Raw genomic sequence first — 141,732 nt, forward strand, 5'->3', positions numbered from 1 at the left:
GTGTGTATATATGTGTATATATATATATATATTGTGTGTGTGTGTGTGTGTGTGTGTGTGTGTGTGTGTGTGTGTGTATGCTCGGCTCAGGGAGTGGCACTATTAGAAAGTGAGGCCCTGTTGGAGTAGGTGTGTCACTGTGGGCTTAAGGCTCTCATCCTAGCTGCCTGGAGAAAGTGAGTCTTCCATTAGCAGCCTTCAGATGAAGATGTAGAACTCTCAGCTCTGCCTGTGAAGGACCCTAGTTCTTACTGAAGTGTAAGAGCTATTAAGAGGCTTGGCCTGGTAGAAGGTAAGTAGGTTATGGGGTTCCTGTGAAGGACCCTAAGGGCTTTTGCCAGATTTACACCCACCGCCTCAGGTCAAGATTAGACCAAGTACCAGCTTCCCGCCTCAGGTCAAGGCTAGGCCAAGTTCCATTCTCCAACCACAGTTCTCCATAGGAGCAGGGACATTCTTGAAAACCTGAAGAATGTATTGACTGATGGTCACCTGATCCTCTGGTCCCAGATAGAGTTCGAATGCATGCCCTATGCTTGCTAGCCAATAGATTCAAAGGTCAATATGCTTAGCCAATAAGTTTAAACTGTAACCTTGCTGATGCAACCTGTACCCCTGAAAAGTATGAAAACTGCTTGTTATAGCCATCCGGGGTCACCTTCCAGTCACTCGCCACGAGGGGCTGATTGAAGGTTGACCCCCGACGTGCTGGAAAATAAACCTCTTGTGTTTGCATCGAACTCTGTTCTTGTGTCTCACTTGGGGGGTCTCCCGGGAGTTAAGACTCACTTTGAGCCTAACACCTGTACCATGCCTGCTTGGACACTGACATGCTCCTGCTTTGATAATAATGACTGAACCTCTGAATCTGTAAGCCAGCCCCAATTAAATGTTGTCTATGAGTTTCCTTGGTCATGGTGTCTGTTCACAGCAGTAAAACCATAACTAAGATTCTCTCTCTCTCTCTCCATATATACATATACGTATATTTATATATTTGAATATACACACATGTATACATACACACACACATCACACATATACATACATGGATGACTGAAGGCTGAACTCATTATATAGACCAGGCTGGGACTCACAGAGACCCACCTGCTTCTGCCTCCTGAGTGCTGGGATTAAAGATCTGTACTACCACACTGAGTCCTAAAATTATTTTTTCTAAAGATTGCCTTTGTCGTTGTTTTCAGACAGTCTTACTATGTAGGTCAGGCTGGCCTTGAGCTCACTGGAACTCACCAGCCTCAGCCTTCTGCGTGGTGGAGTTAAAGGCTTGTGCCACCACATCCAGTTTATTACTACTTACTTATTTTTATGTGTATATGATTGCATGCAGGTCTGTGTACCATATGTGTGTCCAGTGACCAAGAGGTCAGAAGAGGACATCGGATCTCCGGGAACTGGAGTTATAGGCAGTTGTGAACTCGCTCATTGTGAACGCCAGGAACTGAATGGAGGTCCTCCTAGCCGCTCAGCCGATTCTCCAGCTCCCGTGTCTTAAAGACGAAAACACATCCCATTTCACAATGTGGTGCACGGATCCTCATGGGTCTGTTTATTTTATTTTTTTAATTCCGGCGTCTGAAGGGAATGTGATTGAATATTGCCGTTGGCAAAGTCAGGATCGTGTTATTGGGAGTTCCTTCCTCTGTTCTTGGTAATTTTCCACACCTGTGAAATGTTTACACAAAGCCTCGGGCTCCTGTCTGGCTCCCCGCCTGCCTTGATCCACATCCCACAGTTCTGGAGTAGCGCAGTATCTGCCATCTCGCCCCCAAGTCCCAGTGCCAACTCCTTGCTTGCCCTCCATCCCCGCCCAACCTAGGCTTAAAGTGGCCAGAGGAGGAGGCCTGACCTGGGGAAGGGCTAACAGTGAATGGACCATGGTCTTCCCCCACAGATCAGGCAGCAGGTAGACCAGCTGAGAGCACATCTCCCATTCCAGAGAAAGGTCTCACCAGCCTGTGGTTAGCGGCTGCTGCTGCTTCGTAAAAGCCGCCCACACTGAGAACGCAAGCCAGAGAAGTACTGAGGGCGGTTTTGCCCGCCCACCTGCCCTGGCTCTGGAAGCCAACAGCGCCCACTGGGCACCTAGAGATGTGAACAGTGTTCTTGAAACCTCATGACCTCATGAAGCCCTCAAAACCAGAGGGTCTGGGCTGGGAGTGGGGCGGTGCTGGTTTGACCTCCCGTCTACCCAATCCCCTGCTCGAGTGACAAAACAAGTTGACTGGAGAGGGCTCAGTGGTTAAGAGTGCTTGCTGCTCTTGTAGGGGCTAGAGTGCTGGGGGTGTGTGTGCTGGAGTGCTACGGGGGCTGGAGGGCAGGAGTGTTGGGGGCTGGAGGGCTGGAGTTCATTCTTTTTTTTTTTTGGTTCTTTTTTTCGGAGCTGGGGACCGAACCCAGGGCCTTGCGCTTCCTAGGCAAGCGCTCTACCACTGAGCTAAATCCCCAACCCCTGGAGTTCATTCTTAACAACTACATCGGGTGGCACAGAACCCCCTGTAGCTCCAGTTCTATTAGATTTGTTTCCCTCTTCTGTGCTCTAAGGGGACCCAGATGCAGACACACAATTCTCAACATTAAAAACAAAACCCTTTTCTCCATTCTTTGTGACTTCCATGTCCCATGTCATGCACTCCAATCTCACACATCTTCCCGTCCCTCCATATTTGCTGACACCTTTATAACCTCCCCGCTAAAGAAAGCAAACAAAATCTCTCCGTGGACTCTGCGGTGTCACGGTGTGTCACACAGTACCCCCATTTGCCCAAACAGCTTTGCTTAAGAGCGTTCATTGGAGTGAGTCATTGGTCCGGTTCCAGGTCTCTAACCTCTGCTACGCTATCAATGCTGGGTCCTCACCAGGACTCCTGCATCTTCGGATCCGCAGGACCAGCGCTTCCACAGCTCCAGCAGTTCACAGAAGGAGTAGATGTTCTGGTAGCTCAACTCAGAGTCCCGCATCAGTGTCTGGCCGGAAGCTGAGTTGGTCCGCCCACCAGTTCTCCCACTCTTGAGCCCTCGGGGCGCCTCTTCCTTGCTCCCGCTGTCAGGCATTTTTAACGTTTGTAAATAAAATTGTTTTAGTCAGCGACAGCCATATGGAAGTTTCTGACCTGCTATCAGTTAAAGAACTTTTTTTTATTTAAAAGTTAATTTCAAAAGAGCATTTATTTATTACTGGTGCACGGGGTGCCATGGTGTACACGAGGAGGTCAGAGGGCAACTTGCAGGAGGCGGTTTTAGTCTTCCAACATGTGGGTCTCAGGGACTGAACCCGTAGTCAGGCTGGGATTACAGCTTCTCTCACCCTTGAGAGGTAGTTGATGGATACCGTCCAGGTGGTGGATTTTTCTCTTTGATTTCTTTGTGTATCTCCCTCTCTTTTTCTTTTCCAGGCTTCTAAGGAGATGCTAAGTCTGCTTCTTCCGGTGGCTGGACAGTTCAGTCCACACCCTGCCCCACCCACCCTGCCCCACCCCGACATTTTGGATTTCCTTCGAGAGTTCCCAGTTTTCTGCGGTTTGAATGTGCTATGATTGTGTAGATCCCTTGTTACTCACAAGAGTGTATGGTCATGCCATACCTGCACCTGTCATTTGGTATCTAGTATACGTTTTGGTTTTTTTTTTAAATACTTTATTTATTTAGTATATATGAGTACATTGTAGCTGTCTTCAGATATGCCAGAATCTGTTATAGATGGTTGTGAGCCACCATGTGGTTGCTGGGAATTGAACTCAGGACCTCTGGAAGAGCAGTCAGTGCTCTTAACCACTGAGCCATCTCTCCAGCCCATTTTTTTTTCTATTATACGTTTTTAACCTCAAATATTCCTTGTCCTTCCTTTTCTCTTTCCGGTCCCCAGTTTCCCCTGTTCTTGAGATGTCTTTAGCTGTCTCCCAGCATCCACATGGTGGCTCACAACTGTCTGTGACTCTAGTCCCATGGGATCTAATGACCTCTTCTGGCTTCCCAGGCACCAGGCACGCATGTGGTGCACAGACATATATGCAGATAAAGCACCCATGCACATAAACATAAAATGAGTTCACCAGGCACAATTTTTTCTGTTACAATATTTTCCTTTCTACTGTATATGCTGTATCTTTAAACTTTTTAATTACATTTATTTACTTATTTGTGTGCCATAGTGGTGTGTGTGTGTGTGTCCCCGTGTGTGTGCACTCCCTCAGAGGACATCTGTGGGAGTCAGTTCTTCCCTTTCACCGGGTCTGGGAGACTGAATACAAATTGTTAGTGGGCAGAATCTTCTCTAATCAGCTCCCTATCATAATTTTTTTATCTTGTTTTGTTTTCCTTTGTTTCTCTGGCCTGGAATTCATCAAGTAGCCTAGGTTGGCCGGCTAGACACCCCCAGGGACCAGCCCATTTCCACCCCTGGAATTACAGCTGTGTGCTGTCATGACTGGGTTTTCCCCCTATGGATTCTGGGATTGAACTCAGGGCGTCATCCTCTAAAAGGAAGTGTTTACTCACTAAACTGAAGCTACAGCCCTTTTAATTTGCCTCTGCAAAGATCCCCCCAACACACACACTCCACCCCCCCACTCCACCCCCCCCCCCATGGAGGCCAGAGCCTCCCTGGTGCTTGACCTTCACCTCCTCAATTGGACAGCTTTGCCTTCTGTGTTTACACCACCCTGACTCTCCCCCCACCGTTCCCTGTTTACAATGGAGCCTCTACATCTGAATCATCACTTTCCTGACTGAATTCCCTGCCCGGTGAACTAGCATATGAAAGTTTGGTCTCTTCAGTCAGACTTTCCTTAAAACTTTGCACGAAGCCTTGGTTTGTTCGCTTGCTTGTTTGCTTGGCTTTGGAAAGCAGATGTGATGTCCTGGACAAACCGAGAGATTTGCTTTAGAGGGAGGACAAATCTGAATCTAGCTAGAGGTTGGGCTCCTGATGAGAAGTTAGACTCCGGAAGGACCCACCAATGCCCACATAGCTGCTCCTTGATGCCCGAGGTCCCTAAGCACTCTTGCTCAGATAGAGGGTGCCCAGTAGTGTGCACAGGGGTCGCCTGATGCTACAGTGGAGGCTTCTGATGGGGTAGTAAGGAGCTGGGGAGGGGATGCCTGTGCCCTATGCCCCTCACACTGTGTCTGAGTTCATTGTCTTCTTACTGAGTCATCGATAAGGTGAGGGGCTACCCTCCTCCCCCAAGGTGAGTCTCAAAGCCCTTTCTCCTGGAGAGTCAGCCTGCTTCAGGGTCCTGACAGCCTCCCTTCCCTCCGCCCACCAGAACCATGAGGGGACTTTCTTGGCCCTTCTCTGAGAACCTGGAAGGGCTCCTGGAGGTAAAACTTGCAAGCTTGACCCCAAGACTGAGGCACCCCTAGCTTCTCACTCTTACTCACCCACACCCAGCCTCCGGGAATTTCCCCAAATGGTCTGCTACCAGTACCCTACCAGCCTGGGACAAGGACGCTGTGACCGGTCTTCCTTGCCTGTGCCTTCATTTTCCAGGGACTCTGCAGTTGCCCAGCACTTTGTGCAGTCACTCCCAAGATCATGCTTTCCAGACTCCTTTTCAGCCACCTATGTTCAGTTTAGCCTATAATAAACACTGCCCGGAGCGGGGGGGGGGGGGAGGAAATGGGGTATTTGACTCCAACTATCTTACAGCGATTGTCTCCCCCTCTCCCCCTCGAGGGTCCAGCTGCAGCGCTTGGTCATAATTTCTTGTCTCTAAGCACCTCCAGCCGTCAGGGAATTTGAGGGCCAAGTGCTGCAGCTACAAAACTCCTTATGTGGCTTCTCATCCTCGTCAGACGTGTGTTAAACGTGCTCGCTCTTAAATACTTAGAGCTGAGATGTTTGTCTTCTATGGGGACTTTGACTCATAGCTGGCCCCCACCCCTAGCCCCTTTCAGGCTCCAACCACAGCCCTGTGGAATCTAACCAACCCCAACCGCATTAAGCAACTGTGGCAGACTGACTGGGCAGGTCAGAGAGACAGCAGCCAATGGGTATCATGTGAAGGCCACGTGAGCGTGTGCGTTTGCATGTGCGTGTGCATGACAGAACTAATGGAATGGGTACCAGGGAGAGGCCAGTGTTGGGGTCCTCTTAGGCGAGTGCCGGGGGGTTGGCGCTGCGGAATTCTGAACCCATGGGATAGTTAGTGTCTATGTACACTCTTGGGGAAACGCTGAGGCAAGAGATGCAGGAGAGACGGATGGACACCCATCCAAGTGACACATCCATTAGGGCTTTCTACGTAGAAAGCATAGAGGCCCGCGGATTCTGGGCTGCGGGCAGAGGGTTCCACAGGTAGGGGAGGGCAGAAGCCCGGCAGGGCCAAAGAGGGACTGTGTAGTCGCTGACTTTTCCCTCCCACCCCGAGACTCAGGCTTCACTTCTCGTGAGGTCCCAGGCAACACCACCTGTCTTTTACACCACACCTCCATTTTTTTTTCTTTTTTTTTTCGGAGCTGGGGACCGAACCCAGGGCCTTGCGCTCGCAAGCGCTCTACCACTGAACCAAATCCCCAACCCCCACACCTCCATTTTTAAACACTGTTAAAGTTCCTGTCTGGCTCAGTGGGAGGTGGGACCTAAGAGTCCCTGCCTTGGGCTTTGGGGTTCTTGTTCCTTGAGGGCTAGCTAGCGCCCCGAGAGAAGAAGCTGAGTATCAGAGGTGCAATTGTGAAACTGGGCAACCCGGGCTTCCCAGACGCCAGCGCCAGGTCACTGCCCTTGAATTTGGAAAGGCTGCGGCCAGGAGGAGGGGGCTGCCCGCAGAGCGGGAGCCAGACTTTGTGGTGCTCCTCCAGTCTTGCAGAGTGTTCCCACGCAGAGGTGACCTCGAGCGAGGGGAGTCCCCGGACCCTAGGCCTGCGGGGCGAATCCAGGGATTTCCCTGTGATCTCCCGGGAGGGTGCAAGCAAGGCTGGAGGCGGGCGCTCCGGGCGCGGCCAGCGGCTCCCGAGGGGCTCACCGGCAGGGCTGGCTGGCCTTTGGCTGCTGCTTCTGCAGATCGCCAGGCTAATGGCTAGACAGAGGACTGTGGCCGGGATCGGGCCCGGGGCCCTGCTGGCTCTGCGCGCTCTGCTGGTCGCCGCGCACCCGCAGTGCTTGGACTTCAGGCCGCCCTTCCGGCCGCCGCAGCCGCTGAGCTTCTGCGCGCAGTACTCCGCCTTCGGTTGCTGCACGGCGGAGCAGGACGCAGCGCTGGCCCGGCGCTTCCGGGCCCTGGAGACCCGCATGGATGCCGGCGTGTGGGCGACGTGTGCGGGCTACGCACTGGACCTGCTGTGCCAGGTGAGCGGGCGCGCGGCGGCGGGGGCACGTGGGGCACTGGTCGCTGGCGTGGGTGGGGGCGGAGCGGGGATGGCATCTCCAGAAGAGCGATATTCAGGAGTGGGTCCCAGACTCCGAGGGGATGGCAACCCCACAGGCATGATGAGACTTAGGAGTGGGTCCTGAACTTTGGAGGTGATGGCAATCACAGGGGTGAGGATCAGGAGAGGTCCCGGACTTTGGAGCTTGGGGTCCAGGAGGGAGTGACTTGGTATCAGGTGGGAAGACCGGCATCCCAGGCTAGCTGTTGTGATTCATTTGCTTTGCAAAGATGTTGGGCCTTTTGGGAGCCTCAATTCTTAGAGACTAGAGACTCCCATTCTCTGGGACACTCTGAAGCTGACCCCAGCGCCCCACTGCAGAGAGCCCCGTCTCTGTCAGTTACCAGGATGAAGTCGTTGCTAGGCCGAGGAAGGCAGGATGGCAAGAGGATGTAGCCAGTATGGGGCCTGACTTTGTCAGCAGCCTGGGGATTGCCGATCCCGATGAGTACCCTTTCTCAGTCAGAGCGAAAGGAGCATTCCTCAGGGCCAGGGTGCTTAGAGCACCCACCTTTCTTTTTTGTCGCTGGCCTCCTCACCTGGTAGAGTCTCTCCCCAGACTCAATTACTCCTCTCATTTCCCCTCTGAGAGTGAAGCCCTTCGATCCACGCTGACCTATCACTTCCCTTCTGTTGATGTGAAGTATCCTGCCTGATTGATCTGATTGCAGGAATGCCAGCCAGCCAGGGAAACCCCAAGGTGGGCCCTAACCCAGGACTATAAAGTGAAGGATTCATGAGTGGACACCCCCCACCACCACCCTGAGCTCCTCGAAGTTCCAACTCCAGCCAGCAGGGGGCAGCCTGGAGAAGACTCCAAGGGCGGACTTGGGTTTAATAGCATAGCTTCTTGTGACTGTGAACTTGAGAGGTTCACGGCTGTCTTTTCAATTACATTATCTTTAAAACGGGGACAGATTTCTACCCCTCACCCCATGCCATGGAGATTAGACTGCACAGGCAGAGCGGTTCAATTGGAGTTTGTAGGTAAATTCCTCCAGCGTTTATTGCTGGCAGAGAGAGAGAGAGAGAGAGAGAGAGAGAGAGAGAGAGAGAGAGAGAGAGAGAGAGAGAGAGAGAGAGAGGATCAGGGCTGCTTCAGAAAAGGCAAGCACTTGTCCAGTGGTGACATGGCCCAGAGGTAGGGTCAAAAGACCTGGACCACACTCAATGTCCTTGTGAGAAAAGGAGGTGCTGGGAGGTAAGGAGAAGGTGGAAGGGAGACCACAGTATTCTAGGGTGTTTTGTTCATCTTGGAAAGGGGTTCTACCAAGCCAACACCCACACTTGGTGCACCCCAAGAGAGCCAGAGGGTGTGGTGGACCAGTCACCTCTCTCCCCATCCTGGAAGTCCACCCAAACAGGCCCATTGGCATCCCTGCAGCACCCAGATCAGTAGCAGGAATCCTGCACCCGGGCCGTGCTTACTTATAGGGTGCTCACCATTTGCTGGGCCCAGCATGGCAAAGGGGATGGACAGGACCCGAGAGGAGGAAGGAGCCAATCCTGAGGCTGTTTGCTGGCAGAAGGCTCCTCTTTTTCCTTGGGAAACTGCCCAAAATGGCCTGGCCTGAGAAGTCTGTGGTAGAGTGTCTGCTCATACCTCCAGTGTGGCGTCTCTGGGGGTGACCTCATGTCTGGACTGAGTTTGCATCAGGCGGTCTGCCAAGACTGTGTTGTGGTCTCCCTGAGGGGGTTCCAGGAGAGTGTGGGAGTGCCATTGTCATTGCCTCCCAAGGACCCTTACCTACAGGTTCCTGTGAGTGATCATTCAAGACGTTCGGATGTCTCGTAGAGGCAGAAGGTTCCTTCCTGAGACTTTGCCATCCTCTGGGAAAATGTGTCAGGCAATGGTTGCACCTGGCGACCTCAGTGTGACTGGCGTGTGGCTCACACGTGGCTAACTTCACTGAGGCTGGATGCATGAGTTCACCGGCGGGAGTTCACCTGAGTAGTAACCCGTGGAGGTGCCTAACAGGCTCACACACTCAGCAGACGTGTCCCTAGAGCCAGAGAGGAGTTGGTTCTGTACTGCTGGGCCCAGAGGCAGTTGCAAGTCACAGACATAGCCTCAAAAGCCTCTTCATTTATTTCAGGTGACAGACAGACAGACAGACATGCAACCAAGAGACTATCCGTAGGTACCAGGGTAAACAGCGACAAGCCCGCAAAAATCTGGGACATCCCGGAAGAGTGACCACTGAGCCACCCCCTCAGGGTTCATTTCCTGTGAACACGTACTAAGCAAACACATGGCGTCTCAGCTGTTCGTTGCTCTCAACAACTCTATGAGGTTGGAGTTCTTTTCCTCCTTTCTAGCTAGGGACATAGGCACAGAGAGGAAAGGAGTTTGCCAAACATCACACATGGGACACAAACCCTGGCTCCAAAGCCCTTCATGTAGCCATTTCAAAACGCTGTCTCCTGCCCTGAAGCCAAAGTGTGTGTTAGACCTTGGGTTGTCTGCCCTCGAGGGCCTCATGGTGTGTGGGGTTGACAGCTGGTAAAGGGATAATTGAGTCCCAGCCAGGCAGAGCAGCCAAGACCCCTCTGGGGAGGCAGGGGTGATGGAAGGAAGAGGAACCTTCACTTCCAGAAGTAAGGAATTACCAGGAGAAGAACCTATGTGTGACTCAGAGTGTCATGAGCACCCAGGGGTAGGAGCCTGCCCTGGGAGAAGGAGGAAGGAGGAGGCTTGTGGGGTGGGCCTCGCATCATGAATAGGCGTTTGCCAGATGTGGAAGTGAGGGAGGGAGGAACATCCCACAGCCGGAACATTGTGTACGAGACTCAGTCTTCCCTGCGGGGGGGCGGGGGAGGGGCTAAGAAGACTTCGGGACTTGTGTGGCCATGAGTCATGAGTGTCAGTAACTGGTCTGGGGGCCACTAGGTGGCAGGCGTCTTGTCCCTGTAGATGCCTCGCATGAGGTCCAGTGACTGACTATCCTCTCTGCCAGCATTTGTCATTTACTAATTCTGGCTAGTTCTGGTCTGAGCCTTCCATTCACACTGCGTGTAAGGAAGACTAGAGAGAGACTGCAGGTAAAAGACCTGCTTGACTCAGCGGTTACTATGAGGGTACATGCCAAGGCCCTCGCCAGGTTCCCAGAGCCCCTGTGCTTATATGTGCGACCACTGGAGTCTCAGAGACACTGTCCCCCAAAGAGGAACGGAAGCTTGCGTGTCCTCTCAGGTTTCCCCATGGCCACTGCTGACCACAGTAGCATCCAGAGGCTCACAGGAGAGCTGGCCTTGCATAGTCGGAGGTTTAGCCATCTGGCCTCTCATCCCCAGAGTGCAGGGTGTCATATAAGATATGACACTTCAGTCAGGGACAGGGGCTGACCAGAGATGCCAAGGACAATACAGAGCCTTTAGGTCGTAAAGCGAGACTCAGCCTACAGTAACGGGCCACAGGACGACTGGAGCTTTACCTGTAGGTAGCCTGACCTGGAGGTTAGCTGTCCTCTTGCTTTCCTCAGAGGTCTCCTGCTACAGCCCAGCCTGGTCTTCTGGTGAGAGAAGGCAGTGTATGGTTTCCACTGTCTCCTCTGTTTAGGAATTGCATCTATGAGGTCTCTGGGCATCTAGAGCTGAGTCAGCTCCGGGGTTGTGGGAGTGGCAATAAAGATCTGTCATGGGCTGGAGAGGTGGCTCAGAGATTAAGAGCACCGACTGGTCTTCCAGAGGTCGTGAGTTCAAATCCCAGCACCCACATGGTGGCTCAGAACCATCTGAAATGAGATCCCATGCCCTCATATACATAAAATAAATAAATAAGTGTTTTTTTTTTTAAAAATATCTGTCACACCAGAGAGGAGCAACCACAGCGTGAAGAACTCCACAGAGGGGTCCTCAGAGAGCATGGGTTTGGGGGAGTTTTACTGCAGGCAGGACACAGAAATGGTCTGGAAGGGGGCCATGTGACTGACTCCCACAGGACCAGCTAGCTGCATGGTAGGACTGTCGAGGGCAGGATGGGCGAAGGAGCCATTATCTAGGCACACACTCCTGTTTGTGACCCCAGGCTTGCTCCCCGAGGCAGTGACTTTCCTCCCGTGTAGGGCCCAGGTGGGGTCCACAGCATCTCAGGAACGGAGAGGCCTGCATGGCAGAAAGTGATGAATTCTACCTGTCCCAGGCAGAGCCAGGGACTCTGGACAGCTCTCTGATCTGCCCAAGGAGATTCATTAACCGGACAGATTAATTCTGTGCTGGTAGCTTCAATAAAGAGAGATTCCGGTTCCTGCTGGAAGGAGCTGAGTCTGAGGGTGGGATAGATGGTGGGGAGTACCCTGGCGCGTCATAGCCTCACCCCCCACACAGGTACCACGCACATGTTGGCTGTCTAGTTTCAGAGATAGTAGGGTAGACCTGAGACCCGACCCAGATGCCTCCGTGAGCTGTAACCCGGGCATATCACTGAATAACTCTGGGGGCCCTGAATCTCAGTTTCCCCCCTGTGAATGACTCATAAACACTGAATGGAGTAGAGTGCTTGCCTAGCAAGTGCAAGGCCCTGGGTTCGGTCCTCAGCTCCGGAAAAAAAGAAAAAGAAAAAAAAACCAAAAAGAAAAACACTGAAAGGATAAAAGATGGGGTGTTTTTGACACAGGCACACTAAGGCTGCCAGAAGGTAGGCAAGGTAAACTATTTACCTGTCCCCACACCATTTGCTGTGCCCCGCCCAGGTTTCTGTGAGAGTCTGGGTAGTGCATCGCAGACCAAAGCCTCTTACCTTGACAGAATGCACATTCCGATGAAGACTGGTAATTAACAAGCGGAATGTTACCTTTTGGTATGGTGAAGGTTCATGGTGAGTTTCTTGGGCTTTGTTTAACTAAGTAGTCAGAGGCCAGGAAGTAACGCAGGGAGGTCGGGAGGGGAAGGTCAGATCTTAGGAGGTGACCCAAAAGCAAGGAGTAAATTGTGCAGATGCGGGCTTCCCACCCTGGCGTCTCTGAGCCCTCCTGTCTCTACAGGAATGCTCGCCCTACGCAGCCCATCTCTATGACGCCGAGGATCCGGCCACCCCACTTCGGACAGTGCCTGGTCTATGTGAGGATTATTGCCTGGACATGTGGCAGACCTGCCGAGGCCTCTTTCGCCACCTCTCCCCTGACCGTGAGCTCTGGGCCCTGGAGAGCAACCGGGCCAAATTATGCCGCTACCTGTCTCTAGATGACACGGACTACTGTTTTCCAAGTCTGCTGGTCAACGAGAACCTCAACTCGAACCTGGGCCGTGTAGTGGCTGATGCCAAGGGCTGCCTGCAGCTGTGTTTGGAGGAGGTGGCCAATGGGCTTCGAAACCCGGTTGCCATGGTACACGCTGGGGACGGCAGCCACCGCTTCTTCGTGGCAGAGCAGGTGGGGCTGGTGTGGACCTACCTGCCTGACCGCTCCCGCCTGGAGAAGCCCTTCCTGAATGTGAGCCAGGCAGTGCTTACGTCACCCTGGGAAGGGGATGAGCGTGGCTTCCTGGGCCTTGCCTTCCACCCCCGCTTCCCGCATCCCAGCAAGCTCTATGTCTACTATTCTGTGGGGGTCGGCTTCAGAGAGTGGATCCGTATCAGCGAGTTCAGAATCTCAGAGGATGATGAGAACACCGTGGATCACGGCTCAGAGAGGTCGCTTTCTGGGAGCCCCAGCCAAGGGAGGGCTGATGGTCACATGGGAGGCTGCGTGACACACACTGCTGTGGCTGCGCTAGTGTGTCCGTCTTAAATGCTGTGAATATTTAACACCTCTGTGTGTATGTGTGTGTGTGTGTGTGTGTGTATGAGAGAGTGTGTGTGCGTGTGAGAGAGAGTGTGTGTGTGAGAGAGTGTGTGTGTGTGAGAGAGAGTGTGTGTGTGTGAGAGAGAGACAGAGAGTGTGTGTGAGAGAGAGAGAGAGTGTGTGTGTGTGTGTGTGTGAGAGAGAGAGAGAGGGGGGGGGAGAGAGAGAGAGAGAGAGAGAGAGAGAGAGACTGGAGCAGGAGAAAGGACCAGCTACCATGTTGGGGCAAGAATGCTGACTTCTGATCACAGCCCAGCATGGGATGCCCTTCTGTGAGCAGACCAGGACTCCAGCTTGGATGCTTCCTAGAAATGTGACCTCACAGGTCACTTTTCTGCTCTGAGCTGTGACCGCATCCAGTTTTACAAGTCAGATAAAATAGCTGTCTCTAGAGCCTACCACAGAATATGAGAGAAGTGTCTTGCCTAGGAGGTCAGAGGCAGGGGTCGGGACATGACCCCATGCCGTGTCTGTTTTGCAAAATCATTCCTCTCGGATCCCAGCCCCCCAGTCCTCTCTCTCTCTCTCTCTCTCTCTCTCTCTCTCTCTCTCTCTCTCTCTCTCTCCTTTCTCTTTCTTTCAGTCTTTCTCCTTCCCTGTCTCCCTCCCTGCTTTTGCCTCTCAGTCTTTCTCCCTTCCTGTCTCCCTCTCTGTCTCTGTCTTTTTGTCTGTCTGTCTGTCTCTCCTTGTGTAGCCCAGGCTGTCCTTAAACTTCCTATGTAGCCTATCCCTCAAACTCCTGATCCTCTCCGTGTCTCTCCCTTCTATGTACAGGCATTGGCGACCCTGTCCAGCTCTTATCCCATTTAATCTGCTCCTACCCTAGACCCCCAGGGCCTGTAGAACCTACTTTTTAGTATTTATGTCTCTACTGTTCAGAGGGGTTGAACTGGCTTGGTCAGGCTGTTCCAGAGATTCTCCCAGGCAGAAGTGGAACTGAAAATAAGAGTCTTGAGGATTCTGGGAGGTCAGCTTAGGGAAGGTGGCAATGAGCCTGGGCCACTGGAGGAAGACATTACCTCTTCCTATGGCTGGAGGGACCCAGGGAGAAATGAAGTGTTGTAGCCCCCGAACTGTGGGGCAGGTCTGGTTGGAGGCCAACCTAACTACAGCCATAGTGGAGGGGCAGAGCTGTGGTCAGAAACACAAAAACACCAGCCCCACACCTGGCTCTCCTAATGCCTTCTATTGGCTGATACTGTTCCATTAGCAAAGGAGCATGGGAAATGTAGTTCAGTGACACTGAATGTCGATAACCTCAAGTAGAGGGCAAGCAGGATCAGGTGTGTTGGTTAAAAGGTACATCAAAAGCCACCATGCATTTGATGAAACTGCTAAGTGCTGACGTTCAACATACAGAAAAGAGAAACGGCGTAAAAATGGGAGCTTTGAGGGTCAGACATCTTGTCTTAGAGCCTTAGTTTTGACTCAAGTTATCTGGCAGCCAGAGGATAAAAGGGAAAACAGAATTTTCACAATTACACCCAAGCCTGAGAGACTTTCAATGGGAGAAAGTTTGTCCCGTGGACCTGACAGAGGAGAGGTGGAGCAAGAAAGCCTGTGTCTCCCATAGAGACATAAAAATGGCTCACGATAAAAGCTGAAGCTGGAAACTGAGTGGTTGGTACATTCCCAGTAATAGCAGCTCTTAGGAAGTGGAGGCAGCAAGATCTGGAGGGTCAGGTGGGAGAGCTGGCTCAGAGCTTCCAGAGGTCCTGAGTTCAATTCCCAGCAACCACTTGGTGGCTTGCAACCATCTATAATGAGACCTGGTGCCCTCTTCTGCTGTGCAGACATATATGCAGGCAGAACACTGTGTACATATGAATGAATGAATGAATTTTAAAAACCCAGAGGGTCAGGAGTTCAAAGCCATCCTTGGCAACGTAGCATGTTCCAGGCTAGCATAAGCTACTTGATACTCTGTCTTTAAAAAAAAAAATCAAGTAGGTGTGGTGGTATATGCCTTCATTCCCAGCACTATGAGTCAGAAGCAGGTGGATATCTATGAGTTCAAGGACAGCCTGGTCTACATAGTGAGTTCCAGGGCATCCAGGGATATACAGGGAGATGCTACCTAAAAAGAAATGAACAAACAGAAATCCCAGAGTTGAAGAGCTATCTCCGTGGTCAAGAACATCTGCTGCTCTCTTGCAGTTCCTGAGTTCAGTTTCCCGCACCCACAGGGAACAGCTCATAACGGCCTGTAACTTCAGCGCCAGGGGATTGGCTGCTCTCTTCTAGTACCAGGGGACCTGCATATACATGGCACACACACACACACACACACACACACACAGAGAGAGAGAGAGAGAGAGAGAGAGAGAGAGAGCATTCATTAATTACATAGAGAACATAAAGAATACAGAGCCACACGTTTTACCCGAGGCATCAATGAGGGTCCTCTGGGCACCTCAAACAGAACTTGACTTACTCAGGAGAGGTTGGCATGGCTGGTCGGCTGGAAGGGCCAGGAGTTAGCCACCATTGGTACCCAGGTCAGTTATCAGTGTCTTCCCATGGTTGGAGGAGGTGGGTGACCAGCAGTCTGAACTGTCCTCTGCTTGAGGGACCCTGAATTTGAAACTCTGTAAAGGTCATATGACCAAGCGAGCTCTCCACAGTCATATGCATCAGCCTTGCCGTGGAAGGAACCAGTTAAGATCCGGTTTCTGATGACCTGGACTCTCCGGGTCTTGTTCCGTTGTTTGTTTGTTCTTTTCTTGTTTGCTTGTTTGTTTTGTTTTTTTGTTGTTTTTGTTTTCATAAGGACAAAGGGGTTAGTGCAGTGACTGGCCTTGTGGAATAATATATCTATATAATATATAATACACAGTGTATAATATATATAATATTATATGTATATTATATATATTACTGGGGTAGGGGGTGTTTAGTACAGGTAATTAACCACGAGCCAGGGAGAGCCAGTGCAGAGACCACCCCTGCTGTATGTGGTTGCTACGCAGATGGAGGAACCAACCAGAGGAGGTGGTGTGGCTGTTTCCACCATTGGCTGAGATGTTCACCCTCGCCACTCTTGTATTTCTGTCCCTGCTGCTTCTCGGGACATAGAGTGGCAGTGTCTTCCTTTGTTTTGCCTCCGCCATCCATGACAGACCCTGATGGAAAGCCAGCTGACTGGGTACAATGAAGGTTTCCTCCAGGGGCTGTAAGGAGCTTCCAGGGAGTATGGGGCTAAAGGCCTGGCCCACTGCCCCTGAGAAGCCGGTAGCTAACACTCATGGGTGAAGGTGACACATGCTCTGAGCCACTAGTTGTCGGGTAGGCAGCAAGCTACTGTAGATGGGGAAGTTGGCGAGCTTTCATTAGGTACCAGGGTTAGAAAGCAGTTGAAAAGCATTAGCCCGGAGTTCTGTCCCAGCCCTGATGCTGCTGGCCTGTGTGTCCCTGAGTGGGTCACTCAACCATTCTGAGCATCCAGTTTCTTCCTTGACACAGTGTGAATTATCCCTACTCAACCTGACGTGAGTGCTACAAGAGATACAAAGTCTTTTCCACTGCAAATTTGGGGGTTACCATTTGGAAGGTGTTTTTATGGAGGGGGTACTTACCTTTCTTTAGGATAATCCTGGAGATTGAAGAACCAGCTTCCAACCACAATGGGGGCCAGCTGCTCTTTGGAGATGACGGATTCCTCTACATCTTTACTGGAGACGGCGGGATGGCTGGAGACCCCTTTGGGAAGTTTGGAAACGCTCAAAACAAGTACGCCCTGCTTCTGCCCAGCCGAGGCTTCGGTTTGCACACGGAGCTACCTAAAGGGTTGCTGGAGGGAGAGCTTCTGTCCTGCCACACAGAGCAGGGTGGTAGCCTGCAGTTAGCTGGGACCTCAGCTAAGTCAGTTACTGTGAGGACAATGACAAGCTCAGTGGGAGACTTGTCATGAGAAAAGAAGGTGCCAGCAGTTGACAAGGGCCAGGCACAGTGCCCGTTTTCACAGACACAGGAGAAGTGATAGCAATGAGCCTTTGGGAGGGGGTTTCCTCCGAGGTGAGCGCTGGCCTGTGGGCCTTGCTGGCATAAAGGCAGAGTGGCATAAGAGACGAGTGAAGTCTCATCTTCATCATCCCGTTTTGAGCAAACGGCCTGGCCTTCTCCTTTCATGTGTGTGCACACACATAAACACACACAGAATGTACACAGGCATGTGCAGGAGGTCCCAGACAGTCTCCTGTTCCTTCAGCGCACATGCACAGCCTCTCTTGGCCCAGGAAATAACAGTAGGGAGGATGTGTGGGTTACAGTCTGTGGCTTATTCATTCCTGTTTGACAGTGAGAAACATCCAGCCTTTTCGGCTTAGCCGTGTGCTTGGAGCTGAGGCTGAGGCGGAAGTGGGGAGTCATGGGTAACAGCAGAAGTTAAAAGCATGGGTTTGCTGCTAGGAGTTTGCCTCCTGTAGATCCAGCAGCTGGATGTGGGGTGTGAAGGTGGGGGCCTGGAGCTTTTGGTCACAGGAACTAAGCATTGCCACCGGTCTGGCCTGTTGATCACGGAGTTAACAGGACACTTTGTGAGGTTGTTGGAAGTGAGGGAAACACTGGGTTCTGCAGCTGCGTGTTAGCATAGCTTAATGCAAATGTGTCACCTGAGTTAGCTGCACCAACACAGCCTTGCTGGGCAGGCTGGAGGGAGGAGTCAGCTCCCAAGTGCTAAGAGAGAGGGAGAGCAAAGCAGAAACCACCCTGCAAAGCCGTTTCCCCCCCACCCCCCACTGCTAACTCCAGGTAGCTTCTAGATCAGTGGTTCTCAACTTTCCTAATGCTGGGACCTTTTAACACAGGTCCTCATGCTGTGGTGACCTCCAATCACAAAACTGTTTCGTTGTTACTTCATAACTGTGATCTTGCTACAGTTATGAATAGGAATGGCTTACAGAGGGGTCGCGACCCACTGATTGAGAACCACTGATTCTCATTGCGTACCACTTTGCTCACGTGATCAATGAAGGCAACAGCTACTTTCCCTCCCTCCTCTCATAGCCGCCAGGAGGTCAGAGTACATGTGCCCCTTCGCCCGACTGTACTTGGTACTATTTAATATAAGTAGATTTTCATGGCCTGCGCTCGTTCAGTGGCTCGGCGTTTGTGGTTCCCCCGCTATGTGGGAGCACCCGACTGGCTATGAGAAGGACATAAACATGGGCTATTTTTCTAGTGTAATCTTTACCTTATAGCACAGCTATGTGAACAGCAGCACCCAAAATATTACAGCTTAGGAGAGTGGATTCCATAGACGGTTGTGGTATCGAGCTTGGGCTCCTCGGGGCCAGGTGCAGTTGAATGACAAGGTGGGTGGTGGCTTGTCATAGCTCGGGTGCCCGCTATAAAGGACAGTCTAACCTGAGGTAAGCTGCGAGAAGGCAATGCAGCAACAGGAGGTGGGTTAGGGCTTCCAGCAGGGCTAGACTCGCTGGTGGCGCACCCTTCCTGCCTCCTGCGCAGATGCAATGTAACCAGCCCGCGCTCTCCTCCCGGGCCGCAGGTCAGCGCTGCTGGGCAAGGTGCTGCGCATCGACGTGGACCGCAAGGAGCGCGGCCTCCCCTACGGTATCCCTCTCGACAACCCGTTCGTGGACGATCCCGAAGCGCGGCCCGAGGTCTATGCCTTAGGCGTGCGTAACATGTGGCGCTGCTCCTTCGACCGCGGAGACCCAGTGTCTGGCACTCACCGTGGCCGCCTGTTCTGCGGGGACGTGGGCCAGAACAAGTACGAGGAAGTGGACCTGGTGGAGCGGGGCCGCAACTACGGCTGGCGCGCTCGCGAGGGCTTCGAGTGCTACGACCGCAAGCTTTGCGCCAACGCCTCCCTCGGTGACCGCGTCCCTGTCCCGTCCTCCCCGTTCCATTAGCTAGATCTCCCCTGGCCCTCTCTGACGCAGACCCTCGACATGGATCCAATCCGACCCACCCCATCTCCTTGGGGACCCCGACTCGGATAACTCCAGGACCCCAAACCTATAGCCGACATGCCCCACTGCTCTAGGTTCATAGACTGAGATCTGTCCCATTCCTCTGGGATCTCCAGTCCAGATCCCACCCCTTTCACTCTGCCTAGTGGCCCTCTGAGAACCCCCTGCCTCACCTTCCCTGGATACCCCACCCTCTCTGACCACAGTTTCCCCCACATCCGTATAGTACTGTCCCCTACCCCTATCACCTGACTGGCTTTTCCCACTTCAGAGCTCCCTGTACTTAAGGGGTCCCTTCAAGCAACACTTTAGGCTCCTTCTCACCATGCACCCCCTGCCGACCTCCTAAAATGACAGTATGCCCCTTTGAGAGCCTTCTTCGCTCAGGTCACTCCAAAGCACTGGGCCTCAGGATGAACTCACTTTCTCATCTGTTCCTCAGATGACGTGCTGCCGATTTTCGCCTACCCGCACAAGCTGGGCAAATCGGTCACGGGAGGCTACGTGTACCGGGGTTGTGAGTACCCCAACCTCAATGGCCTCTACATTTTTGGCGATTTCATGAGCGGGTAAGTAGCCCACATGGCCTATGCTCTCCCTAACTGGTAAAAGGGGGCGTGGTTTTTATGCGGCTGCTCAGGAGTGGGACAAATGGGTCTCTCCCTGGGTGAGAAAGTTCCAGTCACCCTTAGTAATGATCCGAATGAATAAGTGTGTGCAAAGACGGACAGGTGGATGAGTGGGTCCAAGAATGGATGGCTGGACAGGTGGATGAACGGGTGTGTGAAAAACTGGACAGATGAGTGGATCCCCTTGTGCAACACAGCATCCATGACCTCACAGTTCATCCTCCTTTCCAGGCGACTGATGTCTCTCCGAGAGAACCCAGAGTCAGGCCAGTGGAAGTACAGCGAGGTCTGCATGGGCCGTGGACAGACCTGTGCTTTCCCAGGTCTCATCAACAACTACTACCCATACATCATCTCCTTCGCCGAGGACGAGGCTGGTGAGCACCCACAGAGCCCTCCATCCTCTGCCCATGCTTGGGACTGTAACCAACTCTGGTCATCCTTCTGGCCTCTGTTGAGAAGGAAGCTTAAGAATGAAATGATTTTGGAGCTGGGGATGGGTGTGTTTCTGGGGCTTGGGCCTTAACTTGCACACTCTTGGGTTAGCACTAGAATCTGTGTTCCAGAACTTCTCCTTTCTTTTTTCTTTTTCTTTTTTTCGGAGCTGGGGACCGAACCCAGGGCCTTGCGCTTCCTAGGCAAGCGCTCTACCACTGAGCTAAATCCCCAACCCTGAACTTCTCCTTTCTTATCTGGAGAATAGACAGGTCATCCCCTGCCCCCATCGAGGAGTAGGTAGATGGGACTGTTAGAGACAGGATAGGTACAAGGCCACAGAGTCAGCTGCAGGAGCAGGAAAGATCTGGAATATGGAATGAAAGCCAGGGAGGGAAGAGCTAGTCTCCCGATGGCTCCTGATGGCTCCTGATTAAGCTATTGAGGAAAGTCTGCTGTCATTTCAAAGCAGGCAGATACAGCCTTCTAGCCTGTCACTGGACCTTACATTCCCAGCACTTGATGCATTTGACGTAGGGGACAGAGGGGGGAAGGGAGAGAAGAAGGGATCCCACTTCAGCATCCTGCCTTGTCCTTGGCCCTGGGATTGTTCCCTGACAAAAGGCCAGGGGCCCCCAGCAGGCCTCGGTGCAGGCTTGTTGAGGTTACCAGGCAACGCTCACCACCGGCCTTTGGAGGGGTATCCCCTGCAGGGCCCAGTGCCCAAAGCCCCCAGGGCCTAGTCTGGGAAACCTTTGTTGAACTGACAACCTCCCCTCCTCATTAGAATGTGAATTTCCCAAGGGGCAGCCCCAGTCCCAGCCTCAACGCTAAGCTCACTCAGCCCTTGGAAGCTTTTTCTTTTGGTCAGTAGGGGGTTAACGATGATTTAGAAGCAGCCTCCTCCCACCCCCAGTACAGTCTGGAAGGAAGGTGCAGTTCTCAAGGGCCTGTCCTCAGTCCTTTGAATGACACTGAATGACAGAGAACCAGGAGGAGGCGCTTGTGAGCTGGCCAGCCCGAGGACAGCCTGGCATAGCAAAACAGCCTCTCCTGGCTCCCAGCCATGTATTTCAGACACATTGGATGGTGCTGTAAGGACCTCTGCTGACCCAGTAACCTTCAGGCACATTCGAAGCATAGACACCAAGAGGACAGGGTCACCGAAGCAGCATTGGCCGCCTCAGCATGGTCCTTATGCACACACGGAATATGAAAGCTGAGCCTCACATGGCCATAGCCAGCAGAATAGCCTGGTCAAACTCTATCCAAGCAGGGAACAGGGGAATGGTAGTTGGTGGTGGGAACCTCTATGGGGCCAGGCACCATGAGACATCTGGGGGCTGTGCTGCAGAGGATGAGGCATGCTGAGGTGTTAGGTGGGCAAAATACCCCCTCAGGGTCTGTGGAGGTCAGGGTTGGGGGGGTCAGATTCTGAGCCTGAGGGGAGACTGGGTGTGGCAGGGCTGCCAACACTTGGTTGCAGGCGGTTTTCACCCTCATTGCCTTGTTTCCTTTTCAAAGGGGAGCTGTACTTCATGTCCACCGGTGTGCCCAGTGCCACAGCTGCTCGAGGGGTTATCTACAAAGTGACCGATCCCTCCAGGTGAGTCCCTGAACTGGACTTTGGCCCATATTGTCTGCAGAAACAGTAAGTTCGCCCGTCTTCCACCTACTCCCATATCCCCTTACTTCTTGCTGTGAGACTCTCTCCTTGGCTGGAGGCCTAAACTGACTCCTGTATGACATATGCTCCCCACTGGATGAGTAGAGGGGAGTCACAGGCCCTAACCGTTGGCAGCATGACTATGGGTATAAACCTGTGGCCTCCAGGTGCTTTCCCTGTCTTACTTGCTCTCTTGTCCTCACTCCGTTGTCATCTCGTGGCCTTGGAATTGTCCATGTCTCCAGGGTGAAGGCTTTGTCTCCTCACCCCGGTCATACCCCTCAGGTCTCGAATGGCACAGAGCAGACACTAGAGTGTGTTTAATGAATGACTTCATGATGGCCCTTGTAGAGCCCTTTTTTTCTTTGTAAATTTTGGTCTCTTGAGCAGAGTAGCCAGCTACTTTGAAGCACAGTAGGTTGAGAGAAGTTGTAATACACACTTTGAGCCCCAACCTTTGTTTTTCAGCCAGGCATAGCAGTATACACTTGTAACCCTAGCTATTTAGGGGCCTGGGGCAGGAGGATTGCAAGTTTGAGGCCAGCTTCTGAGAGTCCTAGGCTAGCCTAGGCAGTTAAGTAAGAGCCAGTCTCAAAGAAACTGAGAAAGAGAGAGAGAGAGAGGAGAGACAGAGAGACAGAGAGAGAGACAGAGAGAGGAGAGAGACAGACATACTGGACTTGTCTAGCATACACAAGGCCTTGGGTTAGCTCTCCAGTTCATTTTTGCTGTTATAGTCAGTGTAGAAAACAAAGTTTACTACAGGCTAGCATGAGGCACTCCCAGGAACCAGCAGTGCCACTACAGAGGAGAGTGCTTCCCCAGATCAAGAGGTCAGTGAGTGGCCAGAGAGGTCATTGCGTAATGCACGTTCTCAAGGGGTCAACATGAAGGACGACTAGGGTGCTCTTGTGCCAGCCTAATCTTTAGACAAGTTTTGTGCTGTTACCTAATGTCTCTAAAACCAACAGCTTCTGGAGGGACAGTTTATTATAGACAGATGATCGTCGGGCTTGCTTACAGTAAGTGTGCATGTGTGAGTGAATGTGCATGTGTATGTTTGTGTGCCTGTGTGTGCATGTGCATGTATGTGTGTGTAGGTATATGTGTGTGGGTGCACATGCAGGTAGAGGCCAGGGGTCAACAAGGGTGGTTGTGTCCCACTTTTGCTCCCCACTTTACATATTGAGGCAGGGTCTTTCTCTTGAACCTCACTATTTGGAAGTCTGGCTAGCTTTGGGGATCCCCTGTCTCCACTTGGGATTACAAACATTATGTCAACCTTGTATTTACACGAGTCCTGGGGTCCCAAGTCCAGGTCTCACTCTTGCATGACAAGTGCTTCACACACTGAGTCACCTCCCTAGGTCCCCAGATTAACATTTTTTTTTTTTGATACAGGTTCTCTCTATTATGTATCTATAGTTGTATTTGAATCCTCTATGTAGACCAGGCTGTCCTTGAACTCATAGAGACCCACTTGCCTATGTCTCCCAAGGGCTGTGATTAAACGTGTCTACCACTACACCTGGTTAAACGTATTATTATTATTGTTGTTGTTGTTGTTGTTTCTTTTTTTCTTTTTTCTTTTTTTCGGAGCTGGGGACCGAACCCAGGGCCTTGCGCTTGCTAGGCAAGTGCTCTACTGCTGAGCTAAATCCCCAACCCCGTTGTTGTTTATTTTTAAGATTTTATTTATTTGTTTTATCTATATGAGCACACTATCGCTGTCTTTGGGCACACCAGAAGGGGGCATCAGATCCCATTACAGATGGTTGTGAGTCAACATGTGGTTACTGGGAATTGAACTCAGGACCTCTGGAAGAGCAGTGAGTGCTCTTAACTACTGAGCCATCTCTCCAGCCCCCAAACTTATTATTTTTAACCCCACCCTATGCCCAGTGTGGGTATGTTGTGTATGTGAGTGTAGGCATTCACATGATATGTCCTGAGAGGATACCTCATATATATATATGGAATATATTATAATTTATTATTATTATTATTGTTGCTGTCGTTTTGTTTTTGCAAGACAGGGTTTCTCTGTGTAGCCCTGGCTATTCTGGAGCTCGTTCTATAGACCAGGCTGGCCTTGAACTCACAGAGGTCCACCTGCCTCTGCCTCCTGAGTCCTGGGATTAAAGGTGTATATCACCATGCCTGACCCTTTACTTTTTTTTTTTCCTTTTAGTCTAGGCTGGCTTTGAATTCCTCATGCTTCTGCCTCTAACTTTCGGATGCTCCTGGATGCTCCCAGATGCAGTAGACGCTCCCTTTTGATCTCAGGACCCCCATCTCTTTTAGTCAACATTTTTTCCCACAGCTTTTGTTGTTTCCGTCTGCAGGCAGCTTCTCAGACTCCTTGCTCCTCACATTGTGTGTGTGTGTGTGTGTGTGTGTGTGTGTGTGTGTGTGTGTGTGTGTGGTTTTAAATCATGACTGATACAAATTGATAGCCGATGATGTAATGTCTTATTGCAGAAGTCATAAGTATGGGCCTGCCCGTCCTACGCCTCCATCTTGCTTTCCCCAAGGTCTCACCCACTTTCTTATCTGTGACTTCACACTTGGACCACAGTCAGCTCTTATCTCATTTGCTTGTCCCTGAGGAGTGCCATTGTCTCCACATGGCATCATCCCTCTGGAAAGGATGCTAGTCATTGTCTGCTGTCCCTGAGCCATCATCGTCTTTCATGTTGGAAGTTAAGGTTATTTTCGTTTTTTAAAAACATTTCTGGGGCTGGAGAGAAGGATTAGTGATTAAGAACACTGGCTGCTCTTCCAGAGGACCCGGGTTAGGTTCCTAGCATTCACACGATGGTTCACAACCATCTAGACCCAGTTTCAGGGACCAGATACCTCATTCTGCTCTCTGACGGCCCTGTGGTGCCAGCACATGGGGCACAGATGTAAACGTATACAAAACATTCACACATCTTAACTGCTTTCTGACATACTCTCCCTCTTGGTTCATTGTCTCTGGTGTGCAGAAAGGACCCGGGAGGACTTTGGCATTTTCTTGCTCAAGGTCTCGGGGTTAGAGGCAGGCAGAAGTGAGTGAGATTCCTCCCTTGTTCCTTCAACCTTCTCTCTTCCGTTTTCCTCTTATGAAAGAAGTGTGTTTCCTGACACCCACACGCTGACACGAGGAAAAGGAAGATGGGGGAAGAAGGCCCAGGGGTCACAGCTCGCTCTCTAAACAGAACCCCAATGGTGTTTTGTAGGTAGCATATAAAGTCGTTTTTAAAAATGTAATTTCCTTAAGAGACAGCACCCTCCACTGCTTCCTGGATCTGCCCAAAATGCAGACCCAGTGAGAGGTCCGAGTAGAGACCTGGCTGTTATCTCCACCTTTGAGAAGTCTGTGTGCCTTGTAAGAGCTACATGTCCCCTCTAGTGCCAAGTCTTGCTGGGGGCCACCTCGTCATGTGGCTATTTCAATCCCAGGCGGATAGAACTCCCAATGAAGTCCCGGACCCACGTGGGGACAGTCTTGGAACAGAGTCAGACCCATTCAAAGGATCACAGATCAACAGCCAAAAACCAATTAAAATGGAATTCTGGTCCTTGTGTTTCTGCAGGATAGAGAGGGAGGTTGTTCACACCCTGGCAAACTTTCTCAGACTCTTTTTCTCTGAACGACAGGCCCCAAGACTGTGCTGGGCCTGCTGGGGCTAACTTCCCACAATTCTTCCCTTTTGCTCACCACCTTCTAGCTTGCCTTAACTATCTCTGCACTTCTCCAGAAACCCAGAAACTAGAGGCAGGGAGAGAGACCCTTCTCGAAGTCCCGGGGTGAAGGGGTGGGCAGGAATGGGGCGTTACAAGAGTAGGGTGGGCAGTGTGGTGGTGCGGCTTTAGAGTGACCGGTTAGTAGCTAGACACCAGTTACAGCTGTCCCTGGGCACACCTCTCTGGCCCCTACTCTCTTTGTCCCACAGCAAGGGAAGGTGTTGGGGTTGGGGGTAGGGGGTGAAAGACTGGATACCGGTCCTGATCTGTGTGTGTTTGGCAGACGGGCGCCTCCAGGGAAATGTAAGATACGCCCTGCTCAGGTGAAAGTGAAGAGTCACCTCATCCCCTTTGTGCCCAAGGAAAGTAAGTATTCTTTGGTGGGAAAATGGGCTCCTGCTACCCCTCAGGTCAGACTGGGGCTGAGAGGGACCTAGAAGGTTTTCCATGGCCCCTATACCTAACACCATGTCTGACACCTTGGCGAGACCTAGTCAATGTCAACGGACTGTAAATGCAATGCATTATTTTGTTTGACAGATCCTTCAACTAGGTCCAGGCAGTGGGTAGACACCCCAGGGGACTGCAGCCTCAAGTAGAATGGGACAAGAAGAGGGTGGCCGTGTCAGGCAAGGACGCTCAGAGCTCTTGGGAGGATGTCTATCTTCGAGTAAAGGTCGGGGCCTTTGGGCTGCACCTTCCATAGTTCCATTTTGCCCCTCTTGGTTTAGGGCAGAGGGAGCCATGAGCAAAGCCTGTGTTCTGAAGGCCCCTTAAAGCTGTGAATGACTGACTGGGCATGGAGTCTTGCGAAAGGGTAGAGGGAGCTGTCCCACTGGGTCCAAGCTAAGTTGGAGCAGTGGCTTGGCATAGTAAGGACATTTGCATACCAAGAGATGAAGGAAATTCATCTGTCCATCTGCTCACTGATTCATCCACATCCCATCCATCAAACCCACCACCCATCCATTCATTCATAAATTCATTCATCCACCCATCATCATCCATTTACCTATTTGCTCACCCAACCATCAATATACCCATCCATCATCCATCCACTCAACCATTCACACATCAGTGCATCCATCCATCCATCCATCCATCCACTCATGAATCCAGGCATCTATGATCTATCTACCTACTCATTCACCCATTATCCATCTAGGCACCCATCCATCCAAACATGAGTTCATCCACCCACTCATCCAAACATTCACCCACCATCCAACTATTCATGAATCCACCCATCCATCCACTCAACCAACCACCCAATCACCCAGCATTAATCTAGCCATTATCTGTCTGTCCTGCCACCATCCCACCATCCATCTAGAAAGCCATTATCTAGTCAGTATCCATCCATCTACGGTCCATCCATCCACCCTGCTATCATCCATCCAGCAGTCCCTCTGTCGTAGAGCTTCTATTGCTTTGATAAAACACCATGATCAAAAGCAACAAAGGCCTCATTTCCACTAACAACTCTCAGGCCACAGAGAGAAGTCAGGGCAGGAACTCAATACAGGAGCCTGAAGGCAGGAACAGAAGCAGAGGCCGGGAGGAACACTGCTTACTGTCTTGCTTTTGCCCAGCTTGCTTTTTTATATAACCGAGGACCACTTGCCCAGGGTTAGCACCACCCACAGTGGGACCGGCGCTTTCAAATCAACCATTAATCAAGAAAATGCCTCACAGACATGCAAATCTTTTTTCCTTTCCTTCCTTTTTTTCCCCCTCTTGAGAGGAGATTTCTCTGTGTAGCCCTGGCTGTTTTGGAACTCACTCTGAAGCTACTGCTAGCATCAACTCCTCCGTGGCTTTTGCTTCTTCGTGGGAAACTGAGGGCAGGAAGCGCTGAGTACTTAGCTCCTGTACGGTGTCCAGGCAACGTCTCCTTATTGTTTCTAAATTTCAGGGTCTTCCCGCTACATAGGGCAGGGCTTGGGGCAGTCAGCAGCAGCACAGCACGTGCCTGCCAACCAGGACTTGCTAAGTGACTGAAGAAGTGACTGACACTGTTTAAGGCTGGCATCCTTAGGGGTCAGGGCAAGCGGTCAAACACAGCTGGATTAAGAGGCACCCTAATCTCAGGGTTGGAGTGGAGCCGGACCAGGTGGATCTGTTCTGAAGCACAGGCTGAGGGGCTGTGCTTGGCTGGGACAGCCAGTTCCCTCTGACCCCAGGCCTTTTCTCTGTGTAGAGTTCATTCGGACGTCAGAGAGCACTCCGCGCCCCACAGCCCGCGCTCCCACTAAGGCGCCACGCCGGAGGCGCCCCACGGCTGCTCCCCCTGCGCCCACTCTGCGACCAACAAAGCCCGCAAGGCCCACCCGGCGACCAGGAGCCCGGAAGGGAGGCGGGCGACGGCGGGGACGTCCAGGTACCGCAGTTCCCGAACCTCAGAACGGCTCGGTGCGCCTGGTACGGCCCTCAGGCCTGAGCCCGGGCCGCGGCCGCGTGGAAGTGTTCATAGGCGGACGCTGGGGCACGGTGTGCGACGACGGCTGGGACATCAAGGCGGCCGCCGTGGTGTGTCGCCAGCTGGGCTTTGCACACGCGGTGCGAGCCGCCAAGCGCGCGGAGTTTGGCGAAGGCCGGGCGCTGCGGATCTTGCTGGACGACGTGCGCTGCGCCGGCAGCGAGCGCAACCTGCTGGAGTGCGCGCACGCTGGCGTGGGCACGCACAATTGCAAACACGAAGAGGACGCTGGCGTCGAGTGCAGCCACGAAGACCCGGACCTGTAGCCTTACCTCTCCTACCTGGTGGTACTACCTGGCGAGTGGATCCTCGCCAATGCAGCACGCAGGAGCCAGGATGGAGGACCCAAAAGGTGGTTCATCTGCACGTGACCTCTGTGTGTGTGTGTGTGTGTGTGTGTGTGTGTGTGTGTGTGTGTGTGTGTGTGTGTGTGTGTGTGTTGGCTGAGATCTCGTAGCCGTCAGCACTTCGGAGAGCAGCCACTGTTCGGGAACAGCACCAGGCACCAGAACAGCAGGATCGTGGTCTGAGAAACATGGTTAGAATGTGGGGCGGTGACCCAGCAGTCCTAGGCACCACAGAAACGAATGGGCAGTCTGAGAGCCACAGAGAGGATCTCAAAGGGCCAGGGGGTCTGTGGTCATTTGCTGCCCACCAGAGACCAGGCTACTGAAAAGAATCAAGTGCCCATGATGGAAGGTAGACTAGAGGCCCAGGAGGACCTCTGAACCTATTTGCTGAGCCCTGCAGGCACTCTGGGGAGGCTACTAGGTCCCCTCCGTCCCTGAAGGCTGACCCTCATCTATTTCTGGGACAGAAGCTCCCTTAGGCTCACACTCGGTCCCTTCAGCCCTGATTTGGGGTGGGGGCGGGGCTCTACTTTCATCCTCCACTGTTTCTATCCCCTCCCAGGGGAATCCTCATATTCCTCAGCCTCATGGGCTAAGTAGCCTGTGGGGCCACCAAGACGACTCACCAGAGCTGTGTCAACAATTCAACCATTCACAACCCTTCCCATCCCCTTTCTTATCGCCCCCCACACACCTGGAGGCTGGGATACAAGGCGAGTGGATAAAGAGGGTGGTGCCTTCATCTCCTCTCCTGCTCTATAGGAAGAGGGGTCCTTGTACCTGAAGGGCTTACCGGTGGCTTTGTGCCTGGTCCCTGGAATAAGCTTTGGATAGCTCTGGATGGGGGTGGAGCTAGAGGAACAACGGAGTCACCAGGCAGGGAACACAGGGAATGGCCCATGTCAGGCAGTGTGACCAGGGCTCTAGTGCAGCTCCTGGTCCAAGCTTTGCAGGAAAAAGCCGTTCGTGCACTGCGTTCCGATCTGAACAGTCCTGTGTAGTGTTCCAGGCAGGGCAACTGGTGCTGGCTCAGGCTCCCTGTCATCACAGCTGAGAGTGGAACACTGCTGCCGAGGGTTCGCCTGCAATTCTGGAGGCTGGTTGTTCTCTGAAATAAAAAAACAAAAAAACAAAAAACCAAAAAAACTGAACTGTTAAGAAAATGACGAAAAAGGAAAATAACATTTTCTGCAAATCCGTGCTGCCCTGAGGCGCAGCAGCCGAGGAGCCTGTGTCATCTGCGTCTCTGTAACTCGGTGCCTAGAGGGGCGTGGAGTGTCTACACAGTCTATTCTGGTTATTGGTGGGAGGGGGAGATTTGGGTGTGGCGGACAGTGTGCTCAGGAGGTGCACCTGGTGTGCCATGAGTGGCTGAGAAGTTTCTTTCAGCCTTCAGCTCCCAATACGCCTGTGTCTACCTCTTACACCATTAAACTAGAAGAGGGTGGGAGTTCTAGTCCTCGCTGTGTGGCTTGAGGACAGCCAGTCACTTAACTCTTCTGAGCGTCATGGGAACATGGAAGTAATCGACAGGATTTATAAACGAACACATGAAGGTGGCATTACAGATGTAACCAGCACACTCCACGAATGGGAAGCTCAGTGGTGACTTGGGGACAACAGTGTTGGCAGCTGTGTTAGACAGGGAGGCATGTCATGTGGAGGGGCTGGCACTGAGGTGTCATGGGAAGAAACAAGCAAAAGCAGAAACGTGAGCCCCTTCAAGCTAACTCGGAGAGCTCTTCCGGCTGGGCGTCAGGTCTCTCACCCACCTCGTGGAGAACCAGCCTTCAGCAGAGCTTGCTGTATGGTAGATACCTCAGCTGTCAATCATGCCATCCTGATGGAGCCCCCAGTACTCCCAACATCACCATCCCTCTCTCCATTCCCATCGTGGCTGGAGATTGATGTCCAGGGCTCTGGAGAACTGAGATCCACTTCTCAGTGCGTCCCCATCCTTATCCTTCTTCCTCAGGTGGTTGCTCTAGATCCCGCTTTGCCACATGTCCCCAATAGTTCCTGCTGGGAAATGGTACCCCGTGGAGGGATGTCCTGGCTAGTTTTTATCGCCAGTTTAACTTTTAGCTAGAGTCACGTGAGAAGTGAGAACCTCGGGTGAGAAGACACACCCACCAGATTGGCATGTGGGAAAGCCTGTGGGGCGTTTTTCTTGAGTAGTGATTGATGAGGAAGGGCCCAGCCCACTATGGGCGGGGCCATCCTTGGGTCTGTGGTCCTGGATGTTATAAGAAAGCAGGCTGAGCAAACCACCATGGGGAAGCAGCTGGGAGTGAGCAGGTAAGCAGTGCTCCTCCGTGGCCTCCACATCAGTTATTGTCTCCAGGCTTCTGATTTGAGGTCTCGCCCTGACTTCCCTGGGTGATGGACTCAAATAAACGCCTTTCTCCCAAAGTTGCTTTTGGTCATGGTGTTTTGTCATAGTAATACAAACCCTAATTAAGACAGGAAACATCTACAGTGGTAATTGGCAGAATTAACGCGTGAGTGGCAGGGCCCTGTCTGGATTTTGACTCAGGCCTGGCGTGGGCTGGGTTTGTTGTTTGAGTTCTTGTGTGATGGAAATGCTGTGGTCTAAGAGTCATGCTCTAGGGTTTCCCTGTCTGTGTCTCACTGTCCAGCAGGAGCATGTGAGCCGTGGACACAATTCCAGTTTCTAGAAGTGTGTTAAAAGAGTTGAATAGTTTTTAACTATTCGAGCATTTTTTTAAAAAATATTATTTCATAAGCAGGGTGGGTTGTGCATTCAGGAGGCAGATGGATCTCTGAGTTCGAGGCCATCCTGATCTATAGACCGAGTTCCAGTACAGCCATGGCTACACAAAGAAACCCTGTCTCAAGCAAACAAACAAGCAAACAAACTATATTTTATGTGTATTGGTGTTTTACATGCATGCATGTGTGTGCACCACTCATGTGCTTGGCATCTGCTGAGGCCAGAGAGGGCATCAAAGCCCCTGGAACTGGGGTTACAGATGGTTATGAATACCATGTAGGTGCTGGGTATCAAACCTGGGTCAGGAGAGCAGCCAGTGCTCTTAACTGCCGGTCAATCTTTCCAGTCCCTCTTCATTTTGATATATTTTATTTTATCCTACATATCCAAAATATTTTCACATGCAGCCAATATAAAATACCAGGGCTGGAGAGAAGACTCTGCTGGTAAAGTTTTGATCCCAGAACCCACATAAATATGCATGGACACCCATATACAAATACTTGATAAAATATTAATGACTTAGTAACGTCTATGGAGCTTAGTGTGGTGGCGTACAAGTGAAATCCCATGGGAGTTGGAAATTGGCAAACCCCTGGGAGATCACTGGCAAGCTAGCCTAGGCTAGCCCAGGCCTAAGAGAGATCCTGTCTCAGAAATAAGAAGCAGCTGAGAACCGACAGCTATGGCGGTCCTTTTTGATCTCCAAATGGGCACCTCTGCCACTTACTGAAGTATCAGTGACTTCAGAGCACCTTCTGCAGGGCTGGAGAGGTGGCTCAGCAGTTAAGAGTTTTTACTGTGCAAGGATCCCAGTGCCCACCTGACACACCAAGCACAGATATGTGACCCCACTCCAAGTTGGAACAGAGACAGGATAGCTGGCCATTACTGGATTCTAGCCTAGATGAGAAAATCCGAGTCCCAGGTTCAGGGAGAGACTCTGTCTCAAAGGAAGGGATGGTGAGAGCAAGAAAGTACCTGATGCCCTTCTCCTCTCTCTCTCTCTCTCTCTCTCTCTCTCTCTCTCTCTCTCTCACACACACACACACACACACACACACACACACACATGCACATGCACATGCACACACTTGCACATATTCTGCCTAATACATTTCTGAAATCTGGGATGTATGCTTATCCCAAGTTGGACTACGCCAAGTGGTAATGTCATGTGGCCTGTGGCTACCCTATTGGGTGGTACCACTGAGAACCTCAGGGAAGAACCAGGTTGGAGGTTATTGGCCACCTGCTCAGTGAAAGGACAGTCAGTCAGCCCTGGGACCCAGGGTCTGGATGAGTTGCTTGTGTCCCACAATAAACTGCAGGAGAGCTAGTTAGGAGCATCACGGGGATGGAGACATAGGAACAAAGTGGATGTGGGGTCTGGGGCAGGTATGTCACTGACAGCCAGAAAAAGGGGCAGAAATGGTGGGGAGTACTGGTTCTGCCAAACCAGAGGTCATTAGTGTTGCGTGATGTGTCAGAGAATATTATTACCTTCCCCTTTCCTTAGTCTCTCCTGTGTGAACCATCTCAGACTGTGCCCAGAGTCCATCAGAATCTGGCCTTGCCTCCAGGGCGTCTCTGTTTTGAGTTCTGACAGACAAGGAACACAAAATTAACTCCACACAACTTAGGATGTCTGCTAAGCTCAGGGTGGGGGGGGGTCACAACCACCCTCCTAAAGTGACCACGCCATACCTCTCCGCTCTGTACACCACCCTCCCAATATTGGACACTGAACCCAGGACCGTGTATTGTGTGTGTATTTACAAACAAGCCCCTTACCACTAAGCTAGATTGTTAACCTTTAAAAAAAAATTTAGGACAGGGTCTTAAGTTGCCCAACTTAAGTTGTCTTGAACTCTGAAGGCCTAAAACTTTTTATTTTTGAGACAGGTTCCAGGGTTTTGAGATAGTTTGTCCTGCTCAACCTTCCGAGTGCTGAGATTCAAGGTGTGCATCACCACGCCCATCTAGCCTAGAACTTTGGATCCTTTCTCCTGTGAGCAGCACCACGATGCCCCACGGCCTTTTCCGTCTAACTCTTTAACTCACCTAAAAGCGTGCAGGAAGTTCACGCCCTTGAGCCTCATGCTCTTCCTTCACATCTCTCCTCAATCCCAAAGCTTTCACAAATGGCTAAACTAAATTGGCTGACCTTCGTTTCCCCCCAAGCAGAGCCACCCGAGGTCCCGCTTGCGCACCTGCGACTGCTGCTCGCTACCACACGGGGGCGCGGTGGCAAGCCACATCCCCCAATGCTACTCAGAAGCCAGTCCCGGGTTGGATGCTTGGCTTCCCGTCTAGTTCAGGCTGAGGTGGTCTCTCCAGACCTAAATCAAACACAGCTCCTAAAGCTCTCCCGGTCACCCTGCGGCTCACCGATCCCTGCCATGTCTCATGTCCATGAGCTGGACCTGTTATATATGGAAATATGGGCACACAGTCCACACTCCCCCCCCCCCTGTTTTCCTGTCTTCAAACCCCTCCAGGACCTACCCAAGTTGGGGTAGTCGGGAATCTAGCTTCTCCTGAGGTCTTCAGAACCCCCACTCTCCAATCCGGAGGCTCTTTATCTAGTCAAGGAGAGGCACAACTAGCCCTCCCATCCATCCACCGCAGGCCTAGCTGAGCGTCCCTCACGGGAACTGAAACTCGGAAGTGAGACGCCTAAGGCGCACTTTGCGCTCCCACCAGGTGAGAAGGTGGAGCACATCCCAGCACATTCCTATGGACTATCACCCATACTCAGGACTAGGGTTTTCCCCGGCCTAGGGGCTCCTGCATCCTGCTGGGAACTTCTTCGCCGCCTCCGGGCGTACGCTGGCACGCGGCGGGCGCACGGCTTGCACCGACCTGCAATGAAGGCGCAGCGCGAGGACCTTTGGCATTGACTAACTTTGGGGCGCTAAGGTTCCCGGGAGATGTTTGGGAACAGTCAGCGTAAGACGGGGACGGGAGGGCTGGGATAGGGTTTTCAGAAGGTTTGCACGAGAAAGGAAGAGGCCTGGCAAATGCACGCGGAGAGGCATTTGGAGAGGCCAAAGAGGCGGAGCCAGCGGACAGGATTTGCGCTGCCGCTTGGGCAGCTTGCGCTCAGGAAGCGAGGTTGCCAGGACAACGCGTTCTGGGCGGGGCCGATTTCGGGGCGGAGTCTGAGCCCAAGGGAGGATAGAAGGGGCGGTGCCTCAGAGTCTGAGCCGAAAGCGAGGTTGTGATTGGTGAATACTTCTTGCTCTGGGCGGGAACGGCGTGGCGGCTGGGGCTGGGCCTCAAAGAGGGCGTGGCTGTGCGGGGGCGGGTCCTGAGAGCTGAAGCCGGAGGCGGAGACGTGGTTGGCGGGTCCGCGTGCCCGGGGCGGGGTCGAGCCGGCGGGGGCGGAGCCGAGCGGCGGGGGCGGTGCTGGTGAGCGCGGGGCCTGGGGCCGAGGCGGCGCGCGGCGCTGACAGCTAGTCGGTCGCGGCCTCCGGCCCCCTTGGCACCTGGCGCCGACCCCGGCAGGGCTCGGAGCCATGAGCCCCGGGCTGCTGTTGCTCGGCAGTGCCGTCCTGCTCGCCTTCGGCCTCTGCTGCACCTTCGTGCATCGCGCTCGCAGCCGCTATGAGCACATCCCCGGGCCGCCGCGGCCCAGGTGAGCGGGGGGTGGGGGCGGGGGCCTGACTGGGGCGCTCGATCGCGGGATCTGGGGACCGCGTCCGAGCCAGCGCCCGGGACGGGGGTCCAGCCTCGTCTTGTACGCACGGCCAGCTCGGAGATGCAGGCCGGGAGAGGGGCGCTAACTATTCTTAGTAACAAATTACTCACAGCCGCAGCAGCAGCTGGGCGCCCACCGCGCTTGGCTGGGCCACACAAATGTGTCGGCAGCGACAGTCCTGTCAGGTAAGCGCTGCTGTTACCCCATCGTTCAGACCTGCAGACTGAGGCGCACGCGGCGAAGTCATCTGCCAAGGTCACACAGTTGGTAAGCCTAGATTTAAACCCGGGTCAGGCTGCTTTCAAAGTGGACGCTGCTAACTTTAGGACTTGGACAGGGCCAACCTGTCCAAATACAGAACACTGTACTTTAGTGACGTTTCTCTGTGTCTGTGTTTCTGTCCTGGGACATTCCATTTGTCCTCAGTATTTCCATTCCGTTTTTGGCCACTTTACCAATGTCTCCCATCAAAAGCTAACCTTTCTTTTTTTCTTCTTGTTTCTTTCTTTTCTTTTTTCCCCCTCCCCCTTTTATTTTTGAGACAAGATCTCTCTTCAAAGCCCTGGATGTTCTGGAACTCACTATAGACCAGGCTGTCCTCAAACTCACATAGAGATCTGCCTGTCTCTGCCTCCGGAGTGCTGGGATTAAAGGCATGTGCCACTATACCTGGCAAAAGCTTTTTGAAGCTTAGAGTAGATGTGTTATGTCAGTGTCCCAAGGGCTTTCATCACTTTAGAATTGAAAAATCCAGTTTCACATGAACCATACTGCATAGCTAGCAAGCCACTACTGAGTTCACAGGCAACTTGGTACCTGTCCCCTCTCGCCCCTTTTGCATACTTGTGGTTGCTCCAAGCCAGACTGTCCCAAACATCTCTCCATTGGACCTCCCCATTTCCCTTCTCTGGCCTGTGGGTGGTATCTTCTTGTTCTCACATCAAAGAGGCTGTTCCAATCGCTCTGTGTAAAGCCCACCCCACCCTGGGTGATTTATAAGGCTAGTACCCCTGAAGCCACCTTCTTCCACCTGTTGACTGCCCCACGCCAGAATGTGAGCCTGAGGAGGGCAAAGCCGTCCGGTTTGCTTGCACATCTCCCGTACCTGGAATGTTGCACTTACTTGCTCAATAAATATTTACTGAATGAATAAATAAGCAATGGTATTAGACACATTTTTTAAGACCTCTGGGCATGAACATTCTGGAAGGTACCATCTCCAGCATGGCAGCCTGAATTCCTATTTGTGGACCCGAGTGGCCCCTGTGGCTGGACACAGGGAGGCCACTCTTCTCCCCCTTGTGTCTCTGCCTTCCACGTGCCCTCTTTTTGACCTTGGGGGTTTCCCTTGGACCCCTTTTTCCTTGCTCAGTGCTTATAGCTTTCACTCCTAAATAGGCCTTTCCCAGGCCTCCATGCCTTGGCTAAGAGTGCTAAGTCCTTAGGGAGGGGGCCCTTCTGTTGGACCTCTGAATGTATTATATATAGTCCACGTCGAGCTCCTAGCGTCACTGTGCCACCTCTTGTTAAATGTCTGTCTTGTTCACTGTGGTATCCTTCATGTCTCTCCCAGCAGAATCTGACACATGTGCAGATTTCATGTTGGATGGTGGAATTTCTGGATTCTGTTTCCAAGTCATTCATCCACAGTTCAGAAAAGAACGAGCTTCTGTTGTTGTGACAATGTCTTCTTTGAGACCTAGGGGCTCTAGGCCTTTCACCTGTTTGGACCGGCATCTGGAGAGGACAGGTCTGAACTCTAGTTACTCTGTCTCAGAAAGGAAGGAAGGAAGAAAGAAAGAAAGAAAGAAAGAAAGAAAGAAAGAGAGAAAGAAAGAAAGAAAGAGAGAGAGAGAAAGAAAGAAAGAAAGGAGAGAAAGAAAGAAAGAGAGAGAGATAATGAACATACTTTAAAAACCTACCCTTTGAAAGTGTTTAGCAACACAGTTGCATAACCATCAGTAATTCTAGAACATTTCTTTCAGGCCCAAGAAGAAATCCTGTATCCATTGTCAAGTAAGCCCTGTCTGCCTGCTCTGGCATCTCTAGCAGTGGTTCAGGGCTGTCTCCATGGGTGGCCTGTACTAGATGATGTATATGAATGGGGGCTTAAACCTGGAGCCTTTTGTGTCTGCCTTCTTTCACTTAGCACAATGTTTCTAAGGACCATCTGTCTTAGATTGCTTCTACTGTTGTGATAAAACACCATGACCAAAGGGAATTTGGGGAGAAAGGGGTTTACTTCACTTTGCAGGTTACAGTTCATCATCTGGGGAAATCAAGGCAGGAACTTGGAAACAGGGAGGTGGAAGTGGGAACTGAAGCAGAGGCTATGGAGGGGTGCTGCTTACTGGCTTGCTCCCCATGGCCCACCCAGCCTGCTTTCTTATACAACCCAGAACCGCCTGTATAGGGATGGCACCGCCCACAGTGGGCTGGATCCTCCCATGTCAATCACTAATCTGGAAAGTGCCCCACAAACAGAACGCCTATAGGCCACTTCATCGGAGGCATTTTCACAATTGAGGTTCCTTCTTCTCAGATGACCCTAGCTTGTGTTAGGTGGACAAGGCCAAACAGAAACAACCCTTCCCAGAGCAATCTGAGTCTGTGTGTTCTGTGTTGTCATCCTCTCTTACACCAGAGTCTACCTGCGACTTCCAGGTGTGTTCAGGGGAGTGTGGTGCGAAGAGGCTGACCATAACCCGCCCGGGTTCTTTAGTGGGTGAACTGAACAATACATAAATCCGAAGATTTGGATTCAAACTGGATTGGTGGTCGAATATAAAACAACTAAATGAGAGTTCTGGAACATCTTGTAACACAAATAAGAGCCCCAGGCATTCAAAGCCTGGACTTACAAACTGTGAGTGGCCATCCTGTGGCTGATAGGAAACCTATGAAACAGCACCAGTCCTTTGGTGTTCTAGGGCTGTGCCAGCTTTCGAGCAAGGATCTCTTTGCCTGCAAGAGGCAGCTGCTGCTCCCCACCCTGCCCTCCACCCTCCTTACTCTGCAGGAGGCCCTCCCCCACCTCTCTGCTTTAAGTACAGCATCCTACTGCACTGATCCATGTAATCGCTGGAGACTCGAGCCCCACGTTCTGATCCTACACAAACACTTTCTGCTTCTTTATTTCTCCATCTCTGCTGTAAACTTCATCAGCCCCTGCTCGCCTGGTCCTGTGCAGCATCAGCCCCTGCTCTCCCGGTCCTGTGCAGCATCAGCCCCTGCTCTCCCGGTCCTGTGCAGCATCAGCCCCTGTTCTGGTCCTGTGCAGCATCAGCCCCTGCTCTCCTGGTCCTGTGCAGCATCAGCCCCTGTTCTGGTCCCGTGCAGCATCAGCCCCTGCTCTCCTGGTCCTGTGCAGCATCAGCCCCTGCTCTCCCGGTCCTGTGCAGCATCAGTCCCTGTTCTGGTCCTGTGCAGCATCAGCCCCTGCTCTCCTGGTCCTGTGTAGCATCAGCCCCTGCTTGTCTGGTCTTGTGCAGCATCAGCCCCTGCTCTCCCGGTCCTGTGCAGCATCAGTCCCTGTTCTGGTCCTCTGTAGCATCAGCCCCTGCTTGTCTGGTCCTGTGCAGCATCAGCCCCTGCTCACCTGGACACGACTTGATGATGAAGGGTCTTCTTTAACCTGCTTCTAAATTGATTTTGGGATAGATACCTTGACATTGTCTCCAAGGTAGTCTGATGGAGGCATTGTTAGTTTTTCCTTCCTACTCAGAATTGCTGGTTTGTGAGTTGTATAGGATGGGGACTATTCTACAAAGGGCTTAGTCATGGGGGAGCCCCACCTGGTCCTGTTCTATGTCACCATCCAGTGGACTCTATGTTCTCAGCTGAGCGTTTGGTACCTCTGGCACATACGTGGTTCTTACCTGCCCATACCTGTGGTGGATAGCTTGCTGCTTCTCACCCATTGTGGGGACATCTCTCTTGTGGCCTTGCAGTAGGCCATATAGATGGTCCCTGTTTACTTATGACCACAGTTGATAGAGTCCTTGGATCCCCAGCTGGCCAGTCCCTCTTACGGGAAAGCGGGTGTTCTAGGAAGTCCTGCACGGCCATATGCAATCTATCACCAGGGTTATGACAAGTATGGGGGCTCCCAGTGTTCACTTAAGAGTTTTACCTTCCTGCATCCAGGGCCAGTCTTCCTGCTTGTTTTCTCCCCTTGCGCCCCCTGCTGGAGCCAGAGGGAACAGCCCTTAGTTCCCTCCTGGCCTTCCGAGTTTGCCGTTGACCCAGGTGTAGACCTTGGAGGGGAAAGAGGTCCCAACGTCAGAGAGGTGACTCAACTGAGAACTTTCACCCCAGTGTGTATAGTTTTAGGAGCGATGGCCACATGTTTCTGGAAATACAGCCCATAGTATGTGGTGTCTGCAGCTTACCTTTCTCCAAGGGCCCCTCGCGAAGAGTGACCTCAGTTGCCCTGCACTTCCTGCTCCAGTAACATTCAGCCACCCCCTCTCCAGGCGGCATCCCTGCCTTCTCTCAGCCCCGCCGCGCCTCCCCCTCCAATCGCATGCTCAGCTTTTATTCTCGCCTCCCACTCCCCCCAGCAAATAGAGCAACTGGGGAGAAATTCCTCCCCTGGCTTCCGCTGTCACAGCTGCCCACCCCTGCCCCACAGACCCACAAGCACCTACCTTCTAGCTGTTCTTGCTGGTGGCCACTGATGCCTTGACCAAAGCGAGTCTGTCCCGGTGGCTCAGTGCCCCTGCCCCAGCAGCACCTCCTTCCTGCATATACTACCAGTTTTCTTCTGCGCTGCTCCAATCTCCATCTTGAAAAGCCTGCCTCTCTTCGCCCCCAGCTTCTGCGCCGACTCCCTCTCAAACCTCCTCCCCACAGCAAACCCTCTGCAGACCCTGCTCTGGGCCTCCAGTCTCCCCCCCCCCCCCACCAGTGCTCTTGAACTCACTCCCATTCAGCCTTAGCCGCTGCCTCGCTACAGGTGTTGCTGAAGCCAATGCCAGCCCCAGGTGCCTATCTGACCCTAACGCCCACCTCTGGCCCACAGAATGGGGCTTCTCTGCGCGCCCTACCCTGCTGCCTCCTACCTAGCGGTGTGGACTCGCGCTCCTAGTCGCTGTGTCTTTGCTTTGCCACCTTGTCAGTGATGTTCTAGCCCTTGGGACTTCTTTTCCTGTTTCCCTGCATCCCTGTGGCTTCGTCTGGATACTGGTTGGAACATGGCGCCTTCCTGTGAGCTCTCAGTCCTGGGTTTAGCGTAGAGTGTTCTCTGAACTCTAGATGTTGTCTCTGCTCCCCACCCTATCAGCCAGTGGTTCTCAACCATCCTGACATGGAGACCCTTTAATACAGTTCCTCCTGTCGTGGTGACACCCACCTATAAAATACCTTTGTTGCTACTTTGTAACTGTAATTTTGCCACTGTTCTGAATCTTGTTTGTTTTAAGACAGGGTTTCTCTGTATAGCCTTGGCTGTCCTGAAACTCACTCTGTAGACCTGGCTGGCCTTGAACTCAGAGATCCACCTGCCTTTGCCTCCTAAGTACTAGGATTAAAGCCATGCACCGTCCCACCCATCTCCGAATCTTAATGTAAATATCTGATATGCAGCCCTTGTGAGGGTCTCGACCCACAGGTGGAGAAACACTGCTATAAGCTTTTCTTTTGGTTCCTTGGCTGGCACAAATTAGCAGGTCCAAGGCCACGTTTCTGTCTTTATCTGCCTGCCTCAGGCAACAAGAAAGTAGGTCATGGGACCAGGCCACCCCAGGGTGGCGAAGTCGTTAGAGAGAGCAGTTAAGCTGAAAAGTGAGGAGTCTCTGGGAAACTGAGGCACAACCCTCCTTGTAACTCTGGGTGCTTGTGTGGAGCACATGTCCCACAGCTGTCCCACAGTTTGAGGAAGCAAAGTCACTGATGGGGATCATTCTTTAGGCAGAACCAGAGAAGGCCAAAGGGCTCTGCCCTGAATCCTCTTGCCGATCCACAGCTCTCCAGCCCAGCTCTGTCTGTATCTGTGTCATCCTGTCACCTCTCATCCTCACTGGCTGCTGTCCCCTCTGATTTCGCTCTGTGCCTTGACCTGCCTTTATTTCTAGTGCGGCTGTGAAAAGGATCCATTTAGGACCAAGTCAGATCCTCTCTGTGCTTTGCTTAAAACCTACCAGTGACCCACACCTCACTGAGGTCAAAGGGCAGAGTGCCTTTCAGCGTCCACCCTCCCACCCTGGTGACCCCACATTGTGCCACTTTCTCTTCTGGGACCCTGCTTCAGTGTGCGCATCCTCCTGCTGCCCAAGCACATACCTCAGGGCCATTGTACCCGCTCTTCCCATTGCCTGCAATGTTCTTTCTGGTGTCCAGAGAGTTCAGAATGTCATATGTGGTGGCCAGTTATCTCACAGCTGTGTGTCTAGCTCACAAGCCATCTCTCTGTCTGTCTCTGTCTGTCTGTCTGTCTCTGTGTGTGTGTGTGCGTGCATGCGTGCGTGCATGCGTGCGTGCATGCGTGCGTGCGTGTGTGTGTGTGTGTGTGTGTGTAGTATAGAGGCCAGAGATGGCAGAGGTCTTCTTCAAAACTTTATACCTCACTTCTTTTTTTTTTTAATATTTTATTTATTTATTATATATGAGCACACTGTAGCTGTCCTCAGACACACCAAAAGAGGGCATCAGATCTCATTACAGATGGTTGTGAGCCACGATATGGTTGCTGGGATTTGAACTCAGGACCTTAACCTCAGGTTAAGAGCACCGACTTCTCTTAACCACTGAGCCATCTCTCCAGCACCCTATACCTTACTTCTTAAGACATCTTCTCTGACTAAACCCACAGCCCACCAATTTGGTCACACTAGCAGCCTGTGAGCTTCATCTCCTCAGCATAGAGATCACAGGGCAATCTGCCATGCCTTTAAAACAAAACAAAAACAAAAAAGCAAAAAAACACTGGTGCGCTCGGAATTAAAACGCAGGCCCTCCTGCTTGCGTGGTGATTAGCAGCTGACTTTTCTCTCGGCCCCTCAGCGAGTCTGTAAAGCTGAGGAGCTGTGGGGCTGCGCCCGGTGCCTGCTGCACACTCCAGGCAGATGGTTTCACCACTCCGTCCCCATCTGACCTGTGGGTAATGGCGACAGTGGTGATTGTGGTGTGTAACCTGGCCAGGTGATGTTGGGCATCATGGGTATGACAGCATGGAACTTGCCACATGGCAAATGTCACATGGGTACCCGAGGCCACTGAGTCCTTCCTTGGTGCCAGCCATGGACCTCCAACCAAAGGGCCTGAAGTAAGACGACTCTCTAAGGAAGCCTTTGGAACCCATTGGACCACACTGTGCACCATCGGTACTGTGGGCCTGGTGCCCTCAAGCCAGCACCATGCCCCTCAGCCTCAGTTCCCAAGACCACCTCTCCTGAGGGGGGATGGTAGGTACCCTTGAAGGTGACCAGTACCAGGCCTGATCCCTCCCTTTCTTCTAGCTTCCTTCTGGGACATCTCCCCTACTTTTGGAAAAAGGACGAAGCTTGTGGCCGTGTGCTCCAAGACGTGTTTTTGGATTGGTGAGTCGCAATTTGTCTCTCGTTTTTACTCTGGGTCTCTCAGCAGGAACCCCACTTTGTCTAACTCCCTCCCCCAGAATCTCTTACCCTGCCCCAAGGCACTCCCTCTGCCTCCTCCCAGGTCACTCTCAGTTCCTCCCAGCACCTGACCTTACCCAGGTCGCTCCTACCTTGGCAGCTCCCCTCAGCATAGAGGCAGATAAGGCTGTATGAAGCCAAGAGTTTCTGCTGACCACCAGGGAGCCTTAGAACAGCTGTTAGGATCTCTGGGCCTCAGTTCCCTCTTCTGCAAACTGTCCTGGAGTGTAGGTAACAGTAACTGTTTGGGGTGTTATTTTCTGTCTTTCAAAACACTTCCAAATGGCTGATATTGCTTAACTCCTGGCACACACTTTTGTGGGCAGAGGACTGTATTTCAACTCTTGTTTAATGGATGTGGAGAAGGAGTTTAAGGGGGTCTTCACTTAACATTATGTGTTAACAACAGAGAAAAGCACCCCCATCCCCACCCCCAGCCCAGGCCTCTTGGGCCCCAAAAGAAGCTCTCATGATTGGGGTTGAATGTCTCTTGGAATGGGATGTTTTTGCTACTCCTCCTGACCGTGGGGCCCACTGAGCCGGGAGGGTGCGATTCATGTTTGGGGGGATTGACAGTCACTTTGGTTCCCAGGGCTAAGAAGTATGGTCCTGTTGTGAGAGTCAATGTCTTCCACAAAACCTCAGTCATCGTCACGAGTCCTGAGTCAGTCAAGGTAGGAGATGCCTCTGTTGCCATGTCCTCTCTCTGATTTGTGGGTGACACCGGGCCCAAGGAACTGATACTGCCCTTCCAGCCAGCCTCCTTTGAATTGTCTCCATTACCACAGATGCTTTTAATCCTCCCAGAGGAGGGACTTAAGTGCCCCCCTGATATGAGGAGGGGGGCCATGTTTGTACCAGGAACAGGTACCCACTATCTGCAGGAATGGACTCAAATCTGAGCGTGGACCTGGGGCAAGTGACTTCATTAATTTGAGCCTCTATAAAGTAGGAATGATGGCCTCTGACAGGCTTAAGGATAGGGCTGAATTGATGTGTGTGAGCCCTGTAGTCCAGCCTGGCACACAGCAACACCTCAGTAGATGGTGGTGATTCCACAGTGGACTGGTGGGGGTGTGGCTCTCTGCCTGCAGGGTGACTCTGAGAGAGACAAAGTTTGATGTACTACAACTCACGGTGTGTGTGTGTGTGTGTGTGTGTGTGTGTGTGTGTGTGTGTGTGTGTGTATCTGTGCATCTGTGTGTGTGTATGCACACATGAGAGCACGTACTGCAGAATCTAGAAGATGGCTTCTGTCCCTAGGAGCTAGAGTTACAGGCATTTGTGAGCCACCTGACTCCAGTGCTGGGAATTGAACTTGGGTCTTTTGTAAGAGCAGTGTGTGCTCTTAACCTCTGAGCCATCTCTCCAGCCCACTGTTAGTGGGGCTTGTTTTGTATTGTTTTGGTGATACTGGGAATAAAACCCCATGCCTGGTTCTAAAATCATTTAAAATATATTAATTTATCTGCTATGGTGGTGTACACCTCTGATCCCGGCACCCTGGAAACCTGGAGATAGAGGTTGGGGGGTCTCTATAAGTTCAAAGACAGCCTGGCCCACATAGTGAGTTTCAGGTCAGTCCGAGCTACAGAGTAAGTCCCTGTCTCAAAAAGTTTCCTTTTCCCTTTGGTTATTGTGTACTTCTTTGAAGAGTGCCAGCTTTCAGCTCGGCAATTGGCTTGCTTGCAGATGAGTCTGGTCTTTTCCAGCCTCACTTGAAGGTCTGTAGCGTAGGCTAGAACAGGTTTGACTCCAGGGCTGGGCCAGCCCCTCTGAGAGGGAATAGCTACCTGCAGCCTCTCCTGAGGGCTTCCTGTCTGAGGTTGGTGTGTTCTGGCGAGGGCAACTTCAACCACCTGTGGTGTGTGCGAACCCTGAGACCCTCAGAGCTGAGTGCTGCCCGTTCATTCTGCTATCTCAGATCATGCAGTGATACGTGTATGCACACGGCATGTTCATGCAGTGCTCAGGACCCCATGTAGAGGGACTCTTTCTACACACACCTCCCCTCCAGGATGCTGGCCTAAAACTGCCAGCCTCCCGCAGCCTACCCAGAGCCTGACTTCTTTCTGCTCCACTTAGCACAGCTGCTGGGCTATATCTGGGACTCCGTTAGTGTCTTTGTCCTGGAATTGACTGGGTAGGAAGCTAGAGTAGCCCTTGGACACCATGCCTTTCCTCACCTTGGTCTTCTGTCCTTTCAGCACACATTTGCACGTGATTTGTCCGAGCATCTGACACTAGACGCTTTACCCATTTCCTTTTGCAGTTTTGTGGTTTGCAGCAGGAGAGTAAGTTCTTAGCTGTCACTGCCTCTGGTGTGGTTAGCATCAACAGAGGTGACCAGAGGAAGGGTGAGGTGTTAAGGGGTTCATTGTGTCTCTCCCTTACCCACTAAACTCAGCTCAGTGGTCAATCATGGATCCCAGACTCTGGGACAGCATGCTGTGGGAGATAAACTGGTGGTGGCAGCTCAGCAGTAGGGACTCTTGTTTAGTTGATGAGGAGCTTACAGATGTGAGGGGCCTTTGAAAGGAACAGGAAGGTGGCATTTGCTATCATGGTCTTGGCTGGGCGGGGTGATGGCAGAACTTGATTTATAGATCGGGGTTTGTGGGGTGGGGCTGAGGTCCCTGGGGTGACTCATGGTGCAATGCCAGCCACCCCTGGGGTTTCCTTTCAGCTGAAAGCTTGGTTTGAGACCCCAGAGTGGAACTCACAGGGACTAGTATTTCCGGTTGGAGAGAAATCCCCAATTCCTTCCTAGGCCTCCAGGATCAAACTTAGTCTGACTGGGCCCTGCGGCCTCTGCTGCCTACCACACTTCCTACATCCCTCAGCCTGGAATCTGGCGTTCTCTCCCTGCATCTGGCCTCAGATTGCCTGGTTCAAATCCTGTGCCTACCACAAACATTTCCTACTTCTGTTTTTGTTGTTTTGTTTTTTGGCATAGCCCAGGCTATGGCCTCAAACTCACTATGTAGCCAAGGACACCCCTGAACTCCCGATCTTTCCACCTCCCTCCCCAGTGCTGGCATTACCAGTCCCCACCACTATGCCCGTTCTGTGCAGTGCTGGGGACAGATCCTGTGGCCTCATGCTTGCTGAGCAAACACTGTACAAACTCAGCAGCACCCCAGATCTCTTGTGCTGGTTCTAAATCTCTGTTTTTCCATCTGTGTGTAAGATTCGTGCAAGCCAGTATGTGTATCTGAGGGTGATGGGGCAGGGAGTAAACTGCAGGCTGTCGATGTGCCCTTGACACTTATTGAGCACTTGCTGTGTACCAGGCGCCATTTTCAGCTCTCTTGCTGCAGAAGTGACTGACTCCTCACTACAGCCGGGACCAGGCAGGCACCTTTAACCATCATTATATAAGGAGACAGGGCCAGAGAAGGAACCTCATCCAGGGTTATGGAGTCAGCAAATAAAGGAGCAGGGTGCTGAGGCCAGCCCAAGCCATTCTCTACTGGGCTAGACTGCCTCCGAGGCTGTTGGGTAACATCAATACTGACGTTGACATAGCTTTTGAGAGGCAAGATGGCCCTTCCTCCAGAAAGTACTCCTTCATCTGAGGCTGGCCTGGGGCTGCTGGCAGCCTATCCTGAGGGTCCCTCCTGTGTTTCAAGGCTTTGCCGCAGTGTGGCATTGGAAGGCGTGGTGTAGGGTCCCGTGCCCATTCCAGCTGTGTGCTCAGCACCTCTGGACCCTTTCCCACACCCCTCTGGAACTGCTGGCTTAAAGACAGGCCTCCTGGTGTGTGGCCAAGAGTCCACTTGGCCATATATCTGTTACGTTCCCTCTGGGGCCAGAGCTTGGCTGATGCCAGTGTGCTGAGTGTGGCCTCTCATGGTTTGTGTTGTTTGGGGGGTGATATTTAGAAGTTCCTGATGTCCACCAAGTACAACAAGGACTCCAAGATGTACCGTGCGATTCAGACTGTGTTCGGAGAGAGGTAAGGACCCGAGGAAGGAGGACTCCACTGGGAGCAGCACACGTGATGGCTGCCCTGTGCATGGTGGCTCCACTCTCTGGATTGGAATTCTTTCCCCTCCAGAGGCAGATAGGGGTGGGTGGTGGGGCATTGTTGATGCTGGGACATAGGGTCACCTTGCTTTATTTATTATGGTATATAATGACAGATTTAGGATGCGTATGATATTTTAAAACACATATTATACTTCTTTTTTTTATCATGCTAAATGGACAGTATCATACTCACTTCTTACCTACATTGACACCTATAGTCTAGCCACATCCACACTGTAAGGTAGCCATCATCCCACCAAGTCCCAGAGCCTTTTCCTCAATCCCAGGGTGACCCTGAGCCCACTGAGCAGTCCCTCCCGCATCCCGCCTTCTCTCTGGCACCCTGTTCCTGTCTCTTCCAGACTGTTTGGCCAGGGCTTGGTGTCTGAATGTGACTATGGGCGCTGGTATAAGCAGAGAAGAGTCATGGACTTGGCCTTCAGTCGCAGGTGAGCATGTGGGATGAGACCCGCCCCTCCTGGCCACGGGTAGTGCTGGCTGGAGTGGGCTCTTTGGTGGGGAGACCTCATTCAGGGACCTTACTCTGATGAAGGGAAATCTGGGGACGTCAGAAGTCAGGAGGGAGAGTTGAGGGAGGCCCCTGTATGGTGGCTTGGGAACATTAAGGACTGCATGACCCCACTGGCCAGAGGTGGGGACAAGGATGGAGCCCTGCCATCCAAAACTGCCCCACTCCAACTCTGGGTCTCTTCTCTTACTCATTTTATTTTTCAATTCGTGATGGTGCCTTATTTCTTTTTTTAAATAATCCTGTTACTGAATTATACATCACATTCTATATACTTCACTCACTTAAAATGTATCATTCAACAGATTGTTTCGGTCATCATAGATGTGTGCCATCGCCACTGTGATTACTTAATTCTTTTTTTTTTTTCTTTTTTTTTCGGAGCTGGGGACCGAACCCAGGGCCTTGTGCTTGCTAGGCAAGTGCTCTACCACTGAGCTAAATCCCCAACCCCCCTTAATTCTTATCACACTAACTTTGTCTGGATTCTCAACATTTCACACACATGGACTAGCAGTATGCAATGTTTCATATGTGGCTCCTCTGGCCAAGACTGATGGTGATAGCCTGTGCTAATATTTACTTCTTTTTCATTGTTGAGTAATATTCTACCACATGGCTACTGTCTGTTGTTTATTCAGTCAGTAGGTATTTGGGTTGTCTCCACTTTGTGGCTGTCATGAGCAGTGCCACCAGGACACATCGACACAGGCTTTTGTGTGAACATGTGCCTTCATTTTCTCAGGCATAAATACCATTTGTAGTCCTGTGGTAACATGTGGTAACATGTGGTAACATGCTGAATCTGTGTCTGACATTCTGAGAGAGGTAATGTTTTACTTAGATATCACTTCAGACTTATTGCTAGTAGAACTATGTTTGGTTTATAATTCTGTTCTCTGTCTGTGTGTCCGTGTTTATCAATGCTGGGTGTGATGATGCAAGTCTATAACCAGCAGTGAGGAGATTGAGACAGGAGGACGGACGACAAGTTCTAGGTTAGCCCAAGCTACATAATGAGACCCCGTCTCAAACAAACAAAGTGCACTCATACGTGTGTATATGTGTGTATACGTAATTGATTTGGTTTGGTTTGTTTTCTGAGACTGGGCCTCACTATGCATCTCTGGGTGTCTTGGAACTCACTATGTAGACCAGGATGGCCCCAAACTCACAAAGGATTGGCCTGCCTCTTCCTCCCAAGTGCCAGCTGGCACAGTGTCCTGCAGCCTGGGCTTGTTTGTGGTCTCCTGGTGACGAGGCCTGGGTCTGCCTTCCTGTGGAAACAGAGTGATAGACACCCCATCCTCCCTTAAGAATCTCATCCCACAGTGCATCCTGGTAGTCTGACATATAGATGGCCATGTTAACTTTGTTTAGGAGTCGGGACGAGGGGTCAGTTGGGGGGTTTGGCTGTAAGGTCACTCTAGAATGAATAATCTGTGGGCCCTGTGTAAGCATTCCCTTCTGAGCCATCCCTGTTGCCTCTCCTATAACCCCATCTTCTTTCTTTATCTTTTTTTTTCCTTCTTGTGTCTTTTTTCACTGTTCTGGACAGATGTCAATAAAACCCAGACCTATTCCACCCTACTGCTTGGTGGCCTTTAGTGGCTGTCAACTGAAAGACGGAGGTCAGCCCCTCACCTCTGGTCTACACCTACCTTACTAGTTGCTGGTTTCCACCATCCTGCAGCTACCATGTTCTTTTACCATGTGCTCTCTCTCTCTAGGAAATCCCTATTGCCTGTTTGATACCCAGCTTAGATATCCCCTCCAGGGCTGAGCTCCTGCCACACCCAGGCGGTGCTGTCTCTGCCAAAGAGGATGGAAAAGAATAACAGTGGAGACTGAGAGCCAGTTGAGCTCTGTGAGTGAGAGAGAGCCAGGCACACGAGCCAGCCGAGCTCCACGGTTCCTGCCCTCAGTTATCCCAACCAGATGGTTCTAACCATGGGGTCATGACATGAGGATCAGGCCCGTAGGATGGCTTACCTGGTAGAGAAGCTTGATGGATGGGCACACCCACACACCTGTATGCACGGGCTATGTATGTACTATGCATACATTCCCTAACCCCTGAGCCAGACCGTCCATACTAGTTCATTGTGAACACCCGCATTATCAAGCTATAGGGACCAGACTTTGTACAATGCAGGCATTAAGAGGCTGAGTCCTGGGGCTGGGGATTTAGCTCAGTGGTAGAGCGCTTACCTAGGAAGCGCAAGGCCCTGGGTTCGGTCCCCAGCTCCGAAAAAAAGAACAAAAAAAAAAAAAAAAAAAAGAGGCTGAGTCCTAAGTCACCAATGAGGGACGAAAAAGAAGTGCTGGTGACTCGGTCTCCAGCCACTGTCCCCACAGTGTCACTGATGCTTTAAACAGAACTGGGAAGTACACTCCCCTTTCTACTTTTCTAGATTTTACTTTTTTTTAAATTTTATTTATTTATTCCATGTATATGAGTACAGTGTCGCTGTCTTCAGTCACACCACAAGAGGGCATCAGATCTCATTACAGATGGTTGTGAGCCACCATGTGGTTGCTGGGAATTGAACTCAGGACCTCTGGAAGAGCAGTTAGTGCTCTTAACCTCTGAGCCATCTCTCCAGCCCCTAGATTTTACTTTTACTAGAAGATCTTGGTCTATTTTTTTTCTCCATAAAAGACTAGAGTGTTTATGCAGTCAGCAAGATGGCTCGATAAGTAAAGGCACTTACTGTCAGGCCCGGCAACTTGAGTCTGATTCCTGGGATCTGCTCGGTGGAAGGAGAGAAACAATTCCCACAGGTTGTCCTCTGACCCCTACATGTGCACCCACATGCAGGTGTGCATGGGCAGTGCACACACACAGTAACAGATGCTAAAAGACCACAGGGCTGAGACTGCACTGTACCTCCCTCCCTTTAGCAGGTTTCTCTGCTTACAGTGGTGACAAGAAAGTCAGTTTTGACCAGCTGCACACTGCCCGAATGGTTCACCTGACTGTGATCGCTAAAAACAAACAAACAAACAAACAAAACAAGAACAACCTGAACCAACAGACCATGAGACCATGCAAGCAGATGAAGAGAAACCCAGACATTAGGGTCAGGTATCAGTGCTTGAGAGACGGTCCTAAGGACCATCTGGAAGCTGCGCAGACGTCTGTGTGCTAATGGGAGGGAGGTCAGCAAGGGACTTAGGGGGACTCTTACCTCCCTAAGAGCACAAGTTGCTTCCAGGGTTTTGAGGGTGTCAAGGAGTGATGCAGAGAGCTGGCTACAGGATAAGAGGCTCAGCTGGACACCGCCAGGGAAGTCAGCCAGCGAGGCCCCAGAGCAGTAGAGAAGGACAGTGAACTGCCTGTCCGTTTTCTTTCCTAATTTAAAAAATGTTCTCTTTGTTTCTCTTCCATACTTCCTCACTGATGTTTTTAAAGCCTCCCATTTGAAGATAATTCCAAATTTCCAGATAAATTTCAAGATGAAGAATGTAGGACGGGGGGCTGGAGAGATGGCTCAGTGGTTAAGAGCACGCACTGCTCTTGCAGAGGACCTGATCTCTTGTCCCCTGATCTCTCTACATGGGCAGCCACATGCATGTATGCATGTGCACAGTCAAGTCCTGCCACCAACATGGTGGCCCACAGCGGTCTAACTCCAGTTTCCAGGGGATCTGAAACCTTCTGGTATCTACCCGCACCTGTCACGTGGGTGGTACACCTGCGTGCAGTCAAACACCCATACACGTAAAATAAAAATGCACAAATCTTAAAGAACAGGGCAAAAATTACCCATGTACCTCTTTCTCAGATTACGATGCAACACTTTTAATTGTAAACATCATTTTTCCCTCCATAAAAACTTGGAACTATGTAATGGGAAATGTGCCGTTCTCCTTCCTGCTCCCGTGGCTGCTGAGTTTGGAGTGTATCCTTCCATATACATTCTGTGCCTGCGAGATGTCCCAAGGCGGAGAACGCAGTGCCTTTGGGAGCCGAGTTACACATGGCATGGGGGGGGGGTGGTCTCAATTTTGCTTAGAGTGGAGTTAAACCACTTCCTTAGACCTAGGCACTGTGGCTGCTCAGGAACAGGAGTGAGATGGAAAAACCAGAGACTTCAAATGGCGGTCCGGCTCAGAGGGGCAGGAGGGGGTCCCACAGAGCTGTCTCTAGGACTGTAGGGGACCCCAGAATTTCAGCACTGTCACATTCCTTTGAAGTCAGGATGGAGGCATCGCAGTGGCAGGAGACTATGAAGCCATTAAGGCAGGGGTGTGTGTTTGGGGGCGTGGGGCAATGGGACAGTGTCCATTTGGGGCTAGATTCTGTTGCTCTGGCTCCAGGCCCAGTCTGGGAATTGGATTGGGAGGCTGGCCGTGTCCACCTACCTCACTGAGGCAGAGTGGAGGGGCAGGGCGGTGAGCCAGGGACACCTATCCTGCTTTCCCAGCTCCTTGGTTAGCCTGATGGGGACGTTCAATGAGAAGGCAGAGCAGCTGATGGAAATTCTAGAAGCTAAGGCGGACGGACAGACACCGGTGTCCATGCAGGACATGCTGACCTGTGCCACCATCGACATCCTGGCCAAGGTGATGGGTAGTACTGGCTGTGGGGGTTGGGGTGGGGAGGCTGAGGCACGGGGTGGGGGCTCCTTCTCTCTTCCTCCTCCTGTAGCTCAGTTGTTCTCTTCCGGGCTCTGCATAATTTCTGTGCATTCCATCTCCTTGGTTATTCAAAGCGACCTAGTTTGAGGTTGGGGTTCCGACTCTGTCTCCAAAAATGCACCCTCAAAGGTATTGGGACTGGCTTCAGCTGGTCAAGGCAACTGTGGATGTTCTCTGAGGCCCACCTGTCTCTGTTCTCTTCTGCAGTCCTGTGGGATAGGGCTGGGCTGGGCTGGTGGCTGTGCACCCCTGGGGAAGGCTGCAGCTCAGGGAGAAACAGTATTGGACCAGGGAGGGGGCAGAGCTCAGGACTCCGTGGATCACTTTCAGGCGTAGGTAACACATAAACAAGGCCCAGGTCTCCAGCTGCCTGTGTGAGGCTCTGTGCTGCCTCCATGTCTCCAGGTTTGACCTCAACTTTCTCTCCCATAGGCAGCTTTTGGGATGGAGACCAGTATGCTACTGGGCGCCCAGAAACCCCTGTCCCAGGCAGTGAAGGTCATGCTGGAGGGTATCAGTGCGTCCCGTAACACCCTGGCGAAGGTACTGCCTGCCCTTCCACAGTGACCGAGTTGCGCTTGTGCCTCTGCATGTGCTGAAGCACCTCCTTCAGTGACCTCTGTCAGAATGGGTTTTGTGTGCCAGTGTGTCCAGAATGACATCTGAATCTACATTTGCATGCCCTACCTAAGAGCGGAACCTAATCAGAGAGGCGGAATGTAAGTCAGGAGTTAATCTTTGTCTTGTGTTAAACAATCCCCAAAGCAGGCATTCTAGGGTGCTGTGATGACCTCACCATGTCAGATGTTCTGGACTCTTCTGTCTTTGTGTCCCACTGTCCTCAGCACATCACCTCATTGTCATAAGATGGCTGTTGTAGCGCCAGCTATCACTTGCTTATTCCAGCCAGACATGAAGAAGAAGACAGGGGAAAGGTGATTCCTGAGCCAATCTCCGGTTCCCTTCTGCTCCTGGGGCCTTGAGTCTATGAGCTTGCAGCCCCACGTGCCACCACCATTGACTCTACTTCACTTCTCTCTGGCCCCGACTTCTCCTTTCTGACGCAGCCCTGTCTGCCTCCTTCAGGGGCTCTTTCTTCCCAGTGCTGCATGGAGGCAGAAGGGCCTCTCTTCCCATCATTTCTAGGGACTTGGTGCAGGAGGGGGAAGCTCATGCTTGGACTCAGTCTGCTATCTTGTTCTGGTCTGCCCGGCTGCTTGATCTTTTCTAGAATTTTCTCACGTTCTCCCCCAGCACGCTGCTGTATGGATTTCCGGGTGGGGCCTGGGGAGGGACCTGGGGACCTTAAGGGCCTCCTTGAGCTGGGGCTCTCCTTCAGTTCATGCCAGGGAAGAGAAAGCAGCTTCGGGAGATCCGAGAGAGCATCCGCCTGTTACGCCAGGTGGGGAAGGATTGGGTGCAGCGCCGCCGTGAGGCCCTGAAGAGGGGTGAGGACGTGCCGGCCGACATCCTCACGCAGATTCTCAAAGGTGCGGGATGAGGTGGGGTACCCAGGAGCAGGGCTGGGCGGGCTTGGGATGCTCACATCCCATCAGCCTCTGGCTTCAGAGGAAACGGTGCCCCCTGAGCCCGTGGCCTGGGAGCCAGGGCTGTGGTGGGGCTGAGTGCGTTCTTGCCTTTCAGCTGAAGAGGGAGCCCAGGACGACGAGGTTCTGCTCGACAACTTTGTTACCTTCTTCATTGCGGGTGCGTAGCCCGTGGTGTGGCTCTGGGCACCTTAATCCTGACTTAGCTCAGGGGTGGTCTCAGCGCAGGTCCCCGGGGAAGGGAGCCTGACTTCCTGCTATCCTTGGGATCTAGTAAGTGGTTGCCCGGTTTGGGAAGCCTGATTCTCAGGAGAGCTTGGCTGTAAATTTCGGGTTGCCCCATTTCAGATTTATTCAGATTTATTAGCTTGGTATAAATATGTGCCAATAGTGTTCACTCATCTCCTGAGTATTACTGCTTGCCCAGAAAGCCCCTCCTCACCTCTAGCAATCTGGTAGATACCCCCTCCTCATGTGACTGCCCACTGAGCACATTTTGGACCAAGTGGAAGCCATCCTTAGGTCCAGAGAGTCCCTCTGCCTGCTGCTCCTGGTGTGCGGCTTTCTTTATCTGAAGTTGATTTGGTGAGGGCTAGCTCCCCCACCATAACGGTTACCTGTCCCACAATAGCAAGGCTGCATGGTCTGGACACTCCCGTGGCTCTGTGCAGCTGGGACCCCCACAGATGGGACACACTGAACGAATGCTAGAGCACAGGCGAACAGTGGAGAAGTTAAGGTCCCTTGGCAGGAGTGGACAGACACGTTCTGTTGGTCAGGAGCCTGCTACATGGGTGAGATGTGTCCTGGTGGGCAGACGCCACACAGAGACCACGTTAGAGCTGCACTGCAGGGCACCATCCTGACACAGGGTCCAACGTAGCTCAGTTGGTAAACTGCTTGTCATGCAAGCGTGAGGAACCCAGTCAGAGCTACAGCACCCACCAAAAGGCAGGGTACAGTGCTATTCACCCAAATCCCTGTGCAGGAAGAGGGATCCCTGGGACTCACCAGTCGGCCAGCCTAACCTAATCACTGAGCTAGTGAGAGGCCAGTGAGAGACCCTGCCTCACAAAACAAGGTGGATGGGTCGCTGGGAATGACACCTCTGGTCTCTGCACACATGCACACTCAGGTGCATGTGTGCCCCCATGCACACCCCCAAACACATTTACCCCACATACACACACAAAGAGAAAAGCAAGCACAAAACTGGGTCTGAATGGAGCCAGGTCCGGTGCGGGAGGCCCAGAGAGCCTGAAGCTCATCCCTGCTTTGCCAGCTGGGATTGCTGCGGATCCCTTGGCCTCTAGTCTGTCCCCCAGTGAGCATCCCTCCCCCTCCTCACAGCCCACCGTGAGCCTGTGTGGAGCCAGGGGGCCAGCAGGGGACGCTCTGCTGCTCATACCTCAGGCAGCCCAGGGCCATCCTGGCCACGCCTGAGCTGTCCTGGCTCAGGGATTCTAGGAGCAGGTGGCCTCACCTCCCTGTGCCAGCTGGCAGTGACGCAGCTTGGCTGGTCACTAGTGGCTACCTGCTGAGCCACTCACCTCTCTCAAGAGCTTTCATGTGACTCAGTGCCCTCCCTGCAGCCAAGTCACCCTTGGAGGAGTTTGACCCTGTTGATTTGATGGCTTCCTGCCTGACCTCTGACAGGACGTTGGCCTTTGGTTGAGGTGGTCTGTCAGTCCGTCTGACGGGCCCTGGAGGCAGGGCAGGGCAGGGCGGGCAGGGCGGGCAGGGCCTTGGGCTCAAACACTTCATTTCAAGCTCTTTTTAGCTTCAGCTTTTTTGAAACAGTGTCTCTATATAGACCAGACTGACCTCATACTCAGAGAGATCCCCCTGCCTCTGCCGCCTAAGTGCTGGGATTAAAGGTGTGGGCCACTAGCACCATTCATTTCTTTGCTGTAAAACAGGACCACTGAGCAGAGGATAGAAGGAATAGTTCTCAGAACATCTAAGTGGGCAGCTTTACTCACCCACTGGATAGTAGACGGATTGCAAAGACAGACAGACAGACAATCTCCTTCCTATCACAGCCATGGGAAAGGGAAGATGTGGGCTCTCAGATGGTGGCAGGGCAGGGTGTGGGCAGCCCCTGCAGTCTCACCCAGAGCACCCCTTCCTCTTTCAGGTCATGAGACTTCCGCCAACCATCTGGCATTCACAGTGATGGAGTTGTCTCGACAGCCGGAGATCGTGGCAAGGTATGAAGGCTGCCCTTGGGACTGGCAAAGGGCTTTTGTGAGATCATTCCAAGAGTTACCTGTATGCACACCATGCCTGGAACTCTCCAATAGACCTCGTTTCCTTTTGTCCCAGGGCCTTTGTACTTGCTTCCTGGCCTAGAGACCCTACTCTCTGCTTTACTCCCGGAGAACATGTTCTCCTCCAGAAAAGGCATCTGGGATCCTTCAGAGCCATCATCCCTCCCTCCCAAACTGCCCTAGCCCAGCAATGTTTCCTCGGGGCACTGTTGGCCCTGAGTCTTTGTTTGCTAAGAGAGACCAAGAGTTTTGGGCCAGTAAGAACTGTGGTCATTCCTTCCCCTGTGTACAGAGCATCCCAACTGTGGCTGACTACCAGCCCTTAGGTGGCAGGACTAAGGAGGGTAATGTGGTGGTGGCATGGGACACAACACTTGAGCTGGCCAGATCCTAGCTGGCTTCCTTTGATGGGCACCCTCAAGAGTGTCAGAGAGCAGACAGAACCAAGCTCCGAGCCCGTGGCCATGCAAGGAGCTGTAGAATTCTTGGGAAGGGGTACAAGCTGTTATAAGCTTCGCTGGTCACCAGCAGGGAGGATAGAAGTAAGAGATGGCATGAGATATAAAATAGCTTGTTGGGGAGTTGGCGAGATGGCTCAGTGGTTACGGGCACTGGTGCTCTACCAGACGACCCGGGTTTGATTTCCAGCACCCACATGGCGGCTTTCAACCATCTTTAACTCCAATTTCAGGGTGTTGCCAGTGCCTTCTCCTAGCCTCCACAGGCATTGCACTCATGCGGTACATAGACATGCATGCAGGCAAAACACCGCTACACTCACAATTCTAAAAACAGCTTATTGGATTTTAGGTGAATATGTGTGCTCGTCCATGTGTACATAGATAAGCTAGAAATGCGCACTTTGTTGCAGACCGGGGTGTAGCTCGTGGTAGGCGCTTGCTAGCACGCACAGGCTCAGGCTTCATCCCAGACACTGGGAAAATATGTCACATTTGAACTATTTTTAAAAAGTCCAAAGACACTGAGAACATTGATGCTGTGGTGCAAGTCTGGCCATCACCTCACCCCAGGGCCTTTTATCTCCCCAACTCAAAACACCGCCCTGTTAAACAGCTCTCCCGCCCTCAGTACCCTGATCTGTGGAGGTGCCTGGCGAGAATAGCATCAGACAGCGTGCGTCTGTCAGCATTGGGTTCTCAAGGCTGGTGAATGTTGGAGCCCAAGTCAGAACTGTGTTCCTATTTGAAAGTCTAGATCTGGGTCCGTCACGGTAGGGACATGGACAGGTGACGTTCGTTCGGGCAGCTCCTGTCCCTTGTCTCCTGATCCCTAGCTGCAGTGATTATGAACATGGGTGGGCAGCTCCATCTTCAGCCACACCTTCTGTGGGCCACACCCTGAGGTAGAATTACCAGACAATAATTCTGGTTTTAATTTTGTGGGAGCCACCACCCCACTTCCCACAGCAGCTGCACAGCTTTCTGTCCTCATCCATGGTGAACCCGGATCCCATCTCCTCCGTGCCTCCGCACTATTGGCTACCCCCTGGTCTTTTATTTTCCTTTCTTTTTCCTTACTGCCATGCTGATGGGTGTCAAGTGGTCCAGACCCACACTGAGGCAGTGGCGGCCTCCCTGCACCATTCTCGCTGGTCTTTCTGCTGTCAGTCTACCGTGCTGAGTACCAAAGGCCCAGCATCAAAGCATTAAAGGCTATGTGGGACATGTTCTTTCCTAAGGTTGCATTCGAGCAACAAACAAGGATGGATATTTTAAGGTTCCGGGAACATGGTTCCTATTTGCTGTTAGATGTAGCCTGACTAGGACGCAGGTGCCTTTCCCACAGGGGCAGGCGATGTGTGCCGGTGGGAACCCCATACCCTACTCTTCCAACTCCCTACCACCCGGCACCTTATAATGCTTCAGGCAGAGGTTTCTCTCCATCGTGAGTGTCTCTGTCTTACCTGGCAGGCTGCAGGCCGAGGTGGATGAGGTGGTCGGTTCCAAGCGGCACCTGGACTACGAGGATCTGGGGAGACTGCAGTACCTGTCACAGGTGTGCAGCGTGGGTGAGACACCTCTGGGCAGATGTGTGGGCTCGGGGCTGCTGCCTCACTGGGCCCTCATTGGAGCCCAGGCTCCCCTGGTCTCAAACAGCAGGATGGGGATATCCTCCCACCCCCAAGGATGTGGCCAGGGTTGGAAAGGGGTCCTTTAGCAAAGGGGCTGGAATTGCCCTTCAGGCAAAGCTTTTCTCCTGGCAGCTGGCTCAGCAGGCTTCTCATTCAGCGAGACAGGGCTCCCTGATGCTCCAGGCTACTGTCTCTGGGGGAATATGGGCCCTGCCTTCTGGTCTCAGTGTTTCCCCATGTCCCGGATAGTGCCCCTCTCCTTTAGACCTCAGTTTCTCCTTTGGTCACATGAGGGATGGACTCTATGATAAGGCTGATGTTCTGGGAGCCTGGGCTGCCCTGCGACAGAGTGTTCAGTGGGAATGGGAGTGGCACTGTGCATACTGCTACTGGCCTTGGGCCATCCTGATTTCCCACACCACCTTCTCTCTCGTGTCTTCTGTAGGTCCTCAAAGAGTCTCTGAGGCTGTACCCACCAGCATGGGGCACCTTTCGCCTGCTGGAAGAGGAGACCTTGATTGATGGGGTCAGAGTCCCTGGCAACACTCCTCTCCTGGTGCGTGGGGCCCTCAGGTGGGCTAGCCTGTTTGTCCCCGGGACTTGCCATGCCATGTTCCTCTTACTATCCTGACCCTCGATTTCCTGGCTGCCTGTGTGTTTGCCTTAGTCTCCCTGTGACTCTGCCGGGTCCTTTCCTCCCCTTCACACAGCCAGCCGAAGACCCCAGCTTTCTAGACAGGTCTAGAAAGTGCTCTACACACAGTTGCACACACTGAGGCTTAGTCATTTTTCTGGGGCTCCAAATGGTGAGAGGGAGACAATGGGGCATTCTTGGAGTACTCTGACCCCATTTTTTCCTGTGCATGTGCGTGTGCGTGTGCATGTGCGTGTGTGTGTGCATGTGCATGTGTGTGTGTGCGTGTGCGTGCGTGTGCGTGCGCGTGTGTGCGGTGTATGCATGTGTGTGTGCATGTGTGTGCGTGTGCGTGTGCGTGTGCGTGTGTGTGCGTGTGCGTGTGCGGTGTATGCATGTGTGTGGGCATGTATGTGTAGGATGTACATATGTATGTGGATGCTCATACATATGGGAGCCTGAGGTTGATGTCTAGAATCGTCATCCTCCATCTGACTCACTGAGTCCAGTCTCTCAAGCAAACCCAAAGCTTGCATATATGACTAGTCTCTCTGACTAACCTGCTCTGGGGATTTGTCTCTGCCTCCTGAGGCTGGAGTTGTAGCAGGGCGGCCAGGCTCACCAGGCATTTTAAGTGGGCTTGGAGGCTCTGAGCTCTGGTCCTCATGCTTCTGTAGCGAGCGCTTTAACCACTGGACCATTTCCTGGTCTTTGCCGCCTGCCCCATTTTTCTTAGCTCTCTTTCCTCCTTGCAGCCCTTCCTCCTTCTGCCCTGGATCTGTTGTATCCTGCTGGATTGTGTGCAGTTCTGTTCTCACCCACTCACTGGGCTCATTGGCCTCTGAGACCCCTCACCTGTCTCTGCATGCCAGTCATCCCCGACACCCCCAGCAGTAATCCATGTCCTCAGTTTAGTGCCTCTAAAGCCGTGCCTCAGTCTGTGGATGTGGGCGGAGCCCAAGTGGGCATGCCCACTTAATGCCTTTCCTGCCAGGGCTAACAGAGGTAGCCGCAGGCACAGCAGAACTGTCAATGAGTAGTGAAGATCTGCATAGCAAAGCAGAATGAGGGTGCACGCAAGGCCTTATATATAGAGGGGGCGCCACCCCAGCTCCCTGGCTACCTCTGCCCCAGCATCAGGTTCCTGTGAGCCTGGCTCACCCTTGCACAGTAGTGGGTGATGGGAACCAGTCAGTCTGTTTGCGTGCATGGGATAGTGATCAGCAAATACCCCGTTCATAGTGGATCCCCTGGCACCTCAACATGCCCAGCACAGCAGTGCCCATAGCCCAGTTAGAGGGCACATTGCTTTCCCAGGGCATAGGAAGACCACCAGCTCCCTCAGGAGGGACCTTGGGCTCAGGTGAAGGTGGTGGGGCTGCTGCTTCCCCTGCTTCTGCCCTGAAGGCTGAAATGAGCCTGGGTGGAGGAGGGGCCAGCCCAGCCGGCAGGAGGAAGGTGCCTCCCAGCACCAGGCCTCAGTCTGTGACCACTTAGTTGCTGGGTGACTTCAGCTAAGTTTCTGAGCCCTGTTGTCTCATCTGTACAACAGGGGTCACTGTGGCTGCTACAGGGCTGTGCCAGGCAGGGGATGGCATGGCACAGGACACCCTGAGGGCAGTGGACATATCTTAGTGTCCTCTCTCTTCCTCTTTGAGGGTTTGGGGGTGTATGTGGAATGTCACACCTGTCTAAATAAGTAGAAAGGTGCTGTGTTCCACATCACCCCCGGGGGCTGAAATGGGTTGGGAGGTACAAGGGGAACAGCCTGGGAACCAGAGACACCAGCTCCTTTGCCTGGCGCAGTTCAGCACCTATGTCATGGGGAGGATGGACACCTACTTTGAGGATCCACTGACTTTCAACCCTGACCGCTTCGGCCCTGGAGCGCCCAAGTAAGTCCTTCCTTGAGCTGCTGTGATGGGGTGGGTCTGTGGGTGAAGCATCATCACGGAGGCCTCTGGACTGCCTTACCTGCACCCACAGCCCCTCCAGAGCCCCGGGAGGGGGCTGTGGCTGCCCTCACAGCTCACTTGCTCTCAGGGTCCTTTTCTTTTGCTGGGATAAATACTCTGACAGTGTTGACTTTGTCAGGGGGAAAGGGCTTGGCTTAGCTCACAGTTTAAGGATGCAGTCCGTCACTACTGAAGTCACAGAAGCGGAGGGCAGAGAGGACAGGGCATGGCTGTGCCAGCTCTTACCTGGCCTCTCCATCTTATAGCCCAGGATGCCCTGCCCAAAAATCGGGCCACGCCCAGTGGGCGGGGCTTCCCACCCAATAACGTGACCCGGATAATGGTCTCCCAGCATGCCTCCTCCCAGCTTCCAGATCCTGCCAGGTTGATGATCAACACTAACTGACACAGGTGTCTGAGGGGCAGAGCTCAGCAGTTTCCTGAGGATGGCTCTGCTCCTGGGCCTAAGCTGGTCATGTGGGGGAAGGGACAGTGGTGGGACACCCTGCTCTTTGTGCTGACCCTGAAGGGCCTCTCTCCTGCAGGCCGAGGTTTACCTACTTCCCCTTTTCCCTGGGCCACCGGTCCTGCATCGGGCAGCAGTTTGCTCAGGTAGGGGCGTGTTGCCTGGGGCCCCCAAGAAATAACTGCAGGGTGGGACCAGGCTGGTGGCCTGGGGGGGGCGGGGAATTGGGGGCTGGGGCTGAGTGTGCCAGACAGGAGAAAAGAAAGGAGAATCTGCGTCTGTGCTTCTCCACTGGCTCTCTGTGTTCTCCCTTTCCTATCCTCCTTCCTGTCTTCACTGCTTCCCCCTTCCCCCTCTCTCTCCTTCCCTCCATGTCCCTCCCCTACAGATGGAGGTGAAAGTCGTTATGGCCAAGCTGCTTCAGAGGCTCGAATTCCGGCTGGTACCTGGGCAGCGCTTTGGGCTGCAAGAGCAGGCTACGCTCAAGCCACTGGACCCTGTGCTGTGCACCCTGAGGCCCCGGGGCTGGCAGCCTGCACCCCCACCCCCACCCTGCTGAGCCCTGGGTAGGGTCAGACTCCTCGGACCAGGGCCTCATTGGCCCCCATTGCTGCCCATGGCCACCCACTGGCGCCCCTGACCCTTCTGCCACCTTCCACGATGGCTCCTGGCAGGCCCTGTCCCCTCGCCTGCTTCACACCCTCGTGCTTCCTGTCATCTGCTGGCTTTTCAGCTCTTTCTGGTGGGCCCTGCCTGACCCCCAGCTACCACCGCCACCATCCTCATCTCTCCCAAACCTCTGAACTTCTGCACTGGCCACACCCTCAAAAGAGACTCCCTAACTCCTGCTCACTCCCTAATCTCTTCAAGTGACACATCCCCCAGGAAGCCCTCCTTGCTACCCACGGCCAGGCCAAGGTCTTTCCTCTGTGCTCCTACCTCTAACACACTGACCACACTGTATTGTGAATGTCTGCTCATGTGACCAGCTGCCCTGCCAGGCTGTGAGCACCACAGGGCAGGGTCTGTGTGCACCTTGCCTCTGAGGCCCCTGCTGCAAACTAGGGTTTGGAACAGAGTCGATGCCCAATAAATGTGTGTTGACTGCATGAACGTACGGCCGCCCAGGCCACAACCCTTCCCTTTCTCCTGGGTGCAGGGTGGGATGACGAGGTTGATCCCTGGGGTCTGGTAAAGCTCTAGAAGCTGCGTCCTTCAGAGGGTCCGAGAGAAGCCAGACAGGCTGTAGCAGAAACCAGTTTCCTATACTGGTAGGGCAGGGTGCTGTGTGCCTCAGGTAGCAGGAGGGGTCCTGGAATTGAGATGTGAGAGGGGTGTGTGTGTGTGTGTGTGTGTGTGTGTGTGTGTTAACTGCCTCACACCCGCCCTCACCTGTGGGCACTGTGTTGCACATAATGACCTAGTCAGAGGAGGCATTGGTGGCTCTGGGGTCAGGGGAATATCAGACCCTAAAGTAGAGGGAGCCCTGGGAGCCATGTGCTCTGGGGCCAGTCCAGGAGGCATGGTCCCAGCTCCTCCTTCCCCAATGGGAGCCTGAGTCAAAAACAAACTTCTCTTCCTCAGCCTGGCTGCTTCTCCGCACCAGGGGAGGTGTAGAGCTGTGAAGACCGTCAGTATACGTTATCTCCCTGGGTCTTGAGCAGTCTCGAAACTTCCTAAGGAATGGATGAAGTCAAAGCTCAGGGAAGGAGGTGATCTGCTCTGTACAGCTGGGGCCTGAGGTGCAGCTGGGAACAGGGGAGCATGTGCCCGGGTTCCTGACCTGTTCCTGCCCCAGCCCGGCTGTCTTGTACAAGTACTTTGGTCACAGCTTCTGGGCAGGAGCTTGGGGATGCCTCTGGAGCTGCAGGCCTGGTTCCTGTTGTACTCCCTCCTGTCTCTCTCTGGTGCACTAGCCAGGCTTGGCCTGCGTTTTACAGGCAGAGCCACCCTTGACTTGTCAGTGCCCCTAGCAGCCCTAGGATACTGTCTCTCATGTTGTCCTGAGCTCTGCCCTGCTCTGACCCCCTAAGGCACCTCTGAAGCCATCTGTCCTATTCACGACAGCCCCACTTTCTGTCATGGCTGGGCCTGACCCCACAGGAGAGCTCCCTCTCCACACCCACCCAGAAGGACGGAGGGTCATTGTGCTTCTGCGCTGTAAGGGCACAACCTGGCCTCTGGAGGAGTGGCTCTTTTCAGAAATGTTCAATTGCCCATGTTAGCATTCTCTGGCTTGGACTGGTAATGGCTGAGTCTTCACTTCCTCCCTGCCTCAAATCCTCTCAGGGGACAGGAAATGGAAAAGTCACGGTCACGATGGAATCAGGACTCACTCATGGACCTTCGTACCTGGTGGCCTCTCACTGCAGGCCCGAGTCAGAGCTCTGGGCTGGAACCTAAAGGATGGAGAGAGAGGACAGGAGGACCCTTGGCCAGCTCCTGGAGGGGTTGGTGCCCTGCCTAGACCTCCTGAACCACTCCCTGCAAGGGGCGGGGCTCTCAGTCCAGCAGAAGTCAAATCCTGACCTCAGCTATCACCGGCTTTGCAGCTTGAAGTTCAGTTTCCTCATTCAAAAGGGAGGGCAGATAACAGGACTCACTCCTCTGGGCCGGTGGAGCGGTTAGGTGTGATCATGAGTGGGGTGGAGCGTGGCACAGTGCCCGGGAATCCCTTCCTGCCCGCCGTTATTAACGTCTTTATTGCTTGCTCCTTGTAGGGAAAGGCAAGCTTAGGAAAGACCTGCAGTCCCCAGAGGAACCACATGGGGCCACCCTGGAGCAGCTCTGGAACGGCCTGCTCACCCACTGTGCCGGGATACCCTGCACCTTCCACACCCTGCTGGGTGCCTGGGTTTTGGAGACAGCACCTCAGGCTCTTGCTGGCCATCAACCTGACCCTCGGTCTTTGATACCTTTCCTAGAGATTGACCTGAACTGTGGGATGCTAGGAAGGGGAAAACCTTATATCCAGAGCCAGGTGGACCACAGACCACAGATGGGAATTGCTGGTCAGAAATGCACGAAGCAGAGAAGGCTGGGTCCAGGCTATCTCATACTACCTGTGATGCCCTCCCCACGGACTCTGGAGGATTGCTGTCTCACTGCCTGCCTCGAGGCAATGGTGACCTTTTCTGACAATGTCCTTCCTTGTAAACTTGGACACAAGAATGTGGGGAGGACATGAGGTCTGAATCTTCACTCTCCCCTGGCAGGAAGCTTCCAGTATTCATGGCCTTGGGTAGCCGGTTTATATCCTTCCTTCTCCCAGACTTGAGACCCTTTAATTGTGGGTCACTCCAACTCCCAAGCAGACAGAGCGGTTGCCTCTGCAGGAGGCATGCTGGGAATTCTCGCTGTCAGGGGTAAGGTGTGGGTTCCGATCCTTCAAGGGTGGAGCCCAAAAAGAGATTGAGGATTCCACGGAATGCTGACCACTTGGAAGCGCCCATCTTGCTGTGTTCAGGTCCTAGCTGTTGCAAGAGAGCTGGGCATGGGTCAGAGTCAGGGAGAGCTGCAACAGGAGCATTATGTCCTCCCAAGTGGCTAGCCAGGTTCCAGGGTCTAATCTGGGTGGGATGGGGTGGGTGGGAGTCTGAGGACCCATCTCTGCTTTTACTCCCTCCTCAGTCCATGGCTGGGGTTAGCCCAAGAGTAGTGTCTGTGGCCAAGACCTCTGCTGGTCCTGGGACCAGGGCAAGGACCTGTCTCTGTGTGAGAGACCCCAGGCAGGGCATTAGTAGAGGTAGCCTTGGAGGATGGGAACCCACACCTTACCTCTGACAGCGAGAATTCCCAGCATGGCTCCTACAGAGATAGCCCCTCTGTCTGCTTGGGAGCTGGAGTGACTCGCTTAAGAGTCCATCTGTCACATGCATCTTATAGGCAAAGAGGAGACTATGGAACATAGAGAGGCTCTCAAGAGGCAGCCACCGACATTGGCATGTCTGGGTTCAGCTCCCCTGGGACGTGCATGAGGCCCCAGTTCTATAGATAAATCTTTTTTTTTTTTTTTTTTTTGGTTCTTTTTTTCAGAGCTGGGGACCGAACCCAGGGCCTTGCGCTTCCTAGGTAAGCGCTCTACCACTGAGCTAAATCCCCCAGCCCCTAGATAAATCTTAAGGGGGCTTTCCCTGTCACAGGGCCCAGGGCAGTGTGGGGCCTCAATGCCCAGGAGCCTTGTCCAGACAGGAAGCCTTTCTATGAGCCTCTTCCTGTCTTCACCACAAGGTAGAGTTACTAGGGCCCTGCACCAGATGTGAGAGCTTTGACCTGAGGAGCCACAGGTTGCCTCTCCTCCCACCAGGGACACTGGAGCAGCCGGACTGGCCTGTTTGGTCTCTCTCCTGGCCTGGAGCCTGGAGGCGGCTCAGGGAGTGTTTTCCTTGTACCTGGAGTTGGACCAGGGGGGCTGGGTGTACAGAATTAATTTCCAGAGCTGTGCTGGAATACACAGGTCTCTCTCTGTGTGTGTGTGTGTGTGTGTGTGTGTGTGTGTGTGTATGTGTATGTGTGTGTATATGTGTGTGTGTGTGTGATTGCATGTGCCTGTGTATTTCCCAAGTGCATATGCTCTCTGTGATTAAGTAAGAGTCGTGTGTGTGTGTGTATGTGTGTGTGTGTATGTGTGTGTGTGTATATGTGTGTGCATATATATATGTGTGTGTGTGTGTGATTGCATGTGCCTGTGTATTTCCCAAGTGCATATGCTCTCTGTGATTAAGTAAGAGTCGTGTGTGTGTGTGTATGTGTGTGTGTGTATGTGTGTGTGTGTATATGTGTGTGCATATATATATGTGTGTGTGTGTGTGATTGCATGTGCCTGTGTATTTCCCAAGTGCATATGCTCTCTGTGATTAAGTAAGAGTCGTGTGTGTGTGTGTATGTGTGTGTGTTTCTGTGTGTGTGTATATTGTGTGCATATATATGTGTGTGTGTGTGTGTGATTGCATGTGCCTGTGTATTTCCCAAGTGCATATGCTCTCTGTGATTAAGTAAGAGTCGTGTGTGTGTGTGTATGTGTGTGAGTTTCTGTGTGTGTGTGTGTATATTGTGTGCATATATATGTGTGTGTGTGTGTGATTGCATGTGCCTGTGTATTTCCCAAGTGCATATGCTCTCTGTGACTAAGAGTCATGTGTGTGTATGTGTGTGTGTGTATGTGTGTGTATATATGTGTGTGTGTGTGTGATTGCATGTGCCTGTGTATTTCCCAAGTGCATATGCTCTCTGTGATTAAGTAAGAGTCGTGTGTGTGTGTGTTTCTCTGTGTGTGTGTATATGTGTGTATATATGTGTGTGTGTGTGTGTGTGTGATTGCATGTGCCTGTGTATTTCCCAAGTGCATATGCTCTCTGTGACTAAGTAAGAGTCGTGTGAGTGTGTGTGTATGTGTGTGTGTCCCATACATGAATCTGTATGTGTGTAAGCCCCGTGAGTACACATTTGTGTTTGCTTCCATCTCTCGGTATCTTTGTATGTTCCCATAGTCTCCTCTTTGCATATAAGATGCATGTGAGTCTCCCCGTACATCTGTGTGTGTGTGTGTGTGTGTGTGTGTGTGTCTCAGGCTGTGTGGAGCTGGGTGTGTCTGACCTTATCCTATCTGGAGGAGATGACTGAATCAGAGGTGTGGAACACGTGATAATCACTGCCTGGGCTAGGCCTTAGGCAGGCAGCCTTCCTTCTATGCTCAGCCCACAGACAGAGGCCAGGCCTCCTCCACAAGCTGCCTGCACAGGAAATTCTGCTCGGTGCAGACATGGGCCAGTTTTTAGTTTGTACCCACTGAAGTGCCGGGGCCTAGGCTGTATATTCTTCCACCCAAGATCAAGGGAGAAGCGTGCCTCTAGAAAGGAGACCCGGACTCCCAAGGCCTGGGCAGGCTAGATGAGCGATGGGAATGTGAGTGTCAGAGAGGGAGGGAGGAGAGGAAGTTCATGCTACCCAGACTCCAGGCTCAGGGCTGGGCTGCACTTACGTCCAGTAAATGTGTGACCTTTATACCCCTATTCTCTTTCAAAGGCCTTGACTCGATGACATCTCTCATCCTACCTGTAACTTTAATTTTTTTCAGAACCTATTTTTTTTCCCTTTTCTTTTTTTTGGAGCTGGGGACCGAACCCAGGGCCTTGACAAGCGCTCTACCACTGAGCTAAATCCCCAACCCCTCAGAACCTATTTTTAATGATCATTCCTAAACACTTTAACTTCCCTTGCATCCCACCACCCACCAGAGATAGTGGAAAAGAAAGGATACAGGTGAAGCGGACCCGTTTAGAAAGATTCTTTGGAGCAACTGTGTCGTCTGGAAACTGGTAGTTCAGTTCACAGGTCAACAGTGGCAGCTCGATCCACTCGAAAACACTTCACAGATGCACCACAGTCCAGTTCAGCAGTGGCAGCTCGATCCACTCGCAAGCACTTCACGGATGCACCACAGCCCAGTTCAGCAGAGTCTGGATAGCAAACATGAATTAGCAGTGATGGAACTACCCAGCAGAGACAGCCAGGCCTCAGCCTCAGCTCCAGTCAGCAGGAGGGACTCTGAGGAACACTCAGCTGTGCTGAGATCAGCGAAGACTTGAGACTCACAAGCGTTGCCCGGCTAATTTTATAAGCAAGCCTAGCTTGGCCCCAGTCACTGTCCACTGAGTCCTTTCTATGTGCCCTCCAAACATCACGTGTCCTCCGTGTGTCTTACCTCAGCTCTTCATCTGTCTCAGCTGACGTCACTCTGCCGGTCAGACCAAGTCCTCAGAAGTGGCAAAAAGGCAAAAAGGCCAGCACACCACCAAAAGTTTTTTGGTGCATTTCTCTGTGGAGTCCCGACAAAAGGATCTCAACTCCACGATTTAAGGCAGACCAATACATGTGTCCTTAGCAAAGAATCCTTCATCACGTGTCCTTTCGCATGCGTGCTTTAGCAGAACATCCTCTCACCTGTGTCCACTTCAGGACAATACTCCCTCATGTGTTTGCCCCAGCAAAACACCATCCAACACAACTGACTTTCCAAAGAACCCTTAAGTTTCCATGTCACCATCAACCAATCTCTTGCAATTCTTGGGGTGCCATGAGTTCTTTCTCATGCAGGCCCTTCTCCTGCCCACTCCTACCCCTGATATTTCCTAGGTTTCTATTGAACAGTTCCCCATAGAATACCCCTTGACCACCTGCCCCGCCTTCCTGACCTCAGCCCCTCTACCTGCACACACTAGCCTGGGACCTCAGGAGATAGCACAGATCCCTGTTAGAGCCCTGGGAGTAGCCACCATGCTGTGACCGCCTACCAGAGTTGTTGGAATTGAGTTTGTGAGTCCTAAGAGCTGATGGGTTCAGAAATGATCAACTTCAGCATGAACTGGTAGAGGTCTTACAGTCCATATGCAAGTGCTTCCCTCATTCCATACACACACTCCATACATGTAAGGCACATGTATGTACATGTATACACAATCACATGGGAGCACATATCTGTATCATCACATACACACCCTACATGCCCACTACCAAGCACACATACACACACATGCACAGCCAGCTGCTCACAGATTCTCATGCGTGCAGTGGATTCCCATGTTGCTATTATGACCTCGATGGCAGGAGACTCAAGTTGTTTTTTTCTTCTAACACATGTTTCCATAATAAAGAGGACAGGAAGAGACTTGGGACCAAAGACAGGAAGGGGAAGTGGCTTGCCTGCACACAGGAGCTGTCACTGGGCTGTCCCTCTGGGTGGGATGCAGAGCAGACAGACAGACAACTCCAGGGAAGGAGGTAGAAGTCTCCTTTGGCAGCCCCTGGAGAGCACATGGAGGCTGGGTCCAGTGATCGGGGGCCCCTGTAGAGCTGGCATCTGACCTGGTTCATGTGCCACCAGCCTCCTTCCAGCCCTGGCCCAGAAGTCTGCCCACTAGGGCTAAACTCGAGCATCTCTGTGACGCCTTCTCCCTAGGTCCCATCAATTGCTCACACTGGGACATATACACACCTGACCCCTGGTACCATGAGTTTCCACAGCCCTTACTTAACCACTTCCTCCCTTCTCTGTTGCTGTGACAAAACACCATGACCAAAGCAATGCATCAAAAGTAGCATTTGATTTGGGGTTCACGGTTGCAGAGCGTTAGAGCTCATGACCGTCGTGGCAGGGAGCATGGCAGAAGGTAGGCAGGTGTGGCACTGGAGCAGACGCTGACAGCTCATGTCTTAATCTATAAGCACAAGACAAGAGAGAGCTAACTGGGAACGGCCTGGGCGTAAGAAACCTCAGAACCTGCCCTCCATGACACACCTCTTCCAGTCTACTAGTCCTTTCCAAACAGTTCCACCCAGTGGGGACTCGGTATTCAAATACACAAGCCTACACGGGGGCCATTTTTATGGCCACCACACCCCAAGGACTCCTTCCACTGTGAGGTGAACTGCTGCCCTATAGTCCCACCTCTGACTTCTCCCCAGCACCCGCCCTATTCTGCAAGCTCTACGTGTTATGGTTTGGGCCAAGGAAGGAGAAGACACGGAGGGGAGGAGATGGAGACCCCAGGGCTCTAGAGACAGTCCCAGGGGTTCTGTTTTGCCTCTCCTTGAATCACTTAGAATTAAAGCCTTAGTTGGAAGGGACACAGTATTTATTGCCAGGACTGAGGACATTCGCAGGATGCAGGCAGGACATTCAAGGGTAAAACTGGGGACGTGCCAGGCAAACATGGTAGGTAGTCACCTTCCAGGGACTCCAACAGCATTTACTCCAGCCCCACCTGACGTCTGAGCTTCCTTTGTATATCCAGCCAGGCTGTCTAGCTTTGCTTGCATACTTCCAACGGTGACGCCCGTTACCCATCTACTCAGCATGGCTAAGTGCAGTAAGGACCGGGCATTGACCACAGCAAGGTCAGAGTTAGTAGAGTGGTGTTCAGGGGCAGTGGCAGAACAGTGCAGGACTTTTGAGATTGCATCAAGACATTTAGATGAGAAGAGGAGGGGAAGGGGAGAGGAGGAGGAAGGAAGAGGGAGAGGAGGAGAGGGGAGAAGGAGGGGGAGGAGGACAGAGGAAAAGTGCCCAGCATAGGGCACAGCAGGGACCAGAAGGGGCTTTTTGCAGTTTTGAATTCCTTTGTTGGTCTTTGCTGGCCAGTGGACCATGGCTGGGCGAAGGGAGATGTGACTCTTCAGTCCTCCTTCCTCCCTTTTCCGGGAAGGACTTCCTTTGAAACTTTGTGATCTCAATCCTCTGTGGTCTTTGAGTTAGAAAAGGCCTCAGACCCCATACAAGACTTGCTGGGAGGGCCCAGAAAAACAACTTTTTTGAGGCTCAGTATCAGTATCTGCCTCCTCCTCCAGGAAGCTGGCCTGGCTTCCCCTGCGGTGGATGCTTCCCTCTGCAGGAAAATATACTTCCTGCCTGGACAGCGCCATCACCTTCAGCCTGTGCTGGGGACCCTGGCCGTCCCCTGCAGGGGACTGCTGCGTCTTTCCCTTTGCACTGGTGTGGATGCTAGAGTCAAACAACTCTTTTAGGGAAAACATAAACGCATTCTCCATCTCTCTGATTGGTACCCCTTTTTCTTTAAGCCGCTTCACTTCATGTGTCTCGCAACTGGAATGACCCCCTGTCTCAGAGGGAGTGGCAGGCGGGGAGTCCAACACTGGGGTGATACCACTGGGAGCCATGGCCTTACACTAGAACTGCTCGATACCTTTTGGGAGCCAGGAGAGCATACAGCAAGCACATACTAAATGTGTCCTCTCAATCTTATGTTTCCTGTGTGAGCACAGAGGTCACCCACACTTCCTGTCAGGAGCTCCTCTCTACACAGCTCCCCAACATGCATGGAGCAGAAGGTACCCTGTGTATATCCAGAAGCATGGGTGCTCTTGGCTAAACAAAGGCAAGACTTCCTATGCTGTGGAGACAGACAGCCTGGCTCCAGATACTGGTTACACCCTTAGAGGACTGGTTTCCCTTCAGGGTCACTTAACCCTGACTGTGACATGGACCTGGTGTGGCTGTCTGGAAAGCCGAGGCAATTGAAGTGTGGGTGGCTGTACTCTGCGTGCCTCCCGGTACCGGCATGCACTCACTGGCAGCGTCTCTTGGTATTCTCCTTCACCAAATGCCCATAAATGGTCCTGGTCTAGTATGTGGGACTAGACACCGGGATAGAGGGAAAAGGCATTCCATAGTCTCCTGAGCCGGGTTTCTAAGGACCAGTCCAGCACTCGGGGGTGCAGTACCTTCTCGGGCAACATTCTGGGGCTGCTGAGGAAAGGCCCCAGGCAGAGGAGGGCAGTGCCTAGAATTATCCACCAATCGCACAGGTTCCTGGCACGGGGAACACACTCTTATCTGCCCAGCCCAACATGGGGGGGTGGCCAGGCTGGCGAGGCAGGACACTGCCTGGGGGCTGGACACGGAGCAGTCCCAAGCCAGGCTGGGTGGGTGACGGCTGTTGAGGGCTCTGAGCGTCCCCGCAGGCTGGTGGCCAGCTGGCTGCCCATCTCCCCCACCATGTCGGACGGCGAGGGCCCCTCAGCTGGTGAGTGGCAGTGCTATATTTACCGGCCATGGCTCCGGTTGCAAAGGCAAGGCCTCCGGTCACCAAGGGCACCCGGCCCCCCACGGGCTGCAGGCAGCAGTGAAGTGGGGACCCCGTCCTCTTAGCTTGACTCCTGGGAGCTGCAGCCCAGCGGAGGCAGTTTGAGTTTCAAGGCTCGCTCCGGCCGCACCCCCTGATTTCCTAGTAGGCTTTAGCAGGAAGCCGGACCTCTAACAAATTCTCCGGCTGTCAGCCTGGAAGAAGGGGCAGGGCTGACCACAGGATCCAGGGATCAAGCTGTGGGGCTGGGCTTCGGAATGGGTGCAGGGTGCATGGCCTCCGACACCCTACGCAACGTAACGCAGCGGAAGGGGTGTAAACACGAAGCCAGGACAATCTCCTAGGTCCTGGAAGGTTTCCCAGGATCCTCAGCCCGCTGGGATGTTGTTCTGATCATCCCACAGCTTGAGATCCACTCCTGAGACTTTCTCCCAGGGTGGTGGGGAATACAGGTGTCAGGAGATGTAGTCAGAATCCAGGTCCTGCCCGTGTGCCGTGGCGTGCAGTGGGGATCTGGCTATCTCAGATACTGGAAGCTGGGAACACCGTACTCGGTGTTTACTGCGGGGCTCTGGAGGAGGTGTCCTGGCTATGGTCTCTAATCTTTTGCTTCTAAGCGGTGTGAGGTGGATCCAGGGGTTTAATGTCTCTTCGCTTCAGTGTTTGTAGGCGACAATGGGAGCAGATGTGGTTCTGCACCCACTGCACAGCTTGTGGAAATTAGGACCATGCACAGAAGTGTCTGCTGGCCCCAGTGTATCATGAGTGCAGTGGTCCCTCTGAGTCTGGACAAGTAGGGACTGTGGGCAGATGCTCAGAGGCATGCGTGACCTGGTCATCTCCCCTCAGTGGTGCCCTTGGTAAGGCATGGGTACAAACCTCACCTTGGTGATTCTTAGGCATTCACAGGGATGCCAGGCTGTCCCAGGAGACCCTGTGATATCTGATGGACAGTCAGGGCCCAGCTCTGTAGGTGCCTGTGTGTCAGGAGGGAGACATGACAAAAGCAGACTGACCTAGCCTGCTTCCACTGGGCGACAGCAGAGCTGGCTGCAGGAGTTGCTCCTATGGCTGTGGAGGCCACCGGTGCCTGGGGAGCGGCCAACAGCAGTCTCTGGCTGGCCTGGTCCCACACCTGACACAAACCCGGAATAGCTCTCTCCCCACACTGGGGACAGAGCCCTAGTTTTAGCAGTCTGTAAAGTCACCCGTAGGTAGAGTATTTCAGGAAGGCTAAGACAGTATCTAGGCTGCCAGGACAGCGGTAGGACACTGGGTATACATGGTAGGCTAAGCCCAGGGCCAGGAGGGACTGATCCTCTCGGTCTCTCTGGACTAGGAGAGGGCATTGGGCTGGGAGGCTGGGGCTGACTGGGGTCGGGCCTGGTTTGCTTTGTCCTGGCTCAGCTCTGACAAGAGGCCCCGAGCAGTCTCCTGGCATCATCTTCCTGGCTACACCTCACACAGTGCAGTGGTCTCTGTCTTCCTTATATGGGTCTGACACTGAGCCTCATCTGAGAAAATGAATAGGTCTGCCGAGGAGGCTGAGATGGGAGGGAGGATTTCAAGTTGTAGGCCAGCCTCGGCTACATAAGAGGGATCACATCTCAAAAAACCAGAAAAGATAGAAAACAAAACAAAACAAAAACCAAAAGAGACCTTTTCCCAAACAACAAACAAATTGGCCCAAGGCTGCGGCCTGGAGCCGGGAAGGCTCCCTCTGTTCAGAAGTCTCCTTGACTTCATCTCCAGACATTCAGGCTTCTCTGGGACTCCTGTCTCCAGCAGCAGACCCAGGACGCTCAGTGGACTCTCCTTCCTGTCCCTAACCAGTCTCAGGGTCTATAAAAAGTGTCAAATATTCTTGAGGCTTGTGAGCCCTGGGGCGTTGCTCATCCATTCAAAGGGGCTGCGAAGGGACTCTGTTCTTCATGCTGCAGTAAGAATTAAAGAACCCCAAACACGTAGCACCATTAACACGATGCAAACGATGCAAACGATGTCAGCTGTGTGAGAGGCTGTTACCGTTCAGGTAACAAGTCAGCTACAGGGCAGAGAATGGGGTGAAGGCACCCGGACACCTTCCTAGTCCTGGTCATTTTGGACATACCTTTTACTGCCTAGAGGCAAGTGACAGGACTCCACTGTTTAGGTGAGGAACCTTGCAGAGACCATGCTCCAGGTCTAGCAGAGGCTGAACCCAGTAACCCTGTTCTCTGTGCTTGGTACCCAGGTTAAGTCCTTATTCCAGGAGTGTCGGCTTGCCTTCAGTCACACCCCCGTCTCAGAGATAGCTAGGTAGCTCAACATTGCCTCTAATCATCTGGAGCCTGTGAAAGAAATGTGGTACCTTGTTAGGGCATCCGGGGAAAATTCTGTCAAGAGGGGAGCACAGCAGGCGGCTCAGGCTCTGGGATTTATGGCCTTAGGCCTGGGCGGGCGAGCCTGCAGGAGGCTTAAGGTTACCCAGGAGTCAGCATTGTATTTATAGCAGGAGCTGCAGACCCACTGAAGGCACAGCGTTTTCAATGCTCGCATTTTAGACTAGGCTCCACCTCCTGGGCGTAGGGGCACTTGGATGCATCACACGGCCTTAGTTTCATCAGTGGTAAAATGGAGACTTGCCCCACTTCTCATTGGGTCTGTGCTTAGCATCTTCTGGACACACAGGCCCTGAAGGGACTTATTCCAAGCATCCCAACTTCCCTTACAACATCCAGTCCCTTTCAGTAGGAGGAGCGTGCAGGCCTCTGGGCTGTCAGTTTCTCTGTGCTTAGGAGGGGAAACAAAGTAACCAAGTCTGAGCGGTAAGAACAGGGTGCTACATTATCTATCGGAGAGCAGCAAATACAGTCTAACGGGCTCAGGGTTCACATTCCTGCTGCCACTCACTGGCTCTGTGGCCTTGGGCAAGTCATTAATGGGAAGGTAAACATTGTCCTGTTAGAGAGCATGACTGGAGAGGGTGGGACCCCTGTATGTGGTGGTAGGGCAGTAACTGAGTGTGTATGGGGGACAGTAACTGAGTGTGTGGGGGACGGTAACTGAGTGTGTACCTGGTTGTCATGTGACTTTCTGTTTCCTGCTGTGTAACTTCTGCCAGTTCCAGTACAACCACTCCACATGTCCCTTGAGAAATGGCTGCTCTTGATGCTGTCACTCGGGGGAGGGTTGTTCTATCAACATCTACTCCCTTCATATTGCTTGGTCAAGACATTCCTCTGGGAGGACATACTTGGCGCTCTGCCTCAATTCAGAGACATTGCCCCAAGAATGGGGCCGGAAGGGGCTGGGGATTTAGCTCAGTGGTAGAGCGCTTACCTAGGAAGCGCAAGGCCCTGGGTTCGGTCCCCAGCTCCGAAAAAAAGAACCAAAAAAAAAAAAAAAAAAAAAAAAAGAATGGGGCCGGAAGACATTGTGGAGCCATCCATAATTTACCTGGTTCCTCCAGGCACATGAGAGACCCGACTTCTTTCTCCCAAGGCCTCATGTTGGGTGCCTGGCAGGAACTAAGACAGCCTCCACCTCCTTCCTTACTCTGGCCAACCCCAGCTTTACTTGAGTTTCTCCCTGGAGGCCCCTCCAATCCACACATGCTGTCCCAGACACCAGTACAGCTGTGTAGATCTTGGAGGACGGACCTGACAGCTGTCCCTTTCCTGGATTCCGGGTAGGCAGACACTGTGAAAGGGGCAGAGAGGACCCAAGGAGTGATCTTGGGACATAGAAGAAGCCTTCAAGATGACTTCAGACCACTGGCTCCAGAAAAGGGCTGGGCTAGCCTGGGTCACTCTGAGGATCTGAGCTAAGCTCCTTGCTTTATGCTTCCCAAGACGCACGAGCTGGGTTCAGAACAGCAAGAGGAGGTGTTATGCCTAAGTCACAGGGACCCCAAAGAAAACAGAGGAGCCATTTGCGATGTAAACACATAAGGGTCTGTAGTAGTTCTCGAGTACGGACTCTCATGATCACCATCACGGCAGGTCAGAGTGAGAGCCCCGAGTCTACGGGTCCAGGGTATTTATTGTGGCACAGCAAGTTTGGGGAATTTCTGTATAGGTCGGCGAGTTAATTTTTTTTTTTTCCGGAGCTGAGGACCGAACCCAGGGCCTTGCACTTGCTAGGCAAGCGCTCTACCACTGAGCTAAATCCCCAACCCCGAGTTAATATTTTAAAATCTGCATTTCTGGGGTAATCTACATGAACGGAACACGGGGGCAAAACCACCTGACAAACAGGATGGCTAAGTTACCTATTCTCTGCAGGATGTCGCACATTATCTCTGTGTACCTTTGACCCTGCTACTGGGATGTTTGTGGGTTTCTTTCTGGAATTGGAGTTTAGCCCCCGGTCTCCTACAAAATGGAGTTTCTTCAAAAGCAGAGTCGGTTGGCTTTACAGAGGGATGTGGTCTCTTTGTTCCCAAGGCTTAGGCAGCAAGCAGCTTGGGTTCTGTCCTCCTCTGAGGTTGCTGACTGGATGACTGACAGCCTGCTTAGAGCCTGGTAAGCATTGCTGGAAGATGCCCAAGCACTCACTCTGTTCACCTCCTTCCTGAGACAGTGACAAGAACCCCAAGTCTGCCACATCACAAAGAGGAAAGGGCCATTTTGGCTTCACTGTAGGGTCTCAGTACTTAGTCACTTGGAATTGTGGCTCTGGGTCTGTGGCAGGCAGGACATTATGGTGTGAACACAGGAAGCAGAGGGAGATAGGGGGAAGGGATAGGGTCCTAATATCTCTGGACCATGCCCCTCTAAGGGATACTCAAGATGAACCACAAAGCTGTCTGGGACATCGCTCTTAGAGGGGTCTCTGGATCCCGAGGTTGCTTGCTTTCTGGGTTTGATAGCTTCCTGATGTCCCCCTGTAGAAGGGAGTCAGGGAGGAAGCTGGAGCAGGAGAGGCCTGGATGGTTGAAGTGCTGTAGACAGAGGCACTGGAGAAAGACTTTGGGGGTCAAGAGGTGGGGAGAAGCCAGCAGAACTTCAACACCTTCCTCCTCCCCCTCCTCCTTTTCCTCTTCCTCCCTCATCTCCTCCTCCTCCTTTTAATCCTCCCCTTCCTTCTCCTCACCTTCCCCCTCCTCCTTTCACTCCTTCTCCTTCTCCTCCCCTCCTTTTCCTCCTCCTTCCCCTCTTTCTTCTTCTCCTCCCCCCTTTTTCTTCTCTCACTCATTGCATCCTGACCTCAGGTTCCCTTCTCTATGCTCCTCTCCGTCTACCCCCCTTCTCTCCAGCAGAACTTCTTAGTCTCAGCTGTGAGGTGCAGGTGACACTGTGATACTGGGTCGTTTTGCGGGGAATCCCATGAAATGACACCCGTCCCCTCCCTATAAATGAGGAGTCCGGGAGAGGCAGGAGGGAGGAGGTGGCTCTCTTTAAAGTGCCACTACAGTCGTGGTGAGCAGCACTCAAGATAGAGCTGGCATGAAGGGGTTAACCTGAACATCATCACACTGTCTGTCTCCTGGGGGAGCTCGGGTGTGGGTCAGGGCAAGTACAGGGAGAAGCCCTGGATGGTTCTCTCATCACTGGTCTCTTTCATGGTTTATATCACACTTCTAGCTCAGGGTCTCCACAGTGTGTAGGGGGAATCTGAGTCCAAGTGAGAAAGATCAGCCCAGTCACCCAGCAATGGCCCTGTGAACTGTTCTCTCTAACAGGTCCCACTGCACTCCAACTCTGTGCTAAGGGATCTCACTCGCTCCCTCCTGTTTAAAGTCAGGCCGTCACGGCATGGGGGAGGGGGTCTGCCTTCTTCAGGGACCCTTTCCTGAGGATTTGTAGTCTAGGGGCACTGCATGTTGGAATACCCTCTCCCCCTGCGGTCTCACTGGGCAGCATTGCTGAAGAATGCCAGCCCAGCTTGCCCTAAGCTTCAAGCCACTTGCCGGAATGCGAGGAATTGGGTGTCTGGGTACAACTGGAGGCCTCGTTATCCTGTGTTCTGGCACTCAGGGGACCTCTTTCTGGATTCAGGGAAGTTATTTGCTTTCTTATTTGACACTTACTGGCCCCCAGTCCCTCGGGTTAGCCACACATGAGTGTGCGCACGCGTCCCCTGCGTATGTAGAGCTCACACAGGCTCACTGTGGTCCTCACACGTGCTCTTAACTCTGAGCAACACATGTGTCTCCAGAATCCACAGGGACTTCCTGTTTACAAGAAGAAAAACTGGGCAAGCAAACAGGAAGCTGTTAGGCGTTCAGTATGGGAATTTTTGGGTCAAGCGGAATTGGGCATGTTTGAGAGAGCAAGATGTTTTATCCTATTATATCTTGGTTATTCATTTTGCATGTATATGTGTGTGCATAATTTGGGTGTGTGCCATATGAACGCGTTCTGACCAGGAGACAGCTTGTCTGAGTTGGTTCTCTGGTTCCACCATGAGGGTTCCCGGTGTTACACTCAGTTCGTTAGCGCCTTTACCCAATGAGACACCTTGCTAGGTCCTGTATTTTTATTCTTTAAACTGTGTGTGTGTGTGTGTGTGTGTGTGTGTGCAACTGCTGTCAGGGGACAATGTAAAGTTCCCTTCTACCATGTGGGCTCCCAAGATCAAATTCAGCCTGTCAGTTGACAGCAAGTGCCTTTAATCTCCTGAGTTATCTCACCAGGTTCATTGTATTTTTTGTTTGTTTGTTCTGAGACAGGGTCTCACTATGTAGCTCTGTCTTAGAATTCACTATGTAGACCAGGCTGGCCTCAAACTCATAAGAGATCTTCCTGCCTCCAGAGTGCTGGGACTAAAGGCATGTGCCACTCTGCCCAGCTAATTCCAGTTCTTTCATTGTATGTTTTAAGAAGAAATAAAGTCATCAGCATTTGAAACCACAGACTATTTTCTTCTCAATATTATACAGTCTAAATAAGCACCGGAAATCGGCTGAGGCAGGTTTAACCTACCAGAGGCTACACAGCCAGTGACACACTCCTTTGCTCTTTCCACTTTACTTTCGAGGTTGACATTCATGAACATGGCTTCTTGGGTTTCACTGACTGCACCGGAAGTCCACACAGGTTCGGTTTTTCTGTGGAAAACACAAATGGTGGCGGTTCGTCGTGGTACAGAGTTCTCATTCATGCAAAGTTCATTTCAGTCTGGTCCAGGTAGATCCGGTCCCTTACACGGAAGCACCTATTGGGATACGTCCATACAGACTCAGGTCCAGAGAGCAGAGCAGAGACACCAGCAGGGCCAATCATACGGCCCCACAGGAAGTGATAGGCATGGCTATGCTGGCATCTTATTGGCCAAAGCATGTCACATGACACACAGGAAGGCTGAGGGTGGGCAAGTGTTAGCTGAGTGAATAGTAGTAGTAATTATTTCCCGTTGTCTCTCCTTTCGACTTTTTTTTTGTAACTGTACAGTAATCCACTTCAATTATGAAAATCTCAGAGCACATTGTGTAAAATGTGGCTAGCAGACGGTTGCGCTGTAGGTCATGTGACTTTCAAAATGCCAATCATTCAAAGGGAGGGGCAAGAATTTTCAAGCCATCTTGCTCTCCCAAAGACGTGAATTTGCACTTAAAAGCACAAAAATATCCATTCGTCTGTTCATGGACACTTAGGCTGTTTCTGTCTCTTGGCTGTCTTGACGGCGCTGCCTGGAGTACAGATGTCCCTAAACATACTGACTCCATTTCTCCAGGAGTGAGATGTCTGGATCAGATGGTGCGTCTATTTTTAATTTTTTGAGGAACTAAACTGATTTTCATAGTGGCTGGACTCGCTCATATTCCCACCAGCCATGGATGAGGGCTCCTCTGTAGCCTTTCATCTTTTTTAAAAAAATATTTTGTATAGTGTGTGTGTGTGTGTGTGTGTGTGTGTGTGTGTGTGTGTGTAGATGATGTGTGTGTGGTGTGTGTGTGCATGCACAAGTGATATGCATATGTGTATGTACATGGTGTGTGTGTGTGTGTGTGTCCACCCATGCTTGAGCATTATGTGAGGGGTCAGAAAACAACCTGAGCCCATTTTCTTCATTCACCTTTACGTGGGCTCTTGACATTGAACTCAGGACTTTGAGCCTCCGAGGCAAGTGCATCTCTCCCATGAGACCGTCTCTCTGTCTCTCATCTCTTCGATCCCAGCCCTTTTAACAGGCGTGAGGTGATGGTGTGCTGTGATTTTAGTTTGCATTTCTCTGGCGACCTCTGGCGCTGAGCGTGCTTGCACACACCTCATGGCGACCTGAATGTCCTCTTTTGAGAAACGTCAGGTTTGGGTCATCCTTTTATATCTGAATTGTTCACTTTGACACTGTTGAGCTATTTGAGTTTCTTTTTCTCTTTGAGCCTGTCTTTTTAAATCTTTTAGTTGGTAGGGTTTTGAGACAGGGTCTTACTGTGTAGCTCGATCTCAGCACTCACTCTGTAGACCAGGCTGCCCTTAAGTCCACAGAGCTTTTCCTGTTTCTGCCTCCCAGTGCTGGGATTAAAGGGATTCACCACCACTCATGATGGTTCTTTTTTTTTTTTTTTTTTTTTTTGGTTCTTTTTTTTCGGAGCTGGGGACCGAACCCAGGGCCTTGCGCTTCCTAGGCAAGCGCTCTACCACTGAGCTAAATCCCCAACCCCCATGATGGTTCTTTATAATTTAATTATAATTTTTTTTAATGAGTTGGGGTCTATACTGTAATCCAGGCTGGTCTGTAACCCACTATGTAACCCAGGCCAGCCTCAAAACCACAGCACTTCTCTTCTCATTGCTAGGACTATCCGCCTGAACCATGACATTTGGCTTGGATTTCTTTCTTTCTTTTTAAGATCCCCCCTCCCCCTCTCTGTTCCCCTCTTCCCTCTGCATCTGTCCTAGTGTATATTCATGTACATGTGGGTACCTAAGGCAGCCAGGAAAGGGTGTCAGATCCCTTGGAGCTGGAGTTACAGTAATTGTGAACTCTGATGTGGGTCCTCTACAAGAGGTGGACGTGCTTAGCCATCCTTCCAGCCCCACAAATTTCTTATGTGTTGTTGCTGTAAATTAAAAAAAAAAAAAGGTTTCTTTTATCCTGCACAAGATCTGGCACCATGGTGCCTCATGGCATCTGATAGATACCTTCATCTCAGTCAGCAAAGCCTCTCACCCGCTTTGCTCCATTCCATATCACCTGGCCGATGACTTCTCTCTGAGTCTGGCAACATCTCTCTACCCATCTATTTCCCAAGGCAGGTTGCCATCATGTCAGACATACACATCTCAATTCCATGGCGGCCCAATGTGTCCAGACACCACACACTCTCTTGAACGCAATTAAATTGCCACATGAAAGAACACACAACACAATAGCCTCTGATCCAATTGATAAGATATAATTGCCCACCTAGACATGCAAATCCCTGTACACATCCGTCCCTTAAGAACATTCATAACAACCTGTAAATGTGCAGAGAGGAATCTTAACATCGCCTCCGTGTTCTCTTGGCTGCTTTCTTTTCTCGCTCTCACTCCTCCTCTAAAACTTTCCCCCCGCCCATCCTTCCTTCTCATCCAATGACCGGCCTCGTTCTATCCTGTACTTGCCTTCACCTGCATAATGACATCACCCTACAATGTGTCCTGCATATTAACCATTGGTTAGATGTATGTAGTTCTTCTTTAGCAACCCTTCCATGACCCCTGAGGACACCAGCATCTAAGGATTCTCAAATTGCCATATAAAACTTGATGTGGTGTTTGCATGCAACTTACTAATCCTCCAGAGTACCTCACGTCATCGCTAGGTGACTTATACTTCTTGCCACTGTGCAGAGGCTGGGGAAAGCTGCCACACTGTGCTGTTTAAGAAGAAATGACAAGATGTCCCATAAAGAGACCGCAGGCCTAACTACATAGCACATGTCAGCCACGCCATGATATTTTGCTTTTGGATACTGTTTCCCAGATGGTTAGATCCACAGATGCAGCAGGCAGGGACACAGAGGGTGACTGTTTTTTTTTTTTTTTTTTTTTTTTTGCAGTCATCGTCTGGCGGTTGTGTGCCTTCCTGGAGTCGGTCTCTGCCTTGTGCATTGTTTTACAATGGCGGATGAATGGATAAAGAAGGGTGGGCTGTTATGATAGAATGTTAGTCAGCCGTAAAAAAGGAAGGAATGACAGCCATTTGTGACAATGTAGAATGGAATCATGTTACTCAACATAGTAATGAGTTTAACATCGAAAGACAAAGGCCATCTCACTCTCCTGGGGAATCTAAAAGAATTGATATGTAGAAATGGAATGTAGCATGGTGCTTACCAGAGGCTGGGAGCAGGGAGCAGGGAGGGGGGAGGGGAGGAACGTGGACAAGGGAACAGAATGTTAGTGAGGCTGAAGAAGTACGTTTGAGATCTGTGAGCCCCAAGGTGACTGTTGTTAAGGATGGGTGTCTGTTTGGTCATTGCTAGATTCAGCCATGCTGCAATGGCGTGCAGACTTCAGAACATCCTGTGGCACACATTAAGTCATACGTTAATGTAGTTTGCTTATTTTAGTTGAAAAGAAGAAATCAGAACAGAGACACATAGAGAGCTGAGGGCACATTAAGACGGCAGAAGACCACATGATGTACTAACCAAGGAGAGACTAAATACACGCCATCCTAGGTCTCTGGTCACAGAGTTGTGAGGCAAAAAATATTATGTTGTCTAAGAGAGAGGAGCAAAGCAAGGATCAATTTCTGAAAGATTTGGTTCAATATCAGCAAGGAGCAACAAAGCTGATATTACATTAGAAAAGACAAGATACATAAAGAAATTACATAAAGAATTTATGTAATTACACAAAGAAAAACATTAGCTGTTTGATGGTCAAGAGTCTCGCTTTACTGATGAGCCATCTTCTCTTGAGTTCCAAAAGTCCCTTTTGATGTTCTGTTTGGTAAAGTACAAAAGACACAATGTGGTGGCAGGTGAGGCTTGGAACAGACCAAGAGCTGTCAAACCAGGATGCTCAGAAGGGAATGATTATAGGAAAAAGTGGGGATGGCCTGTGTAAGCTGTAGGGATAGTCTGTTCTGTGGCTCTAATAGACACAATTGCACACAGAAGCGTCAGGGTCCATAGTGGTTAGCTTTACCAGCTGGTTTAATCACAGGCTTTCCACCTCTGCATGGGAGGCTGGCCCAGGAAGATGAGGAGTTTGAGGCCAGCCTGAGCTACACAGTAAGACCCTGTTTCAACTAACTAACTAACTAACTAACCAACTAACTAACTAACTATCTAACCAGCCAGCCTAATATTGTTCTGATTTTTTTGAAACAAATTTCAATAAAAACTTACAGCCTATCAGAGGGCAGAGTATAACAGGCCTTGGTTCATACAAGAGAAGGCCTGGTTTAAAGTACAGTTTTCAGGGCTGGGGAGATGACTCAGTGGGTACAAGCACTTGCTCTTCAAGTGTGAGGACTTGAGTTTGAATCCCCAGCACCCACGTAAAAAGCTAGGCATGACTGTACGTCCAGTCTGTAACCCTAACATTGTGGGTAGAGACAAGAGGATCCCGGGAGCTGGCGGGGTGACCAGCCTAGCAGAAATGGTGAACTTCTGGTTTGATGAGAGACCCAGTTCTGGATGTGTGTGCATCAGATGCTGACACACATGTATCACACACACACACACACACACACACACACACACACACTCATACACACACATACACACACACAGAAGTTTTCAGCCTACATGATGTTTGTGAACCCTTCCCTAAGGCTATATGATGTCAGTAGAAATAGGGCTGGAATTATAGGTGGGCTGTGAGCTCTGCTCTGGGAACACAATGTTTCTACTGTCCTACATTGGCTCTAACCACAGTCTAAGACTCCAGCCTAACATTTCCAGTGGGAAACTCTAAGTATTGGTATAGTTGCCACAAACACCCTTCCAGGCTTCTTACTCTCACAGTACTTTCTGACCCTCACAGTACTTTCCCAGCATGCATTATGAACTGCTGGGGGACGGGGATGCCCCAAACTTTTGGGGATCAAAGCTGAACCCCACCCAATGGTGGAACACACCATTGGAGGAAGGCCAAAAGACTGATGATCTCTGGCCTTGTAACTCTCTCTGACTGTACTGGGGGCTAGAAGCTGATGGCTTTTGGAAGCCTAACACTCTCTGCAAACCGCTGGCTTCTTTTCTCTTTAACTTTGTGCTTAAATAAGCACTGGTCTCTGTCTACTCAACACATGCTGTTTAGCACTGGGGGATTAGATAAAAGGATTTATTGCTAGAGTTCCTTTCTCTGGCAAGTCAGCCAGACGCCCCTTACTGGCTAGGCAAGAGACTCAGAACGTGTTAACTCTTTGAATGGAGAGAAAAGAAAGGAAAGGGAAGAAGCCACTCACACAGACAATACATGCTGGTGAAACAGAAAATGGCTACACCACCTTTCTGTATTGCTTTCAGCCTGCTTATAGCTTTTTAGACAAAGAGTTCTCTATGTAAGAAGAATTACCTCAGAGATAAGATGTTTCATACAAGGGCAGTTACAGAAAGGTGTCAATAACAAATTCCAAGCAGTGGTTCACACTGCAAGCTCATTATAAGTTCAAAGCAGCAGTTTTTACAGGGCCTTGCCTTATAGTGCACACCTGTGGCTTCATCCTTGGACCTGAATGTTTTTCCTTGAACACAAATTTGTCCCAAGCCTATCTCTCTTTTTACTAATTATGAAAGCTCATTGTATTTCTTATTATGTAGCCTTTATGTAATAATAATGATATTAATATTTGTGACAATAATATTATGATAATATATTATATTATAATAATATAAATAGTAATATTTATGAGGGGTGGGAACATTTTATTCTTTTTTAAAAATATTTATTCATTTATTATATATAAGTACACTGTAGCTGTCTTCAGACACACCAGAAGAGGGCATCAGATCTCTTTACAGATGGTTGTGAGCACCATGTGGTTGCTGGGAATTGAACTCAGGACCTCTGGAAGAACAGTTGGGGCTCTTAACCACTGAGCCATCTCTCCAGCCCTATTCTTTTTTTTTTAAAGGTTTATTTATTTTATGCATGAGTACACTGTAGCTTTCTTCAGACACACCAGAAGAAGGCATCAGATTTCATCACAGATGGTTGTGAGCCACCATGTGGTTGCTGGGAATTGAACTCAGGACCTCTGGAAGAGCAGTCAGTGCTCTTAACCACTTAGCCATCTCTCCAGCCCCCTAAAATCATTTCTTAAAACTTTCTTCCTAAAATTATTTGAATCAAATCAAGATTTCTATAAAATCATTAATTCGTCTAAACAGTATTAATTCATTGAAGTTCATCTTCATGTTGATCTGTAGGAAGTCTGTTCAATAGGGTGGGCTGATGCCCAGGAATCCTTAGGGTATGTAATAGTGAGAGAAAAGGCTTATCAGCTGTAAGAAGCCATCCTGAGATGAAGTCTCTTGGGACCTTGCCTCTTAGAGCTCACCCATCATAAACCATGCAAAGATGATGGGTCACCTCAGGAGGGCCACCTGCTAGCCTTAGCCTTTCCCAGATGTCTCCTGACAATGAGCCACCTACTCCCTGTATCCTTGGAAAGCAAGGCTTCTCCTCGGAGAGCCCTGGGTTTGAAGCTGGAGGCCTGGCCTGGAGACAGCTCCGCCTCAAAATCCCTGAACTCAGAGAGTCCATTTCCTCCAGAGAGTTTACCGTAGGTCCTAGCCAGAAGCACACCACAATGACAAATGCATCACTCCCTTTGCCTGAACCAGGGCCAGGGAGGTACCCCCAAAGCACCAGCCATCTGATGGAGCAGTTGGGGACTGGAGCCCTATGACGAGAGTAGGCTGAGCAACTGTGGCAGTAGGACCCTCTATCCTGTCCAGGCCTGGAATGATGTTGCCTGCCATCCCTCTCCCCAGGGCTCTCAAGTCCTTACAGAGGGAGGCAAGTGGAACCAGGCTTCTGTTGTGTGCACATGTGTGCTGTCCTGAGAGAGTCCTTCCCAACTGTTCTTGCTCATCCAGGTTACCACGACCCTACCAGGTGGCGCTTGTACACAGGATGAGCACATTTAAACAGACAGACAGGGGTTGGGGATTTAGCTCAGTGGTAGAGCGCTTGCCTAGCAAGCGCAAGGCCCTGGGTTCGATCCCCAGCTCCGAAAAAAAGAAAAGGAAAAAAAAAACCAGACAAACAGGATAAAAAATAACAACAACAGCAACAACAGCAACAACAGCAACAACAGCAACACAACAACAACAGCAACACAACAACAACAACAGCAACACAACAACAACAGCAACACAACAACAACAACAGCAACACAACAACAACAGCAACACAACAACAGCAACACAACAACAACAGCAACACAACAACAACAGCAACACAACAACAGCAACAACAGCAACACAACAACAACATCAACAGCAACACAACAACAACAACAGCAACACAACAACAACAACAGCAACACAACAACAGCAACACAACAACAGCAACACAACAACAGCAACACAACAACATCAACAGCAACACAACAACAACAGCAACAACAGCAACACAACAGCAACAACAGCAACACAACAACAACAGCAACACAACAACAACAGCAACACAACAACATCAACAGCAACAACAGCAACACAACAACAGCAACAACAGCAACACAACAACAACAGCAACACAATAACAACAGCAACACAACAACAACAGCAACACAATAACAACAGCAACACAACAACAACAGCAACACAACAACAGCAACACAACAACAGCAACACAACAACAACAGCAACACAACAACAACAGCAACACAACAACAACAGCAACACAACAACAACAACAGCAACAACAACAGCAACACAACAACAGCAACAACAACAGCAACACAATAACAACAGCAACACAACAACAACAGCAACACAACAACAGCAACAACAACAGCAACACAACAACAGCAACACAGAAAAAAACAAGACAAAGCCGACAAAAAACCTGGGGCGGATAAGACAGTTTTTGGGGAAGTGTCTGCGTGCAAGCACAGGAACCCGAGTTCTACCCCCTCTACCGCCCCACTGGAGGATGCTAGGGACCCAAACTGTCTGGGAAATGTAGAGAATTTTTTTAAGAGGACATTGAGTTCCGTCCCAGCCCCAGTCTGTATCCAGGGTGAGGTATCACAGGTAGGGAGTCTGAGAAGTACCAGCTGTGGCCCACGGTCAGTGGAATCAGAGGGGAGGGCAAGCTTCTTTTAGGGGGTGGCCTGTGCTTTGTAGATAGTGGAGAAAGGGCACGGCTCACAGTTCAGGATACTCCAGGGACCCAGGAGCACCCTGTCTGCGTTTGTTGATCACTCCTGTGTCAAACCCAGGTTTGCATTAGGTCAGGGATGACAGGGAAAGCTTGTGAAGAGAGAGGCCTGGGTATTCCCTTACTGCAGGACTTTCTGGAGGAGAGGCCAACCAGTCCTGGGGACCCCCAAGAGGAGATGGGAGGGCACACCCAGCTCAGCATCTATGCTGTTCAAAGGCGCCAAGTCTGCTGCACTTTTTGTCCTTTTCCCCGTCTTTTCTAAAACTTGTTGCCTGTGTTGAGGAAGTGACGAGTCTCACTAGTGACAAGGTGCTGTAGAGAGGTGCCACCAGGGTGATGGGTGTGACGGCTGCAAGGTTATATGTGTCCACACTCCCTGCCAAGCTGGGCTCTACTTGGGCCAGACATGGCCAGAGGAAGGGCTGTAGCCAGGTTTTCAGCAAATGTATCTGGTGGCCTTAGCCACACCCAGGGCAGTCAGAGGAGCAGGACACGGGGCTGACCCTGCAGCCTTGGACGTCTCCTGCCTACAGCTACTGATCTGCCTTTTTAGAGGATACAGGGACATGGGGTGGACAGGCAGCCAAGGGAGCTGTGCTCAGGGTCCTGTGAGACCATCAGAGGAAACAAAATGGATGGTCAAGAATACCTACAGCTGTAGGGTCTGTGGGGTAAGTCCTGGGTTCTAATCCTGGCGTCATTGTCCCATCTCTCTGTTTTGGGGGCTGGGGGGTAGTAATTTTCTTGAAATATCGCCCATGTGCTATAAGGTTTGACCATTCGGGGCTGGGGATGTGGTTTAGTTGGTAGAATGCCTGAATAGCATGCATAAAACCCTGACCCCACTCCCCAGCCCTGCCTAAAATCAGGTGAGATGGAGCACACAGCACACGGTGTATGCCCAAAATCTTAGCATCCAGGAGTCATCCTTGCGACAGATTGAGAGCTTTTGGAGGTACATGGATCCTTTTCTCAAAAGAAGGATAGGTGTTCTGGTTCATTCTGCACTTGTCACCCGAGGGCACCCCATACCCAACAGCACTCACACCTCCCCCTCCCCCTCTCCTCCCGTTCCCCCTCCCCTCCCCCTCCCGCTCCCCTCAGCCTCTGGCAGCCTTGAGTCAGGTTTCCTGTCTCTCTGGATTTGCCTGATCTGGACTGCTCACCTGTGGGCTGTTGGATGCTGGGCAGCTGAGATCTCCCTTGCTTAGGGTAATGCCAGAGTCAGGACATCATCTTACCTCTGAGCAAGTCCCTCTGTGCCGACTGGCCCACTGATGACCGATGGCCCTGGCTACCACACCTGGCTATGTTGAACCTTTTGAGAACTCAGGCTCCAGGCTGTGGCTTGTGGGGTACATATTTTGTGTTTCGACTGCTGGCTGGTGTCTCTGCCTGGACCCCAGTTCCCGCAGGAAACTGTGCTATGATCACCGTCACTCTGGGGAATACAGGGTGTCATCTCTCTGTGGTGTTGACCTCGGCTTCTTTGGTGGCTAAGACTGTTATGCATTTCTTTTTCCAGATGCTTATTGGCCTGGATTTCTTAGCTTAGTGACCTCAAGCCTCAGTTTGCCTGCCTGTGTGAGGGAACACAGATTGTCTCTGTTCCCCAAGTTTATGGAGTGCACTCAGTTCCCGGCCCCAGATGCTTGCCGGTGGGCATTTTTGCTTGGAGCTGCAGCCTGCACTAGGGTCTTTCCTTCGAAAGCTTGTAGGAGAGAGGGACAGAGAGGAAGCCAGACACAGGGAAGCATCAGAAGGGCCATCAGAGAAGGTGCTGATAGATGTGACCCAGCCCCGGGTGATCTTTTCTCCAGCCTGAAGTACTGCCAGGTGATTGGGCAGGCCAAGACAGACACTCCCCGGCGGAATGCCGACGGGCCTGGCTGGCACCGGGCATCTGACAAGGCAACTTGGTCTGTCCTTTCTTATAAATAGTTGGCCACCCGGGGACTTGCTGTAGTGACTTGCTACGGTTGTGCTGGTCACTGGAGGGCTCTGTGGCCAGGAGCACCCGCCCGTGAGGCTGGGCAGCTGTGCCCTGTGGTGAGGCACCTGTGGCCTGCTGGGCACTGTTAAACTGATTGTGTAGCTGTAACCTAAGCCAGGTGGAGGTGAAGGGACCTAATCAGCCTGTCACAGTGGAAACCAATCCACTTGGGAACAGCGAGCTTATTAGGAGGCTCCAGGGAACAGAACCAGGTAGGGAGGAGATGGGGAGCTCCGGGTATTTGCTGAGTTTGTTCAGTTGAAAGGAAGGTGATACTCGATGCAGAACTCCTGGCTCTGAGCCAGATGTTTGTAGATCCTGTGGAGGGATCATTCTCTGTCCCTGGGACTGTGTTCTGGGCCAAAGAGGCCACAGGTGGAAAACAGGGAAGGCAGGCAGGACGGAGGAACCAGATTGACGTTGGCACTTGAATTCTGCCACCTGATACCATGCGATCTGTCACCTCTCCCCGCTCTTATCTCGTGTGCAAGAGGAGGCTGCTATCTGTCTGCTATGGTTAATGTGAAATGTCCCTGTGGGCTCATGAGTCTGAACACTTGGTCTCCAGATGGTGGCACCACTTTGGGAAATTATGGGTCCTATGGGGTTGGGGCCCAGCCTGAAGAAGTGAGTTGTTGGGGGGTCACCTTGAAGGTTAAAAATCCAATCCCAGCTTCTAGTCCTAACTGTGCTTGGTGAACAACCAAAATGTGGGCAAGCTGCCTCAGGCTCTTGCTGCCACTGTAGGCCACTCCCATCTCTTTTTCCCCTCTATTACAAACTGTACCCTCTCGACAAGCAAGCAATTCCTCCTGCCTCCAGCTGCTTCTGTCACTAGAACAGTGTCTTAGCAGATGGTCACCACAAGCAAATAAAGTAACGTGTGCTCAAAGACAGAGCTGGAGAACCGAGGTCCTTTCAGATCAGCACCCCTAAAAGCATATACGTTTATACATTTGACCTGTTGAGACAGGGCTCTGAGGAGAAACAGAAAGGAGATGGAGAAAGCAGAGAGGGGCCCCAGGTAAAGCCAGACACCCCTCCCCAAAAGGCAAGGACCTTGCCATCTTTGTCTGCAGATGGTCAGTAGATGTTTGCCGAAGGCTTCTGTGCCAGCCTTATCCCAGAGGGAGCTGTGGATGCAGTTCTCATGAGTACCACAGAGCTGGAGACAAATTGCCAGGCGTTGACAAAGCCTGCAGGAGTTAGGTGGATCCAGGCCCCAGAGCCAGTCGACCTCCTTCCTGTCCCCACACCTCTTATCCTTGCATGGAACCTTCTCAGAGTTCCGAGGGCTAAGGGCTGGGGTCTGGAGTTAGTGTCCGAAGGCTCAATCCCGCTGTTTTCTGTCTCAGGTAGAAGTCCCCCCCCTCCCATGCATCCTGCAGCTGCAACAGGCCTCCCTTCTGCTTGTTTCTGACCCTGCTTCTTTTTCTGAACCATTCTGGCTCTGCTCCTCTGTGGTGAGGACACTCATGACAGCCTTTAGGACCCACCTGATAATCCAGGATCATCTCTTCCCTGAAGTTCTAAACCGACCTCTCACCCCCGCCCCTCCCCCCCCAAAAGAAGCTTTTCCAGGGTCAGAGGTTAGGCCTCGGTTTCTCTGGGATGACTACTGAGCCCATTATAGACAGCACCGTTTGAGCTTCCTTGGGGGCTCTGGCCAGGGACCCAGGACAATGTCTGGAAGGAGCTCACATTCTTCCCTAGGTGGCTTTGTCCCAGAGACAGCGGCCCCATGATACCTGCCTCTTCTTTCTGGCTTCGTCTTGTTCCACTCTCCTTGTAGAGTCAAACATAGAAGGGCATCCGCACCCTGTCTGTGTCTTACTCCCTGTATCTCATCCTCCCACACTGCAGGATAGTCAGTTCTTCAAGCTCTTTTTTTGGACACATAGGGGCTGTTTCTGGATTTAGAAACAATTTTATTTTTTGCATATATATATATGTATATATATATATAGTGTATTCATGTGTGGGTGCACACGTAAGTGTGTGTGCAGAGGCTGAAGTCAAAGTTGAGGATCTTCTTCGGTTCCTTTCTGCGTTATCCATTGAGGCAGGGTATCACGGAAGAATGCAGAGTTTGCCCATACACCTATTGTAGCTGGCCAGAGAGAGTTGGTCTCTCCTCTCTCCTGATGCTGGGACTATAGACAGGCTACTATCTCCCCACCTGGCTTTTGAATTCGTTTCTGGGGAACTGAACTCTGACCTTCATGCTCGGGTGGTAAGCACTTTATCTACCGAGCCATCTCCCAAGCCCTAGGAAGATTTTTAATCCTTCTGTGAAGCTGAATCCCAAGACTATTGTCCCCAGAAGTCAGATGCTGTGTCCTGTGTGGTCACCACAGTGTGGGCCTCACTGGCCTTTCAGCCCACTAAGCCTTTGTGTCTGGCTCAGGAACGCTTTGGTGAATGAAGAGCCAAGAAACCACGGGTTGCTGAGTACAGCAAGGCCTGTAGGACGAGCTACTCGGAAGACTGAGGCAGGAGGATTTATTGAGCCCAGGAGTTTGAGGCCAAACTGAACAACTTTGCAAAATCATATCTAAAACGAAAACCACCTCAGATAAGTTACAGGGACTGTTTCATATGAGAAAAGGCACAGTTGTCCCCTAAATCCACGTTTACAACCTCTGTCCCACAGCATCAAGGCTGCTCTGAGCGCTTGGGGACACCTTGTAATTGCTATAGGACAAGTTCACCTAACATTCGCATGGTATTAAGTGTTCAAACAACTTGGAAATGACTTAGTCAGCAAGGAAGGCTGGCTGTGGGCTCTGTAACACTCCCCTGATTCAAATGAGGGATCTGGGATTTGGTATATGGGGTATGCAGGGCCTGGAACCCAGTGCCACCTATACGGAGAGACCAGTATATATGGTTTTTGTTGGCCACTAACAGCTCTTCCTCCTCATACATTCCCACCCTCCCTGCAAGTCCCTGCCCTTGATATAGGAAGTACCTGAACCCCCTTAGAACAGAGGCTCAGCTTGGGCCTCTGCTGACCCGAGGCTCGAGGGAGAGCCCCCAGCAGGCAGTGCGGCCTCAGGGGTGGGATCCCGCTGCCCCATGGCCTCTAGAGCCTGACCCTGGATGGCCTGTGAACTGCAGGTTGCCAGAGGCAATTGTCTCTGTCCTCCCTACCCCCAGGTCCTCTTTAGAAGACTTGATTTACAGCCCTGAGAAAGCAGGGTCGGTGGGGGAGGATGTGTAGGCCTGGTTCCAGGGATGGTAACAGCTGCTACCCTGTAAAGCAGACACATTTTAGGGACCAGGGAGACAACTCAGTAAAGTGCTCACTACACAAGCAGTAGGACCTGAGTTGGCGTCCCCAGAACCTCTGTGCAAAGCCGGGCTCGGGGATGGGAACTGTGATCCTCTCTCAGGAAGGCAGACATAGGAAGGACACAGGAGTTTCTGGCCACCAGCCTAGCTCCAGGTCTGGTGAGTGACCTTGCCTCAAAACCTAAGGTGAGGGACCATAGAGAAAGACACGTAATGTCTGCCACTGGCGTCCATACACACGTGTGCAAATACATAGGAACACATACACATTACACAAAAATGTAAGTTTTAGGGCTTCTGAGATGTGTAAATGGGTAAAGGTTTGAGTTTGAGCCTTTAAACCCTCTGACTTGCACATACACCCACTGAGAAATGCCCTTATAGTAATAAAACAAAAACTTAAAAACTACACATTTTCGGGGCTGGGGATTTAGCTCAGTGGTAGAGCGCTTACCTAGGAAGCGCAAGGCCCGGGGTTCGGTCCCCAGCTCCGAAAAAAAAAGAACCAAAAAAAAAAAAAAAAAACTACACATTTTCAAACAGCTTTTTAAAAGAGTTAAGCCTACATAAGGGTAAGGCCCAACCTCATACTCCAGGAAGCTGAAAGGCAGGGACACAGGGAACAAAGGCAGGGACACAGGGAACAAAGGCAGTCCTAGTCTTGGTTTTCCCTCCAGCTCTGTCATTTGTGGGCAGTGACTGCACCTAAGCCTCAGTTTCCCTGTTTGTACCTGGATGGGCACATTACACATAGAGAAGGGTCTGCACACACTACAGTATGTATACATAGATACAGATACACACATGCGCATGCACACCCGTGCACATACACACAGCACACAGAGACACACTAATATACATGCATACAGCACACACATACCACATACACACCATACACAGATACATACATATACACACACACCACAGACATACACCACACCCCCTACACACACACACACGCACACACACACACACAGCATACACACATCACACACACACACAGCATACACACACACACACACACACACTATACCACAAACATACCACACAGACAGTCTGACAAACACATACACACACCACATCACAGACAGACACACACACACCACACCGCACACAGACAAATACACAGATACACACAAGGAGACACACGTACATCACACCATACACACTCAGACACATAGACACACACACACATACACACACAGACAGATACACAGATACACACAAGGAGACACACATACATCACACCATACACACACACACACACACACACACACACACACACACACACGCCAATGTTCACAGGGACATGCCTACCTCAGCCCAGTCCCGACACTTGTGAGAGTAGAATCTCCAAGGGGGAATCCCCACGGTGTTAAAACGAGTGTCTGAGCCTGGCCAACTGCTCTCATGCTCTGACTCTCTTCATGGCTTTCCAGAGCCTCAGACCCAGCTCTGCTCCTCACCCTCCGTGACCTTCAGTGATAATTGTCACCCTGACAGAATCTGAATCATCTGGCAGAAGGCCTCTACGCCCTTCTGTGAAGCATTGTCTTGATGGCATTACCTGTTGTGGGGAGACCAATTTTAGTCGTGAGGGGACCACCTGGGCTGCGATGCAGCCTATATAAAACGAAGTGAGCCACGCGTAGGCCTGCATCTGCCTTTCTCCGTGGAGTTGTCAGGGAATTTTCTTCAACAGCAGCTAAGGACACTAAACTTCTCCAGCAGCCCAGGATGTTCTCATCTCCTGGCGGTTGCCAGTGCCCCTCTTGCTGGGGTGCTGGGTCACCCCCAGGTGACTTCTCCCCTCTGCTTGCTTCTTTCCTGATGGGGAAGGGTGTCCTTTGTGTAGTGATAGCCTATAAGAGCCTCCATCACTCTCCCTGGCTCCTGACTGCTGTCCCTACTAGACGCTAGTGCCTGAAGCATGGTCTGATTCTCCTCTCTCCCCAGCATGCGGCATACAGTAGGCTCAGAATTATCATATCCACCTTTTTTTTTTTTTTGGTTCTTTTTTTCGGAGTTGGGGACCGAACCCAGGGCCTTGCGCTTCCTAGGCAGGCGCTCTAACCACTGAGCTAAATCCCCAACCCCATCATATCCACCTTTTGACTATTAATGTTTCTTTGAAGCCTTGCAGGAAGTACTTAGAATGAAGAGCCCTCTGCAAGGCCCTCTGCTGGGATACAACTCCACTTATGTGTACACCTACACACATATAATATATATATATATATATATATATATATATATATATATATATATAAATTACATTTGTGGAAATCGAAGCTATATGAAAATTGAAGCTGGAAGGGTGTGTTCAGCAGTAGGGCTAGTCCAGGGTTCAACCACAGGGTTGTGGGTCCTAGAGGGCAGACTATAGAACTTTTTAAGATCAGTGTCCTCCCGCCACCTCCAACTGCCACACCAGGGTCTCTGTGTGTAACGTCCCTTCCTTGAGCTCCAATGGCCTGACTTAAATGGGCCATTTGTAAATTGGTAGTCTCCGATGTGCTCTGAAACTGGGGATGTAAAGCTACAGGGCATGACCTCGCTGGCTGGTGTCCAGGCGTCCCTGCATGGAGATATGACATCATGGTAGCTTCATGGCAGGCAGCAGTGTCACCAGCTTGGCAGAGTCCCCATCCCTCAGCCCTGCCTTCTGCCACAGTGCCACAGTGGCATGCACGATCCTTGTGGGCCCTGTGGGCTCTGTCAGACTTTCAGGCGTGGCCTGCCTGGCTCCTTGTCCTGGAGAGGAGGAAGGGCCCAGCAATGGCGGCAGGATGACCTCAGGGGCTCACAATGGTGGCCTGACATTTTTGCTTTGTGGGCCTCTGCTTGACTGGAATGTATTCAGGACAGAGGCCGTGGGTGGGCACGAATTCCCTCTTTCCTAGGCTTGTTCTGAGGCTGGGTGACTCAGCTTGGCATCCCAGCATGGGAGATGCCGGCAGAGCCATTGGCCAGTTCTGCGGTCTGAGTGTTACCACAGCCTCAATAGCCTCAGTTCCCTACCCTGTACTTGGGATATGTGTAACACCAACCTCACGCGTTTCTGCAGAGCTTTCTTCGGGAGGTGTATAGGACGTGCTCCATCAACCCCTGTCCCCTCTGGGCCAGCAAGCACCTGCCTTGCAGGAGGGACAGGTGGTAAAGAGCTGTAAACCTAACCCCCTACAATCTCACTAATGGTTGATCTCCCTTTCCCAAGGAGGAGGTCGGGCTTCCTGCACAGGGCTAGGAACAACAGGCCTTTGTCACCGTTGGTTCTGGAACAGGAGAAACCACACGAGCCAAGCCAGGTGTTGGCTCCTTATCTTCCCTGGCAAAGCAGGGCCTCTGGGCCAAGTCCCTGCTGGCAGCCGAAGGGAGGCATGAATAATATAGAAGGGCTGGCACCGGAATCCCAGCTACCCTTCTGTGTTTTGAGTTGGGGTGGGGGTGGGGGCAGTGAAGCAGAGAGAGTGAGGCAGCCTTAGGCACTCTGGGAGAGTCTGAGGTGCAGAGCAGCAGAGGGCTCCACAGTAGCTAAGGTGTTTGTATAGCGGGGTTACCGTGAAGGCCACATTGTGACGCCTCAGATCCTGCAGGCGGTGTGTCCTCGGGCCTGATCCTTGGTGGGCTCCCAGAGTTGGCGCAATGCTCTGTGCACAGTAGGTGCCCAGGGGTGGGTGGGAACTGGTCACTCTGTCGCTAGCCTCCCGGGAGGCTGGGTTGGGAGCCAAGGGCACACATGATCACCTGCGAAGACCAGGTGGCAGCTGAGAGAGGACTCGGTGCTAGAGTATGCTCCAAGGGTATTGTAGCCATGAAAAAACAGACTCTTCAGTCCCACTGACCTTAGCGGTTACCCTCTGGCCAGAGGCAGAATACCACACCGACTCCCTCACCTCTGATTCTGCTCCCTGTCGTTTAGTCAGGAAGCTTTACAAAAAACCATCCTGACCCTGGGGCGGTTTCTAAGAAAAAAGAATCAGGGAGTGGAGTTGTGCGGGGAGATACCTCGGGGTCCCAAGGAACCTGTCAGGGTGTGTGGATCCTAGATTTGTGTACCGAAGGCCCTTACCTATGCTGGCAGAATTGACATCCCCAGTGCCATCAGGGCTCAGGGGAGGGCACCCCACGGTGCTAATCACATCTGACCTGAGGGATCCAGGCATAGAAGAGTCAAACAGTATGACCACACCAAAGAAGAAATCATAGGCTGACAGTCCCGGCCTGGCGCTGACACAGATTTGTGGGGGACAGCAGGATGACTGGCCAGGCCACTCCATCCAGCCCCACTGTGAGTCACCGGCTGGCAGGAGGCCCGGGAAGAGGTTGAAGGAGGCCTGTGGCTGGACTTCCCGGGGTTAGCAGCTCATCATTGTCCCCAGGTTCTTCTTGGTGGGTTTGTGGCCTCTGGGAATCGGAATGTAGGATCGCAAAGTGGCTGGTCATGTAGTTTTAATCTGTGTAAAATTCTAAGCACACTTCTAAAGGGGGCCTGCCTTATTGGCCTTCCTGGATCAAACCTGAATCCGAAGACATTGACGATGATTGGTCTAGGGAGCTTATTCAAATGTCACGTTGAAGCCAGGTGTGTGGATGCTATCTTAGTCCCAGCTCCTGTGAGGATAAACTAGGAAGACATCTTGACCCTTAGAATTCAAGGCTGGCGGGGGAACAGCGGCGAGACCCTGTATCAAAACAGTAATGACGAAAGGGACATATTCTGGTCTGGATAGTCCGTGCACCCCCCGAATGTCGGAGATCTTCTGTCTCAAGTGCCACCGGACGCTTTATTTCTAAAAATTATTTAAAATTTTTATTCATTTTGTGATGTGTGTGTGTGTGTGTGTGTGTGTGTGTGTGTGTGTGTGTACACTGTGCCCTGGAGCGTGTGTGGAAGTCAGAGAACAATTTAAGGGAGTTGATTCTTTCCGCTCAGTGAACCCAGGGACCCGAACTCAGATAGACAGACTTGTCACAAGCACCTTTATATATTAAGCCCTCTCTCTGGCCCCTTATGGACCGTTCATGGGGACTATTCCCCCTGCAAGTCACTTTCTCAGACCCCTACCAGAGTCTGCATCCCAAGAACACACAGGCAGTGCCCATCCACATTAGATATGCGTCCGCTCGTGTGCCCACAGGAATGCACAGGAAAATACTCATACGCCCAGACTAGCGCAGGATTTGCAGGGCCCCGGGTGAAGTGGGCATGCAAAGGAATGCTACAGGATTGCGCAACGCTATTCTGAACCATCTAACTTGCTAAGGCCCAAGGCCTAGCACGCTTCCACAAAACCAGACCCGGTGCGTGCATATATGACAAATCCCCGTGAACGTTCCCACGGGACAGGCACCCATGAACACACACTCATGTGCATACGCACTAAGAATTCTCACACATGTTGAGGGGCAACGAGGCTTTGAAAAGGTCCCTTTGACTGTGATGGAAAGTGTGCTGCTTAGCATTTAATGAGAAAAAAGAACCAAGAGTTGAATCACGTGTGAAAGGCTCGCAACGAGAAGCACCAGACGGAGCAGTCTGTGAATCATTGTCTTGGGTTTCATGTGTAACGTTGTAATTGGGTTGTGACTAGTTTGGGAAAACTTTTAGGTTTCTTCCACTCCCAAATCCAAACTCAACTGGCACTAATGTTCCCGAAGGCCTGAAGCTTCCCCCAATAAAATGTGGACTAGCGGGGTTGGGGATTTAGCTCAGTGGTAGAGTGCTTGCCTAGCAAGCGCAAGGCCCTGGGTTCGGTCCCCAGCTCCGAAAAAAAGAAAAAAAAGAAAAAAAAAATGTGGACTAGCTTAAGAGATTTTTGTGAATGTTTGTCTACCAAAGAAGAAAGTACAGGATCGCGCTCTCTCTCTCTCTCCTTCCTAGGAGCAAGAAGGAAGGAAACTCGGGCAAGCAGGAGGGAGGGCCCATGTTTGGATGTACAGCATCTTTGTAAAAACCTGGCACAGCCATACGACCTCAGTGCTGGAGCTGGGGAGGGGGAGTGGATGCACACAGAGTCCTGGAGCTCCGCTGTTCAGCTTAGCCAATCAGTGAGCTCCGTTTTCAGTGAGAGACCCTGCCTCAATGAACAAGGTGGAGAGCGTCCGAAGGAAGAAGAAAACTGTGCGTGCCTCGGCCCTGCGCTCAACTACCGTGGAGGTGTTTTCCATGCCCCACTATTTAGAGGCACCAGGCGCACTGCCTGGCACACAGTGGGTATACGGAAAACGATAACATTGCTCTATTTCTTTAGAGCCTAGGGTCCTACTGACTATGAGATTCATATATTTTTTAGGCCATTAGGAAAGGAAATCTCCCCTTTTAAAACCTCTGGCGTCAGCCAAGATGCAGAGAGGGAGAGAGAGAGAGAGAGGGAGACAGAGACAGAGAGAGACAGAGACAGACAGAGATAGACAGAGAGAGACAGACAGAGACAGACAGAGACAGAGATAGAGAGAGACAGAGACAGAGACAGAGAGAGACAGAGACAGAGAGAGACAGAGACAGAGATAGAGAGAGACAGAGACAGAGACAGAGAGAGACAGAGACAGAGAGAGACAGACAGAGACAGAGACAGAGAGAGACAGAGAGAGACAGACAGAGACAGAGAGAGACAGAGACAGAGAGAGACAGAGACAGACAGAGACAGACAGAGACAGAGAGAGAGGACAGAGAGAGAGGACAGAGAGAGAGGACAGAGAGAGAGGACAGAGAGAGAGAGAGAGAGAGAGAGAGAGAGAGAGAGAGACTCACTCCAGTCTTAGAGGTGCGCGGCAAGTGCATCTCAGAGTTGAGGAGAGCCATGCTCATCTGGAAGGAAAGGCTGAGGCTCAGTCACCTCAGTCTGGATGAGATCTGAGCTGAAGGGAGTGAAATTCCATGTTCTTCTATGTCAGGACGAAGAGCATGGAATTTCAACCCCTTCATAGGGATGGCTTTGGGAGAAGAGGCTTAGCATCCCCAGAACCTTAGGGTCCGGGGCCCACGGGGGAGACTCATTCTTTAGCTCGCCCACATTCTTCTTGCACAGGCAGGCACAGTTAGGGGGGGTTTCTTGAAAGTGAGTTTCAGAGCCAGTGGTGACGCTGAGGACTGGAGGAGGCCTCTCTGCGCCTCAGTCACACTCCCAGTGGCTCATTATGCAAGGAGCCTTCACAGTGGCGACTGGACTTGGAAGGCAGTGGGCTCATGAATATGCATAGACTGGGCCATCAATTATGCATTCCATGTCTTCTCTGGGACAGGCTAAGCAGGGCTGAGTGATTCTTCGCCCCAGGCGACAGAAGGCTTGCTCACAAGCACATACATTCCTCCCTCCTGTCACAAAGGACTTGAGGGGCTTGTTAAGGAAGACCTGAACTCTGGTTTGTGGAGCACTGGGCTTTCCTTGGCTGTGGCTACACTGATGGCCTGTATTTGTTTAGGGAATAGGCCATCCCAGATGCTGAAATCACCTGATCTTATAGCGACTCCACAGGTCACAGCTGCCATCCAGATGTGTGTGTGTGGTTCACATGCTCTCCAAACTAGAGCTTCTGAGGTATAGGTGGCCAGGGACCACAGAACCAGTGCTAGGTTTGAGGTCTGGGTGGGACCCAGATTCTAGCAGAACCACGAGGAAGAGATCAGCCTGTGCCTGTGTCAGGGAGAGGGGACAACAGGAGAGGGGCCAGCATTGCCTCTCCCCCTTCTCTGTCCTCTCTTCCTCTTCCATTATGTGCACGCCGATGGCACACCATCAGGCAGTGTTGGCTGTGTAGCATGCATGTTGGGGGCGGGGCTCTCCTCAGTTAGGCCTTCCTTTACCTGGTCATCTTTCTGGATTTCATAGACTCTGATGGCTCCCTATTCACTCCTGGACAGCAGGTCTCAATTCTTTCTATGTTTCCCGGGCAACTTCAACACTCTTGCTGCTATGCATAGTCAGGGGTCTGGGCACTCACATCTCCTTTCATTCAACCCTCCCAGGAACCCAGAGAGGGACATGGCATGGTAAACACAAACTGGGCTGTACCCCGAGAGGAGCAACTGTCTTATTTCCTCATCTTCTGCTTCCTCTTCCGCAGCAGCAGGGTTTGAGAAAGCTGCCTTCAGATGCTGTGTAGAGTCATGGATTAAGAGTGGTGGGCTGGGGGTTGGGGGTTTAGCTCAGTGGTAGAGCGCTTGCCTAGGAAGCACAAGGCCCTGGGTTCGGTCCCCAGCTCCGAAAAAAAGAACAACAAAAAAAAAGAGTGGTGGGCTGGGCTCCAACTATTCTATTGGGTGGTGGGAGGGGGCTTGCTAAAGCGAGTAAGAAGCCAGGATCTCTCCAGACAATTATGTGGGGGAAAAGAAAATTGAAAGCACCTACAGTCTTGGCACTTGGGATCTGTCCATCAAAGGGCTCCTCCCACCTGTCTATCAAACGGCTCCTCCTATCTGTCCATCAAAGGGGTCCTCCCACCTGTCCATCAAAGGGCTCCCTCCTACTTCCTTCCTTCTCTGTCTGAGCCACAGACAGTTCAAGAGTGTAGACGTTCAGGAGTGTAGACCCTCAAGTCAAACCAGGTGGCTTTCTGCTGCAACTGCCCCTTCTGTCATGTCAGTCTTCCTAAGCACTCTTTAGAGGATGTGACTACCATCTCCCTCTACATTAGTTTTAGTTCTCTGTCTCCTTGGTAACCAATGACCACTATTGGTCCCTCCTCCACCTGGCTTCCTATAGCATTCAATAACCCTGCTCTCTTTAGGAGAACTTGAAGACAGCCTGGGGGCCGTCTTCATCCCCAATCGCATGTGAGAGTCCCCAGTGCTAGACTTGGTATAAGTCAGCTCCTCTCTGGGACGGACAGATGGACGCCTGGGAGTGCGCCTCACTCTTACTGCACGGCCCAGGGAATCAGGATCTAGACCCATCTCATACTTGCCATAGAGCTGAGACTTGAACTCTGCCATCTCACTCAGCACCCTCCTGTGTGTGTTTGCTACCACAGAACCTTGAATAGCCTGACCCGGAAGAGCTCCCAGCAGGCAGGGAGAAAGAAAACAAGAAGCCTCAGACAAGGCCTGAAGCTCGAATAGGCCATCGGCTAGTCAGGACTTTTCAGTGTTTTCTTCCTACTTGATGCGCAGTAAAGAGCTTTTCCAACCGCTATCTCACTCCAGCCTTTGGGCAGAGTCTCAGACCAGCAGAGTTGGGACTCTCTTTCTTTCAAGTCGATGTGGCTCCACCAGCCTAAAACCATTCACACAGGTAGTTCCTGTGGTGGATCTTCCATTGGTATTTGTCAGATATCTGGGGCTTGACAGACATCACAGTCTTGAGTAACCCTGAGGGAGGTGGGTGGATGGAGCAGCATGGTAGGTGTCAAGCACAGGCCGGGAGAGATCTCTGTGTGTCCCTGGTTCGCGGCAGCCCTCTCTCTGGCAGAGTCAAGCTGCCCAGAGTGAGTTTGCAGGATTTGACAGGAGGCAACTTGACCACATTCTCGGGTGACAGCAAGGAGGTGATAGGGAGGTCACAGGATGAGTATAGGAAACGATCTCTGTCGGTTCAAACAGGGAAGAGACTCGTGAGATTTGATGGTCACGGAGTCCAGCACCCAGATTGTGAAATGACAGAAGATCCAACGGCAATGAGACAGAGATGTAGCGGGAGAAATGAAAGATTCTGATCACGTGGGTCAGACGACTTTATATAAATAATCTGCAAAACTGAGCCTTGAACCAGACAGTGACCTTGACTGCCATCGTCTTCCTCTGTCTCATGTGACAATAATAGCAGTGGTCTGGCTGGGTCATTTCTAAATTTATTTGTCTCATAAACTTTAAAGAATTACGGCATCTAGAGTGTTCGGACGGCTAAGTGTATGGCTTCCTGGATTTGTGCAAAGTGAGCTCACCTGCTCAGGAAGACCACACAAGGGCTGCCAGCCAGCAGCCCAGCATGGGGGAACTTGAGAAACTTCCACCCTGAGCCAAGAAGCTGGGGTTGATGGCTGCTGGTGGGGAGGGAGCATTTTCTTCAGGGGCGTGGCCCATGATAGGTTGCCAATGCCCCATTAGATGGTCCCACACTAGGTACACATGGGAAGTAGCAGGAAGAAGGAAAGAGAACGTGAAAGTTGGGAGGGGTTTTGGTAAGAGGGAGATAGAAGAGGAGCTGGGGAGGTATGGAGGGTAGAGAGATGAGATTACAATATGTACACGCATAGCATTCTCCAAAGAGATAGAAGTAGTTATACACAGAAGAGAAGAGAAAGGGAAGGAAACGAAGGAAGGAAGGAAAACAGAAAGAAAGAAAGAAAGAAAGAAAGAAAGAAAGAAAGAAAGAGAGAGAGAGAGAAAGAAAGGAGAAGAAAGAAAGATTCATGCCTTGTGCATGACTCTGTCCTCAGAGAATTAGCGCCTTCCCATTGAGGTGCCTGAAACCCCCCATTTTCTGCTGCCCCACACCCCAAGGCGAGCATGGCTTTCCTTCTCACCTTAGCATTGTTTTGTTCTCTGCAGATTTTGTACACAAATGACAACAGCGTATGTTGGGCGCAATTTGGACTCACTGAGCTCACATGTGTTGCTGGTGAGCTGTCTACTGTAACGTTGTGTCTGGAGACTGTTGTGCTTGAAGGCTCTCTGTCCTGTTCTCTGTCACTATAACACCTACAAGAGTACCACAAGTGTGTGGTGTCATTACTGACCACTGATGGAGGCTGTGACTGGCTGTGAGGCTGTCTTAAGTGATTTTTACCACAGATAGTCTGTTCCTCAGGTTCTTTTTCCCCCACAGCTTTGGTGTGATGTAAACACGTGCCTGGGTGGTGATGGGCCAGAGGCTGTCAGGGCAGGAGAGATGCTGGGAAGGAGTCTCCCTCATGGCGCCCCGACCCTGCTCTGTCATGCAAGAGGGGACATTTGGCTGCTGAGGACTGGGGCTCCTGATGGCATGGAGGATGCTTTGAGGCAGAGTTTGGATGTGCAACTCAGAGAGGGGAAGCAGCTTGCCCATAGAATTCTAGCTTTGCCAGTCTGCCTCCACCAGGCTTCTCTCCTCCAGGTCAAGGTGGACCACTCCCCCCATCTAGTCTGCCCTCTCCAACAGACCCAGCCCCAAGTACGAGCTCCTCATGTTAGGTGTTAGGCGCTGGCTCAGAAGAATGTCCAATGTCAGCTATGGCCAGGTTCCAAGTGTACCTCTTGGTCCCTTCTCCCAAGGGACAGCACACAGGCTGCCCTATGTGTGACCACGAAAAGCATGGGTGTTCTATCCCCAGGGCCAGACCTTGGGTGAGACCCTCAGGCCTGCACTGGTTCATGCTGTGGTGTGTCTGTCCATTCTGCCGGACAGAAAGCCAGGTGCATCAGAGCTTCTGGGTCTAAGAGAGGTGAGGCAGACTGCCTCAGAGGTAAGTCCTCAAACCTGTCCCATCTCTGGGTAGGGGGCAGGAAGCCATGGGCCCACGATATTCCTTCCTGTCTGGTTTCAGCGTATCTGTGTTACTTCTTGACCCACACTGCTTCGCCATGAATAGAGCAGCTGGGCAGTCACTCGTGGTTCTAATGCCACCAGGAATGGCTCGAGTTACTGAAAGGTTACTACTCTCATGCCACATAACAACAACACAGTCATCTGAGGCTGAGAAAATGAATCTTATGGAAGGAGGAGGGTAAGCCATAGTATTACTGAGGATCTAAAGCAGAGGTTCTCAACCTGTGGGTCTTGGCCCTTTTGGGGATCAAAAGAACCCTTTCAGAGGGGTTGCCTAAGGTCATTGGAAAGCACAGATATTTACATTATGATTCATAGCAGTTGCAAAATTACAGTTAGGAAGTTGCAATAAAAAATAATCTTATGGTTGGGGTTACCACAAGATGAGAGAACCTGTATGAAATGGTCACAGCCTTGAGACTTAAGAACCGCTGATCTAAAGTGTCACTTCTATACCAGAAGATCTGGTAGTGTTGCCTCTGGGTTGAAAGAACCGGTCTCTTGGGGAAAACACACTTAAAAAAAAAAGCTAATTAATGTTCCATGGCGAAGTCCAACAGAAATGACCATACACACCTGTCCTGTGTTCAGCCCTGAAGCACAAGTATGAACCTGGGGGTCGTGTGTACATAAAGACCAGCTCCTAGGGAAACTGCGAGGGGGAGGAAAATGAGCAGGGAGGGCTTCAGGCCCCGTCCCAGCCTGCAGGATTCACCTTGCTGCACTGACTAGGAGCCAGCGGAGAGGAATGGGAACAGTTCCAGCACTCGGTCTCTCTTCCAGTGAAGCAAGACGGTCCAGCAGCCTGGAGCAGAGCTCCAGAGAAAATCAGTCCCACGGGAATGGGTGGGGGCTGTTAGAGCCAATGGAATGAAAACGGAGGAGACTTCCAGAATGTGTTCAAAGTCTGGTGTTCCTTGCAGACCTTGGCATGTCGGAACGTCCTGGAGAGATGCTGATTTGCTGGGTCTGCTGATCAGCTCCCGGGGCTGGCTGATGTGAGTGAGCCAAGAACAGGCCCTGAGCACCTAGGGATCAGGTGACACTTTCATGATACCCTTGTGCTGTGGAGCATGTGGACAGGTGGAGGGTCACAAAGGCCTTGGAGGGTCAGGGTGGGCTTCCTGGAGGGGACACTGGATGTGCTGCTGAGGACAGAGAGAGATAGATGTCAGGAAGGAGCAGGCACGATTTGCCACATTAGTCACAGAAAATGCAGAGTGTGCTCTCCGTGGTCAAGGTAGTGTGCTTGCAGAACTAAGACTCACCTTGGGCCTGAGATTAGGGATGCCTCCTCACAGCCCGTTCCCAAAGATTAAGTCCAAGGCTGTGGGAAGGGATGAGAGAGGGAGAGAGGAGATGCCTTGGAGAATTAAGGCTGGTACATCAGAGACGGTGAGAACCCACAGTCCAGTGTCTGACCACCAGGCTTGTTATTGAGATGGGTGTGAAAGCTGCATTCTTCCCGGAAAGGAAAGATTCCTGAGGGCAGAAGCTATGCCTCCTGTCCTTTGACCCAGTGAAAAGGAAGGAAGTAATCTCACTCTGACAGCTACTCTTGATTTCCCAGTCGGCTGGTGACCATTCTGTGCTCTAGTCTCAGGATGGGTATCTGCCTTTAGCTTTGGGGCCACTTGATAGCCCTGCCATTGGGTTGTCCTTAGTGTAATGATAAACTGCAAGTTTCAGTTCTGTGGGGTATGTGTGCATGTGTGTGTGTGCATATGTGTGTGTATGTGTGTATATGTGTGTATATATGTGTGTGTGTGTATGTGTATGTATGTGTATATGTGTGTATGTGTATGTGTGTGTATGTGTGTGTATGTGTGTGCATGTGTATGTGTGCGTGTGTGTATGTGTGTGCATGTGTGTGTTTGTATGTGTGTATGTGTGCGTATGTGTATGTGTGTATGTATGTGTATGTGTGTGTATGTGTGTATGTGTGTGTATATGTGTGTGTTTATGTGTGTATGTGTATGTGTGTGTATGTTTGCATATGTGTTATGTATATGTGTACGTACGTGTGTATGTGTGTTTGTTTGTGTGTATGTGTGTGTATGTGTGTATGTGTATGTGTGCGTATGTGTGTATGTATATATGTACGTATGTGTATGTATGTGTGTGTGTGTGTGTGTGTGTGTGTGTGTGTGTGTGTACAAGACAAGGACTTACTGTACAGCTCTGGCCGGCATTAGATCCTTCAACCTTTGCCACCTTGAACTCACAGAGATCCACCGGCCTCCGCTTCTGCCTCCTGCCTGCTGGGGTTAAAGGCCTGGCCGATACAGTTTCAAAAGCAGTGTTGGCTTCTTGATGAGGTGTTGTCCTAACACCACCACTGCTTTGATGGTGGTGCCTTATGCTTGCTTGAGAGCCCTGTGACCTGGCTGAAGTGGGTCCAAGCCAGTGCACAGAGCTTCATAGAGGAGCCTGAATGATTGTATTCTGTTTCTCTGTTCAAAGTTTCCTTCCCTTCCCTTCCACTTTTTTTTTTTTTTTGAGACAGCATCTAATGTCGCCCAGGCTGGTCTCAAACGTACTATGTGGCTGAGGATGACCTTAACTTCCGGTCTTCTCCTGAGTGCTGAGTGTACAGTCAGGCACCACCACTCCCAGTTCACGTGGTGCTGGGAATTGAACTCAGGGCCTTTTGCACGGTAGGCAAGCACTCTCCAAACTGAGCTATCTCCTCGGCCTTGATTAGCGTTTCTTAATGTGGTGAAATACACAGCAGCACTTGTGACTGTGCACTTTCTCTTCCGGTCACTCTGTTCCCAGAAATACTAACTCTGAGACTTAATATTTCATGAATAAATAAATACTCAGGCCTAAGCTTCCACTCTGTTCTTTCTCTGATGGAACTCCCACCTCCTATTTCCTGCCTTAGCTCATTGGCCATAGGTGTTTTTCCTGACAGGTGAATGGTTTTATACAGCGCGCGCGAGATTCTCTCTCCCAGCACCAACTATCAGAGACTCTCTTTCCCAGCACCGGCTATCTCAGCCATTTCTAGGTGCACAGTAGAATAAGATCAGTGCAATTAAGGCCTTTCCCATGGGTGTGTAATCATTCTAGCTGCTTTCCATAACTGAGTTCACTTTGTGGAAACGTGAACTGTCCCCCCACCCAGGCTCTAGTAATTACCATCCTGCTTTCTGTCCTTGTGACTTTAGTGGCCCACATCTGTCATCTATAACTCAGTGTGGCATCCTCTGGGTTCACTTATGTTGTAGTGAATACCACCGTGGGCCAAGACTCAGAAGCACTCTCTTGCATACGGGCCAGACAGAGTATCCACTTATCTATCTGTGGCTAACTTTGGCTACTATGAATAAAGTTACCATGAGCACAAGTGGGGAATCTCTGTTGGCACTCCTGTTTACGGCCTTTTGGGTATATATCTAGAAGTGGAATTGCTGGTTCATATTAGAATTTCATTTTTAATTACTCCAAGAAACTCGGTTGGTAACTTAAAAAGAGAATCGCATTTAGATCAGAGTTTGTTTTGGGGGAAGGTTTACCAGCCACAGCTTCACCTGGGCATTCCATCCCACAACTCCATTACACCGGATGCCCCCCCAAAACCAGGCCTCAACTCTTCACCTTCACCATTGAAATTCTACTGGACAACATTAAATGTCTACCCAGCCCAATATCAATAATTTGTTTCACTTGGCAAGGAGTGATGTTTAAAATTTAATGGAGCCAGCAGATTTCCATAACTCTGCGTTGCCAAGCGGCAACCACACTAATAAACGGCCATTGCTTCCCTTGTGAGTGTTTGTGCTGAGCGAGCAGGTCAGCTGCTAATGCACAGAGCCTGGTGCTGGCTTCTCCAGGAAGCGGGGTCCAATCCATCATTTCAGGGACTTACTTTGAAAAGGCTGCGTGTCCACTGGGAGTCCCCGCTTCCCAGAGGTCTCTCTCCCTGCTTCTGCTGATTCATATTCCCATAATTCCTCCACTGCATAATATTTTCCCATCACCATGGTGACCATGTGAGAAGAAAGGCTTGGGGAGAAACTTCAGAGTTTACTTCATGTTTCCATAGCCAAGCCTGGACTTCAGTGGAAAGTGGCCATGAGTCTAGATTGCAAAGAAGAGAGGCTCTGTAGCGGATCTCGCTACAGCTGAGAGGGACTGTGAGGCAGGACTCACGGCTGGGAGCTGGGCCTAGTTGCAGTAATTGCCAGTCATTCCTGTTGGGCGAGACATCCTTCCTAAACCTCGGTTTCTTTCTCTGTAAACTGGGGTGGGGAATGAGAATTGGTTGAGAAAATGCAGGATGTTTGCAAACGGTAAAATCTTTCTCAAGATGATACAAGATGCCTTATTCTTGGTCAAAGCGGTGGTAAAGGGGGCTTGGTCTCGCTTTACTGTTGTTTTCTGTCTTCCTCAGGGCCTCCCTCTGCTCATTCACACACACACACACACACACACACACACACACACACACACACACACACACACACACAGGAACACACACATGTGCACAAAAATGAATACACACACATGAACACACACATGCATGCACATGCATGCACATGCATGTGAAATACATGCACACACACAGGAACACATACATGTGCACAAAAATAAATACACACACATATGAACACACACATGCATGCACATGCATGTGCAAATACATGTGCACACACACACACACACATACACCACAACACACCCCTACAGCATCCTAGGTGAGCAAGTACAACTCCATTTTATATCTGTTCTTCCACTGGGTCCCACCCATGTCCACAGAAGCTAAAGAAGTACTTGGGTTTGAATTTGGGCACAGGAGATGCTCACCAAGTCATTCTGCACCAGGCTAGGGGTAGGGGGCAGACAATTGCCTCAGGGCCAAGTCATTCTGATTTAAGATTTGCTTCGGGTTCCCAGTAACTTTGTATTTGGCAAGGATAGGGACAGTCAAACTCCCACGGCTGGACGTGTGTATTGAATATAAGAGCCATTCCTACCTCAGTGGTGAGGCATTGTGGTCATCTCAGAGCCTGTGTTAAAGGAAACCTTTACAAGAACATGTGGGCCCCAGATTGGACCGAACAGACAGAAGGACCCTTCAGTGTAGTGGGGTGAGAGCTCAGAAGACTTGTGGGGGCTGGGCCAGGGAGGGAGGATTGATTCAGGGCTGTGGAACTGCTGGAGATGCCCTGGAAGAAGGGACTTCAAAACTGTAGGGAAGAACTTGGGCTAGCCCCAGCTACACCTGGCTTTGATGTACAGGCTTGCTCAGAGCATCAAACCAGGAACACTGGGCTTACTTATTTACTTCTTTTGAGTGAGCCTACATGTTTGCCATCAAGTCACTACTTCGGGGTGGCATCCTTCAGTCGCCGCCCACAGTTTTTGTCGTTTTGAGACAGGGCACCCTATTGGTCAGGACCTCACCAAGCTGGCTAGCAAGTCTCAGTGAGGCCCCTGGCTCTTCCCCTCCAGCCCTGGGATCCCAGACACACACTTGACTTCCCATGGTTTTTACCTGGGTTACGGGGAATCAGACTTGGGTTCAAGCAGGTTAATGTCCTCTAATTTAAATGTAAAGAAAACTTGCTCTGAAGTTGTTCTCTCAGAGAAGCCAGCCAGGGAGTGGGGGAACATGGGAATTTATGTTACCTTGCCTCCACCTCTTTCTCTATGTAGAAGAGGACATGGGCTTCGCTCCTTGATCCGGAATCACTCCACCTCCACGTACATTTCCCACAAGTCCCTTCTGCCTCCTCTAATCTTCTGAAGGTTCACTCAGTTGTTCTTTGCTCTGTCTGCCCATTTCCAACAGATCCTAGACTTTCTCTTTCTCCTCTTCTCTCTTTCTGCCCCTCACCCTCTCTTTCCCTCCCCTCCCCTTCCTCCCTCCCCCCCTTCCTGACCCTTCCTCCTTCTTCCCTCTCCCTTCCTTCTCTGTCTTTTTTTTTTTTTTTTTTTTTTTTGGTTCTTTTTTTCGGAGCTGGGGACCGAACCCAGGGCCTTGAGCTTGCTAGGCAAGCGCTCTACCACTGAGCTAAATCCCCAACCCCCCTTCTCTGTCTTATTACACCCTTTCATTTATCTCTCTTCCGGTTCGATGACTATTTCTGCCATTTTCGCTGATGTGGCGTCTATCCAGTGACTTCTTCGATTTCAGACTCTGCACAGTTCTGTGATGTTCACCTGCGTTCCTGTAAGAATTCAAATCAGTGGTCTGTCCCCAGAGTTATGTAGCCATTGTCAACATTAAAGTTCAAAACCTTTCATTAACCCCGAGCAGAAACCACTCTCGTAATCAATCGATGGCCTGCTGCTCCTGCACCCACTGGCTCCTTTCTTGTCTTCATGGTTTGTCTGTTCTCAACATCCGTGTGTGCTCATGTACTATGTCCGAACACCCAACAAAATCACCTTAAGGGGGAGGGCTCTGTTTTGGCTCATGGTTAAAGGGAATGCATTTGTCATTGTGGAGAAGGCACAGCGGCTGGGGCTCCACTTACGGTGCTGTGGCCGACTGCATCTCAGAGGGTCAGGAGCCAAGAGCTAGTTCTAAGCCTTGTATCTCCTAGCTGAGCCCCGTGTCCGGAAGGTTCCACAGCCTCTCAGAGCAGCTGCGGGGACCAAGTGTTCACACTCAGGAAGTATGAGGGACATTTTATAGTGAAACTCTGCTATGACCCTGAAGGGAACCCTACACCATGAAGCGTTTAGTGTCTGCCTTCTTTGTTTGATGTAAGGCTTCAATTTTGCTCATGTTGTGGCTTATACGCATACTTGGTTTCTATGGCTGGGGAATAGTCCATTATGCGGACATAACACATTTTTCACCCATTCACCAGATGGCAAGCATTGAGGGTTTTTTTTTCCCCCAATCTTGGGTCATTATGAACAATGCTGGCAATTAGTTCACTATTATATGTTATACTTCTTGGTTGAGATGTGTTACCTTTATATTCATTGTATAATATTGTATCTTACCGAAAACATTTGTTACAATGGCTACTTTAAAACTTCAAATGGTTTTAGTATGTGGGCCATTTTAGGATGGATGTGTGCTGCCTGAGTTCTTCCTAAAAACTGAGTTACGTTTCCTGTAGAGAGGGGAGGAAAGAGGTTGGAGAGAGGAAGAGAGACAGACAGACAGATGTAGAGAGACAGAGATATATAGAAAGACAGAGATAGAGACAAAGAGACGGAGAGACAGTGAGACAGAGACAGAGAGACAGAGACAGAGAGACAGAGTCAGAGACAGAGAGCGACAGAAGGACAGACAGATACAGAAAAACGGAGACAGATAGGTAGAGATATAGAGAGAGAGACAGAGAATGACACAGAGAGAGAGACAGAGAGAATATTGTAGGTGTGGGACCTTGCAGAGGCCTGGAGCAGGCACGGTAGCCCCTGGCACTGGAATGACAGAGTGTTCTGAACCTGGGTCCTCTGGAAGAGCAGAGGGTGGTTCTGACTGCTGAGCCGTCTGTCTCTTCTGCCCCAAGTGTTGACGTTTCTGTTAGTTAACTTGGTTAGACTTAAACTTCAGACTCTGGCCTCTGTGGTGGGTTGGGGCTCACATCTTGCTTAAGATTTTAATATGTGTCAGAGGATGTGTGATTTGGGGATCAGCCAGAGGACCTGGCAAGACTCACACACAGGACCTGGGGTTCTGTTTCTCTGGTTCTGCCCTTTCTTGGGTCACCTCTCCCTCCTCTCAATTCTGCTGGATGGAGGGACAGCTGGTCATCTCTTGGAATTTTAGTCACATTATGTCACAGATGTGTTTGGTCTCAAGGCAAAGCCTCAAAAATGAGGGACTCACCTCATATGGGTTCCTTCTCAGAATTCCTTTCTGTAATTCTCCCCTTTTTTGAGACACGGTTTCTCTGACTGGCCTTGAACTCAAAAATCTGCCTGCCTCTGCTTCCCGAGTGCTGGAATTAGGTGTTCACGCACACACGCACAAACACACGCACATGCACATGCATGCACGCACACACACTCTTGAATGCATGCACACACATGCACACATGCACATGCATGCCAGCACACTCACACACTCACACACTCACACACACTCTTGAATGTGTGCACACACAGATAGACGTGCACACACACACGCACACATGCACATGCATGCACGCACACACACTCACACACACTCTTGAATGCATGCACACACATGCACACATGCACATGCATGCCAGCACACTCACACACTCACACACTCACACACACTCTTGAATGCATGCACACACATGCACACATGCACATGCATGCCAGCACACTCACACACTCACACACTCACACACACTCTTGAATGCATGCACACACATGCACACATGCACATGCATGCAAGCACACTCACACACACTCTTGAATGTGTGCACACACAGATAGACGTGCACACACATGCACACATGCACATGCATGCAAGCACACACACACATTCTCTTGAGTGTGTGCGCACACACATACATACAGGCACATGCATACACATGCACACACTCGCACACACTTGCAGGCACACACACACTTTGATCACTCTCACAGCCCTGTTACTCCCTCACATTCCCCCCCTCTGCCACTGAACCTCCTCCTCCTGTTCCTACTTTAATGCTGTTCTCTCTCTGTGTGTGTGTTTTGTTTTTTGTTTTGTTTTGTTTTCTTCTTTGTGACTTGGTGTTAAGCAGGGTTGCCTACACGGGCACAGGGGTTGGTGACTGCTTTTCAATCACAGGGAACTTATGTACAGCTACACCACTGAGGAAAATGATGCCCCTCCCTGAGCAGCCATAGTTAATTCCCCAAAAGTTTCTTATCTAGGGCTGGGGCCTCAAGACCCTCGCTCTGATTCCATGCTGGAATGGTGACAGCCCCATCTCTTTCATGTCTGGTGCAGGTGACCATGGCTTCTGAGAATTCATGGCTGCCTTGACCACGCCCCGCCCAGACAACAGCACTTCACAAACCGCTCCCATTTTCCAGCTGTTCTCCCTTCTGAGATATTCACTGAACCTTGGTGGGTGTCCATGTAGGCCTCCCATTTAGGGCTGAGCTCTCAACAGTCTAATCTCAGAGCTTCCGCCAGTTGTGGATCTCTTCATTAACCGCTGATCACTGCATAGAGAAGCCTCTCCATCCAGGACTGAGGGCAGCACAGTCCATTCAAAGGCCGGGCTTTGTCCCTGTGCTGAGCCCTGACTGTTGTTAACCTCAGGGCCTTGGGTGTCCCTTACTATTTGGTCCAGAGTCTCTGTGTTCGATGGGACCTGTGGATGGTCTTATTCATAGCGAGTGACACAAAGGCCTCTGACTTCACATTTTTCCTTATCTTCCTGGACATATTCTGGTATTTTTTTTCAGCTTGTTCCACATATTTTGTATTGTGGCTGGCCCTCTTAGTCTCTGCTAAATTGATTTTATGGGCCATTAGTGGGTCACAACCCGTGTGTGACCCGTGGTGCTCTGCAGCTTGATAGACAAGGAGCAGGTGCTCGTAACGAGGCACTCAGTGAAGGAATGAAGTGCAGTTCCTCCCTCCCCACTCACAGCCCACAGGGCTTTTCATTCTGAGCTACTGGGGAATGGTCTCGGGCTACCCCAGAAACAGGGTCCCAACTATGGTGCCTCTGCACCTTCCTCTGGGGCCTACAATGGCCAGAGCCCAAAGTCCCTTAGGGTTCATTCCCCAGTTGAAACAATTCAAAGACTTTTGTAATATCCTGACTTCCCCATCCCATACACACATTTTCTGTCACACACACACACACACACACACACACACACACACACACACACGCACACACACACACATGCGCACACACACACACACAAACACAAACCTGAGCTCTCTGTCTCTGTGTGTGTGTCTGACTGTCACATACACACACTCTGTCTCTCTGCCACACATACGTGCACACACACACACACACACACATACACAGTTTTTCTGTCATACACACATGCTTTCTGTTTTCCTCTCTTACACACACAGACTCTCTGTCTCTGTGCCACACACACACACACACACACACACATACACACACAGAGATACACACACACATACACACACAGAGATACACACACACATACACACATACACACATACACATACACACATACACACAGAATCTTTCTGTCATACACACATGCTCTCTGTCTTTCTTACACACACACACACACACACACACACACACACACACACACACACTCAGGGCAGTGACAAAGGCTGCCAGCTTCTTATTTTGCTATTTAAATGTGGACGTACAATGACGATGCCTGCCACGTCTAACCTTGGCTTCCTAAGAGGAAACTTACTATTTTAAAAGTTCTACTGTGTTAATTTAGTGTGCGTGCATGCACGCTTGCACACATCCACCACAGTGCACATGTAGAAGTCAGAGGAGAATGTGTGGGAGTCAGTTCTCTCTTACCATGTGTGTCCAGAGGCTCAGACACAGGCTTTCAGGGCTTAGCCACAAGTGCCTTTACCAGCTATCTTGCTGGCCCAAGGAAGTTTATTTTGTCCTTCCAAATGCCATATAAACAACCTGAGAAGAAGGCAAAGCCCCTAAATGAAACATGTTTCCTTTCCTGACACACTTACTGTATGCGCCCTTCTCTAGTCCATGGGCATGTACCCGGAGTCCCGACCTGACTGACACCCTAGGAGGCTAGGCTGGAAGGACCCGGAATCTTTCAGAATCCCTGCCTCAGATCCCTAGAGGGAGGGCATCGCTCAGGACTAAGCTGCTGGGAGAACAAAGGGTTCCAGATTCCCCAGAATAATTATCCCACTGCAGAGGTTCAGGCCTCACTCACTCCCAGAGTCCTCTCTGTTCGATAGAATTCCCAAGCCCCAGAGCTCATTTCACTAAGTGCAGGCGGCCCCCTGAGGCAGCCCCATCTGCCCTACATACCACCTCCCAGACACACGGGGTCTTGTGGCAGAAAGCAGGAGCCTGGATGGGAAGAGGAAACGGCTGGCTGAGGTGACTGCCCCCCTCCCTAAGACCCCACCCTGTTCCTGGAGCAGTTCTGGGGGTCTAGGGGTCTCATTAGATCTTGCGTAATGGATGGCTTTACTGACGGCCAGGAGGACATGAGAGACACAGTCTGCTCATTGTCTGCTCTGCCTCCAGGCTCCCTTTGGAGGAGGGACAGCCGGGTGGCTCACACAGGGAGGAACAGGCTCCGTGTCTTTCTTCTGCTCCGAGAAGGTTGGGTGAGCATCTAAGCTGGCAGTTCCTATCCTTCATCTGGACCTGCATGGGGCTGGGGGATTGGGGGGACCTGTGGCGGGAGCCTCTGAACCATGCATGGGAGACAGTAGGAAGAGGCTAGTCAGAAGAGCCCCTGGAATGGCTCCAGGGGGGCAGGGTAAGAGGAAGATCAGGGTCTTGACAAGGTGAGATTCTGGACTAGGGGACTCTTTTCAGTTCTCAGAATGGGACTCTGGTCCCAGATAGGGAAAGGCTGGTGACCAAAGTCTTCATCACTGCCTATATTCCTCACCAGGTGTTTTTTGACACCCTAGGAGCCCAGCAGGACCAGTCTCAGCTCTAGTGTTCTGGTTGGCCATGCTGACTGTGTTGTATTCTGTGTTTGTATATTGTCTCCCTTCCCCCACGTACACCTTTCTTCCTTGCGCTCAGACTGCTCTACTCAGACCCTGCAGAACCCACCGCTATGTTCAGCACCTGAAGTATATCCTGGCCAGTACCCCAGGGGACTCCTGCTAGCCTTACTGCTAGTCTAGGGAGGTTGCTGCAAACCTTTAATAACCCCACTGGGATCCTGCAGAGGGTCAAGGCTTAGCTGCACCCCCCGAGAGACTCTTTGCAGCCACGGGCATGGGGTCCTGCTTGTTTGGGAGGCAACCAAGGGCGTTGACCTGGCTCTTGGGTTCTCTGCTAGTCAGGGCTGATCTGCTTTGTCCACTTGGGGCCCTCCCCGGTAGGGCCAAGACTGAAGCTAGACAAGGCAGGGGGAGGGGAGGCTAGGCTTGCATCCTCTTGGAAATGAGTTAGTATTTTAATTGCAAATCTTGCAAACCTCACCGACAGCTTGACTTTAAGGGAAAAGATGAACTAAATTTAAGCTAGCCAGTTAAAGAGCCAAAATGTAGTTCACTAATTAGTAGCTTAAAACAGAAACTAGTCCAGTAGTATAAAGAGCTTTGCTGGCTAAAGGAGAGGAAAGAAAGCCTTCTCTTCCCATTCTGGGATCCACCCAGTACCATGCTGGAGCCAGCAATGCAGTTTCTGAGGGGACACTGCCCAAGAGGTGACCACAGTCACCATCTTCATCAGCTATGCCCTAGGCACGATGGTGTGATCCAACTCGGACCAGTCTCTAACTTCCGAGCATCCAGAGGGTCTGATTCTGGTTCCCAGGGAGTACAGAGTCTAAAAAAAAGCACACAAGGACCATCATGTACAGGTCCTGGGTGCTGAGGAGCTGAGCAGAAGCAGGGGATGCACAGAGGAGAGGACAGAGCGAAACACAGTCCAGTGTGAGATAGGAAGTGGGGGCAAGCCCAAAGAACAGTATGTGGCCCATTTTCCAGGCAGGTAGGCTGACACACAACAGGTATGGTGTGTTGTAGGCCACCAACAAGATTAGCCTAGCCTCACTCCTGTGAGCTGGCAGGCCCCGATCCCTCTTCACTTCCCTGAGGAGGGACTAGAGTTGAGCTTTGACAGGCCGGCTTCCAGTGCGGAAGATACATTCTCATAGTGGGCTATGTTCTTAATGTAGTGGAATATAGCTTTAGAGACAGAGAGCCTATTGCATACATTTACCAGTCTCTTTTTAGCACCTATGGAATAGGTGCTGGGCTGGCAAGAAGGATTATGCATAAAACATTTTGCAGGCTCACTTAGAGCACATGAAGCTGGGTGTACTGACACCCACCTTTAATCCCAGCACTCGGGAGACAGGGGCAGGTAGATCTCTGAGTTCGAGGTGAGCCTGTTCTACAGAGAAAACTCCAGGGCTATACAGAGAAACCCTGTCCCGGGGTTGGGGGGGGGGAGGACTGAGGACAGTTATGATACAAAGAGCAGCATTTGGGAGAAATAGCATGTCTTTATGCTATAGCTTATGTGTGCACGCTTCCAACTGAAACAGACGGGCTTTCTAAATGATGCCTCTCTTTTGAGAATACTTTTTTCTGCCGCTTTAAATGGCACAATAAAATGCCCTTCTGTCAAAAATAAAGTCTTAGCAGGTGACATAACTACTCCCACACATAAACGGGACGCCTGTGTCTGCGGATTCTGTGGATTCAGCGAACCACCTGTCGGGGGAAACGCACATCAGAAGACTCACGTACAGATTTCTTTTTCTTATCACGATCCTCCAAATAGCGTAGTTTCAGTGCTATTTATGTAGCATTGGCATTGATGGCCTATGTTTAGCCATCACCTCTGTGTGACTTAAGCACAACGTTGGGGGCAGAAGTCATTGGTACTTCACTCGCCCGGCGTGCTGGGCTCAGTAAACCGGTGGCTATGCATCCTATTCTGGGAAACCCCATGGCTCTCTATGCAGGGTTTCTGAGCCTGTGTGGGCTTTGGTGTTGATAAGGGGTCCTGAGAGCATCTCCTGCACATAACCAAGGGGCCAACTGTGTGTGCGTATGCAGTCAGCAGCCCTACAGATAGAAGGGAAGAAATGTCAATGTCTCTGAAAATGGCGGAAACCTGAGGTCCTGTGAAATGCATTGGCGTGGAGTCCCCACTGGTGTGGAATCCCCAGGATGTGTCCAAGCTCACTGGAGTCACATCTGTTGGAAACAGCTGGGTGTTTAAAAAGGATTTATTTACTTTATTTGTGCATGTACGGGTATTTTGCTGCCTGTGTGTCTGTATATCATGTGTGTGACTGGAGGCCAGAAGAGGGTATTGGGGCCCCTGGAACTTGAGTTACAGATTATTATAAACTGCTATGTAGATTCCGTGAATCGAATCTGGGTCCTCTGGGAGAGCAGCCAGTACTCTTAATGGCTGATGTCTCTACATAATAAACAATACAGTGTAGCTAAGGACCGTGTCTCAGTGCATTCTAGTCTGTTGACCTCAGCAATTCCTATTGCTACTAATAACTATTAGTACCATTACTAGTAGTACAGTCTTAGTGGGATCCTCTCTTTTCCCACGTTGACAGGTTGACCACAGGTTTGTTCTCAAGCCACCTGTCCTGCTGACCCGCACGCTTCTCACCAGAATGGCCAACACACAGACATGTTTACACATTGATGTGTTGGGTAGGAATATTTTCCTTATGGAAGATGTACCATGAGGCCCTTGATGGAGAGCCTTTAGCCACAGTATCCCATAACTTCATTCGGGTGCAGTTGAAACTTGATCGGTTAACACAGACTTTAGGGTTTTGTGTCTAAGTGGGAAGGCCCAGAGCTCCGTCATCTCCATGGTTCTTCTTATTCAAACGAAAAGTCCATTCGGTGGAGTCTTGTACCTCTTCTCCTGCCATTGCCCTCAGAAGGCGGTTCCACAGATAGCCTTGGGTGGGGTGTGGGAAGGAATCAACACACCGAGTCCACACACAGGTAGATGCGGGGGAAGCAAGACTCCAATGTTCACATGAAAGGCAAGGGAGATGTTCAGTTGGCAATGCTCTCACTGTACAACGTGAGAACCTGAGTTTGATTCCCAGCACCCACAAAAAATGACCCAGGTGAAGTGTCAAACTTGGAATTCCAACACTGGACTCAGAAGCTCTCTGGTCAGTCAGCCTGGCAATTCGTAAAGCCCCAGGCTAATGAGAGACCCTGTCTCAAAAGTATAAGGTAGATGGCACCTGGAGAATGACACCCAAAGTCGACCCCTGACCTCCACCTACATGTTTGGACTCTATGTTCTGTGGATCCCTCTCTGCCCCTCATTCTGGACAGTTCCCCCCCCTGAGATGAGCAAGTCTGTAGGAGCTCTGTGGCAAGACCCAAGCTAACCCATAAACAGATCTTTTTCCTGACTTTCCTGATGAAAATCCAGGTTTCTAGTGACGTCACTGTATTTTCCAAAACTCTGCTGCTCAGAGGCAGCCCGAGATGGCGTTTTAAATACACACATGTGAATATCAGGGATGCCTCCCAGTGCACAATGTGGGCAGATTTCCACACTAGCTGGAATGGCCACACAATCTATTATCCTCCCTGGAATACTTCAGCAAGTCAAAGGGAGACAACTGGACATTTGCCAGGACATAGACAGGAACGTGGCTGTCCCAGGGTCACTTGGTTGAGCGTGGCTCTGATATTAGCCGATCATCTCAGTGGTCAGCCTGTTGCATGCCAAGAGCTGCTGTGGAGCCTATGGGTGACTAGATGGAGCAGACAACTAAATGTTCTCAAGATGAACCTGTCCCGTTGAGACAGTGTGAGTTGAAGTCCGTGTACAATGTCCTGCGGTGCCTACGTTATTGTTTGTGGGATATTTAGATGTTTACAGCTCCGGGATTTCTCAATGAAGACCGATTTTAGATGGCTCAGCAGGTAAAGGGGAAACGGCCCTTGCAGAAGAAGTTCATTTCCCAGTGCCAGCTCCAGGGCATACAACATCCTCTTTCGGCTTGTGTCTCATTTGCCTTCATGTGCACAAACCCACACACGGATGCACACATGGACACATACTTGAAAATAAAAATAAACCTTCAAAAGAGAAAACCAGCTGCAAATTGCTTTTTTAATTTTCCAGCTTATTTGAGATACTTCTGAACCTGAGAGCTCACTGGATGGATGCAAATGGTTAAGAACATCTTTGGATAGACAGACAATGAACAACGTTATCTGTGGGAGCGTAATGTTGGTCAGCATTTTTGTAACGGGGCCGTGAGGTGAGATGTTTGTAGGGAGGACGGTCTGTGTCTGGGTTGCTGCCTCTCTAACTCCTGATCCTGAGATTCGTAGGGATGCAGAAGTCACCTTCATGAAATGAGCTGTGGGATTGATAAAGGCCCGGGACATTTGAACTCTGGACAGCAGCCACTAAGGACCCGGAATCCTGGCCTGCATATTTAGGACTTGGCTCCCTAGGTTTCTTTTTTCTCCGCTAAGGATGAACATCCTAAAGAGAAGGGATAGCAGAAATATTCCGCAAGCACCCACAAGAGGAGAGAGCTATGAAGAGTCACTCAGTTACCATGAGCACAGCCTCTGGCTTTTGACAATCTTTAATTTACCCGGATGGAATTACAGAAAACTGCAAAGGGAGAGAAGGGTCATCATCCTCCCTCTCCCCAAAACAGGGGAGGAAAAGTTGGATTCTGGAAAATACAACTACACATTTCATATTTATATCAGTTCTGAGAAAAGCTTTCAACCGGTCTTCGAAGAAAGAGCAAGCATGGAGATGTTTGTCAGGAAAGGTTGTCATTAACAGGCAGCCCATCCATTCCCTTCTTTCATGGGCCTACCAGACTGGATGGACAGGGCTGGGGAGACCTTTCTGGACATCCCAGGGATGGTGCAGAGGACTAGGCCGGCTAAGGAGACAGCTGGGGCAACTTTATCTTTCGTTGGACAAACCTAGGAGTATGTCTGGGAGGCTCCCCCAGCAGTCTCCCCAGGGCTCTCCCCTCCCCCAGCTGCTCTGCTAGTCTGCTTATGGGGGACAGGGATGAAGGAGACACTGGGAATTCCGTACTCTGGATTCACCCCTGTCACAGAGCTGTGGGACAGATCTGAGAGTTGAAGAGATTTTGGTTGGCTAAAACGATGGATGGAAACCAATAGAATGAGACGTAGTGGAGAAATAAAGATGAATCCCGTCTTTAGATAAAAATGAAATCTATTAACTCAGCACAAGATGGAGAAAATCTGACATCCGCCGTTTGAAAAACACTGATAGGTTTATGATTGATCGTGGGTTTATATCCACCCCTTGGCTACATCATCGTCATCATCATCGTCATCGTCATCATCAATATTATCAGTAAAGTCAATGAGAACCCTAGCCACATCAATAAGGTCATAGTATCCTGGGTACTGTGGATAACCACCCTGCTAGAGAGGTAAGGAGTTAGAAAGTATGGGCCATGCTGTGTGTCCAAGCAGAGAATGTTATCCTGGAGAGATGCATTCTCTCTTCCACATTTGAAAGTCTATTGTGTGGAATGGAAACTATTTTTTGCTGGAGGAGTCATTCATTCCCTCATTCATCAGTATTTGCAGATGGTCTATCCATTTAACACAGTGTCACGGCAAACCTTAGAAGCATTTACTCCAGGAGAGGACACTGACATCAAAGATGTATGAGTCATTGCAGGGGACGGGCGGGGATGTGCATGGGGGTTCCCACCAAGGTGTTGCTGCTGGGGTAGCCTTGTTGCTGATGGAAAAGGAAGACGGGCACTCAGGACAGGGAGAGCTTGCCTTGAAGGTCCAGAGTGCTCAAATGTACGACATGACTGAAAGCTGCGATCCGGGGTTTGTAGTTAGCATGGTGTGGCAGGGTCTCTTAGATGTCAACACTGGCCTTTGAGGCAGGGACACAGAGTCTGTGTCCCCACGTAATGGTGGTTGACAGAATGAAATGGCATGAGTTAACTCTCTTTGTCTCAGTCCTGGAGCAATGGTGCCAACAGGACAGATCATCACACAGGGTATATTGTGATGTTTCTGCACACATAGACGCTTCAGGCATGATGCAGGCAGACAGAAGAAACTAGCCTGAAAGATTGAATTTTTTTTTTTGGCCGGGGGTGGGGCATCTAGGATTGAAAAAAGAAATCTATTTAATCGCTGAGATTCTTCAGTATTGGGAGGGGCTGAGTGTTGCTGTGTCAGGGATGCTGTAAAACAGACAGCTACATTGTCAGGCAGGCAGGAAGCCTCAGTGTAACATTCCTTATTGACGCAAAGAATCACTCTGTTTCTCATTTTATAGAACCTTTGTCACGGAGGGTATAATACATGTTTACTTACATTGTATTGCGTATATCATGTGCCATTTTTGAGCCGGGATCTCACTAGGTGTCCCAGACTAACTTCAAACTATGGTCATTGTGTCTCGGCCTCCGAAGTGCTGGCGTTATAGCTGTGGTCCAGTATACTCCATTTCGGTTTTATATATTAATATCAGGAGTAGAAGTGGAGTCCTTGGCTTTGGGATTCTCTGATGACTGTGTGTTTGTTTGATAGGACTCCTATGACAAAATGCCACACACCAGGTGACTTTAACTCTATTGTCTGAAACTCTAGAGATTGGCAGGCTACCTCCTCTGAGGGCTGTAGGAGGAGCTCCCCGCTACCTGTAGATGCTGTGTTCTGTCTTCTTGTCCAAATATCTATCTATCTATCTATCTATCTATCTATCTATCTATCTATCTATCTATCTATCTATCTAGTGTGTGTGTGTGCACATACATACATGGGTGTGAATGTGCTTGTGTGTCTGCATAGAGGCCAGAGGAGAGAATTGCATGTTCCTGGGCCTTGTTCCTTTCAGGCAAAATGTCTCTGTGAGCCAAGAGTTTTTTGTTTGTTTGTTTTGTTTTGTTTTTCCAGCTACTCTGATAGCTGTTAAGGTTCAGCCATCCTCTGTCTCGGTCTCTTTCACTGCTGGGTTTCAGGCATGCAGGGGACCACACCTGGCTTTTGATTTGTTGCTGGGATCTGAAGTCCAGTCCTCAGGCTTTCTCAGAAAGCACTCTTGTCTTAGTTAGGGTTTTAGTGCTGTGAACAGACACCGTGACCAAGGAAAGTCTTCTAAAGGACAACATTTAATTGGGGATGGCTCAGGTTTAGAGGGTCAGTCCAGTATCATCAAGGCAGGAGCATGGCAATATCCAGGCAGGCATGGTGCAGGAGGAGCTAAGAATTCTACAACTTCATGTGAAGGCTGCTAGCAGAATACCTACTTACAGGTACCTAGGAAGTGGGTCTGATAGCCCACACCCACAGTGACACACCTACTCCAACAAGGCCACACTTATTCCAACAGGGCCACACCTTCTAAAAGTGCCACTCTCTGGGCGGAGCATATGCAAACCATCACATTCTACACTCCGGCTCCATAGACTTCTTCAGACATGAATCTATAGGGGCCATACCTAAACATAGTATAATGAAAAATACATTTAGTCCAACTTCAAAAGTTCCCATAGTCTATATAGCAGTCTCAAAAGTGTTGAAAGTCCAAAGTTCAAGGTCTCTTCCAAGATTCATCCAATCACTTAACTGTAATCCCCAAAGCAAGACAGGAAAACACCTGCACATACTCCAAACTCTACATCTCTATGTCTGATGTCAAAGTGATCTTCAGATCTCCAACTCCTTCTTTTTTCATATTTTTTTGACTGCGACAAACTTCTTTCACCTGGGCTGGTTTCACTCCCTGTTAGCAGCTTTTCTCAGCAGATAGACCATGACTCTAGCATCTGGAACATCTTGGAGTCTCCAAGGCAACTTCAGTGTTACAACTTCTTGTTTCAATGTCCGGGATCCACACACGATCTTCTGGGCTCCTCCAAAGGGCTGGCATCACTTCTCCAACTCTGCCTTCTGTAGCACTCTAAGCTCAGGTTCATCCATTGCCACTGCTGTTCTTGGTGAGCATTTCATGCTACTGGCCATCTCTAATACACTGGGGTTTTCCAGTGCAACTAGGTTTCACCAATAACCTTTCATAGGCTCTTTCCACGGTGCCAAGCCTCAACTCCTTTGCATGACCCTTCAGTCCTGGATTGTCAACTGCAACTGAGGCTGTACCTTCACCAATGACCTTCCACGGCCTCTCACAATGCCAAGCCTCAGCTGGTCTTCATGATGCTTTCCTGCCTTCAAAACCATTAGTACCTTGGTGACTCTTACACATTACCAAATACAGCTGCAGCACGAGGTGCAACCCTGGCTCTCTCTGGAACACAGCCTCTTTGTGCTTTCAGAAAACACTTCCCAGAAGATTTCACCTCAGTGATGCTGGTCTCGTCTTAATCACCACTAATTCCTTAGCTCCAGCTGACCAGCATCAGTTTTCCCAGTAGTCCTTTTATTCTGGACTCTAAAGCCAGAGCCACATGTCCAAAGCTGCTGAGTTCTGCTGCTTTCTGGGACTGGAACATGGCCCCCTTGTTCTATTACATTATCACCAGCTTTCTGTTTTCCAATTTCTTCATTGCCTAAGCTTGGCTGTCCTGGAACTTGCTCTGTAGACTGACTTTGAGCTCAGAGATCTGCATGCCTGTTTCCTAAGCACTGGGATTAAAGGTGTGAGCCACCAATCCTGGATTTAAGTTTTTCTTTACCTAGAACTTGGCTCTGTTCTATCCTAGACTTGAACTCTGTGATATGCTTGTCTTTGCCTCCTAAGATTAAAAGCTAGTACTGCAGTGCCTTGATCTAAATTTAGTTGGGTGGAATCTTGTCACAGATCACTACTCCCTTAATTCAATTTGATATCCTTGAACACAGGATTCAGCTCTATTTCACTTCCTGGTGCCCCTTTAATACTCCAACCATATAGTTTATAATTTTCCTTTCTCAGCTTGCTGTGCTTGTTTAAAATGCTCTTCATGAGACCTAACCAGAGAACAAAGTCTATGATGGGCCTTTCTGAGTCTTCCTTTGTCAATGTAATTAATCTGAACCTTTTCACTTTAGCCTCAGACAGACTCTTTAGACAAGGGTAAGAAGTAGTAATATTCTTCACTAAAATACTACAAAACAATCTCTAGAAGACATATTGAAATTGTGCACTGAAACCTCTTGGGCTAGGTCTGCACAATTCAAATCACTCTCAATAATGAAGTCTCCCATATCCCTACTAGGATAGACCACTAAGCCCCATTTAAAGCAAGCCACTGTTTTCCAAATCCAAAGTCCCCAAATCTACATTCTTCCAAACAAAAGCACAGTCAGGCCTATCACCCAACTCCTGGTACCAACTTCTGTCTTAGTTAGGGCTTTAGTGCTGTGAATAGACACCATGACCAAGGAAAGTCTTATAAAGGGCAACATTTAATTGGGGCTGGCTTACAGGTTCAGAGGTTCAGTCCATTATCATCAAGGTGGGAACATGGCAGCATCTAGGCGGGCACGGTGCAGGAGGAGCTGAGAGTTCCACATCTTCATCTGAAGGCTGCTAGTGGAAGAATGACTTCCAGGGACCTAGGAAGTGGGTCTGATAGCCCACACCTACAGTGACGCACCTACTCGAACAAGGTCACACCTACTCCAACAAGGCTACACCTATTCCAACAGGCCACACCTTCCAAAAGTGCCACTCCCTGGGTGGAGCATATGCAATCCATATCAACTTGAACCTACCATGCCACATCTCTAGCCCTTGAGAACACTTTCATTGTTCCAAACTGTGACTGTAACCCCAGCAAACAGCAGCTTCTTAAGTCTCACATCCCAGTGCCTACCCGCCATTTCCCCTCTGCCTCCAATCCTGACTACTCTAGGAAGGTCATACAAGTAGAACCCTACAGCATTTATTCTTTGGGATTGGCTTAGTCACTCAACATAAAGTACTCAAAGTTCAACCATGTAGCAGCAGGTGTCAGAATTCCTTTCCTTTTAAAGCTGAAGTCATATTCTAGCCTGTGGATACCTCACATTTTGTTTATTCGGTCTGTTACCAGTGCATACTTGGGCTATCCCCACCTTCTGGCCCTTGTGCCTAATACTGACATGCATGTGGATATACTAAAATCTCTGCTTTCAATTCTTTTAAATATATTCACAGAAGTGAACCTTCTGTTTTTTTCTTCCCCCTCCCCTTCCCTCTTTCTCCCTCCTCCTCTTCTCCCTCCTCCTCCAACAGCATTGTGCTCTCTTCATTCATTCGCAGCCCTAGTGTGGTGCCTGGCACTGGGCAGATATTTTTGGAGAAAGTTGAACAAAACAATAGGTATGCACAGCCTCACATTTCTGGGTGATATTTTTCTTATTGTTTCTCTATGAATAAAGGCTACAAAACACCCATTTTCCTTTCTCTCTCTCTCTCTCTTTTACACATTGCACAAATGCCGGTATTTATCCCACTGAGTACTGTGGTTGCATTGTCCTGCAGAATCTACCTCATTAATTACAATGACAACATTTTCTGGGCTCGGGTCACAAATTATCTCAAAGTGATGTGGGACAATTGTCTGTTAAAATGTTTGGGCACACACACAAAAAAAATCACACATTATCAATTAAGCCTTTAGCGATTTTTCTTGGAAGTTTTAGGTCCTTATTAAAATACCGTCTAGATTATATCTAATTGACTTAAAATGTCTATCCTTCTAATTATTCTAAATTTTGCTCTTTTTTTTTCACCCAAATTTTATGATTGTGGGAAAACCACGACTGTTTTAATCCCCAAGGTTAAGAGTGTAATCATGGTCTTTACGGCCTCAGGAGTGAGTGGCCTGGGTTCTGAATGAACTGTTAGTTGTAATTTCACTCCCGTGGAAACAATATCCTGTAAGAAAATCTCTTGCTCTGCTTAGCAGTGAAACTGGGAGTGCTCTGCCTCTCCTGCTCTGCTTAACAGTGAACTGGGCGTGCTCTTTTCAGGTAGTGGTGTGCTATGGAGATTGGAGGACAGCCTTGGGTCAGTTCCCGGTTTCACCTTCTTTGAGAGTCTTTTTTCTTCTTTCTTTCCCTTCATTTTTTCTTCCCTCCCTCCCTCCCTCTCTCTCTTTCTTTTTTTCTTTCTTTCATTGTTTTGTTTATTTTGGCTTTTTGAGACAGGGTTTCTCTGTATAGCCCTGGCTGTCCTAGAACTTGCTCTGTAGAGTATCCCAGCCTTGAACTCAGAGATTCGCTGGCCTCTGCCTCCCGAGTGCCGGGATTGAAGGCTGAGCTATAGTTTCTTTTTGTTGTTCAGCACTGAACATGCCAGGCTAGCTGGCCCATTAACTCTCACATTTTCCCCCCCATGTCTGTCTCCCGTCTTACTGTGGGAATGTCAGGACTGACAGTGGGAACTACCACACCTAGTTTGATATGGCCCTGACTGAGCATTCCAGCTCAGGGCCTTATGCTTGGGTAACTTTCTTCACCAGGCCATCTTCCCAGACCCACGTCTCAGCTTTCTAGTGACGCTATCCAGCTTGTCCGCAAGTATTTCCGCAAAGCAGCGAGGAGAGAGCATAAAGGTTGGGAGGGGAGCTGGGGAAATGAGAAGTCAGAGGGCTTAGAGTGAGTATTAAATCTCTCCCTTGGGAAACTCCCTCCCTTACAGATGGCAGAGGAGCTGCGTGTGCCAGGTTGGGGACAGTGAGGACTCTTGACCAACCATCCGCCAACCATCCTTGGTCTCATTTCCTTTCCTGCCCATGGACCACGCGCAGTCTTTACCGGGGGCATCTGGGGACCTGTCTCCCACCAACGTTCTCTCTCCACAATGCTGCAGGGCCACCTGGAGGCATCTGTCCTCACCATGTACGTGGGGTTTTCTCTAGCCTGGTCCTTTGTAGATGCTGCTCTATAGAGAAGGGAGGACAGTGCCAACCTCCTGGAAGCTCTGTGCCGGCAGCTTCCTGAGGCTATTTCCTCTTCGGAGCTGCTGGCTTCCTGTCTGTTCTTTCCGCACTCCCCTCTCTGCCTCCCCACCGCTTTGGTACCAACACCTAGCTAACTTTCTACTTGTTGCTTTAGAAGGCTCACCCAGTGATCGCTTTGCCAGGGTCTCCTACAACTGCCATAGCGATCTAATGGAAGATTTGCTGTCCTGGCTCGACCTTCCTCATCCATCTGGGCCTGTCCTACAGTAATCTCCCTATAGCCCATCCTCCAGTCTTCCTCCCTGTGATCATCTGGGCTTCTTGGTGCCCCATCTCTGGAGCACTGAAGGCACATTGGGTTGTTTGACAAGTCCTGATTCTGGCGGTCCAGGTCACAGCCGACCTCAGCCCTCTAACCCACCCATCCACCGATGCCTGAAGACTTCCTTTTGCCCTTCGGTCTGCAGAGCCTGTCTTGTTTTTCCCTTCCAGGCTTCTTGTCTGGACCCTTTCCCTCAGCCCAATCTCATTCCCCATATGTCTGCAACACGAGCCCCCCAGTCAGGTCAGGCCAAAGCTCCTAGCCTGACAGCAGGCTCTCTCATCTTCCTCGTTTCCCTGCTAGCGTGGTTCTCCCTCACCCATGTGGTACAGTTTAATCAACAACATCTGGAGCCCTCCTGCTCCACCCATCACACATTTCCTACCATATAACCGCGTTTTCTAAGTGTGGTCTCCTTAGGACAGGGACGAGGCTTGAGCTTCTCTTCCTTCTGCCTACATCTTTGAGGACCAGAGTGACACATCCCATCCCTAGCCTTGTCCTCTAGTGAAGTGTGAGAAAATAGACTTCAGAGTCCTAGAGAGGTCTGGAACTTTTCCGGTTAACTTTCGATTTCGTTATAATCACGTGACTATTAGGTGACAATTGTATTCAAGATCTGGAAGTTAGAATTTCACCTCTAGTGGACAGAGCCCACCCATCGCTCAAGCCTTCCTTTCTCTTCAGCTTTCTCGCTTATCACTTGGCAGAATCTTTATTTCTAGCCATGGGTAGAAAGGTTCAGATCGCTAACTTAGCTGGCACTTATGTATCTAGGCTGAGTGTGTTTACTGACTCTTGGGTTTGTTTCTTACAATTTTCTTAAGTTGACATTCTCTTCCTGGTGGTGAGCCCAGACCTGTGGGTCTTTAACAATGTAGTCTAAGGTGACAGCATCATACGAGCTGGTCACAGAGGAAGGAGGACGTGGTACACCTCTTTCTGCATCCTTAGTCCCCCATGGGGTTCGAGGGTTCTCGGAGTTACAAGCCCTGAGCTGGAGAACTTGCAGATCAGGGGATGAGCCTTACTGGAAGTGGTCCGGTGGGAGGCGCTATGACGGTGGCAAGCACCACTGTGTTCCAAGTTTAGTGCAGCAGCTGTTCGGGGTGCCGGGGGCACAGCGCGTGGAGGACAAAGGGTGGGCAAGAGGGTCCCCAGGGTCCGGGAAAGGGCTGTAAGCGTTCCTTGGCTTCTCTCCCTTTCCTCCCCACCCCCACCCCCAACCCGGAGCATTCTGGCTGTAGACCTTAGGAGCAAGGACCAGGGAGGGGACCAGGGCGGGGACCCAGGCGGGACCCAGACGCGCCCAGCTCTGTGCCCCGCCCGCCACGTCTCCTCCGGGCCATGCCACCGAGGCCGCCCCCTCGCGGGCAGCGCGGGCGCCGGTTGCTCGTTCTCGGCGGCGGCGGCGGCAGCGGCGGCGGCGGCGGGCCCGGGTTGCCATGGTGACCGGCGGCAGCCACAGCAGGGCCGGCCCCAGCGCCAGCGCCGCGGCGGCTCGGCAGGGCGCAGTGTGTGGGTGAGCGCGGCCGGAGCGGGCGCGGCCCGGCCTCAGCATGGAGGACGGCTTCTCCAGCTATAGCAGCCTGTACGACACGTCCTCGCTGCTGCAGTTCTGCAACGGTGAGCATGGGCGGGCGGACGGGGGCACGGGGACCGAGCGGCGAGGGCCAGGCCGGGCCGCGGGCGAGGCCGCGCCAAGTGGCTCCGGTTCCCGCCGGCGCATTGTGCTGGGGCCGCGGGGCCGCGCTTCTCCCGGGCTGCGGGCTCCCGGGCTCCCCGATACCCATCCCGGGCTCCCGGCGAGGGCGGATCTGTGGTTCTCAGAGCCCCAGCGGATGCAGCGGCGGAAAGCGCGCGCGGGAGCCCGGGAGCCCCGGAGCCGGGAGGCCCGGGCAACCTCGTCGTTCCGGGGACGTGTTGCTCTTTCGCTTCCAAACTCACATCTGTTTGGACAGTGCTGGATGCAGAACTCAGCAAACAAATCACTGCCGGAACAAAAAAACAAAACAAAAACAAAAACAAAAACAAAAACCTTTTCAGGATGCAGGCAGGGCTGGCTGCAGATGGACCTCCAGAATCCTTTTGGGGTCACTTGGATGGAATCATCACGGTTAAATGTGCTCCGGAGCGGGTGGACCTGGCTTAAAAGTGTTAGACCTTATTTATTTTGTTTATGGCATCATAGATTTTTTTTCTCTTTCTCCGGGTATATGTGTGTGGCAGTTTTTACAGGGAGGAGACAACCATTGCTACCAATATGGCATCTTAAAAATATATAGAATCATACGTGCTGTAAAGATTTTATAGTCTCTCTAGCAGGGTTGGGAAAGATTTTTTTCCATCGCGCTCTGCATATTTTATCAGAGCGTGATGTACGATAATTCATGCACAAAAGTTTACCACACTTTTTTTTTTCATATTGGGAGTTATTGCCTTGGCAGAAGTTCGTTAAGGGGTGAAGTGTGGCTTTTGCAGAATTTGCTCGAGTGCAGCCAGGATAAATTTCAATTCCAGACCCTTGAACGACTGGAGAAAATTTACATTGCAGTTGTAATTCTAGGGAAATGTTTCTTGCTTGGTACCACCTGTTTGCAAAAGAGGGCTGGCTATCTCTGAGCATTCAGAGGGACGAATGTGCTGATTCACTCGGTACCCTGTTTCCCTTTGTCTGGTGGAATTTGCCTTTTTCTTTTAATGACTATATATACTTACGGTTTTCATGTGGGGCAGATAGATTGTGTTTGGTTTCCCACCGGCCACTGGGGTACTTAATAGTATAGACTCATGGGAATGTTTCTGCTCCGGGGCAGGTTGAACAGATTCTTCAATTAGCACTTTGAATAGTTTCCTTAATTGACTGATAATCAATCACGTCTAAACAGCTACTTTTGCAGTCCCGGGCAGGTACAGCCTTTAGCGTGGTTCTGGTGGATTCTCATTGTGTTGACTGGGACAGGCGTGAGGCGCACAAAAAGGAACGTTAGCCAGGCACAAAGCCTTTGCATACCCCGTATGTGGGCATATTATTGACAGTTGGAGTATGAAAATGGGCACAGGAACTTTATTGGGGCAGCTCTTCAGGGTGGGGCACCCAGCTTCTTTGGTAGTTCGGCTATAAAATTGTTTCATTTGTAAGTTGTTTCATTTTGGACTCTTGCCTTCTATCGGCTGCCGGCTTAGGGCTGCTGGTATGATATTTGGCTGGTAGTGAAGATTCGGAAAGGAAGCTGAAAACCAGCTCTTTTATGCTGGGGAGGTGACAACTGGGGGAAAAATAGCTCTAAGACAGAACAATAATGGTGCTTTAAGACCACACCAACAACTGTTGAATTTGTTTCCCTTGAAGAGTTAGCTCTGCAGTATGTAGTTTTTGGAGTTACCTTCGTGATGAAAGTTTAAAACCAAAGAGGCTTTGGGGGATAGAAATGGCTGTTATCCAGGGGTGTCTTAGGCAACAGATGTGCTGGCGTGAAGTTAGTCAGTAGGTTTGCATGAAGTGAAAATATAAATGAATCCCACTCGGTTAACTGCGACCATGATTCAGTTGAAGCAGCAGGTCACAGAGATGCCGTCTCAAAAAGAACTGAATGAAACTTGAGTGTTTCCTTAGGGGCATCAGGAAGGGGGTCCTTGACTTTTAAAGTAGAGATTTACATCACCGGGGCTAGGTCCCAGCGGGGTAATATGTGAACTCACACATTTTCATATGCCCAGCTCGACTCAAGATTTTCAAAGTGACAGGGACTCAAGTCCTAGCTGTACTGGATCATCCTCAGAAGAGGCAGCACACACTTACCGAGCGGATGGCCACAAGACAAAGTACCGGTGGAAGGACACATCTGTAAGAGACGCTCCCCTTAGCAATGAGATGTCTAAGCTCACCTCTCAACTGTTTTCTGTTGTCTCCCGGTACTTGGTCTCTACTGCCTGCCAGCTAGGAAGTTCAGAAGCCTTCGAGCTCCTGAAAAGGCTGTCCATGCACATCTTTTAGGGGTCTGCTCACTTGTTTAAGTTGAAGTTGCATGCATTTTTTTTCCTTCTAAATATTTAGAATTTGTAAAGTGAGCTGGGAATCTCAAACGTGTGTGTGTGTGTGTGTGTGTGTGTGTGTGTGTACATGCGTGAATGTGTATATGGGCACATATGCATATATGTGTGTATGGGAGAATGGTGTGGTGTATACACATATGGGTGCAGGTGTGTGCGTTTGTATAGGGCAGTGCTGTATATATGTATGTATGCACATATGGGTGCAGGTGTGTGGGGCAGTGCTGTGTATATGTATTTATGCAGGTATGTGTATGCATATAAGGGTGTAGGTGTGTATGCATGTGTGTGTATGGGGGAGTGGTGTGTGTACGTGTGTATGCACAGATGGGTGCAGGTGCATGCACCTGTTCATATGCACATGAAGGGCAGAGGTTGGCCTCTGGTGTCTCTCTGCTGAGCTTTTGAGACAGGGTCTTTCTACTGAATCCGGGGCCTTCTCTTTTGGTTAGAATGGCTGGCTAGCATTCTCCCGTCCCCAGCTCTGGAGTACAGGTGTGTGTCATTGCACCTTTTAATAGTGGGGATTCAGGGTTGGGGATTTAGCTCAGTGGTAGAGCGCTTGCCTAGCAAGTGCAAGGCCCTGGTTCAGTCCTCAGCTCAAAAAAAAAAAATAGTGGGGATTCAAACTAAGCCATCTCCTTAGCCCCACAAATGCTTCTTAACGTTGTAATGAAAACAGTGTTCTGAAAAGTGGGCTCTAGCTATCCTCCGAGAAGAGTTTTTATTTTTAATTTTTATCACATTTATTTCTGTAGTGTGTGTGTGTCTGTGTGTCTGTGTGTCTGTCCCTTCAGGCCAGAATACAACTTGAGAAAGTAGGTTCTCTCCATCTACCTAATGTGGACACCAGGGATGAAACCCGGGTCCTCCGTCTTGGGGACAAGCACTTTTGCCCAGCGAGCCATCTCACCAACCCTTATCTTATTTTTATTAATTCATTTCTATAGTTCTGGGAAGCAAATAGTTTTACCACACCAAAAAGTACCCATGGTAACCATTCGCAATTGGTACCATTGCCCTAGCCCCTGACAACCGTTAATCCTCTATGGATTCCGGATATTAAAAAAAAAAGTTTTTATAAAAGACGTGTTTTAATTTTGCATATGTACATTTCCGTAGAGGGTTATGTGACCTGAATTCAGGTGCTTGTGGAAGCCAGAGGTGCCTGGTCCCCTGCACCTGGATTTTTGCATATCTTTCTGAGCTGTAGGACGTGAATGCGGGAGATCAAACTTGGGGCCTCTGCAAGTTCTCGCTCTTAACTGCTAAGCTCCAGCCCCCAAAGATGTTTTTAATCATCATATATTAATCAGGTACAACCATGGGCTTCAATAAGATGATTTTTCCCCCCCTGATATGGGTAATGCTAGACCAACACGCTCACTTCTGTGTGGACATAGGTCCTTATTTTTCTTGGCAGGTAATTAGGAGCGGAATTTCTGGATTATGTGGTAACACTGGGTTTAAGTATTTCAATGAGCCTATTTGAATTTTTTGAGCTATCTATCTCAAGCTCTTTCTCCTACACTCGCTGATAAAGCAGCAAGACCCAGGAGAGACTGGGATGGGAAGGAGACAGAATGTCCCTGCTTTGTACCTGTGGGTCTGTAGATATTTCTGTCTGTCAGCTCACTAGGAGTCAGCGAACAGACGGACACTTCACTCAGCAGGCAATCTCCGGTTCTTGGTTGTTTTCTTAGGACTTTGAGCTGATTCTCTAAAGTCGGGCCGACCTAGAAGTCCAAAGGTGAATCCAACAGATGTGGCTGCTCTTGCTGAAATAGAGGCCCTCCGGCCTGCCTCTGCCCCTACCCCTGGTGCAGAGGACGGCCGGCGACACTAGATGCCACTCACCAGCCCTCATGTAACATTTCCTTGTTTGTGCAGTTCAGACCATCGGGTTCTGCGTGGAGCCAAAAGCTGGCCCTCATTTTGTTCTCTGGGTCTGTAACAATCAAATTTAATCTCCCACACGTGCCAGTGGGTCAGCCTGTGTTTGAAGCCCACCAGCCTTCTTCTAGACTCTTCTTTTGATTAAACGTTAACATAAACAATTTGCAGGGCATGGCGGTGTGTGCCTTTAATCCCAGTACTCATGGGAGGCAGAGGCAGAGGCAGGTGGATCTCTGCGTGTTCAAGGCCAGTCTAGTGTACATAGTGAGTTCCAGGACAGCATTGACACTTTTTTTTTCTTTTTCTTTTTTTCGGAGCTGGGGACCGAACCCAGGGCCTTGCGCTTGCTAGGCAAGCGCTCTACCACTGAGCTAAATCCCCAACCCTCATTGACACCTTTTTGAGGGTGCAGGGGGGAGGAAGGTAAATTGCTCATTCTGCACTGTTCTAGACCCCTAATCTTGATTTGTGTCACCCACATTTGCTTCTTTTTTTCATTGCTTTTTAACTCGTTACCTGCAGGTGACTGTGAATCTAGACACGGCCTTTCCGTGTTTTGTTGTGCGCGCGTGTTTGGAGAACAGTGTCTCCTGGTGTAGTACAGGCTGAACAGAATACTGAACCTCTTGTCCTCACATCCTTAGTGTCGGGGTGGCAGGAACTAGCCTGTGCCACTGTGGCCAGCCGTGGTATGTTTGTGTTTCAATTACATTCATATTAATTGTGTGAGGTCATTGGGGGCACCGTGCTGCCCATACAGAAGTCGGAGGCTTTCTTTTGGGGAGTCAGTCCTCTCCTGCCACTCGGGACCCGGGAGTGGAGACTGGGTCAGCAGGCTTGGCAGCAGGTGCTTAGCCATCTTGCCAGCCCCCTGGCGAGTTCTTTAAGTAGAGCCAGACACATCGCCCTACCCATCCGGTCTGAGATGATATCGGCTGCTTCTCCGGTCATCACTGCCTAAGTTTACCGAGGAGTCTAGTGTTTTACTGTGGCCAGGTTCTTGCTCTTACTTTCTTACTGTTAGTAATTTTATTTTGTTTGGGGGCGTTTCCTTCGGTAGGCAGGACTCTATCAAATGATTATCCAACATAACCCGTGCTCTGTGTGCTGTGGGTGGGCCCAGGACTCCCTGGCGGTTAGCTTGGAGGCAGCGTGGAGGTTGGAAGCTTATGGCCCTGGCTCATAGCCTTCGCTTCCCTTCTTCCCTGTGAAAGAGGTGTTGAGAAAACCCTTGGGTTCCCTCTGGACTCTGTGTAGTATGTCTCCTGCCTTCCCAAAGTGGCCCGTGCCTTTTTTTTTTTTTTCTTGCTAATGACCAGGGCCAGTCAGCCTTACTTGTCCCGCCTACTCAAATTCCATTGTAGGGTGATCTTTCCAGCTCCTGGAAATACTTTTCTCTCACTTTGAAATGGAAATTTGTTTTTGTTTGTTGTTGTTTGTTTGTTTTAAGGTCCCACTGTTTAACTCTTGCTGTTCTGGAACTCGCTGTGTAGACCAGGCTGGCCTCGAACTCAGAGATCTGCCTGCCTCTGCCTCCTGCTTGCTGGGATTAAAGGCATGGGCTGCATCCAGCTAGAAATTTGTTTTCACTTCCATTTATTTCTCCTTTAAGAGCTAACGGTGATTTAATAGTAACATTTAAATTTTTTAAATTACGTTTCTATTTGTGTGTGTGTGTGTGTGTGTGTGTGTGTGCGTGCACACTTGAGTGTTTGTGCCTCTGCCTTGGCATGTGGATGGAGACTAGGGGGCAACTTGCAGGAGCTGATTCTCTCCTTCCACTCTGTGGGTTCAGGGAATTGAACTCAGGTCATCAGGCTTCACGGCAATCACCTTTACCAACCGAGCCATCTCGGCAGCCCCTTCTTAATCATCTCAGTCCCTTCTGATGTCTGTAGTACTGGTGACTGTCTCTTAACTATGACTTCTGGTCAGCTTTTCAACGTGACCAATACTTAAAAGTTTTAGCTGGATCTAGGACCTCCTCAGGGAACCACCTGGACACTGAGGCATCTCCAAACTTGTGTCACACTGTCACACACTCTCCTGCATGGCGTAGCTCTGACCTGGAAGGGTCTGGCAGGGCCGGTGGTGGCCAATCAAAAGGAAGAACCCGCATGGGAGCGTGAGAGCGCACACCTCGCCTGTGGGAGGTTGCCTAATTGCCATCCGGGCCCTCCATCCAGCGAGGAACCTATTTTATAAGTAAACCGCAAGCATTAATGACGTTATAAACAAGCCAAGTGTTTTGTTTTAAAAGCGATCACTAATCACATAGACTTTATATCCAAAATAATGAGAGTCCCTTTCATGCATTTTTTTTTAATCTAAAAGAAATAGTCCGGGAGGATGTGGCGAAGAAAGGAGAGATACCGTCTTCTCATCTGCTGTTAACAGTTTGTCCACGCCCAAAAATCTTGCGTTGCTGAGGGCATGGAAAACGGCCCCTGAGCCTTGAGTGTTCTGAAGGCGTTCTCTCCAGTGACTCAGAATCTGCTCTATTTTGTAATTAGAAGTTTTTCTTTAATGGACGATTAGTCTTCCTCTTTAAAACCTCGGATCAGCCTGGAGAAAGGGGGCAAGTTCTAGTACTGGGGAAATGGTCTAAATGCATTCAGAAAGATGCTAATAAAAAAAAGGGCGAACGCCTGTTAAATGCTCTCCATGTCGCATAACTACCGATGATGGAAACCCTCCCACTGACATCTGACAAGCACATTTACCATCCTGCTGGGGACATAGCTCTTTCCGTACAGGCTGGGGAGTCCTGGCTTTGGTCAGCAGAGAGTGTATTTCCTCTAAAGAGACGATTCTTTGGGGGGAGGTTTTTATTTGTTTTTCTTTCAAAGCACAGTATTTATAACTTCTTTAAGCATACAGGGGGCTGGAGAGATCACCCGACGGTTAAGAGCACCAGCTGCCCTTCCGGAGTACCAGGGTGCGATTCCCAGCACCCACATGGCGGCTCACAACTGTCTGCAACTCCAATTTCAGTGGATCTGATGCTCTCACATAGACATTCACACACATGCACACGGGCAAAACATCAATGCACATAAAGCAGAAATAAATGAATTGTTTTTTTGTACCAACAACAAAGAAGAATCAGGCACAAGCTGGGCGAGGTGGTAGACATCCCTGTAATCCCAGTGGGAGGTAGGGCATCTAGGAGTTCAATACTGTCTGCACCCAGTGAGCTCAACAGCTAAGTCGCGAGATCCTATCTTACTACCCCTTCCCGCTCCATTCCCTACCTGCAAAAACCAAACCAACCAAACAAAAAACCCCCCAAACCAAAACCAAACAAAAACCCCAAACAAACAAACAAACAAACAAAAAACAAACAAACAAAAACAACCCCCCAAACCAGGTAGACATGCTTCTGGCTTTGTTTATTCAGAACTGTACCTTTTTAAAAAACATAGTTGGAGTGTAAAACCATGTGCTTGCTGTGTACTCCTGGGCCGCCGGTGGGCATCTTTCTTTATCCTGTTAGCTTTTTGGAAAATTTTTAAACTCCTGACCTTATTCATAACGGTACTGACAGGAGCAATCTGGTCTATAATATGCCTAAAGGCCCAGAGCATCACGCCGAGCCTGGGGGCTTCTCATGGGAAGCTTCCTACAGGAGGCTTTGTAGTCATAGAGGCGGGGATCTAACCACAGGTCCCTAAGGGTGGTGGCTGTATTGGGGTGCGGTCCTGGGCTGATGGTGTACTCTGTGTAGGGGGTACCGCCTCTTGAGTACAGTTGAGGGTTCCCAGGTGTGGCCCTTCAGCACAAAGCTACCCTGGAGAGGGCTTAAAGACTATTCGGCAAACTAAGCTGGTTTCTGATGAACACCTACAGTGGGCTGAGGGCAATATGGAGTTGCGGAAATGGCTCAGTGGGTAAAGTGCTGGCCATCCAAATAAGAGATGTGAATTTGAATCCTTGGGCCCCATGTATGAAGCCAGGGACAGCGGTATGCTTCTATACTCCCAGCACTGGGGAGCAGAGACAGGAGGGTTCTTGCTAACCACCAATCTAGTAAGGTCCAGGTTCAGTGAGAGGTCCTGTCTCAAAAAGAAAGTGGAGAACAATGGAGGAAGACACCGGATCTCTGCTCCCACCCCACACATGTACAGACACAGACACATATACCTATGATACAGATATGTACACATATAGCTCACACAGGAACAGACATGGACACGTACACACATAAAACACACAACCATGTGCAACACAAACACATACATGTGCACAGGCATGGACTTGTACATGTACCACACACACACATACATGTGCACAGGCATGGACTTATACATGCAGCACACACACACATACATGTGCACAGGCATGGGCTTGTACATGCACCACACACATATACATGTGCACAGGCATGGACTTGTACACACACACACACACACACACACACACACACACACACACCGTTAAATTCGTGGTCCCCCTAGATATGGAAGGTTTTTTGTTCTCAGCTCAGTCCTCGCCTGTTGGGTTTGAAGAGCCTTCCCTATCTACCCCTCTAGCCTCAGCCCCCTCTGTCCATTCCTTTGTGTATTCCACAAGAATGTGGGCCCCAACTGTGCCGCTCATTGTCACATGGTTCCCAGGCTCCAGTGACCCGCTGGGCCCTCCTGCTCTGCCCTTTAAGAAGCCCTACTGTGCTCATCAGGAGTAAAATGTCAACACCGTTTTCAGTTACTTAGTGACCCCAAGACAGCTTGTGCCAAGTGGGCTAAGGAACTATGGGGGGGGTGCTGCAGGTGTTAGGGTCTCAGGACGCTCTCCTAAGGAAGACTTGGCCGTCCTTCGTCCTTCACAGCCCACTCACTGCTGGCCAGTGGGCCAAAGGCAGGAGGGACACTCCAGGCCTAGGGAAGCGGCAGGAAGCTCAGGGTTAAGAGTACAGTGGCTTGCCGTAATGTAGGGGGACGGAGTGAAACAGAGTCAGGGGAATGACCTTAACAGACTTTCAGCTGATCTTAGTCCTTCCTTCTTTTTTTAGAGACTTCTTTATTCCGCTCATGCGGGCCTTGAATTTCAGCCCCAATGTGATCGTCCTGGTCACCTCATCTGGCTAGGTGCTTATCTCTGAAAGGTCCTGTCAGAGTGGTGGAGAGGGTAGTCTGGGAGAGCAGGCAGAAGTGGATGTGGGAGCCTGAGGCTGAAATCCTAGGAGAGGCTGTGGTAATTTATGCAGGATGGGCGGAGTTCAGGAGAGACAGTGGGTGACATTATCTACACTTGAAGAGGGAGAGAGTACCTGGGTTAAGGCTCCTCTAAGGCAGACAGGAGACAGGAGGATGAGCAGATAACGGGGCAGTGTTGGTCTGTGAGGGAGTTGGACGTGAAGCCAGGATGCTGGGCAGACCAGGCCAAAGGGTTTGGAGCCTCAAGGTGCCCACCATCAGCACATCAGTAATTAAATCACCACTTAGAGAGCTTGAGACACTGGAGTACCCTTTTTGAGTGACAGAACCCTGCATCTCCCCTCTCTGCCTCTTTGTCATTTAAGATTCTCCAGGACAATAACTTAGGGCTCCTGGATCCTTAGGGCTCTTCCGCCTACCAGTGCCCTGGCTCCCTAGTGGGTAAGGCGCCCTGCTTGATTTACGCTCTTCCCAGACTGGTCCTAGGGTCTCCTGAGCATTCTCGCCTTTTGGCAGTGCCTGGCACTGCCTGGGTTTACTGGAGAATGTTCCCTGGCTCGATTCAGGGCCATCGTGTCTTATAGTGCCTCCCTGAAGACGAGGGGCGTGTACACATGTAGTAATCCTCCTTCCCCGGAGAGCTGGTGCGCATGGGCATTCAGAAGAAGACAAACCCAGCAACCGTGAGTGTGGGGCAATGAGTGGCGGGTCTGCCCAAGTCAGACCTCTCTAACACCCCGTACAGAAGCGCTAGCCGGACACTCGCTCAGTAAGTAAGTAGAAGCATTTGCCGAAAGCATCTGGTGGTTAACAACCTTAGCACGTTCTTTTCTGCCAGAGTAACTGACATAACGAAGTAGCTCTTGGCAGAGTCAGAATTCTTAGCAGTAAAAAGGATTTGACTTAAATACCACCCCGCAAAGAAATTACATAACAAGAATTTTACACTCTTAAGGAAATTATGCTTTAATCGGGAAGTGATTTGGATGGAGTTGGGCTCTCATGCTACAGCATTTACAGGGCGTTTTCGCCCCGGTTGTAGGCACCACTGTTGGAAAGCCTTAGCAGTGGATAGCATTTAGTGATGATCGTCATCCCTGTGGACTGGCTTGTAAAACGCACCACACCCATGCCAAGTCATGACAGCCGCTCCCCGGGGAGGGCGAAGATCTCATAGGGACTGGGCCATGGAGGTTGGCAGGGCTTCAGAGGGTCAGTGCCGTGGGGAGGAACAGAGTGGGTGTGCACTCACAGCACACTCACGTCTCCCAAACGCCAACGCCTGCTCGCTGTGCTCCTTTCCTGTCGTGAGCCTGCTCTGTCTAGTTGACATCGGCTAGTGGAACAGACATGTGTTCAGACTTGGTTTCATGCTAAATTTTATCTAACACCACAGAGTGACCATTTCCCAAGTAGAGGTTGGCATTTTGAAGATAGGAAACCATGTCCTCTTTATCCCCAGCAGAGAGAGAGAGAGAGAGAGAGAGAGAGAGAGAGAGAGAGAGAGAGTGTGTGTGTGTGTGTGTGTGTATTTATGTGTGAGGGAAATGTGTGTGTGTTATGTTGTGTGTGTAAGTATGTGTGTTTGTATGTATGTGTTTGTGTGTGAGGGATATGTGGTGTGTGTGTGTGTGTGGTGTATGCAATGTGTGTGTGTGTGATGCTGTGTGTGTAAGTATGTGTGTTTGTATGTGTGTGTGTTTGTGTGTGCATGTATGTGTATTTGTGTGTGAGGGATATGTGGTGTGTGTGTGTGGTGTGTGTTGTGTGTGTGAGTAAATATGTGTATTTGTATGTATGTGTAGGATGTGTGTGTGTGCACATGTGTGCTTGTGTAAGGGATATGGGGTGTATGTGTGTGTGTGTGTGTGTGTGTGTGTGTGTGTGCCTCTAAGCACCAGGAGTTGGTTTGTGCACTTTACCTGTATTTTGTTGTTTGATTCTTACAACAGGACTCTGGAGTGGCTACTCTGTGTCCATTTTGTTGATGAAGAAACAAGGCCAACTTTTTTTTTAAAGATTTATTTATTTATTATACAGAAGTACACTGTAGCTGTCTTCAGACACACCAGAAGAGGGCATCAGATCTCATTACAAATGGTTGTGAGCCACCATGTGGTTGCTGGGATTGAACTCAAGATCTCTCGAAGAGCAGTCAATTCTCTTAACCACTGAGCCATCTCTCCAGGCCCAAGGCCAATGTTTTAAGGAACTCGTTGGAGGTAAGGTTCAGAGCTGGGTTTGAGCCCAGGCATTCTGGCTCCAGTGCCTGGGACACTGAACACTAGGTTATGTCCAGTGAAGATGGGTCAGGAGACAGAACAGCTGTAGGCAGGAAGGGGGTGAGAAGGCAGCTCAAGTTGGGCCCTGGCCTGTGGAATAGGTGACGCTCCCATTATTCGACCAGCTCTACTTGCCTGCCAGGTGAGCTGCCACAGGTCTGGGTACAAGTGTCATCATTGCTGCAGCATGCATATGAGCATTGTGGGCACACTTGTTCACCAGGCTTCACGTGCTGAAATTCAGTATCCACTGAGAGGCCTTCAGAGGGTGGGAAGGGGATCCAGCGGTGGGGACTCTGAATTAGCTGAGGCTGGAGTCCTGTGATCGAATCCTAAGAAGGGGAATGCCAGAAGGGAGGGACACACACCACACTTACACACGTGCTTATACACACGCACACACCACATACCACACACGCTTGTATACATGAATACACACACACACACACTTCACACTACACACACATACCACATACCTTACACACTTACATACATGCTTACACACACCATGTACTAAACACACACATATACACATACTACACACTCACACACATACGTACATGTATACATCACATACCACACACACTTCTGTACATGAATATATGCACACTTCATACTACACACATACATACACACATACCACATACCATACACACATACATGCATATATACATATCACATACCATACACACAAACAAGCACACACATACCATGTACTACACATACGAACATGCACACACCACACACTACACACACACACATGTACATACATACCACATGCCACACACTTCCATACTCACACACACCTGCACACACCATACACAGCAGCCCTCGCATCATCACACGGTTCTAGGCTGCCGTGGGACTCTGCCAACCAGAGGCCATCACCGTGTGGAGCCCCTCAATGTTGGACCCCCAGACTGTGGATCAGAATACCCTCTTTTCGTTATACCTTGATTTGTGGAGGGATTTATGGTGGTGTCTCGGTAGCAGAAAACCAGTGAAGACAACTGACATCACAAATTTTTCTTATTGTTGTTTGTTTTTAAATTACACCTCATGTATACTTTTAAAAATCAAAACCGTATTCATCTCTGAGTTCCAAGATGTCTTACAGTTTGAGCCTTAGGGAGAGCCTAGGCTCAGCACCTCACCTAGCCTCTCTGCTCTTCCTTCTGCCTCACTGCCCAGTGGGCGGCCTTTCCTCCCAGAAACCCTTCCACCCATCCACCTGTACTTCCAGGAGTTTCTGAACATGGCCGACTGTCTTACACACACCCCTCTCAGAACCCATTGCACACCATGGAGACCAGATGTAATTCAGCACAGCCGACTTGGTGCCCA

The 141,732-nt window shown here is 50.7% G+C and overlaps 3 protein-coding genes and 3 long non-coding RNA genes across 19 annotated transcripts in view; 3 read left to right on the forward strand and 3 right to left on the reverse strand.

The window, feature by feature from the left end:
- Window positions 1-6,584: 6,584 nt before the first annotated feature.
- Hhipl1 (HHIP-like 1) lies at window positions 6,585-30,805 on the forward strand. Of its 4 annotated transcripts, XM_343107.10 has the most exons (9): window positions 6,585-7,309; window positions 12,372-13,018; window positions 16,755-16,898; window positions 18,676-19,004; window positions 19,545-19,671; window positions 19,963-20,108; window positions 21,691-21,772; window positions 25,848-25,930; window positions 27,765-30,805. In XM_343107.10, the coding sequence occupies exons 1-9, from the start codon at window positions 7,037-7,039 to the stop codon at window positions 28,307-28,309; spliced, it is 2,376 nt and encodes a 791-aa protein (XP_343108.4). In that variant the 5' UTR covers window positions 6,585-7,036; the 3' UTR covers window positions 28,310-30,805. The 4 variants fall into 4 exon arrangements, with proteins under 4 accessions (XP_343108.4, XP_063118872.1, XP_038969303.1 ...); XM_063262802.1 differs by lacking the exon at window positions 6,585-7,309 and having other exon boundaries at window positions 12,472-12,758; XM_039113375.2 differs by lacking the exons at window positions 6,585-7,309; window positions 12,372-13,018 and adding an exon at window positions 13,036-15,667.
- A 3,699-nt stretch (window positions 30,806-34,504) lies between these two features.
- On the forward strand, window positions 34,505-61,724 carry Cyp46a1 (cytochrome P450, family 46, subfamily a, polypeptide 1). 2 transcript variants are annotated; one of them, NM_001399701.1, is made up of 15 exons: window positions 34,547-34,767; window positions 42,288-42,368; window positions 43,039-43,120; window positions 46,331-46,404; window positions 46,841-46,927; window positions 51,438-51,576; window positions 52,084-52,194; window positions 52,991-53,141; window positions 53,296-53,358; window positions 55,336-55,408; window positions 57,400-57,484; window positions 58,006-58,116; window positions 60,001-60,089; window positions 60,695-60,761; window positions 61,004-61,724. In NM_001399701.1, the coding sequence occupies exons 1-15, from the start codon at window positions 34,649-34,651 to the stop codon at window positions 61,172-61,174; spliced, it is 1,503 nt and encodes a 500-aa protein (NP_001386630.1). In that variant the 5' UTR covers window positions 34,547-34,648; the 3' UTR covers window positions 61,175-61,724. The 2 variants fall into 2 exon arrangements, with proteins under 2 accessions (XP_063118204.1, NP_001386630.1); XM_063262134.1 differs by lacking the exon at window positions 61,004-61,724 and having other exon boundaries at window positions 34,505-34,767; window positions 58,006-58,133; window positions 60,695-60,763.
- A 5,162-nt stretch (window positions 61,725-66,886) lies between these two features.
- LOC120103619 (uncharacterized) lies at window positions 66,887-71,421 on the reverse strand. Its single transcript, XR_005506249.2, has 2 exons — window positions 71,180-71,421; window positions 66,887-67,073 (listed from the first exon to the last, which is right to left on the reverse strand). It is a non-coding gene; the product is annotated as an uncharacterized LOC120103619 (long non-coding RNA).
- Eml1 (EMAP like 1) overlaps window positions 70,828-141,732 on the forward strand; it is a 173,372-nt gene continuing 102,467 nt past the window's right edge. For 3 of the 10 annotated variants that reach the window (NR_174190.1, NM_001399709.1, NM_001399712.1), the window contains exon 1: window positions 70,987-71,156. Coding sequence is in view for 6 of the 10 variants with exons in the window: in NM_001399709.1 (NP_001386638.1) it covers window positions 71,129-71,156 (28 nt within the window). In the remaining 4 variants the exon portion in view is untranslated. Of the gene's footprint in view, window positions 71,157-114,080; window positions 114,208-114,333; window positions 114,441-128,412; window positions 128,628-141,732 lie in introns of those variants that run through there. The other 7 variants (NR_174191.1, NM_001399711.1, NM_001399710.1 and 4 more) reach the window with 5 other exon arrangements.
- On the reverse strand, window positions 103,374-107,394 carry LOC120103620 (uncharacterized). The gene is made up of 2 exons (XR_005506250.2): window positions 107,106-107,394; window positions 103,374-104,379 (listed from the first exon to the last, which is right to left on the reverse strand). It is a non-coding gene; the product is annotated as an uncharacterized LOC120103620 (long non-coding RNA).
- On the reverse strand, window positions 124,179-128,216 carry LOC134479476 (uncharacterized). Its single transcript, XR_010052838.1, has 2 exons — window positions 127,387-128,216; window positions 124,179-126,344 (listed from the first exon to the last, which is right to left on the reverse strand). It is a non-coding gene; the product is annotated as an uncharacterized LOC134479476 (long non-coding RNA).

This window comes from Rattus norvegicus, chromosome 6, assembly GCF_036323735.1.
Source record: "Rattus norvegicus strain BN/NHsdMcwi chromosome 6, GRCr8, whole genome shotgun sequence".
NCBI classification, from domain to species: domain Eukaryota; kingdom Metazoa; phylum Chordata; class Mammalia; order Rodentia; family Muridae; genus Rattus; species Rattus norvegicus.

Excerpts from the sequence above, each read along its gene's own strand:
- Cyp46a1 (NM_001399701.1), top strand. The coding sequence starts at position 34,649 with ATGAGCCCCGGGCTGCTGTTGCTCGGCAGTGCCGTCCTGCTCGCCTTC. Across the intron at positions 53,142-53,295 it reads CCTCACGCAGATTCTCAAAG|CTGAAGAGGGAGCCCAGGAC; the intron begins GTGCGGGATGAG and ends CTTGCCTTTCAG. Across the intron at positions 55,409-57,399 it reads CAGCCGGAGATCGTGGCAAG|GCTGCAGGCCGAGGTGGATG; the intron begins GTATGAAGGCTG and ends CTTACCTGGCAG.
- Hhipl1 (XM_343107.10), top strand. The coding sequence starts at position 7,037 with ATGGCTAGACAGAGGACTGTGGCCGGGATCGGGCCCGGGGCCCTGCTG. Across the intron at positions 19,672-19,962 it reads TTTGGCGATTTCATGAGCGG|GCGACTGATGTCTCTCCGAG; the intron begins GTAAGTAGCCCA and ends CCTCCTTTCCAG. Across the intron at positions 21,773-25,847 it reads AAAGTGACCGATCCCTCCAG|ACGGGCGCCTCCAGGGAAAT; the intron begins GTGAGTCCCTGA and ends TGTGTTTGGCAG.